The sequence below is a fragment of the Oryctolagus cuniculus genome, chromosome X, assembly GCF_964237555.1.
Source record: "Oryctolagus cuniculus chromosome X, mOryCun1.1, whole genome shotgun sequence".
NCBI classification, from domain to species: Eukaryota; Metazoa; Chordata; class Mammalia; order Lagomorpha; family Leporidae; genus Oryctolagus; species Oryctolagus cuniculus.
In genome coordinates this window covers 96,656,845-96,801,023 of record NC_091453.1, presented here as the reverse complement: position 1 = coordinate 96,801,023, position 144,179 = coordinate 96,656,845, and the positions used below count along the sequence as shown (strand labels likewise).

Here is a 144,179-nt window from a genome sequence, read left to right as displayed (position 1 = left end):
ATACGCATTTTATATGTAGATAATATATACATAAATACAGTACTTCTTGAAAACAGGGATATTATCACACAATGTGGGATTAATGATAATAATCATGAGACAAAGGTGTATTGTCATGTACTTAGTATGATTCAGTGAAGTAATATTTATAACCATATACCAAATTATATGAAATCCATGCCATTTTAATATTCTCTATATAAACTTCCAGAAATAAGAGGAAACAAGTGATATTTGTCTTTCTGGATCGGGCTTATTTCACTTAGCATAATAATCTCCACTCCAGTGCATTGTTGTAAATGTCAAGATTTTGTTTTTTATGGCTAGTAGTCCAGTATTTTTATATATCACATAAGCATCCTTACATAATGGGCATCTAGGTTAATACCATATCTTTAATATTGTGCATTGAGCTACTATAAATATTGGAGTGCAGTTATCTCCTTCATATGCCAATTTCACTTCTTTTGGATATACTCTCGAAAGTGGGGTTATTAAAGAGTTTGTTGGGGGCCAGCACTGTGGTATAGCAGGTAAAGCCAGTGCTACTGATGGCAGCATCCCATACAGACAATGGTGGAATCCTGGCTGCCCCACTTCTGATCCAGCTCCCTGCTAATGCACCTGGAAAGCAGAAGAGAATGTCCCCTGCATCCACATGGAAAACCTAGGAGCTCCTGGTTTCTGACTGGCCCAGTCCTGGCCCTTGTAGGCATTTGGGGAGTGACCCAGTGTATGAAAGATCCCTGTCTCTTTCTCTGTTTTTCAAAATAAACTAAAAAATAAATGCTTAAAAGGAAAACAATCAAAAGTGTGTACATCCTTTGAGGGGGGAAAAAAGTTCTTCAAACAGAAAGAGACACTAAAAAGTAAGGAAATTTCCAAAAGGTAGAAAATTCACTTGTAAAAGTAATTACACAGGGGCCAGCATTGTGGCACAGCAGGTAACACTACAGCCTATAAAGCAGGCATCCCATATGGGCGCTGGGTGGTGTGCCCACTTCTGATCCAGCTCCCTGCTAATGGCCTAAGAAATGTAGAAGATGGTCCAAATGCTTGAGCCACTGCCACCCACATGGGAAACCAGGAAGAAATTCCAGTATCTTAGCTTTGGCCTGGCCCAGCCATGGCTATTGTGACCATCTACAGAGTGAATAAGTGGAGAGAGGATTTCTCTCTGTGTACTGACTTTCAAAAAAAAGTTTATCAGAATGTTCTAATATTGTAAACATGACACATGAATCATTTATATCTTAACTTTGAAGGCTAAAGATCTAATTACCACATTCAAAATGTTGAGATACAGGCAATATGGAAAGAGGTCAAATATAAACATAAAGAATTCGAAATGTGAGGAAGAATGGAGCAAAACCTTAAGAGTGCTTTATTAGGATTTCTTATCACCATTCTTGTCTCGTTTTCCTATTTTTTAAAAAGATTTATTTATTTGAAAGAGTTATACAGGGAGAGAAGGAGAGCCAGAGAGAGAGCGAGCCAGAGAGAGGGAGAGAGAGCGAGAGCCGAGAGCGAGGTCTTCCATCAGCTAGTTCTCTCCCCAATTGGCCACAATGCCCAGAGCTGGGCCAATCCAAAGCCAGGAGCCAGGAGCTTCATCTGGGTACCCCACACAGGTGCAGGAGCCCAAGAATGTAGACCATCTTCTATTGCTTTCCCTGGCCATAGCAGAGAGCTGGATCGGAAGTGGAGCAGCTGGGACTCTAACCAATGCCCATATGGGATTCCAGCAACGTAGGCAGCAGCTTTACCCACTAAGCCACACCATGGCCCCCTCATTTTCTATTTTTAAAATCAATGTTAATTTGTTTTCAAGATAGCTTGCTATAGGAAAAAGTTTATGTAAGCCAAAGTAAAACTTATACACAAGCCTTATAAAAAATAAGAAATCAAAGCACATCACTAAAAAAAAATCACCTAATCACAAATGAAGTATGAAATTTAGAGGCACAGAAAGAAATTGCAATAAAAATATAAACAAGTATCACCACCATTCTCCAAAAAATCATCACCATTCTCCAAAAATCACCACCATTCTCCAAAAACATTTCCACTGACTATCATCCCAGCCATGGCAAGGTTCTTCTTGTGTTGGATGATGATATAAAGGAGTATGTTTTTCTGGCCAGTGTACCAAAAAACAGGCTAGCATGAAGCAAAGTCCAAAGGAAAGTCATGCAATCCTATATCCTATTATTTTGTCTCCAAGGATACTTTAGAACATAGTTCTTTTGTATAAAACCAGTCATGTTATTAGAGATTACTTCTAGGTTACAGATTTGCTCTTACTTTCCTCCTCTCTGTGTGTTGTGGGCTGATGAGAAGAGCAATCCAAATCAGCTAGATGCACCCATCAAATGTCATGGTGGGGGCTGGCGCTGTGGCGCAGGTTAAAGCCCTGGCCTGAGGACCTAGCATCCTATATGGGCACTGGTTCTAGTCCCGGTGGTTCCTCTTCCAATCCAGCTCTCTGCTATGGCCTGGGAAAGCAGTAGAAGATGGCCCAAGTCCTTGGCCCCTGCACCCACGTGGGAGACCTGGAAGACACTCCTGGCTTCGGATTGGCACAGCACCGGCATTTGTGGCCAATTGGGGAGTGAACCATCAGATGGAAGACCTCTCTGTCTCTCTTCCTCTCTGCCTCTCCTCTCTCTCTGCGTAACTTTCAAGTAAATCTTTAAAAATGAATAAATAAAATGTCATGGTGTTTAGTTCTTGTACCTCTTCACAGAAGGTCAGAATCTCTTTAAAAATAGTTACTTTTACAGCAATTATGGCCAATAATTTTGTTTACCCCACATATTCAAATCCTTAAGCACTTCAGTAAACTTTACAGAACAGGGCCCCACCAGACAATTCCTTTTGTAAGTTCAAAAAGGAACTTTGAAGATCTCACCAGTGGGAAAAATAAACACCACATTATGTTATCATAAAATATGCTCATTTTACTCTCTGCACTACATTTCCTATTCCCCACTTCAGGGTGACAAGCAAAAGAGTAACAGGGGAATAAATTAAAATAAGATAAATAAAGACATAAAACATTTTGAGAGTAACAGTAACTAAAGACTCACAGCCATAGAGAGCTATGATCTTGTATGTACAAGGACAACATTTACAAATGGGGGGGGGAAGACTCGATAAACAATAGAACTTTAAGCCTTAGACAAGACTTAGGTAGAGCACCTAAGCCAGGTTTACATAAGAATTGCTTCGTGAAGAGATTTTGTTAGGATACCCAGAAAACTCTCCAAATTGTCACAGTTAAATTCATTTCTAAGACAAAAAAAAAAAAAAAACCCTTTTATCCATACCCCAGGAAAGTTTCATCCCCAGAGGGTAAAGCTAACCAATCAGTTTGATAGAAGCAACTGTGCCTTAAGAAAAGCAGAGATTTCTGGTTTTTTTTCCCTGTAAGAACTTAGCTGCTTTATCAATAATCCCAAAAGCTTTGCAATAAATCAAATATCCACATGTATGAATCCATCTTGTACAAGGAAAATGTCACAGCGAGTTTCTGGAAACATGTTTTCAACCTGCAATCTGAGTTTTTAGTATCCTTTGCCTTCAGGTTATGGAATGACCTGCTTCATCAAGTCAACTACAAATGTTTTGAGAATAAACACTATGGTTTGACTCCCATACTACTCATTCCATGGGACGGGAATTTGGGGCAATCGCATTCTTTCTTCCTTATCACCATTTCTAGACTCTGAGAGCACACTCGCTTTTTCTCCCCATGAAAACACCCACTTACCTTTTTCAGTGCTCTACAGACCTCCAACCAACTCCCCCTCATTTATTTAGCTGCTTTTCTCTGTGACACTATCGCTTACTATTCTTCCCAAATGGAGCCTCTTGGATGTTCATATGTGCACATATGACTCCTGATAAGCAAGATCATCCTTAGCTACTGCATCTAAAGCATAAAATCTACCGATTTCAAATTCTTGTCCTCTGCTTTAATTTTTTCATCCTTTGTTATTTTATATCTGTTATAGTGTAGGTCTTTTGGCATTTAACTGTTTCCTAAGCCTGGAAGAGTGCCTAGGACACAGCAATCTCTCACCTGTTCAATAACAGAATTCATGTATTTATTATCTTACTATTCTTTCTCCTTTCATCCACTCTTTGTGTTTATTTTCATAGAATGCTCTGTACAGTGATCTTGAAATCTGTGGGAATGCATTCTCTCTATTGACTTTTATATTTCCTTTTCCTCCAATCGAATGCATTCTGGGATATTTGCCTGATTGAAGCTCCCGGTATACCAATGCAATGATTCATTTTTAAAGATTTATATATTTATTTATTTGAAAGGCAGAGTGACAGGGAGGGACGGAGGAAGAGAGGTCTTCCACCGATTGATTCACTCCCCAAATAGACACGAGGCTAGAGCTGGGCAAATCCGAAGCCAGAAGCTTCCTCCAGGTCTCCCACAGGGGCTCAGGGGCCCAAGGACTTAGGCCATCTTCCACTGCTTTCTGAGGCCAAAACAGAGAGCCGGATCGGAAGTGGAGCAACCAGGACTTGAACCAGCACCTACATGGGATGCAGGCACCAAAGGCAGCAGCTTCACCAGCTATGCTACAGTGCCAACAGCACTGATTCATTCTTATTCTATTTAGCAACTACTTTGATTTTTTTCAGATCTGACAATAATCTATTCACAAATGTAAACCTTGAATTTGTATGGTTATTCACTTTTTATGCTAGTCTAGGAATTATATGGTAGTCTAGGAATTACAGAACATAGAAACTTTATTTTAGAAGTTCTAATTCTGATTACAGAATATTGCCTATAAAGTATACATTAATATTTGTTTAGGGGCCAGTATTGTTAAGCTACCACATGTGATTCCAGCAACCCACATGAGCATAAGTTTGAATCCCAGATACCCTACTTCCAATCCAGCTCCCTGCTAATGTGCCTGAGAAAACAGCAGAAGATGGCCTAAGTATATGGGACACCACCACCCTCATAGAAGACCAGGACAGAGTCCCAGGCTCCTGGCCTCAGTCTGTCCTAGCCTGAGACCATTTGGGGAATAAACTAAGGATGGGAGATCTGTCTCTTCCTCTTTCAAATATTTAAATTAAATTCCCAAATTAATTAATATTAAAGGTGACTCACCATTTAACAGTAATGCATTAGCTCTAAAAGAAGCTATAAACTCAGAGGTCAAGACCTTGAAATAACACCTTTGCATAAAAAAGAGTAAAGAGCCACTTTAACTTTACTGAAACACAGAGAAAATATTTCAGAGAGGAGTTTTTAGTTAATGTTATTTTTCTCTAAAAAGGAATAGTAAAATGGACAAAATTTCTGTCTTTAAAAACCTTAGTGCTATCAAAGGGTTTAGATAAAACCGAGTTAGGATATGAAAAGGGTTGAGGTCAGTCAATGGTTTGTTCATTTTAAACAAAGAAATTTGAATCTTAAAATTATCAGGTGCCAGAAGGAAAATGTTCTGTTATACACACTGAAAGAGAAATCAAAAGCTTCACATCCATTACGGCATAGGTCAAGAAAATAAATAAAGACTCACAACTTTAAACAAAATTTCAAACCCAGAAAGAACAAATTTGGGTTTAAAATAGAAAAATGGGGTCAGCACTGTGGCGTAGTGGGTAAAGCCACCGCCTGCAGTGCCTGCATCCCATACGGATGCCGGTTCATGTTTTGACTGCTCCACTCCCAATTAGCAATCTGCTATGGCCTGGGAAATCAGAAGATGGCCCAAGTCCTTGGGGCCCTGAACCCACATGGGAGACCTGGAAGAAGCTCCTGGCTCTGGATAGGCGCAGCTCCAACAGTCTTAGCCAACTGGAGAATGAACCACTAGATCAAAGACCTCTCTCTCTCCCCCTCTCCCTCCCTCCCTCCCTCCCTTTCTCTTTGCCTCTCCGCCTCTCTGTGTGCAACTGACTTTCAAGTAAATAAATCTCAAAAAAACATCTAGAATTAATATGAAAATTGACATCAGTGAAAAAAATGTATTGTCACTAGGCTATTTTATTAAGGAAATTATGAAATGAGCTCACTGTTGAACTTTTACTATGGCATTTAATCCTCCTTATATAGTCCCAAAGATGATGCTGGAGTTACAACAACTTTGAATAATAAGTATATTTCAATTTTTAAAATTTTCCTTATAGGAATAATCACTCATTTTTCAATTGATGAATCATAAGAAATTCTAATAAACGAATGTAGAAATCAACTTACATTTAATACTAACTTAGTTGCAACTGAAATTTATTATGTAAGTTTTCAAACTATCCAACTTTATCTTGTTCTAAATTGTTCACAAATGAAATTCTTCATGATTATATCCAAGAAACAAATATCTTAATTCTGATTAAAGGGAATTAATTACTATTTTCTAGAAATGTATAGTAATAAAAACAAAGAATAATTCAAATTATGAAGATATAAGAAAGAAACATCAGCATCAAATGTTGACCATTCATTCATTTTGAACATCTTAAGGCAGTAGGTATACATTAACAAAAATATAATTATATTCTTTACATCTATTTTCCATTTATAAGAAATTGTGCACATATTTCAAAACTCATACTTTTAATTCCATTTTTGCATGAACATTTTTAAGTACTCATATGCTATATAAATTCCAAAATAATAGGACAATAATATAGCTCAAAAATATGAATGTTGCCTGGGATTGAGACTGAGAGGGAAGGGAATTGACTGTCCAGGGCAATAAACATTTGGGGTTCATTGAAATATTTTATATCCTGATTTGGCTGCTCATTACATGAGTGCATACATTTGTTAAAACCATAACAGTACACTCATGATAACTGCACTTTATAGGAGATAAATTATACCTGAACAAAGCTGATCTATGAAGTATAATAAATAATTGAAGAAATTCTAAAAAATGACAATTACTTTAAAAATGAAAATAGTGTTTACTTTGGGGAGTACTGGGCTTATGGGGTGGTTGGCAAAGTTATTTGTAAACTGGGGTGATAGTTTAATGAGATGTTCTGAGGCAAGCATCTATCTAATTTGTAGGTTTTTATCTGTGTTTTATTTGATAATCAAAAGGTAAAAATTTGACTTAAAATATATTAATTGTCATTTTTACTTAAAAGCTATCAACTGTGGTGGAGTATTGGGCCATGTTTACAATGGTAAACAGCAAGGAACTTCAGTGTGATTAGTTTGTCCAACCTAGTCATTCTAGAAATGAGATTATTGAAAACATTAAAAAAAATCAAAAAATTTCTTGAAACAAACTGAAGTGAAAACACAATATTTCAAAACCTTTGGAATACAGCAAGCAAGATTAAGAGAAAAGTGTATACCAATTAATGTCTACATAAAAACTAGATCTTAATTTGGTGATGCATCTTAAGTACTTAGAAAAACAAGAACACACCAAACCAAAAATTAGCAAGAGGTGAGAAATAATAAAAATCAGAGGAGAAATAAATGAAACTAAAAAGATTACAAAAGATCAAAACAAAAAAGCTAATCTTAAAAATAGACAAGCTTTTAACCAGACTAACAAAAAATCCACTAAATAAAATAAAAAGGAGACATTACAACCAATACCACAGATATACAAAGGACTGTAAGAATGCTTAGAACCAGTGACAGATTTCCTTAAGTCACACAGTGAGTGAGTAGCACCTCTTAAACTATGTTTACTGACTCCTTGTAATATGCTCTTAACTCAACCCAAGTGGCAGAATTACACTTCCGTTCTACCAAAGGTTCTTCAGCTACTTGATAATTTCTGACAGAATAGTAGGGAGCACATTGTTCATTTAGAAATTTGAGGGAAAAAAAGCATTTAAAGGGCTTAAATATCCTTTGCAAAGACAGTGCCATTGACAAATTCTGCAGTTTTTAATTAAAATGGCTAAATTTTCATCACCTATTGTAAAAAAAAAAATCAGTCTCCCACAGGGCTTTGCCAGTGTAGATCTGTTCTAAATGAGAATGTAATTTCTCTTTCTCTTGCTTATGGTTTATTGAATATTTATTTAAAAGGCAGAGTCACAGAGAGGGGGAGGGATGGAGAAAAAGATCATCCATCTGCTGGTTAACTCCCCAAATGGCCACAAATGGCCAGGGCTGGGCAAGGCTGAAGCCAGGAACCTAGAACTCCTATAAGGTCTTCCACGTGGGTGGTAGGGGGCCAAGGATTTGGTCCATCTTCAGGGAGCTGGATGGGAAAGGGTGCAGTTGAAACCAAACCAGCACTCATGTAAGATGTCAGCATCACAGGTGGCGGCTTAGCCCACTGCACCACAATGCCAGCCCCAAGCCTGTAGCTTTTAATCTGGTTAAATAACATGGCTAAGTCCTCAAGCAAAGTCCATATAGCATTATTTTGGAATGCACAAATTCTACTTTCTATAAATGCACAGTATTTGCACAGTGATTAAAGTCTTCAATGCTTTTAGGATCTGAAAGCTACAGGAAAAAATGGAATTGTTTGAAGATTCCTGTCAATTTCAATGGAAGCTATACAAATAGAACGGTCAGTAATCTGCACTAATTGGTAAACACTCCTGCCTTGCTACACTTTAAGTTATGCCATTGTTAAATTCCTCTCAATAAATTAAGCTACCTTGTAGTCTAAGAAATAACATTAGAGTTATAATGAATGTCAAATACTAATATTTAATAAGCAGTGGTTAAAACTGTGTTAAGCAGTGGTTAAAACAATGTTTCCTATGATGCAGTTCATTTTTATCTTACTCAAGAAACAAAGCAAAAGGAATTAGCGATGTTTATTTTAAGTGGGTAAAGCCACTCCCTGCAGTGCCAGCATCCCATATGGGCTGCTCTACTTCCAATCCAGCTCTCTGCTATAGCCTGGGAAAGCAGTAGAAGATGGCCCAAGTCCTTGGGCCCCTGCACCCAAATGGGAAGACCCAGAGGAAGCTCCTGGCTCCTGGCTTCCAATCAGTGCAGCTCCGGCCACTGCAATCAACTAGGGAGTGAACCAGCGGATGGAAGACCTCTCTCTCCCCCTCCATCTCTGTGTAATTCTTTCAAGTAAATAAATAAATCTTTAAAAAAAGATTAACAGTGAAAAATTGAAAAATCTAATGAAATAGTTCCTAGAATATTCATAATTTTAAAAGATTAGTTACTTAAAAATAGATACTGATAAAGTATCAAAATGTTACCTTCATACAGCAAAACAATCTGCAAAATGACTACTTGTTTTTTTGAAAGATCATTCCCTCCCCATCCCCCTATCAGTCATCTTTATGACATCCCTGTCATAGTACTCAATGACTCCCAAAGATACTCTAGGAAATATATCTCCTTATCTTGACTACTACTGCTAAAAGCGCTCTCAGAAATAATCTTTTTGTTACTACATTTGCTCTTAGATTGAAATGAATTATCTTAATCATTGACTACATGTAATGCTAAAATAAAAAATGTTCAAGTATATCACATCAAATGCAATAAATATCCTTCTAGCCTGAAGGGACTTTACTACTACTGTCATACTTTTAGCCTACAATATGCGATTCAAAGAATTTGTTAAACTCATTTTGTCTTTCTGCTCATTATAAATTACTTAATTTTCCTGTACCAAATAAACTATTCACCTTGTTTTAAGAAGCTATCTTAAGATGTATTAAAGAAAAGGTTACATTTAGCATTTCCTTCATGCATTTTCCTCTAGCTGCAGTTCACAAGAAACAAACCATTTTAAGTAATTAATTAATTGCTTAAAGGAAGCATTGATACAACTTTAACAAATGAGGATCTGCAAACTTCAAATACCACATCCAGAAAGATGGTGTCTTCTGGTAAGAGACTCACATTTACATTTATATTTCATATATTGGCATGTACTTTGTAGATCTTCCAATTTCAGACAAGTGACATATTGAAAAGAATAGGGTGCCTATGTATACACAGTTTCATTCCAAGCGCAAAGAAAACCCTAAATGCTTTCTTGAAGAAATCTTTCACCACCAGGGCCAAAACGATCCTTAAGTGTTAGGCATTGACCCCATAACAGCAAAGGCATTCTCAGACCTGGCAAGCAGAGCTCCTCACTTTCTGAGAACCTAGTTCAATCAAAAAGTTAGGCATCGCAAACAAACTTTAAAAAAGTTTTAAGGGTCTGGTGGCCCACTCTCAGACTGAGGCCACCTCTGGGTAGGGAAGAGATGAAATAAGGCCACATAGCTCTTTCTTGGCTTTTATGGAGAAAATGTCAGTCAAGTGAGATCCTTCTGTATTTGCATACAAGATGTTTCCATCCCCTGTTAAACAATGCCAGGAGAACAGAGCCCTAATCTTTTAATTTATCTAAAACTGTGAAATATTTCTTTTTAGATTTCTTTATTTGAAAGGCAGAGTTACAGAGAAGCAAAGAGAAAGACAAAGGAAAAGAGAAAGAGAGAAAAAAAGTCTTCCATCAACTAATTCACTCCCCAGATGGCCACAATGGCCGGAGCTGTGCTGATCCGAAGCCAGGAGCTTCTTCCGGTTCTCCCACACAGGTGCAGGGGCGCAAGGACTTAGGCCATCTTCTACTGCTTTCCCAAGCTGTATCAGAGCTCAATGTGAAGTGGAGCAGCTGGGACTCAAACAGGCGCTCATATCGGAGGCCGGCACTGCAGGTGTTGGCTTTACCTGCTACACCACAGTGCAATCCTCATGAAATACTTTTTAAAAGTAAAGAGTCCCAACTGCTCCATTTCTAATCCAGCTCTCTACTAATGGCCTGGGAAAGCAATGGAAGATGGCTCAAGTCCTTGGGCCCCTGCACCTGCATGGGAGATCCTGAAGAAGCTCCAGGCTCCTGGCTTCAGATCAGCCCAGCTACAGTTGTTGCAGCTATTTCAGGAGTGAACCAATAGATTGGAAGACACCCCCCCCCCACCTCTATGTAACACTGCCTTTCAAAAAAAGAAATCTTTAATTTTTAACTTTACTTTTTTTTTAAAGAAACTGAGAATGAAAGGGGACTTTTTCAAAACTGTGTCCTAGTTTATAACATAACCAGACGTCTTAGACATTGGGGCTCTCACTGGGATGAATGGGCTTCACTAATGCACTACTTTAACTTCCAATTTCATTTTTCTATTAATAAGTAAAAGTAAAAGATTAAAAAGTTGACATATTGTGTTTGGATACAAACATTATAGCAAGGTCAAAATAAAATGCAAGCTGACTACTCTCACTATAGTCTTCTTCTTTTTAAAGATTTTATTTATTTATTTGAAAAGTAGAGTTACAGAAAGTGAGAGGGAAAGACAGAGAGAAAAGTCTTCCTTCCATTGGTTCACTCCCCAAATGGCCAGAACGGCTGGAGCTGCGCAGATCCAAAGCCAGGAGCTTCTTCCCCATCTCCCATGTGGGTGCAGGGGCCTAAGGACTTGGGCCATCTTCTACTGCTTTCCCAGGCCATAGTAGAGAGCTGGATTGGAAGTGGAGCAACCAGGACTAGAACTGGTGCCCATATGGGATGCCGGCGCTGCAGGCGGAGGATTAACCTATAGTGTCAGTTCCATCATATAAGGTCAACAGAGGCATGGTCACTTAAGAGAAATAGTGCATATTGTACAATTTATTAGTTCAATTTCTAAGAAATTAGAACAAAAGGAAAACCTAGGCTTAGATTAGATAAAGGACAATAAAAAAATTAACTGACCTCTTGGCATATTTGGTGACTTTTCAATATTGGCTAATCTTCAATATTTTTCCACATAAATATTAATTTTCTGAAAAATAAAAAGAGGAGTAGATTATCCAGAAAAGTAAACAAGTCCTTCATTGCTGAAATACTGGGCCTCTGGGTTTGCAATTGAAATGTGATTCCAAAGATGCCTCTTAGTCTCTGTGTTACATGCTAACAATATTTCATATTTAGAATCTAAGTGTCACAGAGGTATATTTTAAGATGATATTAGATCAATATTCTGAACCTATCATTTGTTCAATATGCACTTAGCATTGCCTTGTTCTCACCAGGGGTTCTGTCTCTAGATCATCCTAAGCATTCATTATCCTGTTCTATGAAGCTTTTGCATAATGATTACATTTAGCATGGTCTCGCTTCCTGCCTCCTTCAGCCTGTTAGGATGGTGATATGTGACTTTTAGCTTTCTAGAAAGCAAGTATAGAGATGTTTAGTGGTACAACACTGAATGTTTTATAGTGTGCAAACAGAATTCTTTCCTTTTGGTATATGAGCTCAGGGTTTTTTTTTTTTTTTTTTTTTTTGGTTCTTCAGCTTGCTGCAGTACAAGCAGTAAACATTATAGCCCCCATTTACACAGAAGGGCTCTCATGACTACAAAGCCTGGCCCTTTTCTCCTGTTCTATTATATAGGAGCTAAAAAGATGTTTAGTCAGCTACTCAAGCAAAGGGTATGCATGTTGTTAACACGCCAGGCAAGATTGCTACACAGAGGCCTTTACAAGGGCAAATGGGGTCAGGGCATTATTGCTCTACATCCAAGAAAGCAGAGATGCAGGTTTGGTGTTTGGTCTATCACTTAAGACACCACTTGTGAAAACCACATCCCATATGGGAGTACTTATCTTTTTTTTTTTTTTTAAGATTTATTTGAATGGCACAGTTATAGAAAGAGAGGGAGACACACAGAAAGAGATCTTCCATCTGCTAGTTCACTTCCCAAATGGCCATAAGGGCCTGGGCTGGGCCAGGCCAAAGCCAGGAGCTTCCTCCAGGTCACCCTCCCACATGGGTACAGGCCATCCTCCACTGTTTTCCTAGGTGCATAAGCAGGGAGCTGGATCGGAGGTGGAGCCGCCAGGACTCAAACCAGCACCAATATGGGATGTCAACAACACAGGAGGTGGCTTTAACAGCTATGCCACAATGTTGGCCCCTGGAGTATTTATCTTTGAGTCCTGTTTCTAGTCCCAGTTAGAGCTTCCTGCTAATTCAGACCCTGGGAGGCAGCAATGACTAAATTACTTGGGTCCCAGCCACCCAAGTGAGAGATCTGGACTAAGTTTTCAATTACTGGTTTTGGCATGGTCAAGTCCTAGTTTCCATGGGCATCTGGGGAGTGACTCAGTGGATGAGAGATCTGTGTCTCTCTTTAAAATAAATATATTTTAAATAGAAGCAGATTATATATGCTCAGTCTGTAGGCTGAGCATAAAGTTAAACACTATGTATGTAACTCCATCAGGATATAGAGCTACTACAAGAACCAGGAAACCTTTCAAATCCACAGCTCAAAAATACGTTCACCATGGTATTAGGACTGAATTCTATTACTTTTACATTTAATGCTTTGACAAATGGAAGCCATGCATCTTATATGAATCCTTCAAAAGGTTCACAAAAAATGGAATTAAAATTTAAGCTTAATTTGGTGATAAACATTTTTAAAATTCATGCTTATGTCATCCAAAAGTTCACAAATGTGTTATGAAAAATGTATATAGACATCAAAAATTTTGTACCAAAGTAAGTTAGCTTTTAATTGAAGCAACTTCAAATACAGCAACATTTAACTGGAATAAGGAATTAACTTAAAGACTCAAGCTGCTGGTTTATTTTCTAATATACTTTTCTTATATTTATAAAAATATTGCTACTATTATTCTGCATACCTTCTAATAACCAAGACTCTACAAAAGTCCTCCCCCCCACTTTCTGACACATGAAAAATTGTAAAAAGTGGTGCAGTGCTTTCCATGGATCATTCATTCAATACATGTTGACTAAGCAAATGACTTAGAAAAGTGTAAAGCAAGTCAATCTTAGAAATAGGGCTTCTTTCAGTGTACTGATGCAATTCAATTCCTTCACTACTAAGTTAAGCTGTGAGGAGAAACAGGAGTAAGTTCAACCACTGCCCTCAAATAGCAGAGAGAAGGAAATATTGTGAACCAGGTATACATAATCTTAGAATTCATTAGGGTACCCTTTATTAAATATTTACTCAGGGTTTTCTGTTTTTAAGATGTTGTTCAGGGTGCTGAGTATATAACAAAAATATAGCCATTCCATAGCTGAATAAAGAAAAATACAGAAACAAAGCATGCAGACATATAATATACAACAAATTACTAGGACAAGTTACTAAATGGAAAACACTGGAGATTTTAACAACCAAAAAAATGGAAATGTTACCGATCCAATGGAATTACACTCTGGTGCCAATGTCTGCATTTAAGTAATATTTAAAAAATAACTACAACTTTGGGGAGGGTATTAAAAGAACAGTGAATTCTGATGTGTTAGATTTGATAATAAGGTATGAGTGCCACTATTCCACAGTATACCAATATCAAATATAATCAAAAGGGCCACTTGAAGTGGGCCATAAATGATACATAGAAATTTGTAAGGTAGAAGGGGGTATTAAAGACAGGGAAACAAAAGCTATAAAAGTGAAAACAAGTTCCTTGCAGTTTGGAAGAACACTTCTACCCCAGCCACCCTCCCATACACATTTCTTAATAAAATATCTGTCTGTTTGTTGTTAAGACTTATTCTTGTAGTACCTAGCCATTTTTGTCAATTTTTGTAAAATTTAGACAAACATGGAGTCTAGAGTTACCTTATCTATTCCAAGAGTTTAATATAACTACAAAACAACATAGCAAAAGAGACAACAAAGATGGCCTGTAACAAATCAGAAAGAAAACTACAAGGAAAGCTTAAACAAAAACAAAACAAAACAAACAAAAAAAAAAAACAGGAACAAATGGATAGATACACATTTATTTACTCCATAGAAGCCAAGGTGTAAGAACTGTTGGAGAGAGAAATTCACATGCATAAAACAGATATAGCCCAAAGTATCTTGAGGCACTACAGGAAGAAAGAGAAAATAGTGTCTGATCTAAAAATAGCTTGGGATTTTATCTGCCAATTTTACCATTAATTGTTGAATGTCTTGCTGTCAGGAATCCTGTCAGGAAATTTCTCAGCCTTTGGTCACAATCCCTGCCCTCAGGAAATGTGCAATCTAGTTAAAAAGCTAAAGCAAAAATATAAATAACCACAAGGTAATGAAGAATATGAGAATTAATAAAAGAACTACAAAGGAAGAATTCTTGTATTCAAAGGAGAAAGAGATGAAAGACCAGGGAAATTTCTGAAGGAAATCTCATCCAGATTGAACTGTGAATACTGAGTGGGATCTTAACAGGCAGATACAAAGAGAGGGCACTCCAGTGAAAACCCCAAGACCAAGGTTGTGCAGGTGATAATGTTCAAACGTTCGTCCAATTTCAGTTCCTCTCACACAGGACAGAAAACTAATAGGGTAAGTCAAGATGCTGTTGTAGAGGCTAGAAGATTTTTATTTGAAAGACATGAAAAAACAGTTTTTTTTTTTTTAAGGAAGAACGGATGCAAAGAGCCACACGTGAAGAAGGTTAATAATCTCTAGTCTAAGATTGTCTCTCCATCCTCATAATTTGTTAATCAATAACAGACTGTATCTATGCAGACCACAGATATACTTTGGAGGAATGGGAGTGGTTGCTCTTTAGTTAATGAAAAGTATTGCTAAACAGATGAGGCATTTTGTAGAAAACACTCATTTCAGTGTTTCTTGCCCCACTCTCTCATGAAAGACAATGGTAAATGTATGTCTCTAAAGGTCCACTGGGAGGGGATAATACAAAATCATATCAGAGAGACACATGATAGAAACATTTGTAGAAGTAGGTGAGGAAATGGCTGAGCCAGGGTCTGTGAGAGTCCCCAGGACTAAAGAGGTGACCAGCAATTTTGTCTCTCAGTAGCTTGGACACATGCTTTTCTGCCTTGTGAGTCAACCAAAAAAAAAAAAAAAAAAAAAAAAAAAAAGGAACAGATGAGTTCTTAGAGAACACATGAGCCAGGCTCAGCCAAAATCACACGCCAAAGTCTGTCAGAGATGGCAGACTTAGCTAATAAGCACATCGGGAGGACTTCTGAAATTCTGTACTGCATGAACCCCCAAAGGCTTCTCTCACTCCTGGGGAGATGTAATAAAATAACTAATGTCTCCTTTATGAGAGTCATGAGGAAGAATTAATAAGATTTAATTTGCTTTAAAGAAAATACTAGGATGCTTCTTGTATCCAGAGTTTATAATAGAGTAAAATTAATACCAGATACACTAGCAAAAAAGTTTTTCTAGCCTTGATATACAAAACCCAAGTTTTAACAGATGCCATCAAGTGTCTTAAGAAGCAGCACTACTGAGTGATGATGGAGAGCTATATTGGCATTTGCATGCTTTACTGAGTGTAATGAGCCCTTTCTGTATAACAAGCTTTAGTAATTCCATTTCACAAGGGCAGGTGCCTATAATAAAACATCAAGCTTTCTGACAGAAGACACAGGCATAGGATTCCACTCAGTTGACAGGGATCTTTTCCTTGAATGTCAAAAGAAAATCTACAAAATTATCCTTGATTCACCCTGCGTGATGAGCTAAAACTTCTATTTCCAGTGAATTTCCACATATTCCTACTCCTGGCATGCTTGTTTATACTGACCATCACTAAAAGCAAGTATGCATACATACACACACACATTCATGCAGGCGCACACACATCTCTCATATTTAACTTAATAGGGAAAAACTGCTGCCCTATATTTCAGTATTGGCATGAAGACACTCACTCACTCACTCACTGCTACAGCTTCCCTAGATTCCTTGGTTAATGACAATTACCATCAAATCTGTAACTTGGGTAAGAATTGAAAAGCCTGGGTCAACAGTTTCAGCACAGTTTAAAAACTGCTTCTCAGAACCAAATGATTAGATTAGCCTGAGAACCATCTACGGGTCTTTAGTATTCTCTGATAAACAGAGAATAGTATCTTGCTTATAAAGAGTACAATCTCTTAACACTTCTTTCTCTCCACCCTCTATATGCCTTTTTATCTCCTCATCTACCCTCCCAAAGCCTCAAGTCCCAAATGCAAGCTCCTGACCCAGATTATATATTCATCACAGCCAGGGCTCTCCATAGCTTAATACAATGAAATCAATGCAACATTGTCACTTGTCAGTCTCTTTGTGGGTAAGATAAAATGGTGCCATCTGGGAGACAAGTACCGTGGGGTAATAATGAGTCATCTCCAACTCCTGTGAAATAGCCTAGTCAGCCTGGGCCTGGGGAGAAAATGATGAAGAGAGGGCAATCAGAGAATCAGTGCACTGATGATTCATTTCTTAATTTATAGAAATGTGAAGTTCTTTTAAACTGATATGAGCAGATCAACTGACAAACCTGCTATGCACATCTGCACTTTTATTATACTTTTATTATACCTGCTAAGCACACCTGCATTTTTATGATAGTTTGCTGGAGGCCATCATGGCAGCAGGGCCAGGAATACATTAGTAAAATTAGAAGAAATATCATCAGGCAACTTCAGTCTGCATGTAAACAATTAACAACTCATTACAGAGAATTTCATTTTTGTGGGAGCCTATCCTTTCTAGGACTGAATTTAAGCCGGCTAATGAATTGAGGCTTCCATCACTAGGGTCAAGAGTGTCTCAAAGGCTGTATCACTGTCTGACTCAGTCTTCTTTCAGCATACTTATTGCACTATAATCATCTACTGAATTATCCATATTTATTATGGCAAGCCAACCATAAAAATTTACCTTTCTAAATTCTTTTCACAGTCCAGATTCTGTAATATCCCTATCTCATTCTGGGGTGTAAGTTAAACATACTGAAGGTATGCAGACATATTTCACTCTTTGTAAAGGGTTTCAGAAGTGTTAGTAAAACTGAGAAGGGCTGATGAAGCAGTAAAGGAGTACACAGTAAAAGAAATCAACCCTCACTCCCAATAAAATAATGGGCAATTTCCAGTTTCCAAACCTCTCACCACAATCTCAGTCAAGCTTAGATTTAGCAATATCACAATCTGCCTAATACATTCACTGAAGGTACTCTGGGATTTATTTGGCATTTGAAAGCTTTGCTCCCAAACCAACAATTAATTGGAGTTGACTCTCTAATGCCAAGTTTGCTTATTTTCTAAATAGCCTTTAAAGAAAAAGACTTTGATACATACACATGTAATAGAGCTTCAAATACATACTTTGTAAAAGAGTATATAGTTAAAAAGAATGACAGTACAAAGTTTCACTCTATTATAAAATATTACCATTTGAAATGCAGGAAAGAACATAATTGAGTTTAAAAGGTTTTTATGGTCTTGTTCCGTTGCTGAAAAATATTGGCTCAGAGTATTATTTTAGCCTGAGTTACGCTGTGGTAGGATTTTAGTAATTCAGCTAACATTTATTAAATCCCCACTGGGAGCCAAGCACTGAGCTAAGGATACATGGATGGATTAAATGGGTTTCTGCTCTCCAGGAGTTTACATTCTACTTTGGAGACAGATGTACGAATGGCTCATCAAATTGACATCATTAAGTGCCATGAATTAAGAATGAGTGTTGTGAGAGCCCAATCAAGGTTCTTAGCAGTGATTGGCTGGTGTCTCTGGGTATAACACAGTAAACAAAAGGACATGTACATGTTCTTCTCTCATAGCACCCCTTTCCTTTCCTTTGGAACACTTATGCCAACTCTGAATTGTGTTTTTGATTACTTCATTAATGTCTGTCTAAATAGGATATAAAGACCGTGAAGAGAAGACCTTGTGTGTTTTTGTTCACTATCCCTAGAGCCTAATATGGAATAGGCATGCAATTGGTGGTTATTTAATGACTAATAAATGTTTTCCAATTATGGTTAGAGATTTGGGGAACCTTCACTACAGTATCAGTATTTAGTACCTGGACCTTTTGAGAAGAAGCTTCTTGGCATTTCATTGAAATAGTTCATCCCTTGCAATACAGGCAGATATCCTCTGAACTAAATAAAGCTTAACTAAGGCCGGCGCCGCGGCTCACTAGGCTAATCCTCTGCCTAGCGGCGCCAGCACACCGGGTTCTAGTCCCGGTCAGGGCGCCGGATTCTGTCCCAGTTGCCCCTCTTCCAGGCCAGCTCTCTGCTGTGGCCAGGGAGTGCAGTGGAGGATGGCCCAGGTGCTTGGGCTCTGCACCCCATGGGAGACCAGGAAAAAGCACCTGGCTCCTGGCTCCTGCCATTGGATCAGCGCGGTGCGCCGGCCGCAGCGCGCCGGCCGCGGCGGCCATTGGAGGGTGAACCAACGGCAAAGGAAGACCTTTCTCTCTGTCTCTCTCTCTCACTGTCCACTCTGCCTGTCAAAAAATAAATAAATAAAAAAATAAAGCTTAACTAAGCACTGCTACATGCACATCTCTACTACACAAGGCAAGTGACATGTATCATAAGCACCTTCTACTGTGTCATTATGCAGAATACAGCATATCCTTGGGGCACCAAATCTCCAAAGCAATCCATGTACCATACTCATAGCTTATCTCACAAGTACAGTAATGTATCCTTATTTGCCCTGTCCCCATATCCTTTCTTTCCTCAGTCATCTTCACTCCAAATCTCCAAGAGTCAGTGAAGGTTTCACACAAAATGTGGTATTTGTTTCGGTACTGGATTGACTGTACTCCACTAAAGGCAAAACTTCAATAACTGGGATTTTCACCATGAGAAACTGCTGCCCTAGAAGCATCCAGTTCACAGTAGCAGAGGCTTCTTCGTGACAAATCACATGACAGTGAAACTGACTCACTCAAAATACATCTAAAACTTCTCTAGAATGTTCTTGAAACTGAGGTAGTCATTGAAACTTTAAATATATGTCCCACTTGCTTTACATGGAAATGAAGAATTGGCTAATATTCATTACAGAATATGAAGCAAGAATTAATCAGCAATCAATTTAGTATTTTAAAATAGAATCCAATAAAGTAATCCAAACCTCCTACTTGGCATGAACTTGAGCTAAAGTTCTCTGAACATGGATCCTGGAGTAGCCACAGAAAATAAGTTTAGGGCCCCCTTTATCCATTTTCTTCATATGTCTAAGACCCAGTGCAAGTTAATAATTTCACCCACTAAACCCTGCCCAATCAACTTGATTACAGTTAATATTACCTTTCCTGAACTATAACTCATTGCCTGTATTACTTATTAAATAATACTGTAAAATATTAACTTATATCTGCTAAAAAGTCCACATCCAAAAGATTTAAAAAGTTTAATACCATGATCTTGCATAGGATGAATTTCTAAGGAGACTAGGAATGTTTGCCATAGAAAAATTTTGAAGATGGGCAAGAGGTGATATGCTAATTATCTGTAACTATTCTAAGTACTCCTATATGTGGAGCAAATAGAATAATTCCAAATGCTTTCAAAAGATAGAATTAGACCTGATGGTTAAGAACTGAGTGATTAAACACAGCTAAAAAAATTTTCTAATAAAATAGATTTGACATAGAATAGGCTACTCTTTCAGGTGATAATGAAGTATCTGTAGTTGCAAATATTCAATAAGAGACAGTGTGACTATTTTATTGAGTTACAGAAACAACTTAAAGAATCAAATAATCAAAATTACCTTTTTGATCCAGTGAATTTGATTTTTTAAATGTTTTGTCTTCTCAATTAGACTATAATTTCTCAAAGTCGTTTACTCATATCACACATCCTTGGTATCTAGTTTTGATTTTTAAATATAGATGTTCATTACACATTTGATCAAGACAGACCATAATATCTCCACTGAAATAAAAATGTTAATGCTTCAGTTTTTGCAAAGCAATAACTACACTAGCAATATGATTAAAAAATATACTCAATTTTGATATTTCACACCATGAGGTATCATGCAATTATTAATATATTAATATTCATTATCAACAATAAGGCAATAGCAACAACATTAATGTGGATAATATTAGTGATGTTTATAATGATTAGGTCTTGATAAATTTGTAATGAATATACTATAATAGTCATGCAATCAATAACTTAATGCTAATACCTCAGTCACTGATAAACTGAAACAGTTATTGGTTCATGTAACCACGGAAAATGAAAACTGTGTGCCAGAAAATAGGACCAGTTCTAGAAAATGTGAACAAAACAGGAATAAGTTCAAAAGAGCTAACAAAAGAGTCCAACTAGTCATTCTGGACCTAATGAATGCTCAGCTGATGAGATTTCACTACTGTCCACAGAAGGTGAGCTATAAAAGCATCAACAGACTTCAGTCATTCAAACTTGACTAAGAAAAATGTTTAACTCATAATACCTCATTGTGCAAGGGGGGCTTGTGAACTAAGCCTGTATTGTATAAAAAGTATGCAAGGAAATGGAACTCCTGGGATACAAACCAGCAACACCCACGGCTGAAATTCCCTTTTTAACTCTCCCTGTCTGCTGAGTAGGTCATTCTAGTATAATGATACAACCATGAAGGGAAATGAGGGAATCATTTTATGTGTGTACAGGGGATTCTGTGTGAGGATCTATATGTGCAGCCAGGGACTGAAATATTTGACTAATAAATCTGTCAAAATTTATTCCAATATCTTTATTGGCAAGTTTTAAACAATCTTTTCCCCCTCCCCTGCCCTTTCAAGGACTGTGGTGAATTCAAGGACCTTCACAAAATGATCTGTTGGTAGAAACAGAATGTTGTTGGAACTACAGGTAAAGCTTATGGAGGTAATTTCAATTTTTAACAAAAAGAAAAAAAAATGAAGTCCTAACCAAAAAAAAAAAAAAAAAAAAAAAAAACCACAAAAATCAGTGAACTCCAAAACAATGGGGGAAAAGTGCTAAGAAACACTGTTAATGACAAAATTCAGTGAAGTGGTTCTAGACTGAAGTCAGGAATGCTGAAACAATAGTAGCATCCCACTGCCCTTTGTCAGTTCATGAGCCAGGGGGACAATCCCTTCAGCCAAGAGCACTGAAAGTGGGCAACTATAACAAGCTGGTGATTTCACGCTGTGACATATGGTAGCTGTTTCATTTGACATTTCTTTTCCTTCAATGTATTGTATATGCCAAACCATCAACTTAATGGCAGCCATCTAATGAGTACTGTTTGTTTTTTTCCTCCAGGTAGTAGGTATTTTACAAACATTATTTTGTTTTTTGGATCCTCAGTGTTTATTCCCCAGTATACAAATGATAAAATCTAAGAATTGAAATAATGACCAATTACATTAACTTATTCAAGATCAATTGGTTGCTATTTTCTTGTTTTTCGCCTGTGAAGCCTGGGTTCTTTCCACTGCAACCTCACTAACATTCAGAATCTGCATTTTAACAAGACTCCCAGGTGGTTCACATGCACATTAAATTGTAGAAACTGTACATCATGCTGCTTTCCTTCTGTTTCTCTCATAAGTCATGCATGCATGCACACACACACACACACAAAACGGGGGAGAGGAAATAACATCATTATTAAAGTTAGAAATATCAATACACTTTCTTCTCTGATGACCTTTGCAAATTTTTAATTCATCTGTGAACTGACCACTTTAAAATAGCATATATAGATCACCTATTACTAGCATTCTGACATGTTTACTGAATAACTTTGGATAAAAAATGAAATGGTCTATTGGGTAACAATTTATAGAAGAGTATAAAAAAAAACAGAGGCATAAGTTATGTGAGAAAACAGGAGTCTGGGCTTGCTGTGGTTTACTTTGGTAAAAAGTACACTAACAATTACAAATGATTTTTGCATTGCTGTAGTTTTAGAAAACCTACCAAGTGTAATAATTACAATCTAAGCTTTTGTGGAGCTATTTACCCTGAAACTGCAGAAAGAAACCACACCATGGGAATTCCTATCCTTTTTGGTTGCCAATGATCTATTTCCAGGTGTTGGACCTCTGCAATCCAAAATTATGTTAATGAGAAATAATCTGCATTTGGTCTCGTTTTCCCTTCTTAATAAATTTTCCCTTGCAGAGACTCAATTTCCATTGAGATGCCTAGGTAACATTTAAGTAGACAGGCCCTATTTGGAAAATAATTCTATTTTCATTTCAATCTTAGGCAGGCTGAAATCTGTTGACTGCAAAAGCTTATAGAGGAATTTAACATATTTATATTTAGCATGGATGAGTCTCTATCCTAAGATAAATGCCTTACCTCAGTGCTTCTCCAGAAATCTTGTGGATAGACAACACCTGGGAATCTTGTCAAACTGGAGATTCTGATTCAGGTGGTCTTCGGTGCATGTCTGAAGTCCCAAGATATCAATGCTGCGGACCCCAAACCAGACACTAGCCAAAGCATTGCATTTAATTTACTAGTGGTAAAATGTCTACATTTTCAGTACCCTTTTCATCAAGCAAAACCACATTATCGTTGAAAAGTTTTAAAAGTAACTCTTAGTCATACATTTTTATTATGGATAACTAGGAAAGCCATAGACATAGAAAGACCAAATAAACATAATTCCACCACTCATACATTGTTATTTACAGCTGATATGGTTCCTTCCAGTTTTTTTAATGCACAAACATCTAGTTTTACAAAACAGATCTTACCGTTTATTCCCTGTAACAGCCATGTCTTAGACGACCTCACACAGCTGCACTCAGTTTTCTGTCCAATTTCCGAATATATTTCCTCAGACATATCCATCACACAGAATTATGAGTACAATACTAGCTATCAGCCACATTAATTCTACAAACTTGCAGCTGTTTATGTGCCAATGCATAACAGTGAGAATTCTCTTAAACCTTCAAAGTGGTGTACATGGCAATCTATATTAGCTTTTCACCACGTAACTACATATCTAAAGCAATTTACGAAGAAAAGACGTCTATTTTGACTCATAGTTTTGGAAGTCCTCGGGCTAAGAAAGGGCGCGTCCCATTGGTTCAGCTTCTAGTGAGGCCAGAAAACAGTAACAACCAATCAGGAAGCAGAGGCACACTGCCTACGCTCACTCGGGCTTATATAACCAAGGCTCTCGCGCGAACAGCCTTTCAAGGCCACGCCCCCAATGACGTACAATCCTCCCGCTAGACCCCAATGGCTAGACACCACAACTGGGTTAAGTTTCCACCCTGTTAACACAACTCACTTATGACTTAAGGACTAAACACCTGCTTGAGGTGCTAGCGTTCTGTTGAAGCAGGTCAAGCTGCCACTTGAGACCACGGCACCCCATAGGAGCACCAGTTTGAGTCCCAGCTGCACACCTTGCGATGCAGCTCCCTGCTAATGCCCTGGAAATGCAGAGAAGCTTTGGCCTGGCCCAGCCCCCCTAAACTTCGCAGCCACTTGCGCAGTGAAACAGTGGATGGAAGAGCTCTCCCTCTCCCCGTCACTGGAATGTGGGAGCCAAATCTTGCTCAAACGATGCTAGCGTAATAACGTCACAGCTACATGCGCGGTGGGAACACAGAGGGGCAGAACTTCCTCCCCTCAAAAATGGACTTCATTTTCTCAGAGAGTGGTGCTTCCTTCTAAACCTGTTCACCAGAGACACCTTTTGGGCCCCTTTCCAGTCACTGTCACACATCCAGTGGTGACAGCATGTTAGGGAAACAAGTTTTGCTCTGTTTGTTTGTTTGTTTTGGGGGTTTTTTCCCCCCTCTGCAACGCCCGCTTGCCTTTCCTGACCTTTTTTGGCAGGCTCTAAACCACAGCTGTTTCCGCTGCTAGAGCAAGAGTCTGCTATGCGGCTCTGCCCAGGTGTTCCCTTTCATTAACACTGCTTCTGAGTCAGGCTGTCAGACAGGCTGTCATCTCTGTGACAACTAAACATTTTGTAGACAACAGGTACAGGTGAGCTACAAGTCACTTGCATATGATTTGAAAAGGCTACACTTGTCACTCATCTGTAATATAAAATGGTATAATGGAAATGGGTTATGTGAAATATTCTGTGCTATTTAGTATTGATGAAATGCATGTGACAGCTTGGAAAAATGAGGACGTGTACATAAAAGTAGTCTGCTGACATGTAAACTTGGCAATAAGTGAATGAAAGCACTGACATAAAATAATGTTTATAATTTCTAATTACTTGTATTCAATGTAGTTAACAAGATTTGGAAAACCGAATGAAACTATTTAATGTCAGCAAACAGGACAGACCCTTCCCTGCCTGGTAAGCTAATAATCTTAGGAAAACCATTTCTGGGTACATTGTCTATACGTTAGCACAGCACCTCTGAAACCTTAGGACGCATCAGAGTCACAAAAAGAACTTGCTCAAAAACGGAACTCCAGGCCCCATCCCTAGAGCTTCTCATCTAGTAAGTCTGAGTAGCACCTACCTGAGTACATGCAGGTCTAAGTTCCAGGTGATACTAATGCTGCTGATGTGATGTTCACACTAAGGGCAATGTTAACATTGATGCAATGATTCTCATTGTTTTCGAGAAGTGGATCTCAAACTGCCATTGGTATAAGAATCACTTGGATAGCAGAAGCTTACTAAAATGTATATTCTAGGACCTCAACTTCTATCACTTCAGTACATTACTCTCGTTCAAATGAACCAAGTCACAGTCTGATGAATCCTACTTTTAAAGGGATTGGGTCACACACCATTCAGATCACCAGAATCATTTAAACCAAAGGTGCCCAAACTTTAAATTTCATACTAAGCACCCAAGCATCTTGTTAAAATAAAAGTTCTGAGTAGTATATCTGGAGAGAGACCTAAGATGCTAAGATGCTCATTTTCAACAAAACTCCCAGGTGATGCTGGAAAGCTATTAAAGTATAGATTGACAGGCCTCATCACCAGAGATTCTTATTCAAAATAATGGGAATGTATTACCAACATAAAAACATGCCTCTACGGGCCAGCATTGTGGCACAGCTAGTTAAGCCACCACCTGCGATGGACGCCTGTATCCCATATGCTCCATGTACAACCCGGCTCCCTGCTAATGTGCCTGGCAAAGCAGCAGAAGATGGCCCAAGTACTTGGGCTCCTGCTACCTATATGGCAGATGCATATGGAGCTCCTGGCTTCAGCCTGGCCCAACCCAGACAGTTTTGGTCATTTGGGGAGTAACCCAACAGATGGAAGATATCTGTTTTTCCCCTTCCTTATCTGTCAGTCTGCCTTTCAAATGAAGTAAATAAAAAAACTGCCTCTGGAGCTGGCACTGTGGCGCAGCAGGCAAAGTCGCTGCCTGCAGTACATCCCATATGGGCAACATTTTAGGACCTGGCTGCTCCACTTCAGATCCAGCTCTCTGCTGTGGCCTGGGAAAGCAGAAGATGGCCCAAGTCCTTGGGACCCTGGACACACGTGGGAGACCCAGAAGAAGCTCCTGGCTTCTGACTTCAGATCAGCCCAGATCTGGCTGTTGCAGCTATTTGGGAAGTGAACCAGTGGGTGGGAGGTCTCTCTCTGCCTCTGCCTCTCTGCCATTCAAATAAATAAAAACATCTTTAAAAAAAGCATGCCTCTATAATACACTGTTAATGTTTCAATTTTTGGTTACTCCCTTTTATCAAGTCTTTTTTTTTTTTTTTTTTTTTTTTGACAGGCAGAGTGGAAAGTGAGAGAGACAGAGAGAAAGGTCTTCCTTTGCTGTTGGTTCACCCTCCAAGGGCCGCCGCGGCCGGCGCGCTGCGGCCGGCGCACCACACTGATCCGATGGCAGGAGCCAGGTACTTATCCTGGTCTCCCATGGGGTGCAGGGCCCAAGTCCTTGGGCCATCCTCCACTGCACTCCCTGGCCACAGCAGAGAGCTGGCCTGGAAGAGGGGTAACTGGGACAGAATCCGGCGCCCCAACCGGGACTAGAACCCGGTGTGCCGGTGCCGCAAGGCGGAGGATTAGCCTAGTGAGCCGTGGCACCGGCTTATCAAGTTTTCAAGATTTATTTTTTGAAGAAAAAAAAAAAAACACCTAAATGAAAGATCTCCATGAGTGAGATCCCAGTGGAAAGAACGGGTCATCAAAGAAGGAGGTACCTTTCTCTGAAGGGAGGAGAGAACTTCCACTTTTACCATGGCCTTGTCTAAATATGATCAGAGTCGGTGAACTCAGGGGGCTTCCATAGCCTTCGCAGCTCATGACAAGAGCCTAGGGTGATTACTGAGGCCATAAACAAGAGTGTCAATTTGTTAAGTCAACAACGGGAGTCACTGTGCACTTACTCCTCATGTAGGATCTCTGTCCTTAGTGTGCTGTACATTGAGATTTAATGCTATAACTAGTACTCAAACAGTATTTTTCACTTTATGTTTCTGTGTGGGAGCAAACTGTTGAAATCTTTACTTAATGTATGCTAAACTGATCTTCTGTATACAAAGAGAAACAAAAATGAATCTTGATGTGAATGGAAGGGGAGAGGGAGTGGTAAAGGGGAGGGTTGCGGGTGGGAGGAACGTTATGGGGGGAAGCCACTGTAATCCATAAGCTGTACTTTGGAAATTTATATTCATTAAATAAAAATTAAAAAAAAAAGATTTATTTTTTGTAGAATTGATATAGTTACTAGTGATATTGTGTAGTTAGACTTTAGAAAACAGCTTTTCTTGAACTTTGCTGTAAAATTAAAGAATTAGATGTAAACATGGAGAAGGGCAAAAAGTCTGAGGCAGAGGAGTGATTTCTTTGAAATGGAAAGGGCTTAGTGTGATGAACTGTATTTTTCAAAGCATCTCACATTCTTTTCCAAAATTTTAACATGATTCTCTTCCTATTAAGAGGAAGGGTTTATAAACCCTCCCTCTGAAACTCGATGGGCTTTTGCCTCCCATGTAATCAACAGGATGTTGTCAAAGAGAAGCTGCATGATTTCCTGATTCCCAGGTCTAGGTCAGAGCAGGTGATGCAGTTTCTACTGTCTTTGTCCCAAGCCACCATCTAAAAAGTCTGATCATAGTCCTCCATGCTATAAGGACACTAAGCCACAAGGAGAGGCCCTATGTATGTGCTCCTAGTGGTAGCCCTTAGTCTTCAAGGCCCTGCATGTCAATGCAGAACATGTGGGTGAACAGGCCTTCAAGTGATCCCAGGTCCCAGCTGAAAAGCCCACACCCAGCCTTTGTGTTTTTCTGGCCAAAGTCCTGAATATGGTGTAGCAGAGATAATTTATTCTCCCTCTGCCCTTTCCTAAATCTTGCCTCCCAAAATCCATGAGCTTCACAAAATTTCTATTCTCTACATCACTCCAACAGAGGTGGTTTGTTACTCCAAATAAAGAGTGGAAGCACTGAAGAAAATACAACTTATTAAAACCGCCCAGTTCTCCACAGGACATAAATAAGCAGCCCAGGGATAGAAACCTCTTATTTGAGGCCTATTACACAGGAGACAAAAAGAACTTTTATAGCTGCTGATCTGTAATAATATCAATAGTTTACATGCATTTGAGTGTTCTTTATGTCCCAGTTCCTTTATGTATTCTTCATGGGAAAAATATCAAAATCCCTTTTCAAGGTATTTGGTAAATGGAAGATAATAAGTTACTACTCTCTACATTCCTTTTCCATTAACAAACTATTGGTAAAAGGGTTTATTTCCTTATTAAAAAATCTTTGAACAGTTAAGCAAACACTTTTTAAAATTTTTAAAGTGATTTATCATATTTCATGAAAAGACTGTAGCATAGCGGGTAAAGCCGCCATCTGCAGTGCTGGCATCCCATATGGTCGACAGTTCGAGTCCCAGCAGCTCCACTTCCAATCCAGCTCTCAGTTGTGGCCTGGGAAAGCAGTAGAAGATGGCCCAAGTTCTTCGGCCCCTGCACCCATGTGGGAGACCCAGAAGAAGCTCCTGGCTCCTGGCTTCGGATCAGCGCAGCTCTGGCAGCTGGGGTCATCTGGGGAGTGAACCAGCAGATGGAGGACCTCTCTGTTTCTCTCTCTCTCTCTCTCTCTCTCTCTCTGCCTCTCCTTCTCTGTGTAACTCTAATTTTCAAATAAATCTTTTAAAAAAGGAAAGAAAACAAAACCAAATAAACCAAAAGAAAAAGAGAGAGAGAAACAGAGATCATTCACTTCCCAAATACCAGCAACAGCCAGGGCTGGTCAAAGCTGGCCCCAGCATCCCAGAACTCCATCCAGATCTCCCATGTCTGTGGTGATTAAGCCATCACCTGTGGGTTAACAGGGACACTGGAATTATGAGTGGAGCAAAGACTCAAACCCAGCTCATTCCAGTATGTGAGTACAACACATTCTGTCAACTGTTCCAGTCCAGTGAATTTACACATTTATATATATTTCTCTGAATCCAGGATCTAATAAATACTATATTTACCTGTCAGGTATACTTTAATCAGAAAAAGTCCCTCAAACACTTTGCCTATCTTGAGCTTTACATTTTTTAAGAATATGGCTAATTATTTGAAGAATATTCTCAAATTCAGGATTGTTTGACATTTCTCACAAATATATTCAAGTTATGCACTTTAGCATTAATACTGCAGATTTTTTTTGATGAATAAATATTTTCCACCCTCAGAATGATGTATAGCAGTGTATAGCCATTGCAGGAAGCAAAATGACAGGAATATAGAAATAAATTGTGACTGATAATTTGGAAAGAGAGATAACAGAAAAATAGAAACACTTTCACATAAACTCCAGTCTTATCGACCCCCACAAACATATAGAAAGGTACTTCAAAATTTTGTGTAAAATTAGAATTAAAGGATAAGTTTATTTTGGTGCAAAAATTTTTGAACTCTATGCATAAAGGGATTTCCAAAGAGTTCATATAAAATGCACATTATGAAAAAAAATATGCAATGGGCCAGCATTGTGAGATAGTGGGTTAACCCTTGGGCTGCGACACTGGCATTACATATGGGCACAGATTCAAGTCCTGGCTGCTCCACTTCTATCCAGCTCCCTGCTAATGGCTTGGGCTCTTGCACCCACATGGGAGACCTGGAAGAAGCTCCTGGCTCCTGGCTTCAGCCTGGCCCAGCCCTGGATGTCAGAGCTATTTGGGGAGTGAACCAGTGGATGGAAGATCGATCTCTCTCTCTCTCTCTCTCCCCTCTCTATAACTTTGCCTTTAAATAAATAAAAAAATAATTTTTTAAAGAAAAAAGAAAATGCTATGCATGGATTTCAACACTTTTGGCAACAAAAAAACTTAGCTTTCAATTCCATTTTCCATATACTTTTTAAAGTACCCTCTCCACACATACACACAGAGAGACATTCCTGGAAATACTATAGAATTTCTTGATGGTCCAAGAATTTACGAAAAAAAAGGAATTAAATTTTTATTAAAGGAAGTGTGAGTCCAGAAACTGTAGAACATGCAGTCATTTCCTTATACATAAACCATCTTATGCAGTCTCAATACAACCTCTTTAAAAAAAAATTTACTGTGGCCAGCGCCATGGCGAAGTAGGTTAATCCTCTGCCTGCGGCACAGCATCCCATTTGGGCGCTGGTTCTAATCCCTGGGTGCTCCTCTTCCAATCCAGCTCTCTGCTGTGGCCTGGGAAAACAGTGGAAGATGGCCCAAGTGCTTGGGCCCCTGCACCTGCATGGGAGACCGGGAAGAAGCTCCTGGCTCCAGGCTTTGGATTGGCACAGCTCAAGCCATTGCAGCCGTTTGGGGAGTGAACCAACATAAGGAAGACCTTTCTCTCTGCCTCTCCCTCGCACTGTCTGTAACTCTACCTCTCAAATAAATAAAAAATAAAAAAAATTATTATTTATTTGAAAGGCAGAGTTAGAGAGAGGCAGAGAGAGAGAGAGAGAGAATCTTCCATCCACTGGTTCACTTCCCAGATGGCTGCAATGACCAGAGCTGTGCTGATCCAAAACCATGAGCTAGCAACTTCTGGGTCTCCCACGAGGGTTCAGGGGCCCAAGGACTTGGGCCATCCTCTACTGCTTTCCCAGGCCAAAGCAGAGAGCTGGATTGGAAATGGAACATCAAGGACTCAAATCAGCACCCATATGGGATGCCGGCACCTCAGGTGGCAGCTTCATCGACTACACCACAGCACTGGCCCCAATAGAACCTTTTTTATTTTCTTTTTTTTTTTTTTATTTGACAGACAGAGTTAGACAGTGAAAGACAGAGACAGAGATAAAGGTCTTCCTTCCGTTGGTTCACTCCCCAAATGGCCGCTATGGCTGGTGCTGCACTGATCCGAAGCCAAGAGCCAGGTGCTTCCTCCTAGTCTCCCATGCAGGTGCAGGCGCCCAAGCACTTGGGCCATCCTCCACTGCCTTCCCGGGCCACAGCAGAGAGGTGGACTGGAAGAGGAGCAACCGGGACTAGAACCCAGCGCCCATATGGGATGTCGGCGCTGCAGTTGGAGGATTAGCCAAGTGAGCCACGGTGCCGGCCCCCCAATAGAACCTTTTAATTAAGGAATTATCATCCTAAATATTCTATATTTAAAATTTGTTTAGAACAAATATATGGAAAAAAAAATGCTCAATATCACAAGCCATCAGAGAAATGCAAATCAAAACCACAATGAGATATCACCTCATCCCTGCCAGAATGGCTAAAATCCAAAACAGAGTGTAACAAAAGCTTGCAAGAGTGTGGACAGAAGAGAATGCTTATACACTGTTGGTGGGAATGTAAATCAGTGCAGCCACGATGAAAAACAGTGTGGCTATTTCTTAAAAAAACTAGAAATAGACTTGCATGTGATCCAGGAATCCCACCACTGGATATATACCCAAAAAACTTGATTGAACACAATGAATCAGATACCTGCATAGCACTGTTCACAATAGCCAAAATTTGGAACCAACAAAGGCGTCCATCATCACATGAATGGATAAAGAAAATGTGGTGTGTGTGTGTATATATAATAGAATATTATTCAGCTATAAAAAAATGAAAATCTATCTTGTACTGTAAAATGGATGCAACTGGAGTACATTCTGTTGAGTGAAATAAGCCAGAAACAGAAACACAAATACTACATCTTCTCCCTTAGATGTGGGAGCTAAAATTAAAAAAAAAAGAAAAAGAAAGAAAGAAAAAAGAAATGTCTGTATCAGTATTGCTGCAATTATAGTTTTGTAAAACTTTGCTTTGTACCTTTGTGAAACCAATGGATAAGAATGTTATACTACTATATTTTTAATGACCAGTGATTACTTTAAAATTTACTGTATGTAGGTGAAATTGTCATATTTCCATTCAATTTTTGTTTAAGGCCATTCTCTATATTCCCATTAAACTTTTTTTTTTACTTGTTAAACTTCTTACTTGCTAAACCCTTTTTACTGTAATGTAAATTTAAAATATGTTATCTCAAAAACTAAAAAAAAAGAGAGGGAAAAGGAAGAAGGGTGGAAGGGAGGGAGGGGGAGGAATAAGAGGAGGGAAGAAGGGAATATCACTATTATCTTAGAATTGTATCTACAAACCACATTGAATCTTTTAAAAACCAATTAGGGGCTGGCACTGTGGCGCAGCATGTTAAAGCCCCATTCTGCAGTGCTGGAATCCCACATGGGTGCTGGTCTGAATACTGACTGCCCCATTTGCAGTTCCCAGCTGTAGTCATTGCAGCCATTTGGGAAGTGAACCAGAGAATGGAAGATCTCTCTCTCTCTCTCTCTCTCCCTCTGCCTCTGTCTCTGCCTGCCTCTCTGTAACTCTGCCTTTCAAATAAATTTTAAAAAAACCTTAAAGAAACTAATTTTTTAAAAGTGAAAAAGCAAAACAAAAAGAATGGTATATTACTGTAGTTTTAATGATCTGTGATTATTTTAAAATTTACTGCATGAGTGAAATGGACATATTTTCATTTCATTATTATTTATAGCCCTTTCCTATATTCCTACTGAACTATGGTATTTTTACATTTTACATTTTGAAATCTTTATTCAGTGGAGCATTAAGCCTTTGACTATAATGTAAATTAAAAATATGCTATCTCAAAAATTAAAAAGAAAAAAGAGAGGACGGAGGGAGGGAAAGAAGAAAGGAAGCATCATTATATTCTTAGAATTGTATCAATGAGCTACATACAATCTGTTCTCTTTGTATTAATACCACAGTAACTTGAGAATTGATGAGAATTTTTTTGTATTAGTTATCATGGATTTGCTGTGACCCTGAAAATCAAATGCATTCAATAGCTCCTTAAAAAATAAAAATAAATAAAATTTTTAAAAAGAAAAAAAATTGGTAGGTAGGAATTTTATATAATACAAAACACCAATCGCCTGAAAACATATGCTCAATCTCATAAAAGAGATGAATGCAAATTAAGATCCCATATTGAACCTCTCACATTTGTAAAAATTAAATGCAAAATGCCAGATATTAATGAGGGCATGAAATAAAAGGAATTATCATTCCCTGTTGCAAGGAGCATAAAGTGGTACACCTTATGAGGGAGAAATTTAGAAATATCTAGTATCTTTGAAGACATGCATAGTCTCTGATTCTGCAAATCTGTTTTTAGATGTATAACATGGATAGAGCAGTCACAGTAAAATAGTCTTATTGCAGCATTTTTCGTAACAATGGCAGCCTGGAAGAGAAATGTGAATGTCTCTCTATATAATAATGGCTCAATAAACAGCTGAATAGTCATTTAATTGAACATTATAAAATAAGAAAATGAATGAACTATATGTGTTACAAGGATAAGTCTAAAAACCATAATGTGTTTAAAAAGCCCAGTTTCAGAAGGGCATCTGTGCATGTATTCTATGAAAAAGACAAAAACACAAAGTATTACTTAACATTTTTATGTACAGGTCTGCGGGTGGGGGGGTGCAATAAAGTTGCTAAGCCTTTGCTCGACAAGGCCTCTAAGCCTTTGCTCGAGTTTGCCGCACTTTCCCATCTCAGTGACTCAGCGTTTCCAACAACCTAAGATGGCCCCCGGGGAAGGTACCTAGCCTGACAGGAGACTTCCGTATTCGTGGACAGTATGTTTCCTCAGCTCTAATAGGCCCTTGAGGGCGTACCCGGCTCATGTCCTGCCTTACCTTTCAGCTGATTGGCTCGGTTCCCCTGTGCCCTGGACAGCCCCCTTTCTGTGTCTATAAAAGCTCTTCCCCTCCCAATAAAGTGGAGAACCCGGCTGCGCCCTGGGCGTTGACTGATCTCCCAGCTCTGGTGTGGTTCCTGTGCCGCCGACACTCATCATCCAGCTGGCCCTGAGGAGCTCTATCGGACCTGCTGCCCCGTGACGAGCAGCACACGTGTATATAAAATGCACATCTCATTAAAAGATGAATGAGTAAGAAAAGTGGCACACATGCACAAAGGAATACTATTCAGCCTTACAAATAGAAGGAAATCCTCAGGGACAAGTGGTTAAGGCGATGGACAAATAGAAGGAAATCCTATCATTTGCAATAAACAAATGAACTTGGGGAATACCATACCAGGTGAAATAAGCCAGTCACAGAAGGATTAACAGTGCATGATTCCATGTCTGTGAAGTATCTCAAATAGTTAACCTCGTGGCTGGTGTTCTGGCTCAGCAGGTTAAGCCACCACCTGCAATGCCAGCCTCCCATATGAGCACAGGTTTGGGTCCTGGCTATTCCACCTCTGATCCAGCTCCCTGAAAATGTGCTGCAGAGGCATCAGAAGATGGCCCAAGTGCTCAGGCCCCTGCCATCCACAGAGGAGACCAGAATGGAACTCCTGCTTCTGACTTCAGCTCAGCCACCTGTTGGGGCCACCAGAGGATTGAACCAAAGGATGAAAGATCCTCTCTCTCTCTCTCTCTGACTCTGCCTTTTAAATAAATAATCTCCAAAAGAAAAGTCAACAGAAACAGAGCATAGCATGGTTGTTACCAGCAGCTGGTGACAGGGGAAAATGGAGAATTCTTCAATGACTATAAACTTTTGGTTATACAGCACGCAATTTCGAGAGATCTGCTATACTACATTGTGCCTATAGTTAGCAGCATTATATTGTACACTTAGAATTTTGTTCAGAGAGTAGATTTCATACTAAGTGTTTTTACTCCTTAAAGACACACAGACACACAAGTGCACACATGTGGGCACATTATACACACACACACACACACACACACAAACACAAACCTCCCAACACAGCAAAGCCCAGGATCATATGGCTTCAATGGATAATTCTGCCAAATGTTTAATGAATTAACACTGATCCTCCTGAAACCTCTAAAAACTTGAAGAGGAGGGAAGATTTCCAAACACATTCTGTAAGGCCAGCATTGCCCTGACACCAAAACCAAAGAAAATGCAAGAGAAGAAAACTGAAAACAAGTATCTCTGCTTGGAGAATATTGAAGTAAAAATCCTTTACCCGATACTAAGAAATCAAATGCAACAGTACATTAAAAGCATTATACACCGTGACAAACCGAGATTTATTCCTGGAATACAAGAGTGCTTCAACATACAAAAATAGTAAATTTGTGATGCACCATATTAACAAAACGAAGGACAAAAAAAATCACCATATGATCATCTCAATTGAGGCAGAGTTGGCGAACTCAAGAGGCTTCCATAGCCTTGGCAGCTCATGACAAGAGCCTTGGGTGATTACTGACACATAAAACCAGAGTGTCAATTGTTAAATCAACAACGGGAGTCACTGTGCACTTACTGCCCATGTAGGATCTCTGTCCTTAATGTGTTGTACTATGCAAATTAACGGTAAAACTACTACTAAAACAGTACTCTATACTTTGTGTGTCTGTGTCGGTGCAGTCTGTTGAACTCTTTACTTAGTATATACTAAGTTGATCTTCTGTATATAAAGATAATTGAAAATGAATCTTGATGTTAATGGGATTGGAGAGGGAGTGGGAGATGGGATGGTTGCGGGTAGGAGGGAGGTCATGGGGGGAAAAGCCTCTATAATCCAAAAGTTGTACTTTGGAAATTTATATTTATTAAATAAAAGTTGAAAAAAAGAATATATAAATGATGCTCTGAATTTGCCATCTCTGGAATCTCAACAAATAGATTCTTGGGTATTGGCATGTTTAGACACAAGAGGCTAAACTGGATAATCTTTATAAAGTCTCCAAGATATGAAAGTCTTATTTTAGAAGAATTTCCTTTAAGAATAAAATTTAAAAGAACCTGTTTTGTTATACAGAATAAAAAGTAATTTCATTTAAAAGAAACAAAAAAAAACAATAATGATACTTTGCACTAATTTGCTTTCTTTTTAATAAAATAACTCCATATTTAAAAAAAAGAAGAAAAGCTTCCAATTTTCACCATTGAGTATGATTCAAAAAATTGAAAAGCTCTGTGTTTTCCAGAAATGGGTATGTTGAGGTATTTTTCCATTGAATTTGTTAAATGTTTTTATCATGAAGGTGTCAAGGCTCCTGACTTTGGCTTGGCCCAGCCCTGGTTATTGTAGCTATTTGGGAAGTGAATTAGCTGATAGAGAGGATGTCTCTCTCTTTTTTTCAGTCTCTACCTCTGTCTCTGTAACTCTGCCTTTCAAATAAATAAAATAAATATTTAAAGAATAAATAAAGTGATAATTACAAAAATCAATTCTAGGGGCTGGCGCTGTGGCCCAGCGGGTTAATGCCCTGGCCTGAAGCGCCGGCATCCCATATGGGCGCTGGTTCGAGACACAGCTGCTCCACTTCCAATCCAGCTCTCTGCTATGGCCTAGGAATGTAGTAGAAGATGGCCCAAGTTGCGGCCAATTGGGGAGTAAACCATCAGATGGAAGACCTCTCTCTCTCTCTCTCTCTCTCTCTCTCTCTCTGTCTCTCCTCTCTCTGTGTAACTCTGACTTGCAAATAAATAAATCTTTAAAAAAATCAATTCTGCTTATACACACTAAAAATGAACAATCTGAAAAGGAAATTGACAAAAACAATTCCAGTTACAAATAGCATCAAAAAGAATAAAATACGAACAAACTTAGCCAAAGGGGAGTGACAGACTTATACACTGAAGACTATAAAATATTGCTTGAAAAAGTTAAGGAAGACACAAATGGAAAGAAATAAATCCATTTTAATGGATTGAAAGACTATTATTAAGATGTGTCTAGCACACTCAATGGGAAAAGGACAACATCTTCAACAAATGATGATGGATAAAGTGGATATCTACAAATAAAAGAATGAAGTTGAACCCTTATTTCATTAAAAAAATCTAACTCAAAATGTGTTAAAGACATGAATAAAGACATAAAACTAAATTTCTAGAAAAATGGAAAAAGATTGATGACACTGGACTTGGCAATGACTTCATAGTATAACATAAATAAATAAAATTTGAAACAGACCAATGGTGCTACATCAAGCATAAAGATATCCATGCATCAAATGACACAATCAATAACATGAAAAAGCAACCTACAGAATGGGGGAAATAATTTGCAAACTATATATCTGATAGAAGGTAATATCCAGAATATATAAAGAATTCCTACTACATAACAACAACAAATAATACAATAACAAACTATTAAAAATGGGCAAAGGAATTGAATATAGACAGTTCTGCAAAGATGGTATGCAAGTGGCCAACAAGAATATAAAAATACCTCAATATTACTAAGTATCAGAGAAACACAAATCAAAAGTGCAATGAGATATCACCTCATGCTTGTTAGAATAGTTAACATCACCCGGTTGCCCCTCTTCCAGGCCAGCTTTGCTGTGGCCAGGGAATGCAGTGGAGGATAGCCCAAGTCCTTGGGCCCTGCACCCCATGGGAGACCAGGATAAGTACCTAGCTCCTGCCATCGGATCAGCGTGGTGCGCTGGCGGCAGCGCGCCGACCGCGGCGGCCATTGGAGGGTGAACCAATGGCAAAGAAGACCTTTCTCTCTGTCTCTCTCTCTCTCACTGTCCACTCTGCCTGTCAAAAAAAAAAAAAAAAAAAAAAAAGAATAGCTAACATCAAAAAGGTAAAAGGTAAGAAGTATTGGTAAGGATGTAGAGAAATTGATATCCTCTGCACTGTGAGTGAGATTGAAAACCGGTGCAATTGTTATGGAAAACAGTATTAGTGTTCCTCAAAAACTACAAAGGAAGTACCATACGCTGCATGAATCTCATTCTAGATTTACAAACAGCATAATTGAAAGAAGGATCTCAAAAGAAGTGTTTGGCAAAATGGTTAAGATGTCCCTAGGGCTGGCACCGCGGCTCACTTGGCTAATCCTCCACCTGCAGCGCCAGCACCCCGGGTTCTAGTCCTGGTTGGGGCGCCACTAAGGTCTTAGTTTCTGAGGTTTTTTTTTTTTTTTTTTTTTTTTTTTTTCTGAGAGGCAGAGTCAGAGAGAGAGGGGACAAGTCTTTCATGTGCTGGTTCACTCCCCAGCCAATCCAAAGCCAGGAGCCAGGAACTTCTTCTGGGTCCCCTATGTGGATACAGGGGCCCAAGTACTTGGGCCAAATTCTGGTGCTTTCCCAGGTGCATTAGCAGGAAGCTGGATCAGATGTGAAGCAGCTGGGACTTGAACTGGCACCCATATGGGATGCCGGTGCTGCAGGAGAAGGCTTAACTTACTACACCACAGCACCAGCCACTGTTTCTGAAGTTTTAAGACTTTATTTGACCATAAGGGAACAAATGACATTAGCTAGCTACTCCTATGTATCCTTTATATATCAATTTTTCAATTATCGAACTAAGTATTGTGACATTTAAAACACGTTGAAATTCTTTCATGAGACAACAGTTTGAACTTTCAAACAATAAATAACATGAAGAAATCCTATCGGTTCATACAGTTTTAACAAGTTCTGAATTTTAACTCATCTAGAGATTATTTTCTTTTTTTTTTTTTTTGACAGGCAGAGTTAGACAGTGAGAGAGAGCGCCCCAACCGGGACTAGAACCCTGGGGTGCTGGCGCTGCAGGGGGAGGATTAGCCTAGTGAGCCCCGGCGCCGGCCTAGAGATTATTTTCAAGCAAATAGTTTTCTTCTAGATATTTAGAAATGCTATAGAATATCTCACTTCTCGGAAAGAACTTTTACCCTAGTCTTTAATGATCTACTTTGAAGTGCTGATTTTAAGAAAGATCATTCCTAGATTTTATCATTCATTGCCTGCCATTGGCCATGCTATTGTTTCAGATCATTAACATCCACATTCGAGGTCATTAACTACACAGTTTAGTCTTAGGATGTGGAGGGATGGTGCTGACATGATGGTTCACCAATTAAAGCAATCATTATGTCACTTGATTTCAGAGTATCAATTCCAGTCCCCATTCTGATCTAGCTCCCTGCTAATGTACTAGGGAAGACAGCAGAAGATAGGCCAAGCGCTGTGGCAGAGCAGGTTAAAGCTCTGGCCTGAAGCGCCCGCATCCCATATGGGCGCCGGTTCTAGTCCAGGCTGCTCCTCTTCTGATCCAGCTCTCTGCTAAGGCCTGGGATAGCAGTAGAAGATGGCCCAAGTCCTTGGACCCCCTGCACCCACGTGGGAGACCCAAAAGAAGCTCCAGGCTCCTGGCTTTGGATCAGCGCAGCTCCAGCCATAGCGGCCATCTGGGGAGTGAACCAGCAGATGGAAGACCTCTCTCTGTGTAACTCTGTCTTTCAAATAAATAAAAAATAAATCTTAAAAGGGGGGGTTTAAAAAGGGGACAAGGAGAGAGAGAGATCTTGTTGGAAATAAAAACAAATTTGTTATAAAACCCAAGCACTTAAATGGACAACTCAGGGGAAATGTGTTTCCTCGGATTTGTTTAAGCAGTTCAGGCAGAGTAGTTTGTTTAAAGTTGTATTATCCTTGGCTGGCGCAGTGGCTCACTTGGCTGATCCTCCACCTGCGGCGCCGGCACCCCAGGTTCTAGTCCCAGTTGGGGCGCAGGTTCTGTCCCGGTTGCTCCTCTTCCAGTCCAGCTCTCTGCTGTAGCCCGGGAGTGCAGTGGAGGATGGCCCAAGTGCTTGGGCCCTGCACCCGCATGGGAGACCAGGAGGAGGCACCTGGCTCCTGGCTTCGGATCGATGCAGTGAGCCGGGTGTAGCGGCCATTTGGTGGGTGAATCAACGGAGGGAAGACCTTTCTCTCTGTCTCTCTCTTTCTCACTGTCTAACTCTGCCTGTCAAAAAAAAAAAATTGAAGTTGTATTATCCAATTATCTTAATATTCACTTAAATTCTCCACTTCACTTTGATATAAAATCTTTAAAGCATTATAGAACAGATATAAGGCGCACATTCCAGAAATGAACTATTATCTGCAGCAGGCCCAGTTGTCTTCAGAGCCCTATAACACTATTCATTAACCCTGACACTGAGGTCTATCAACAAGTCAAATTACAACACAAATTTCAGGGAAAAGATATAATTACATTCCATTATGCCATCCTAGCCTTGAAAAATAGCTAAAGTATTGGGAAAGAAGGCAGAGGTCAGAAGTATACTGTTAAGAGAACAAAAACAGTCATTTACTGAAAAGTCATCCACTAACTCTAATGAAGAGTTGACCACTGCAGGCCTGCATGTGTGCAACACTCAATACCTTTTTTCTTTTCTTTTCCTTTTCTTTCTTTTTTTTTTTTCAAATTGACGATCAAAACCTTACCCAATTATTTAAATCCTGGCATTCATACAGTTTCCCCATTGGCCTCTAGCAATGAACTTTTGTTTTGATATGTTGCAGTCTGGAAAAAAATGTGTTCCCATGACATGAGGGTTGATTGCAGCTGTTTGATGATTGCTACAAGTTCATCTCAATGTTCTCTCACAAATCTATGTGATGCTGCCAGCTCTGCAGCTCTGGTGTTCAATACACCCGGTTGGTGTTTAAATGTTCCTCCATCTGACAGAATGGTGCTGATGAAATCTGTTAGAAACAGTGACTACCCTGCCAAGAATTTGTCAGATTTCTCTGAGAAACCTCCAGGATATCCATCTATGCCCAACTGACATCCCAGGCAGTCACGTTGCCAGTGCCTTCATCAAGTTGAAGGGGCATGGATTTCTGACAGCACAATGATCCATAGCAGATTTTTTCTAACTAAAGAAGAAACCCTTCAAATAGAGATCATTAAGGCATTTTGCTGAATTAGGCCAAATCAACAGCAGAGGAAGAGAATCAAGGCAAGAGTATAATTTGAAAAGAGGCACTAGGGACTCTGCCCATGTCTGAGACCTAGTTATCCTAAAATGAATGACACTCAAAGATCTTAAATTAAACCAAAAACAAGTAAACAAAATAAACCTGTTTGTTAGTTTTCATAAATTATTCTGATATGTGTTCCAATACAATGGATTTTCTGATTTAGAAACCTCCTCTTCTACTGTCATGTCACAAAACATTCTTCTATATCCAGCTCTGTGTGTATATGTGTGCGTGCATGTAGGTTTCAGATGTTTTTGATTTACAAATAGCTGGTTTTTTCTCTTATAGTGTATAAATTACAACTTTGAAAAAGCAAAGCATTTTAAAAATGCTACTGTAGAAAGGAATTAACTATTTAGAAATTTAGTAAAAATTATATAGAAATAAATCTCTATTAAATGGTAAAGTTAAATGTTCAGAACCTCAGTCACATAAACAAGAACCATAGCTGAAAACAGTGAAGTCCCTTATCTTTGCTTCCTGGCTTTAAGTTAGCAAATCCCATGTTGTTGAGTTTTAATTGTCCATCAACGATATGTTTCCAAATTTAATCTACTTCTTGGCAGTAAAATTAGCAAAACATTTGTTCCCTTTCTTCTGCATACAGCTGCAATCAATTGGATGCACAAATGGAACGGAGGATGCTACAGGGAATCTGCCCCCTCATGAAATGCAATAGATATTTGGATGATGGTAGTTGTTACAAAATCAAAACCAAACAGGCTGCGCAAAAATGATAATCAAGCCAACATTCTCAAAAAATATGCAACTGGAAAATGCATATTTGCCCCTAACTCAATACTTTCAATATTCCAGCATATTCATAAATTTTGTTTAAGGCCATGGCAAAGGTAAAGTCAGTAGTATCATAATAAACATTGGTTAAATAATTAGGCAAGTAGGAGCATGCAGAAGGTTTTTACACTGTAATTTACCCATTAGAAGTAGTCACCAAGTCTTTAAGCCATTAGCATGATAACTCAGTGCCAATGTTAAAAGAATCATTTTGCTTAAAATTCAGATATGTTGTCTTGTGATAGCTCAGACTAACAAATACTCCAAATACTATCAGTCAATCACCTCCGGCATCAAAGTAAACTTTTCTCTGTGGAATTAAAAATATGTATTTTCACTAGATAACATTATTCTGTTAATTTACTTACAAGGAAGTACTTTGTGACCAGGAAATAAAAGAGTTACTGATTTTAGAAAACTTGGTAAGTAAATAGAAGTCTATTCAGGTTGGATGTAAATGGCTAATATCAAATATTTCACTACAAGTGGCTGATCAATTCAAGGAATAGGTAAACCAATTTTTATACTCAATTCCTTATAATTATGGAAAAATGATGGAAAGTGTGAAGGGAAGGAGATAATTTAAGAACATCAGAAATAGTTCCTAGAAGTGTAAGTATTTAGTACGATCAGAGGAGGAGCTCAAGAGCTACGGATAAAGAATAATAATCAGAGCAGGGGAAGTAATTGTATCCTTAAATATGAGAAGGAAAACAATGAAGCTTCTAGATGAAAACACATGAGGTTATCTTCTTGACTTTAAAATAAGAGAGAATTTCTTATGTTGGCATCATAAAACATTAACCATAACCATTAAGACAGATAAATTAGACTACATTACAATTAAAACATTCTATTGAACAGAAGACAGCACTGAGAAAATAAAAATGTAAACCAAGAGGGGGAAAAGATATTTACAACAGATATGACTGACGAAAGGCTGATAATAAGAAAAAGATAATCAGACCAAAAAAACAGGTTAAGAGTCATAAAGCAGGCATTTATCAAAAGATGAAACCCAAGAGGACAGCACTGTGGTTTAGAAGATATAGTCGCCGCCTGTGGAGCTGGCAAATCAACTGGGCCCAAGTTTTAGTCCTGGCTGCTCCAATTCTGATTCAGCCCCCTGCTAGTGGCCTAGGAAAGCAGTGGAGGATGCCCCAAGTGCTTGGGACCCTGCAAGCACATGGGAGACCTGGCAGAAGCGCCAGGCTTCAGACGCATCCACTTCCAGCCATGTGTCCATTTGGTGAGTGAAGCAGTGGGAAGATCTCTGCCTCTATCTCTCTTGCTCTGTAACTCTGCCTCTCAAATAAAATATAAAACAAATCTTTACAAAAAAAAAAAAAGACACCCAAAGACCAGTAAACATTTGAAAGGGTGCTCACCAATGTGGGAGACCTGGAGGAGGCTCCTGGTTCCTGGCTTCGGTTCAGCACAGCTCTGGCCATTGCGGCCATCTGGGGAGTGAACCAGTGGATGGAAGACCTCTCTCTGTCTCTACCTATCTCTGTAACTCTGTCTTTCAAATAAATAAAATAAAAAAAGAAGAAAGGGTGCTCAACCTTATTAGTTATTAGGCAAATGCAAATTTAATCCAAATGTTCAAATCATTAAAAAAAAAAAAACCTACTTGCTTGGCAAAACTCAAGACTCCAAGAAGATTCCAAGTATCACTGCAGAATCTTCACACACTGCTGGTGGAAGTATAAATTCCATTTTAGAATCTAGACTGGCATTATCTATTAAAGTTAAGGATAAAGATACTCTCTGAACTATGAATTCCACTCATGCAGCAGGTACATGTAAAATAAAGTTAAAGACAGCATTGCTTCTAATAACCAACAACTGGAAATAATCAAAAAGTCCATTAACAGCAAAATGGATACATAACCTCTGGAATAATCATCCTGTTGAATGTTATTTAGCAATGAAAATGAACTAAAGACATTTGCAAAAACATGGGTGGCTCTCATAAACATATGCTTAACAAAAAAGCAAGACACAAAAAAAGCTCATACAATGACAGCTTTCATATAAATTTTAATACATGCAAATCTAAATTACAAATTTCTAGGGATGCATATATGAGTGGCACATCTACTTTAAAAAAAGAAATAATTGTCTGAAAAACACATAAATAGTGGTTAATTGGAGTAATGAAGGAGTTATAATCATGAAAGGATACATAGGGATAATATGGGATACTTGCAATGTTCTGCAATGTTCTTTTTTTTTTTTTTTTTTTTTGGACAGGCAGAGTTTGACAGAGAGAAAGGTCTTCCCTCCGTTGGTTCACCCACCAAATGGCCGCTACACCCGGCGCACTGCATCGATCCGAAGCCAGGAGCCAGGTGCTTCCTCCTGGTCTCCTATGCGGGTGCAGGGCCCAAGCACTTGGGCCATCCTCCACTGCCTTCCCGGGCCACAACAGAGAGCTGGACTGGAAGAGGAGCAACCGGGACAGAATCTGGTGCCCCGACCGGGACTAGACCCCAGGGTGCCGGCGACGCAGCCCCGCAGGCGGAGGATTAGCCTAGTGAGCTGCCAGCGTTTTTTTTTTTTTTTTTTTTTTTGCATTTGTTTTATTTGAAAGGCAGAGGCTGGCGCCGCAGCTCACTAGGCTAATCCTCCGCCTTGCGGCGCCGGCACACCGGGTTCTAGTCCTGGTTGGTCCGGGCGCCAGATTCTGTCCCAGTTGCCCTTCTTCCAGACCAGCTCTCTGCTGTGGCCCGGGAGTGCAGTGGAGGATGACCCAAGTCCTTGGGCCCTGCACCCCATGGGAGACCAGGATAAGCACCTGGCTCCTGCCTTCGGATCAGCACAGTGCGCCAGCCATGGCGGCCATTGGAGGGTGAACCAACGGCAAAGGAAGACCTTTCTCTCTGTCTCTCTCTCTCACTATCCACTCTGCCTGTCAAAAAAAAAAAAAAAAAAAGGCAGAGTTACAGAGAGGCAGAGGCAGAGGCAGAGGCAGAGGCAAAGAGAGAGAGGTCTTCACCTGCTGTTTCACTCCCCAGATGATCACAACGGCAGGAGAGGCGCTTATCCAAAGCCAGGAGCAAGGGGCTTACTCCAGGTCTCCCACATGGGTGTAGGGACCCAAGGACTTGAGCCATCATCTACTGCTTTTCCAGGCCATAGCAGAGAGCTGGATTGGAAGTGGAGCAGCTGGAACTCAATATGGGATGCCAGCACTGCAGGCGGCAGCTTTACCAGCTACACCACAGCAACCATAGCAATGGCCTGCAATGTTCTATTTCATGACTTTGGTGGTCAAGAAATTGAAATCTTTGACACTGATGCTCACTTTATGACTACTCATCTAACTGTGAATTTATGCTTTATGCCTATCTAATATGTATATTATATTTCACAACGAAATGTTTTTAAAAGGTAAAAGGCAATTCAGTAAGTGGAAAACTGTGAGGATTATAAATATCCATATGCAAGATTATTTTTAATTGTGTTAATGCTATGCAAATGGTATTTGGGTTTTGGAAAAATTGATGGAAACATACATAGATTCAGAAAGCAATATGTCAAATTATTTAGCAGAACAGAAGAAGTGCTCTAGAGAACTTTGTTAAATGGCTCAAAAAGTGGCTAGAATGATGGTAAAGACTGATATCAGTGATGCAATACAATTGACGCTTGGCCTAGCAGTTAAAACACCAATTACTACATTCAAGTTTCATACTAAAATGCCTGGGTGACATTGCCAGCTCCAATTCCTGACTCCAGCTTGCTGCTAATGCAAATTCTTGGTAGGGGAATTGGGGTGTGTGTGGGGGGGGGGCGTGTTCTGCAGCTGTCCTGGGCATTTAGAGAGTGAACCAGTGGATGTGAGCACTCTCTCTTTCTTTTTCACAGACTCTCATATAAATGAATATTTAAAATTTAAAGAAATTTGAGAAAACACCTCTTTTTTATACTTTAAGCCCTCGGTTGCTAAATACAAAAAAAAGGAACTTTGAATAAAGGATCATCATTTCTCTAGTCATTATTTCGAATTCCCCTGATACTTCTGCAGTTATGTTCTGTTTCCTATCCAAAACATTCATTAGTGATACAGACTACCTATTCTAACGTAACCATTCAGCCAAAGAAGATATTTAAGGTGATGACCTGAAGATTATGCAACATTTTAGAACTGGAACATATACCTCTCCTTGCATTTACTGATTTCCAACTTGTAAATTCATTCCTCTTGGTATAGTCACCTTTATTAAACAATGCCTTCACTCCTTTATGATAACTTTTGTCCCTAGATTGCCAGAAAGTGATTCTAGAATATTATAGACACAGGCCAAAGTTTCAAATATTCTCTGATTACTAACATGTTAATTAATAAGCTAAGCAAAATCAATTAAGAATAAATGCTTACCATATACAGATAATCACTCAGCCATGTTTTCATCGCATGAAAGAAAAACACAGAAAGTAAATGATATTTGATTTTAAAATATTTAATTTGTTAAATTTGTACATCCCAGGAAATTAAGAAACACACATTATATTATTTTTTAAGATTTATTTACTTATTTGAAAGTCAGAATTATACACAAAGAGAGGAGAGGCAGAGAGAGAGAAGTCTTCCATCCGATGGTTCACTCCTCAATTAGCCCCAACGGCTGGAGCTGCGCCGATCCGAAGCCAGGAGCCAGGAGCTTCTTCCAGGTCTCCCACATGGGTACAGGGGCCCAAGGACTTGGGCCATCTTCTGCTGCTTTCCCAGGCCACAGCAGAGAACTAGATCGGAAGAGGAGCAGCCTGGACTAGAACCAGAGACCATATGGGATGCTGGCACTTATGTTTGTACAAGTATCATGCTTTTAACTTTGTTTGTGGCGTGGGTCCCAAGCCCTGTCTTTTCCTCCCGTGCGGATCACAGAACGTGAGTCTTTCTCTCCATTTATCATGTTCTGCCTTTTATTATAATTTCTTACTTTCAAGTGTGGTGTAGTGCAGGTTCCCAAAACTGAGAGTCTTAAACAGGAATATGGCCCCACAGCACCGGCCCCACATTATGTTATTTTTAAGAAGTTTAGATTGGAATGTTTGAATAAAATATTCTCTATGTACTGAACTTGGTTCTCAATTTACTAAGCAGCACATTTTATGAATTTTTAAAATGCAAGTGAATTGATTTATGCTAAGAAATAATAGATAGCTGATTAGTATAAGGAAAGAAGTAATCAGTCAGTATGTACAAGGTACTAGGCTAAGTATTAGGAGGGACACAGCCCCTTACTTCCAAGTGGGTATATATAATTAAGAGAAAAATTAAAAATGTACAATGATATGAGTGCTAACAAAGGATTTTTAGAGTTATGAAACCTCTTTTATGTCTATAGCACTGGTTCTCAAACAGGGCCAGTTTTGACCCTCAGAGAGCATGTCTGAAGATGTTATTGATGTTCAATACTGAGGAAGGGGTGGACGGTGCTATCAGAAGATAGTGGTAGAGCCCAGGGATGCTGCTAAATGTTGTATGATGCACAGGACAGCCTCCTCTTCCCTGCCAGCAAAGAATCATCCAGCCCAAATGTCAGTAATATTAAAGTTTAGAGGGTCCAGCGCTGTGCTGTGATGGGTAAAGTCAACACCTGCAGTACCGGCTTCCCACATGGGGTCCCTGCTGCTCCACTTTCGATCCAGCTCTCTGCTACGGCCTGGGAAAGCAGTAGAAGATGGCCCAAGTCCTTGGGCCCCTGTACCCACATGGGAGATCGGGAAGAATTTCCTGGTTCCTGGCTTCAGACAGGTACAGTGCCAGTCATTGCAGTCATTTGGGTAGTGAACTGGTGGATGGAAGATTCTCTCTCTCTCTCTGCCTCTGTAACTCTGCCTTTCAAATATTAAATACATATTTAAAAAAATAAAATAATAGGCTTGCGCTGTGGTGTGGCGGGTGAGGCCGCCACTTCCAGTGCCAGCATCCCATATGGGCACCAGTTCAAGTCGCAGCTGCTCCACTTCCAGGTCTCTGATGTGGCCTGGGAAAGCAGTGGAAAATGGCCCAAACCCTTGGGCCCCTGCACCCACGTGGGAGACCCAGAGGAAGCTCCTGGCTCCTGGTTTCAGATCAGTGCAGCTCCGGCAGTTGAGGCCAGTTGGGGAGTGAGCCACCAGATGGAAGACCTCTCTCCCTCTCTCTCTCTCTCTCGTTCTCTCTCTCTCTCTCTCTCTGCCTCTCCTGCTCTCTCTGTGTAACTTAACTTTCAAGTAAAATAAATAAATCTTTTTCAAAAAATAAAATATAGTTTGGAAACCCAGGTCTAGAGGTAGAGACAAAAAATTACTTCAAGTTCACATTCTTTTTATTAAGAGAAAATTCAGTTGAACTACCTCCTTTTGTCATATAACTATAAGGTCAGTAGGTAGATCAGTAAGCTAAGTATACTCTGTTGGTACATCTGGAATTCCCTTTGGATCTAGTCATCATTGTAGAATGGCATGCTTTGAGAACAATGAGGAAATGCTAACAAAAATGATATCTTGGAGTCTGAGATTAGGACCTACAGCAGCATTAGCAAGCATATGACTGAACAAGGGCATCATTTCAGTGGTGAACACTCAAGAGTTTGTGCAAGACCCTGGGGTTGTGCTGACTGATGATATGTAGACAGAGCTTAGTCAATTTTCCAGGTCTTTCTAATTGGCTTAGGAAACAAGAGCCATTCGACTACTCAATGGTCTGTTTGGATGATTCACCAGAGAAAGAGGCCTCTGGAGGGAGAAAGAAGCATTGCATAAATGAAGATAGGTGACCAATTAACTATTGAAGGGCAAGTGCTGTGGCGCAGCGGGTTAATGCCCTGGCCTGAAGCGCCGGCATCCCATATGGGCACTGGTTCTAGTCCAGGCTGCTCCTCTTCCAATCCAGCTCTCTGCTGTGGCCTGGGAAAGCAATAGAAGATGGCCCAAGTCCTTGGGCCCCTGCACCTGCATGGGAGACCCAGAAGAAGCTCCTGGCTCCTGGCTTCAGATTGGCGCAGCTCCGGCCGTTGCAGCCATCTGGGGAGTGAACCATCGGACGGAAGACCTCTCTCTCTTTCTCTCTCTCTCTCTCTCTCTCGGCCTCTCCTCTCTCTGTGTAACTCTGACTTTCAAATAAATAAATAAATCTTAAAAAAAGAAGAAATTGATGAGAGCTACTAGATTCGTACAAGAAGACAATGAAGCAGGTCATTTGTTATTGTGCATGCTATTGCTGCCAGTGTACACATTCTCCCATGAGCTGGGAGTGTTAACTGCTAACTGTTGAATGCTCACAGCATTCTTGGGAGATTTTCCTTTGGCAGACAGAAACTGCCTTGCTTGGGAATTATGCAATCTGTTCTAAATTCCGATGACTGACTGATAGAGGGGATACAAAAGGCCAGTCACCTTGTCTAAATGAGATACAATTCTATAATGTGACTTTTGCGCACAGACTTTCATCTCCACCATACTCAAGCCTCAAAGACCTGCAAGGAAGACCAAATCAAAACTAGAGTCTACCTGAGACCATATCCTTGCTAGGTTTTTTTTCTCCTTTCTATCCTGCTTTCCATTATTCCTTCAGGTTTTGCCTTCACTCAATAAATTATTTTTCATGCCATATTCCTGTTTAAGACTCTCAGCTTTGGGAACCTGCACTACACCACACTTGAAAGTAAGAAATTAAAATAAAAGGCAGAACATGAGAAATGGAGAGAAAGACTCATGTTCTGTGATCCACACAGGAGGAAAAGACAGGGCTTGGGACCCACGCCACAAAGTTAAAAGCATGATACTTGTACAAACATAAGACCCTTTATAAGCTATATCCTCAGGGAATAGATACACTAGAAAAACCCTACCCACCAACAGAAGGAGGTAACAGGAAACTTGGGCTTTGAGTAACTAAAGAAAGTCGACAATGATAAATCAAACGCCTCAGATTTTATCTTGTATTGATTTAGAATCCACATTAATATTTCTTGCATGGCTTGGGGACTTACTAGCTGCGAAATCAACATTACTTGGTCTGGGGTAAAACATAGCAGATGCAAATGCATCAAGCTCTCTGAAGGACTCTTCCCACAGTGTTCCTAAATAAGTAAAATCCAAATAATAATGTTTTCATGATTAAATGATGAAGAATAAGAAGAGGAAGAGGAAAAGGAACTGCATCAACATATGTCCGGACTTGCGAAGGTATATAATACTTTTTTATTTTAAGCATTGGCCCAGGGATAGCAAAATCGAACAAAGTGGCATCATAAACAGGCAAGGTACAAAGTCAAGAAGTCTGGCTCCTGACCAAAAATCTTGGGATTTTTTCTGGCCATTGGTATTTACAGAGGCTTTAGCTGACAGGACTCATAGGGAAAACCTGTCCTCTCCACACCAGACTGGAGGCATAGTGAATGTACCACCTTCTGGTCACACATTACAGTCAAAGTCTCAGGTCCCTGAATGCCATGCAGAAAATGCAGGAGCTTTTTGTTTAGTGCACCTTTGATAATGAGAGGAACTCCATGTCTGAGTTAATCCTAGAACAGGGGAAAAGTTACAACAAAGTGCTTTCTCTGCTTCAAGTCTTGACTTTTAACTTATATTTTGGCTTGGTGTTTTTACTGATTTCTTCTATGCCTAACAACTCAGCTCTCTCCAGCTCAGCTAAGGTCCTGGCAAGATCTAGATTAAATAAGTACTTAACACATATTCTTATATATACTTGAGGTGCTATTACAACTCAGTGAGGAAAGGATGAATTACTGATTAAGTAAGTCTGCAACAAAATGAACAGCCTTTGTATACACAGAAAATGCCATGGCTGAGGAAGAACTTCTGAGATCAATCCCATTCACAAAAGCCACAAAAACAATCAAGTACCTTGGAATGAAATTAACCAAGGATGTCAAAGATCTCTACGATAAGAATTGTGAAATATTAAAAAAAGAAATAGAAAAAGATACCAAAGAATGGGAAAATCTGCCATGTTCATGGATTGGAAGAATCAATATCATCAAAATATCCATTCTCCCAAAAGCAATTTACAGACTCAATGCAATACCAATTAAAATACTAAAGACATTCTTCTCAGATCTAGAAAAAATGATGCTGAAATTCATATGGAGGAACAGGAGAGCTCGAATAGCTAAAGCAATCTTGTACAACAAAAACAAAGCCGGAGGCATCACAATACCAGATTTCAAGACATACTCCAGGGCAGTTATAATCAAAACAGCATGGTACTGGTACAGAAACAGATGGATAGACCACTGGAACAGAATAGAAACACCAGAAATCAACCCAAACATCTACAGCCAACTTATACTCAACAAAGGAGCTAAAACCAACCCCTGGAACAGGGACAGTCTCTTCAACAAATGATGCTGGAAAAACTGGATGTCCACATGTAGAAGTATGAAGCAAGACCCCTCTCTACCTTACACCCTACACAAAAATCTACTCAACATGGATTAAAGATCTAAATCTACACCACAACATCATCAAATTAATCGAGAACATTGGGAAAACCCTTCAAGATATTGGCACAGGCAAAGAATTCCTGGAAAAAAACCCAAAGGCACAGGTAGTCAAAGCCAAAATGAACAAATGGGATTACCTCAAATTGAGAAGCTTCTGTACAGCAAAAGAAACAGTCAGGAAAGTGAAGAGGCAACCGACAGAATGGGAGAAATTATTTGCAAGCTACACAACCGATAAAGGATTAATAACCAGAATCCACAAAGAGATCAAGAAACTCCACAGTAACAAAACACACAACCCAGTTAAGCGATGGGCCAAGGACTTTAACAGGCATTTTTCAAAAGAGGAAATCTAAATGGCCAACAGGATCTCTAGCCATCAGGGAAATGCAAATCAAAACCACAATGAGGTTTCACCTCACCCTAGTTAGAGTGGCCCTCATACAGAAATCAACAAACAACAAATGCTGGAGAGGATGTGAGGAAAAGGGCACCCTAATCTACTGTTGGTGGGAATGTAAATTGGTAAAGCCACTATGGAAAACTGTATGGAGATACCTCAAAAACCTGAATATAGACCTACCATATGACCCAGCCATACCACTCCTGGGAATTTACCCAAGGGAAATGAAATCAGTAAATAAAAGAGCTATCTGCACCTCCATGTTCATTGCAGCTCAATTCACAATAGCTAAGACATGGAAACAACCTAAATGCCCATCAACTGAAGACTGGATAAAGAAATTGTGGGATATGTACGCTATGGAATACTACATGGCAGTAAAAAAGAATGGAATCTAGTCATTTGCAACAAAATGGAGCAAGCTGGAAAACCTCATACTTAGTGAAATAAACTAGTCCCAAATAGACAAATACCATATGTTCTCCCTGACTTGGGAGAATTAATAGCGCTCCTAAGAAATAGACAGGTCTGGGCCTCATAACTGGCAAGGTCTTGAAGCCCACCTGATTATTGTCAAATGCTTTTTTTCAGTTTCTATTTGCCTATCAATTGGAAAACATCTGTGGTTTAGACAACACCTTGCTTGGGTCCTCTAATGATGACTGTCCTTTGTTTTAGACCCTGTCTAGCCCACTTGGGGCCTCATTCCTTTGTAATCATACCCTCTACTCTTACAACAATGGCTACACTCCTGAACTGTGTGTGCTGGTGGTCCTCGCCCCTACTTGATGTTGTATGATTGTTCAGGATTTCTCTGCGGACAAACCCCTCTAGCTGCAAAAGTTGAGTGGCTTTTCTCCTGGTCTTGGTTGGAATCAGCTTTGAACCACGTCCATCAAACAGTCTTCACAAAGGTCCAGAGACCCTCTGCATTTCCTCTCCTCTATGAAATTCTCTCATTATCTGGTTAATGCCACTTTTAGGATCATTGGTTGCTCTATTCTCACCTTATCTTTTCTACTACAGTGTCTGTTTAAGTGTTTACAGGAGTTGATAGTGGAATGAACCAAGGCCTTCACAACCAGGCGGTCAACCAAATACTGCTACAAGGATATACTAGGCTCCCCACCCAGGAGACAGCGGCTTGAGACATCACCCCATGCCAGCGAAGAGTACCTCATCGCCCCATGTCAGCAGGAAGTAGCTCTAAGGACAGATCATCATCCCTCTACCCCTCCTGGACTTTTAGGACTAATGTAATCCCATACAACTCCTGCATTATAAAAAACAAAAGGGGACAACTTAGTAAAATGGCGCAGTCTTTTTATGCTGCGATCTACACCCTGACAACATCCTAGGCTCTAGCCCCCGCCGCCATTGCTAGAAGTCAGGTGGCCACATGACCCAACCACTGGTGTCAGCCCCACCCCCATCCTAATGGGATTCACTGTTCCTACTTCCCTGCCCACCCCCTGGCAAAGTTTTAAAAAGACCTGTTCCTGAACACATGGCTCTCTCTTTTTGTCTCCATCTCCTGATCTCTCTGTCTGTCTATCCCTCTCTTGATCTCTCTCTTACACTCTCTCTCTTTCTCCTTCTTCGCCCATCTGTTGGGTTTCCTCCAATGAACCCTTTCCCTTAAAAAAAAAAATTAGGTCTGCTAAAATGAAAGCTATTGAAGCGAAACTGACACTTTTAGAATCAATGACTTGAATAGTTCTTGACCTGTGGAGGGACAGTTTATCATTGCTACTTTCTATTTTGTATATACTTTTTGTTTAGTTTTTTTTTCTCTGTTTTCTTTCTTTTGCTTTTCTATTCTTCATACTATATGCTGAACTCTTCATGTAAAATAGAGTTAACCATATGTATTTTAAGTCAATTAGAAAAAGATCCCAGTTAAAAATAAGAGGGGGAATGAGAGATGGAGGAGGTAGTCTATAACTGTAAAGCAGTATAGTTCTGTATACAGTCCTACAGACTTACTTCTAAGGGTACAGCCTAAAAACTTGTCATGGGACTCCAAACCCATAAAAATTGGTGGTATAAATGCCATCTTAGCTATTAAAATGATCACATTAAATGTTAAAATCAACATATAGATGGGTTTAAGTGTAAAGGTGATCATATAAATAACATCAAGTGCCTGGTAATAATAATAGAATTAAAAAGGAAAGAAAGTCCAGCATGGGAAGCAGTCCACACAGCAGACTCCTAGAATGATATTCACTGTAAATAGCACTCTGACCTCAGGATCAACCCTTGAGGCTTCCTGGTCTGGCTGAAAGGCTTGTGAGAGCATTTGAGGCATGGAAAACCAAGACTCAGTGGCAAAAAACATCCTACATGGAGGATCTCTGAGAGACATCAGTGGAAAGAAAGGGCCATCAAAGAAGGATGTGCTCTTCTCTGAAGGGAGGAGAAAACATCCATTTTGCTTATGGCCCTGTCCAAATACCGATGGAGTCTATGGTCAAAAAAGGCTTCCATAGCCTTGGCAGCCCATGGCAAGAGCCTTGGGTGATCAATGACATCATAAATAAGAGTGCTAATTGTTAAGGGAACAACAGAAGTCACTGTGCACTTACTCCCCATATAGGACCTCCATCCCTAATGAGTTGTACTATGACAATCGACTGCAAATTTTGTTCCCAAACTGTACTCTGTATGTTGTGTGTGTGTGGGTGAAAACTGCTGAAGTCTATGCTTAGCATGGAGTTGATCCTCTGTATATAAAGTCAAACTAAAAATGAAGAAGTATTATAATGAAGAAGGAGATGGGAGAGGGAGAGGGAGGTGAGATGGGAGTTGGGGGGAGGAGGGTGGGTATGGGGGAAAGAACCACCGTATTCCTAAAGTTGTATCTATGAAAAAATGCATTCACTAAATAAAAACTTAACAAAAAATAAGTCTGTAACATAATTTTACTTATACTTCAACTGAGGAGCCAGGAAGTATTTAACAACCATCTCGCCAGGGCTGCGGGACTGGGGGCTTTATTTGTAGCAATTTAAGACGCCCATCGTGGAGAATCGAACTACCCATGTGATGTCACAGAATGCTTAGCTAGGAATAGATGGTGAACTGATTCCAGCACACGACTAATCCTACCCCATATGCTATGGATTCGATGTGTCCCTAAAGTCATATGTTGCAACCTTCATCCCCAACACAAAAGTGTAGCCTAATAAGAGGTGATTGGACCATGAGGGCAGAACCCTCATAAATGGATTAACATCATTCTATTGGAAATAGGTTAATTATCACAAGGTTTCTATAAAAATGAGTGATCCCCCATGATTGCTTTCTCTCACACTCGCTTGCTTTTTCTCCCACAAGGCAATGATGCAACATGAAGGCGCTCACCAGACGCAGGCATCATGCTTTGGACTTTGGACTTCCCAGCTCTAAAATCCTGAGTCAAATTAATTTCTTTCCTTTATAAGTCACTAATTTTGTGGTATTCTATCATAGCAACAGAAAGCTAAGACAAGAATACACAATACAAAAACATTAATTACAGATAAAGATATAACAGTGAAAAAGCAAGACTTCAAAACTTACTGAAAATAATAGATAAGACTATATGGCAGGGCCGGCACTGTGGTGCACTGGGTTAATGCCCTGGCCTGAAGCGCCGGCATCCCATATGGGCACTGGTTCTAGTCCTGGCTGCTCCTCTTCCAACCCAGCTCTCTGCTATGGCCTGGGAAAGCAGTAGAAGATGGCCCAAGTCCTTGGGCCCCTGTACCCATGTAGGAGACCTGGAAGAAGCTCCTGGCTCTTGGCTTCGGATCGGCGCAGCTCCAGCTGTTGCGGCCATCTGGGGAGTGAACCATCTGATGGAAGACCTCTTTCTCTCTCTCTGCCTCTCCTCTCTCTGTGTAACTCTGACTTTCAAATAAATAAATCTTTAAAAAAAAAGAATAAAAGACTATATGGCAAGATGATAAGAAAAAAAAATAGTAAAACACAAATAAGGGGCCAGCACTCTGGTGCAGCAGGCTAAATCCCCGGCCTGCAGCACCAGCATCCCATATGGATGCTGGTTTGAGTCCCGGCTGCTCCACTTCCAATCTAGCTTTCTGCTATGGCCTGGGAAAGCAGTAGAAGATGGCCCAAGTCTTTGGGCTCCTGCACCCGTATGGAAGACCCAGAAGAAGCTTCTGGCCCCTGGCTACGGATTGGCTCAGTTCTGGCCATTGCCGCCATCTGGGGAGTGAACCAGTGGATGGAAGACCTCTCTCTGCTGGCTCTACCTCTCTCTGTAACTCTGTCCTTCAAATAAATTAAATAAATAAAAATAAATCTCTTAAAAAAATAAGACACAAATAAGCACAAATTTCTTTCACACTATTAGGACACTTGATAACAGCCATAATTTACTCGTGTTTTCTAACTTGGAGTGTTCTATATTATTTTAGATCATCAAAGGAAAATCTTAGCATTTAAAATTATATAATGGCATGAATGAAGACAGATTTTTGTCTGAATTCACAACTTTAACTTCACACCTGCAACAAATTTGAAAGTGCTTAAAAGACGATCTTCAAGAACATTTCATTATGCAAGCCTCATACTTGCTGAATTTCCTTCAATATGCATTTATTTCCTCAAGCTTAGTTTTCATTACATTTTCAAGAAGTAAAAGTCAGGGCTGGTGCTGTGATAAAGCTGCCACCTGCAGTGCCAGCATCCGACATGGGTGCCAGTTCAAGACTCAGCTGGCTCCACTTCTGATCCAGCTCTTTGCTATGGCCTGGGAAAGCAGTAGAAGATGACCCAAATGCTTGGTCCCCTGAACCCACATGGCAGACCTCGAAGAAGCTCCTGGCTGCTGGCTTCAGAATGGCATGGCTCTGGCCATTGCAGCCATTTGGGGAGTGAACCAGCAGATGGAAGATCTCTTTCTGCCTCTGTCTCTGCCTTTCTGTAAATCTGCCTTTCAAATAAGTAAATAAATCTTAAAAAAAAAAGTCATGCCCATCTTGCAATCAGTAAATACCTTTCTTAAATGTCAAAGAACGGAGGATGTATGTAGAATAAACTGCAAAAAAACTTTCTGTGACTAATGAAATGATAATGTTCAGTGAACGATGATAACAATGTAATGAGAATTATTTTGATACATTTAAAAAGAAGTGTTATGCATTAAATACATTTTATTATCACATTAAGTGGTTTTAATTAACTAAAGGATGTGATGCATTAATAATTAATTAAACATTGATCATAATAAATAATACTCATAATTAAAGTAACTGATAAACATAATAATAATCCCTACAGACAGAATAGTTGGGTTCCAAATTCCTTGAAAGGATCTCTATTATTTTTCTTTACTTACCATAAGCAATTATACATTATTTAATTACATAATTATTACCACACATAAAGTGTTTCATGGTGAATCAGCTACTAGTAGTGAAAGTAAGTTATCAGGGGCTGGCACTGTGGTGCAGCGGGTTAACGCCCTGGCCTGAAGTCCCAGCACCCCATATGGGCACAGGTTCAAGACCTGGCTGCTCCACTTCTGATCCAGCTATCTGCTATGGCCTGGGAAAGCAGTTCCGGCCATTGCAGTCAATTGGGAAGTGAAGCAGTGGATGGAAGACCTCTCTCTCTCTCTCTCTCTGCCTCTCCTCTCTCTGTGCAACTCTGACTTGCAAATAAATAAATAAATAAATCTTTAAAAAAAAAGTAAGTTATTGAAGGAGTGAAGTTATTGAAGAAAAGCGAAATGGAAAACTACAATCAGGCCACAATTTTAGATGCATCCTCTTTTTGGTTCTGTTTGATTCTCTCCTTAAGTTCAGCAGAACCCTCAGTAACAGAAACCACCTTATCTGGTTTCTTCACTCTTGATCACAGAAGAAAATCACTGAAATGGAACCAACAGCCTTTACAAGGCTCTCAAGGTATGACATCTTTCTGCTTTACAGGCACATAGAGTCCAGGATCAAAGTAGTGTCCATCACTATGGTGTTTTTGTTTTTTGTTTTTCTTTGTTTTTTTTGTTTTTTTGTGTTTTTGTGTTTTTTTTTTTTTTTGACAGGCAGAGTTAGTCAGTGAGAGAGAGACAGAGAGAAAGGTCTTCCTTCCATTGGTTCACCCCCCAAATGGCCACCACGGCCAGCGTTGCACCAATCCGAAGCCAGGAGCCAGGTGCTTCTTCCTGGTCTCCCATGGGGTGCAGGGCCCAAGCACTTGGGCCATCCTCCACTGCCTTCCCGGGCCACAGCAGAAAGCTGGACTGGAAGAGGAGCAACCGGGACAGAATCCGGCACCCCGACTGGGACTAGAATCCGGGGTGCCAGCGCCACAGGTGGAGGATTAGCCTACTGAGCCACAGCGCCGGCCACACCACTATGGTTTATAAACCTGTCTGTAGATAAATATCTGGGATGCTTATTTAAAATATGGGTTCCTATACTTCACAAGAGTGATAATGACTTTGTGTACAATATGCAGAAATCTGTATTTTCAGTACTTGTCTCCCTCTAAAACTATTCTGACAACCAATCTGAAGATAGATTAGCATTGAAAATCAGAGCTACAGTTTCCTGGACAATATTTGTGCACTTTGGATAGGTCAGTAAGGGCTCTACATGCTCATGTATTCATGTCAGGAAGTGGGAGCAAAAGGATATATAGTAGATATAATTTCTTTTCTTGTATAAACTCAAAAGTATCCTTGTAATGAACCAAAGAGTAAAATCAAAGATCAGTGTGTTTATATGTTTACAGAATTCCATCTACCACCATCCACGCGAATGTTTTGAACATCCCAGCCACACACAGATTCAAAGATTTACTAAGTATCATCTATTTTACCGTATAAATAGTCTTTATATCTGTCCTTTTTTTCTGAATCTCCTCTCTCAATATCCCAATCCAGGCTACTCTGAAGTCCTATCTGCATTCTTGCAACAATCAGCATCAAAACTGATCTCTTTCGCTCCAGACTTGCTTCCCTCTGATGCATTCTCCACTTTCCCATCATAGTCCAAAGTTTCAATAAGGAATTTCAAGAGCTCACTTATTTCCTTCTCCAATATCTTTTCTTCTCATAATCTTCCCTTTTTTTTTTTTTTTGACAGGCAGAGTGGACAGTGAGAGAGAGAGAGACAGAGAGAAAGGTCTTCCTTTGCCGTTGGTTCACCCTCCAATGGCCGCCACGGCTGGCGCACTGCGGCCGGCACACCACGCTGATCCGATGGCAGGAGCCAGGTACTTATCCTGGTCTCCCATGGGGTGCAGGGCCCAAGCACTGGGGCCATCCTCCACTGCACTCCCTGGCCACAGCAGAGAGCTGGCCTGGAAGGGGGACAACCGGGACAGAATCCGGCGCCCTGACCGGGACTAGAACCCGGTGTGCCGGCGCTGCAAGGCGGAGGATTAGCCTAGTGAGCTGCGGCGCCGGCCAATCTTCCCTTATTTCCCAAACATATGTAGCTTCCTCCAGTCTCTCTAGCATTATAGGCTTGCCCATTAATGCTCTCCTGAATCCATCCCTATTTATCTATTCACCTGCTGAATTATGCTTATCCTTCATGCTAGTTTCCAAATGTATACTCATAAGTATATTTCAAAACTTCTAGATGAAAGGCTAAAACTTTTAACCACTTTATGCACATGAGGAGTTGATAAGTAAATAGCTCAACAATGCAGCAGGCTACTTGATAATGCCCAATTTATTCTGTCCCCCAACTTCATTCAAAGGACTTATTCCAATATCACCAAAGCCAAATAAAAACATTTTACTCTGAATGATTTATCATCTTCTATATGTTAACTTTTGTCAAAAACAGATTTTGAGAGACAAAAACTATGTTCTTACAGACTATTTCAGGTTGGCACGTCTATGCGATGTCTTTTCTAGAGATCCATCCAAAGAAATAGATATTCACCTCTTGGATAATTTTTTTCACTTTCAGAAAAAGAATGCCATATTAAGAATTGATTTTTTTTCCCTCATTGGCCCTTGGAATATTTCACATGTATCTCTCACAGTTTGAAATTTGGGAGAGTTAACTATGTTACCCCATCTGTTCAAGTAGAAAATTTTAACAAAGCTATTTTTAAATACAAACAACCTATAAAACATCTTATAGCTATGTTAAACCAGAAAACCTCAATATCCAAAATGAATATATTGGCATCATGTAAACCACAATGAAAAAAAAAAGCACAAGTACTGTGATAACTGTTGTTAGAAACTAGCATTACCACATTGAAATATTGGGCAGGCTTGGTGATTGAGCCTGATCACAATGCAAAAAAAGTTGCTGTTCCTCAGAATAGAAAATTCCTAAAAACCTGAGGGCTTTACACAGTGCCTCTTAATATTTCCATGTGCACTGGTTAAAGTTAGTAGAAGATGGGATGAGAATTTGATGTTAAGTTAAGATGTTAAGTTAAGATGCCAGTTAGGATGCCTGCATCCAACATCAGAGTACCTTAGTTCAATTCCAAGCTCTGGCTCCTGCCTCTAGCTTCCTGCTAATGCAGATCCTGGGAGGCAGCAGTGATGCTTCAAGTAACTAGGTTCCTGCCGTTCATGTTAGGAGACCGAGCTTGAGTTCCCAAATGCCAGTTTTGGTCCAGCCCAATCTCAGATATTGGAAAGTGAACCAGTGGATGGGAGCTAACTTTCTAAGCTGAAAGTCTTCAGATAGAGTCATAGCTTACCACAGCAGCAAATAACCATAGCTAGCATATCTTTTTTTCATTTACAAGTACGAAATGGGTAGTAAAAAAGGAAATTCTAAATTCTGGTTATAAGTTGCAGAAGTGAAGATGAAAGTAAACAAATTCTCATATGTTCTTCCTTTCTTTGTATATTCTTATATAATGGGCAATATCTTTTTGGTCTCTTCCTTTTCCCTTTCATATGAAAAGTATTAGTGGCTGTTGACATTACACTTTCGTTTTTAGCATGCACGATGTCAAAAGTGGCATGCAGCTATACCAGAAGAGGAATTAACTTTCTCCAGAGACAGACATAGTAACTGATAGAACTTTGGGTGTCTCTTTACTAGGATGAGGAATAAAATCAATAGCTTAGATGGAACAGATATTTGCTATCATTGCACAAACATGTATATGGATTCTATTTGTCAGAGGAGAGGTCTATGATGAATAGTCCATGTTGAGTCTGGCAAACTTTACATGACTTTCTATGCTCTCCCCTCCATTATACGAGCTAGAAATATTGGAACCACAGTTTTCATGTTACCAAACCTCAATTTTTTTTTAAAAAATATGTACTTTATATTTAATAAAGAGACCTTTTCACATAGAATTCTGAAAAAGAGAATCAAAAGTCACCATTCCTTCTCTGATAGCAGTAGCAAATAGATACTTGGACTTGCCAGATACAAGTTTTTGAAGTCATTTCTATGTTCTCCCGCTCTTCACTTCTCATTAGATTGGAGAGAAGTTGTGAAATCTTCAGAGGCTTCCTGTTTCTTAATTCTGTGTGGTGGCAACTGATTCTCTGTGGCAAAGAAGTCAAAAGCTAGTGCTGTCAGATCTGATACTTAGTTCTCCACATTCCAACAGTTTTGTAAGCATCCAATTCCTTGTGTTAAATCTCTTTGTACTCAAAATAACTACTATAATTTTCTATTTTCCAGATTGAACCTCAACCGATAATTTTGAGTCCTTTATATTTTTGAATCAAAGAAAAAGTTAGAGAACATAAAATATAACTTATAAATAGATGCTGCAAACATCTAATATCTTAATAAATCATGGTTAAGGATTCACCAACAAGAAAGCACAAAATGATAGGCAGGATTTGACTCTATTAATGTCACCAGCTAGATGAGAAATGAATGATGAAAATAGCAAAACCGTCATCATTAACAAAGCAGTGATCACAATATATTCTTGTGAGGAAATAACTAAATCATGACAAAATGGTCTAGTTCCATAATGAACTCAAAAGTAAAAAAAATGCACCCCAGGAAAATTGACTACGAATTTTCAGTAGTCATAATGACCAGATACAACCAATGTCTCCAAAAATGAATTTTTGCTTTCCTTTTGCTACATTTGAATTAAAATTATTAGCTTGTTCATAGTATTATTGAACTCACATTTTTTTATTTTCCTTCAAAAGAAAAGTTTCATCAAACTTCAGGGTTCTTCAGAAATGCTGGACAAACAGTCATAGCATTTTTAAAAGTGAAAAATAAAACAAGGGGGCCAGTACTGTGGCTTTAGCAGGTAAAGCCGCTGCCTGCAGTATTGGTATCCCCTGAGTCCTGGCTGTTCCAGCTCTCTGCTATGGACTGGGAAAGAAGTGGAAGATGGCCCAAGTGCTTGGGTCCCTGTACCCCAGGGGGAGACCCAGAAGAAGTGCCTTGCTCCTGGATCAGTGCAGCTCCGGCTGTTGCGGCCAACTTGGGAGTGAAACAGAGGATGGAAGACCTCCCTCTCTCTCTCTCTGTCTTCCTTCCCTCTCTCTGTAACTCTATCTTCAAACAAACAAATCTTTAAAAAAATAAAGATAAAAAAATAAATCAAGAACATTGCATTCCCATTCAATGTGTTTTCAAATTATCAGGAAGGATGTGAAAGGTTCTCTGCATATTTCTGTTGTGTAACACCTCATTTCTATTTAATCACTTAATTTTGTAATTAAAGTTCTCTGGGGTATAATTATGTGGTGAATGATAGTTACAACATATAACAGATCTAAATAAATCTAACTGTATAGATTTACCTAGAATTTTAGACCCTTAATGTACTGTTTGTTACTCTATTTAATTGATCATTACACTATTCGTAGTCTCAGTTCTTCATTAAGTGAGAGTAATGTACCTTGTCAACAACATACACACTATGCACATTTATGACCTTTTCCCCTTATTTTTCACACAATTTCTATTTCAAGATAAACATAAATCAAAGCAGGTAATACACTGTTAAAGAGGATTATGCTGCTCTCTGGAACTTTAAGGTACTCAGCCTTTATTTTTTCTCCACTCTACAACCTATGTGGAATTCAAAGAACTAAACTGGTTGATCTGCCACTGCTCTACCAAATCACCCTAAGTTGGACATTTTTCACAACCATCCTAAGGTAGACAAATATAAGGCTTCTAAAAACTTTATGTGTAAGAGAATCAAATAGTCAAATAGCAATAGTTACTACGTAGTAGCTTCTACTTTACACAAAATTTTGTTAAAGAACTTATACCTCCATGATCTTTATTTTCCACAAAAACCCTTTGAAGAAGGCACAATTATCTATACTTTACATATGAGGAAATTCAGGTGAAATCAAGTAAATTTACTGTTTAAGCAATCGGAATTAGAACTAAGTCTAGTTGTGGCATAGCATGTAAAGCCACTGCCTGCAGTGCCAGCATCCCACATGGGTGCTGGTTTGAGTCTTGGCTGCTCCATTTCTGATCCCTCTCTCTGCTGTGGCCTGGGAAAGCAGTGGAAGATGGCCCAAGTCCTTGGGCCCCTGCACCCATGTGGGAGACCCAGAAGAAGCTCCTGGCTCCTGGCTTCAGATCGGCGCGGCTCTGGCCATTGTGGTCATTTAGGGAGTGAACCAGTGGATGGAAGACCTCTATCTCTCTATACCTCTCTGCCTCTGCCTCTCTGTAACTGTGCCTTTCAAATAAATAAATAAATCTTAAAAACAAAACAAAACAAGAACTAAGTCTATCTTAGATTCTACTCTTCCTGGCTTCTGGCTTCTGGCTTTGGCCTGTCCCCTGTCCCAGACTTGAGTTACTGCGGTCATATGGAGAGTGAACCAGTGGATGAAAGATGTATCTCTCTCTCTCTTTCTCTCCCTCCATCTCGCTCTATCTCTCTCTCTGTCTTTCCCTTGAGTTTCTCTGTCATTCTCCCTTTCAAATAAATAAATCTTAAAAACAAGGAAAAAAGTCATTTTATTGTAAGCCATGCTGATGGAATCACTCAGGTGCACAACTGTAAATGAGACTATAAATAACAATCTCAGATCACCAAATTGTTTATTTGATGGGGAAGAAGAGGGGAAAGAGAGAGAGAGACAGAGAGAGAGACAGAGAGAGACAGAGAGTGTGTGTGAGAGAGAGAGAGTGCTGCTTAGTCCTTAAGCCACACTGTTGAGGATGAGCAATGAGGCGGTGCCTATTCCCTGCACAAAGACCCCAGGGACGGGCGTCTGTGAACATGTCTGTGTTTATTCACAAGCACGTGCATTATAAAGAGCAAGGTAAACGGGGCATAACTAATTCTGGGCAACGTTAACCATAGGGCAGAATGGACACTGGTGCCAATATGCCGATCCAATCAGGTTGCAGGTCTCCTAGACAAGATGGCTCCCTAGGTGGGCCTAATGGGCCTGGGCTGCACCCAGGAGTAGAAGGCAGGGGTGGGGAGAAATGTGCCTGGGCTCAGGTAACTACTGAGATCGCCAGAGAGAGAGAGAGAGAGAGAGAGAAAATAAATCTTTTTAAAGATTAAAATAAATTTTAAAAATTTTGAAAAGATGTACTCAAAACACTGAAAGTGAAATCCACACAAACATTTATCTATGGCTGGGGCAAGCACAGCAGATAGTGGATTCTAGAAAGGCTCAACACTTTCTGCTGGTGCTGGGGAGTAAGAGAGGGATTCTTACTTTAAAATGTCACAACAGAGTATTTCTAGCCTTTTGATCCTCTTTTTCTTTCTAATTTACCATTCAAGTCATTTGTAGTAATGGTTATATTGCTTTAAAAATGTGCAAATGACCCCAGAGTGGTTCTTTACAAAATGATGATGCCATTTTTCTCAAAACTGAACTTCTTTATCTTCAGTTCTTCCTATATTCCAGGATCATGAGAAACATATTCACCAACTTCATGAGAGTACATATCTTTGGAATCAGTTAGGATTCTTTGTGTTACAAACAACAGAAAATATAATTCAAATACTTTACAAAAAAGATTTACTTGCTTATGTAACTTAAAGGCCAATGGTAGGATGGGCACCAAGGTATGATTTGGCCAACAATTCTATCAACTCTGTGCTTTTTCATAGGCTGCCTTTGTCTTCAGGTTAGCTTACTTCATGGAGGTGACATAGCTATGGTAATTTCAGACTTGAAAGTACACAGCATGTTTTTGAGACCAAAAATACTTTTCAGACACAGAATTTCACACTGATTGTGCTACCTGAGGTTACATCCCCGGAACCAAAAATTCTGGACAGAAGATTTAAAAAATCTGAGTGGCAATAACTGCAGATGGGCATCTGTTTTGCTAAAAACATAAAGATTTCATGGAGGAGGAGTTTAGGTCCAGAAACCTGGATTGTGAGTCTTATTTTACTGATTCAGATTGAGTGTCTCAGGGCTGGCACTGTGGCACAGAGGGTTAATGCCCTGGCCTGAAGTGCCGGCATCCCATATGGACACCGGTTCGAGACCCAGCTGCTCCCCTTCCAATCCAGCTCTCTGCTATGGCCTGGGAAAGCAGCAGAAGATGGCCCAAGTCCTTGGGTCCCTGCACCCGCGTGGAGGACTTAGAAGAAGCTCCAGATCTCTCTCTCTCTTTCTCACTCTGACTTTCAAATAAATAATAAGGGGCCAGCGCTGTGGCTCAGTGGGTTAACGCCCTGGCCTGAAGCACTGGCATCCCATATGGGCACCGGTTCTAGTTCCGGCTGCTCCTCTTCCCATCCAGCTCTCTGCTATGACCTGGGAAAGCAGTGGAAGATGGCCCAAAGTCCTTGGGCCCTTGCACCCGCGTGGGAGACCCAGAAGAAGCTCCTGGCTCCTGGCTTTGGATTGGCGCAGCTCCGGCCGTTGTGGCCATCTAGATAGTGAACCATCGGATGAAAGACCTCTCTCTCTGCCTCTCCTCTCTCTGTGTAACTCTGACTTTCAAATAAATGAATAAATAATAAAAAGTGGAGTCTTAACCATTACATAAAAAAAATTAGTGTCTCCATATTTTCTAGTAATGTATCCAACCAAACTCTTGAGCAGTTTGGTATTAAATAAGCTTCGCATAGTACTATAGTTTCATATAAGTTTCTCATCTTGATTCCTTCCATATTCAGGTCTGTTATCTGCTATGAAAACCTCCTTAGTTCTGTACTAGGATCTATCTTCTGTTACAATGGCCTATCTCAAGAATCAAAAATCTTCCTATACCTAAAAGAGAAAGCAAGGTCATAACTTCAATTTTTCCTACTATAAATAATTGTTTTCTGAATCCTATCTGTAATAGCATTGACGGAGAAAAGGTTACCATTGCAAAGTAATTATAACTGTTGCCAATGCTTTAAAAATGAGAGGAAAGACACCTTTTTTTTTTGAGAGTGCTTTGTACAAATATTACCCTTTCTATTTATTTTAAATAACCTGTCTTCTATTTACAAAATTACAACAATAGATATATTTCTGTGATCATAAGGATGTAAATAAAATAACATATATCCATACTCTTCCTTTTAACAGAAATATTACAATCCATTTGAAAACTGAGCCACTTTATTTTAAAGTACCTGAAAAGTGATTATAGTATAGGCAGCAAGATGATCTAATATAAATTCAAGACTCTGGTTTAGGGATATAGAATAACTTGTATAGAATAATTTGCACTGTATGACAGACCTTAAAGAATAACTAGTATAGATGAAAATAAACAAGAAGGATAAGTAAACAGGAGTATTATTATGCAGACATTTATGAACCATTAAGCATAATAATAGCTAGGGAAATAGCTTTCTGCTTGCTAGAGATAACCACTCTGAACTCAGATACATAATACTTCCAGTGAGAAACACAAGAATATATTACAAGCAGAATGAAATGCAGTATCTATGCACAATATTATATGAGAAGCAAAAGAATAATAATATCCACTACTAATGGACTTCTGATCAATCAAAGGAAAGATGATTACGGAATAATTTTAAAGCATGAATGAGGTAAAATATATTTTGAAAAATACAATTCTTCATTGAAAAAATCCCCCAGGTATTTCTTGTTGATGTATACCTTAGAATACAAAGTTGAAGGTTCAAAGTTTATAGACTGTCATCATTTCAGGTACCAAAAGCTCACTGACTTTAATCAGAATCATACTAGTCACACAAACAGCAGGGTGGTCCTAATTCTTTTTTGTTCTTGACAATAAATGTAATGACTATTGGCCCAAAGGCAATAATCACGCTTTTATAAAGCTATGGGCCGGTACAGTGGAGTAGTGGGCTAAGCCTCCACCTGTGGCACTGGAATCCCATATGGATTCAAGTCCTGGCTGCTCCTCTTCCAATCCAGCTCTCTGCTATGGTCTGGGAAAGCAGTATAAAATGGCCCACGTGCTTAAGGCCCTTGCACCCACGTGGGAAACCTGGAAGAAGCTCCTGGCTACTGACTTCGGATCAGCACAGCTCCGGTTGTTGCAGCCATCTGGGGAGTGAAGCAGTGGATGGAAGATCTTTTTCTCTGCCTCTCCTTTTCTCTGTAACCCTACCTCTCAAATAAATAAAATAAAATCTTTTTTTAAAGGTATATAAGTGTGGCCGGCGCCGTGGCTCAATAGGCTAATCCTCTGCCTAGCGGCGCCGGCACACCGGGTTTTAGTCCCAGTCGGGGCGCCGGATTCTTTCCCAGTTGCCCCTCTTCCAGGCCAGCTCTCTGCTGTGGCCCAGGAAGGCAGTGGAGGATGGCCCAGGTCCTTGGGCCCTGCACCCCATGGGAGACCAGGAGAAGCACCTGGCTCCTGCCTTCGGATCAGCGCGATGCGCAGGCAGCAGCGCGCCAGCTGTGGCGGCCATTGGAGGGTGAACCAACGGCAAAGGAAGACCTTTCTCTCTGTCTCTCTCTCTCACTGTCCACTCTGCCTGTCAAAAAAAAAAAGTATTTAAGTGTAATATAAATTTATAAATATATGCTGATTTCAAAATCAATTTTCACCTTTTCTTATCACTTCTATATAAGAATATGCAATTATTATAAAAAGTCAATGTTAAATGTAACTGAGAATGTATATATTTTCTAGAGCTACAGGGATTCAGTAACACAACCCTTTAGGAGAATAACTAGTTCAAACAATTAGATTCAGATTTAAATAATCAACTTATATTGTCCTTGGTTTTTATTTTTATTTGAGAGGCAGAGAGAGAGAGAAAAAGACAAACAGGCAAAAAGTTTCCATCCACTGATTCACTCCCCAGAGGCCCACAAGGGCCAGGCCTATGCCTAGAATTAAGCCAGGAACCAGGAACACATTCCAGTCTCCCAAGTAGGTGGCAGGGACTCAGTTATTTGAGTCATGAGAGCTGCTTCTGAGGGTGTGCATCAGCAGGAAGACGGAGTCGGGAGCTAGAGCCAGGCATCAAATCCAAGCAACCTGGTGGACATGCGTGTCTTAACCAATATATATATTTTTAAGATTTTTATTTTATTTCTTTGGAAGGCAGAGTTACAGAGAGAGAGACAAGGAGAAGGAGAAAGATCATCTATTTGCTGGTTCACTCTCCAGTGGCTGCAACGGCCGAGGCTGAGCCAGACTGAAGCCAGGAGCCAAAAGCTACCTCAGGGTCTCCCACATGGGTGCAGTGACCCAAGGACTTGGGCCATCCTCTGTTGCTTTCCCAGGTGCATTAGCAGGGAGCTGGATCAGAATTGGAGCACTGGGACTTGAACCGGTGCCCATACAGGATGCCGGCATTGCAGGAGGCAACTTTACCCAATACAACACAGCACAGGCTCCTTAACTAACATCTTAACCACTAGGTCAAATGCATGGCTCTCCCATGCTTTTTGATACATAATAAACTATTTCAAGATGGTAAAGACGTTTTCAAGATATTCCTTAAAATTCTTCCCACCAAAAACATGCTGAATCATATACAGTAATTTTTAATTAATGAGAATTTAATCAGGTAAACAATGACAAAATACAATACATTACTCAGAAATAGGATTCCAATTCCACATCACCCACCAAATGTTCATTTCTACTCTTCTCTCTCAATTACCCACACAAATGAGAAACACATTAAAAAATGGGCATCTTTTTGATTTGGTGCCAGAGAAAATTGTGATTTTCATGTGCAAATGATGTCTGCTTTGGGCAAAATGCTGTTAAATAATATAAATAAACCAATGAAATATGCCCATGTTTTACTAGTACAGCTTTACTATTTGTATCTGTGAAATATGTTGTATGAGAAGAAATAGAGTCTGAGATTTTTCTGGATACTTTTGGCTTACTGTCTTTAAAATTTCCATTGTTCTACAAATTAAACCTTAACCTGACATAGTGCATCATACTTACAAGAACTTGTGATGTGAGAAAATAACTTAAATGGATGGCTTGCATCAAGGGGCACTTTTAAAACCATTGACTGGTTCCACTCTAGTATGAGTTTCTGCACAACTTCACTGTTCCCAGGCTTAATGATGACCCTGAACTGTTCTCTCTACAGCATAGCTAACATTTATTGTCTCCCTGTGTTGGAGCACACTAGCACTGTGACAACAGGTTTGTCAGTGTTGTTATTTCTGTTTGTTTCTTGTTATTTAATCCTCATAACATCTTATGATCAAGGTATTATTGTTACCATTCTCTAAACAGATACAGAAGGAAACCAATTTTAAAATAATTCAATAATTCCTCATGACCATATAGTAAATGCTGAAGCCTGCATTCAAATCCAGGAAATATGACTCCAAAGCATGATGTTTTAACCACTGCACTACGGTCGCTTACTATCAAGGATCCTACAACGTAGATGGGGAGATAACATATGTATATACTCAGATGCTTGAACTAAAAACCTTCAGGTAAAGGCATTCTTTTTCTGTCCTATGATACAAGCACTTCCAAGTACAGTTGCTGATTCCTAAAAAATATATCTCAGCTTATATCTTAGCTGCACCTTGACCTCCAGAGCCTTAAGTACTCTGCTTGCTCACACCTTTCATTTTCTTTTCCTTCTCTAAAGCCAGTATAGTATTTAATAGGAAACATCAGAAACATTTTGATTAAAATCAAGAATAATGCAAAAGATATCTATTATCTCTCTACAATTCTGCATTGCAGTATTACTCAATTTAATTAGGAAAGAGAAATTAATTAAAATAAGGCATAAGGACAAACCAATTCAAATAATTCATTAAAATAGCATACAAAATTATCATATATAATTGATTGCTTTTAGAAACAAACAATAATTGCTAGAAATGTAATGGTAAAGAAACCCCTATATATAAATGAAAGAGGAAAATGAAACACTTAAGCATAAAATTAATCAAAAATGTGCATAACCTGCTAGAAAAAATCCTGAAAGATACAATGAAGTACACTCAAGCAAAAAGAAAAACATCTCTTTTCCTTGGCTAAGATGACTCTGAAATAATGATACCAGTTCTCTCTCAGTTAAATTTAAAACAATACAAATGAAAATTATCAAATTTGTTTGTTTTTCATTGGAGTCCATCCAAGTTGATACTAAATTATTTTTTTTAATTGGCCTGTTAGGGGCCAGCATTTTTTTTTTTTTGACAGGCAGAGTGGACAGTGAGAGAGAGACAGAGAGAAAGGTCTTCCTTTTTCCATTGGTTCACCCCCGCAATGGCCGCTGAGGCCGACGCACCGCGCTGATTCAAAGCCAGGAGCCAGGTGCTTCTCCTGGTCTCCCACATGGGTGCAGGGCCCAAGCACTTGGGCCATCCTCCACTGCCCTCCCGGGCCACAGCAGAGAGCTGGATTGGAAGAGGAGCAACTGGGATAGAATCCAGCGCCCCAACCGGGACTAGAACCCGGGGTGCCAACACCACAGGCGGAGGATTAGCCTACTGAGCCGTGGCGCCGGCTGATACTAAATTATTTTTAAGAAAATCAAAAAACAAACAGCAAAGTATTTGAAAGAGGGGACCTACAAGGTAGAATTAACCTAACATACACTAAAACCTATTATGTACTTTCATTATTAAAATAGTGCAGTATTAGTGAATTATTACACTATAGCCTAAGGGAGTAGAGTACAAGCCTAGACATGTATCCCAGTATGTAAAGAAATCTAGTACATGATAATGCTGACATCTCAAATCACTGAAAGAAAAGTAGACATTTACAAAAAATGGTACTAGAACAACAAGGTAAACATAAAGGAAAGAGTGAAAAAGAGAGATTATTTCACATCATACGGAAAGATAAAACTCACATGGATAAGAGGCCCAAATGTAAAAAGGTTAACCATTCAAATTTTATAATATAATCTGGATGTAGGGAAAGAATTTCTACTTATGTTTTCAAATCCAGATTCAACAACAGAAAATCTTCATAAATTTGACTATACAAAAAATGTAAAAGCATCCTAAGAACTCCAACAGAGAAGCCAAAACACAACTCACAAATCAAGGGGAAAAAAGTATGATAATTAAAGGGCTCATAGCATTATGTTTATAACAACTCCTAAAGTTGAAAAGATTAAAATTCTAATGGGAAATGGGTAAAGCCATGAATAGACAATCCATGTTATACATAAGATACTTCAAAAATGACATGGAAACATGAAATTAAAAAGTAATGTGGGGGCCGGCGCTGTGGCATAGTGGGTGAAGCCTCCACCTGCAGTGCCGGCATCCCATATGGGCGCTGGCTCTAGTCCCGGCTGCTCCACTTATGATCCAGCTCTCTGCTATGGCCAGAGAAAACAGTAGAAGATGGCCCAAGTCCTTAGGCCCCTGCACCAGCGAGGGAGACCCAGAAGAAGCTCCTGGCTCCTGGATTCGGATCGGCACAGCTCCGGCCATTGCGGCCATCTGGGGAGTGAACCAGCGGATAGAAGACCTCTCTCTCTCTCTCTCTCTCTCTCTCTCTCTCTCTCTCTCTCCCCCTGCCGCTGCCTTTCAAATAATATAAATAAATCTTTAAAAGAAAAAAGTAATGTGCATTTTCCAAGTTTCTGAAGTACCTTCATATAATTACATTTATTCATGTATTTGTATATGTTTATAGCTTAAACATGCAAAGATGTGCAACCTCACTCATCACAATAGAAATGAAAAAAAAAAACATTGGCAGTCTATTTTACCTGAGTAACAAAAATTATAAATTATGAAAATGCATTTTGTTGGTAAAACCATAGGAAAAGCAGCACTCTAACATATTGTGTGGGAATGTGAACTGGTGCAATGTTTATGGAGGGGCCTTTGCTAATATCTAACAAATAATATGCATTTACCTTTTGCTCCAGCAACTCAACACCTTAAAGATACAATCCCAAAAGCAGGAAAATGCATACACACTAGGTTATCCATTGAAGTGTTGTATGCAATTGCAAAATATCAGAAGCAATCTGAAGGCTTATACCTAGAAAACTGTGGTAAGGCCACAGGAAACAACATCATGCAAGGTGCCAAGGTTATCTGCAGTATGCTGTTTTGTTTAAGAGAAAAGGACTTTTCAGCTCTTTTGAACCATAAATTTAACCCGTGTACATGCCTGTGCCTAATGAAACCACCGAAAATAAAAGGAAATGGGATGAAGAGGAAGAAAGTACATCTGAGACTCGAGGACCAGTTTTGCAAGAACATAAGAAAAAGTTAAAGTGAAAAATGAGACTTCTCAGAGCAGACAAAATTTTAGCACACAGGGAAAGCACTCTATTAAGTGCTGATTTAGAAGAAAAAAATTAATAGATACAAGGGCAGAAAGGGAGAAATTCTCAATCTAATGTTAAAGTAGCAGCTAGAAAAGTACTTGATGATGCAGATCATAACTTTGATGTAAGTCAAAGAAAGAAAACTCAAATCAACCAAGAAGAAGAGAGATTAAAGAATGGGAGAACTGTGTTGGAAATTTTCCTGTCACATGTAATAAGAAGAAACTGAAGTCATTTTTTTAAGGAGCATGGGCCAATAGAATCTGTAAGATTTTGTTCTGATTCCAGCAGAGGGAACTCTATCCAAGAACTTGGCAGCAATCAAACATAAAATTCTTCCTGATCAGAAAAATATCCATGATTATGTAATGTTTAAGGACCAGAGTCCTGCTACAAAAGCAATGGAAATAAAAGGGGCTCATATTGCAAATGGATTTTAGAGTTGATCTTTCATCTGATACCTCATCTAGGAACAACAGATCAGTGTTTGTGGAGAACCTTTGTTACAAAGTTGAATCTGGGTTAGAACACTTCTTGGATTGTGGGAGTATTGTGGCAGTGAGAATTTTGAGAGACCAAGTTACAGGAGTTGGCAAAGGGTTTGGCTATGTGTTCTTTGAGAATAAAGATTCTGATCATCTTACTCTGAAAGTAAATAATTCATAACTAATGGGAAGAAAACTCAGAGTCATGTGTTCTGTTAATAAAGAAAAATTAAATTCAAAGTAAAAAAAATTCAAATCCCATTTTGAAGAATGATGGTAAACTTAATCAAGGAATTAATTTTGCTTTCAAAAAGGCAGGAGCACATTTTAAAGGTTTGTTTATTGGACAAAAATCTGTTTTCATTAAAAAGAAGAAAGGGAGCCAGTGTCATGGCTTAGTGGGTACAGCTGCCATCTGTGGCACAAGAGTCCCATATGGGAGTCAGTTCAAGTGCCTGCTGCTCCCTTCCAATCCAATTCCCTGCAAACATGCCTGGGAAAGCAGTGGAGGGTGGCCCAAGTCCTTGGGACCCTGCACCCACATGGAATAAGTTCCTGGCTCCTGGCTTCAGACTGGCCCAGCTCTGGCCATTGTGGCTATATGGAGAGTGAACCAATGAATGCAAGATCTGTGTGTGTGTGTGTGTGTGTCTGTGTGTGTGTGTGTGTCTGTGTCTGTGTCTCTGCCTCTCTCTCTGTAACTCTGCCTTTCAAATAAATAAATAAATCTTTAAAAAGAAGCAGAAGAGGGGCTGGCGCTGTGGTGTGCTGGATAAAGCCACCACCTGCAGTGCTGGTATCCCATTTGGGCAAGTTCAAGTCCCAGCTGCTCCACTTCCAATCCAGCTCTCTGCTATGGCCTAGGGAAAGCAGTAGAAGATGGCCCAAGTCCTTGGGCCCCTGCACCCACGTGGGAGACCCGGAGGAAACTCCTGGCTCCTGGCTTTGGATTGCCACAGCTCCAGCTGTTGTAGCCAATTGGGGAATGAACCAGTGGATGGAAGACCTCTCTCTCTGCCTCCCCTTCTCTTTCTGTATAACTCTGACTTTCAAATAAATAAGTCTTAAAAAAAAAAGGCAGATGCGGCGCCGGCACACCGGGTTCTAGTCCCGGTTGGGGCGCCGGATTCTGTCCCGGTTGCCCCTCTTCCAGGCCAGCTCTCTGCTATGGCCAGGGAGTGCAGTGGAGGATGGCCCAGGTGCTTGGGCCCTGCACCCCATGGGAGACCAGGAAAAGCACCTGGATCCTGGCTCCTGCCATCGGATCAGCGCGGTGCGCCGGCTGCAGCGGCGGCCATTGGAGGGTGATCCAACGGCAAAGGAAGACCTTTCTCTCTGTCTCTCTCTCACTGTCCACTCTGCCTGTAAAAAAAAAAAAAAAAAAAAAAAAAAAAGGCAGAAGAAGAGGAGGAAGAAAAAGAAGAGGAAGAAGAACAAAGTACAGAAGAAAAGTGGACCAGTTAAGGAACAGAAAACAAAAGTAGTAATCAGAAACTTTTATTTTTTAAATTTCCACCAAGCTCTGTAATAAAAGTAGGATGAACTTAAAAAAAAGAGAGAGAGAAAAGGAAACTAAGACTCTTTCTATATATACACACAAAAAGAAATATAGGAAGGATAAATCAGAAATAAATGGCATTTCTTACCTCCAAATGGTGCATGGGTGTAGGGTGGTAATATGAAGGATGAGAATGGGTAGAGGGTTTGTGATGACACTTCTCTCACTATATAATTTTGTTTATAGATTTGGAATCATGTCAATATCTTACTTTTATTAAGAAAGTAAAAACAATCAGGATGGAAAAAGCACCAAAAGAAAAATATAAACAGGAATAAAGAACTTCACAATATTTCAAATGAATGAAAACCCCACTGAACAGAAAGGAGGGAAAATAACCAAATTAATTCATTTTGACTATACACCCTTAGGCTACATACCAAATAGAATACTCTAAACAAACACCGAACTTAAGTGGAAAGCTTTGCTTTCTCCATTGCAATGAATTAACAATTTTCAAACTATCTGAGTCTGTGTGTTTCCTTTAGAGTAATGAGAAGAATGCATCCTGGAGAAAGGGAAACAGATTTCTTATTTTGGAGAAGGGAGTTAAAAAATGCAAAGATTGGAGCTTAGAATAAGGTTTTTGGTTTTATATCTGAATTGGAGTTAACAATACAACTCATGGTTTTTCAGATGTGTAGACTGACTGATGGATAGAAAGGCACATACATGTGCAATTTAGCTCAGCCTACCTATTACAAGGATCTAAAGCAATAGCATTCCCAAAACAGTGAACACCTAATGGTCCTGGAATATCTTGTTGTATCAGAAAATAATGCTAGGATAATGCCATAAGTATACAGAAGGCAGATTGAAGGGGCTCCCCATGACTAAATCTTGGACAAACTGAGCATCAAATAAATAATGTCAATGATGATTAATCATCAATTGAATCAATTAAGAATACTGATATACGTGGATGAATAAATGGAGGAGTAGGGAAAGTTCTTTTTGGTAGTAAACTAGCACCTAATAAATATAAAAAGAATTACAGAATTACAAAATCACTCCTTTGTCAACTGTTATAGGAAGTAATGATTCAGGAAGAATTTATCAATGGATTCTTAATATAGTGGGTGCAAATTTCATGAAAGAGAGCACATCAAATCACCTCAGAGTATACTCTCAAATATAAAGGGATCTCAAATAAATTAATAGAAAACGTGTCTAACATAGGGATTTCAAACTATAATTACCTTTTAATTCCATTTTCCCACAAATTTTTGAAGTACACTTGAACTAATCCATTATAAAAGAAAGGATAGTAACTTTCAAAATGAGAAACTGGACTGATGCCATCTGAACCACATGACAAAAGGTACCACCACCTCTAATGGTGCTGCTCGATAGGATGCTTGAAAAAGACACAATGTCATTTCTGTGGATTTCCTATCAAAACTACACAAACTGAAGATAATCACGAGGAAACAACAGACTCACTCAAACTGAAAGATGATATAACTGACTTAATTCTTCAAAGACATTAAAGTCATGTGCAACTTGGGAGGCACCAGGTAATGGCTTAAGTGGATGGGTCCCTGGCACCCACGTGGGAGACTTTTGTGTTTTAAGTTCCTGGCTTTGGCTTGGTTCATTTTCAACTGTTGGCATTTGGGAAGTCAAGCAGCACGCGTGAGCTCTGTAGTTCTAGTAGTTGCTGAGAAATACTCCAAGGGGAAGGCTCTGTGGCATAGTGGGTAATGCTGCCGCCTTCAGTGCTGTTAACCCCTAGGGGTGCCAGTTCGAGACCTGACTGTTCCACTTCCAATCCAGCTCTCTGCTATGGCCTGGGAAAGCAGCAGAAGATGGCCCAAGTCCTTGGGCCCCCCCTGCACCTGTGTGGGAGACCCAGAGGAAGCTCCTGGCTCCTGGTTTCAGATCAGCCCAGCTCTGACCATTGCATCCATTTGGGGAGTGAACCAGCGGGTGGAAGACCTCTCTTTGTCTCTCCCTCTCTCTGTAATTCTGTCTTTCAAATAAACACAATAACTCTTTAAAAAAATAAGTTCATGTAAAATGGAAAAAAAAGATAATTAAATTTTCATGCAAAAAATTGAGAAATCAATGCATAGATTCTTTTTATAATGCTCTGGTGTGTGTGTGTGTGTGTGTGTGATTTTAATATCTTTGAAAACATGGCAACATCTATCTAATGGATGAGTCTACTCATCTATTCTTTCTTTTTTTTTTTTTAAGATTTATCCATTTATTTGAAAGACATAGGCAGAGAGAAGTCTTCCATCTGCTGGTTCAATCCCCAGATGGCCACAAAGGCCAGAGCTGCACCAGTCTGAAGCCAGGAGCCAGGAGCTTCTTCTGGGTCTCCCATATGGGTACAGGGGTCTTAGAATACAGACCATCTTCTACTGCTTTCCCAGGCCACAGCAGAGAGCTGGATTGGAAGTGGAGCAGCCAGGCCTTGAATCTGCACTCATATGGGATGCCAGCACTGCAGGCAGAGGCTTTACCCGATACACCACAGCACCTGCCCCTGTTCATCCATTCTTTCCTCCTTCCATATCTAGCTCTCCATGTAAATTTCTTTTTATTGATTTTTCAGTCTGTATATTTATATACATGAGATGTGTATCTGGAGAATTTCTAAAGCTCGAATTCTGGTTTTTTGTTTGTTTAAGATTTATTTACTTATTTGAAAGGCAGGGTTACAGAGAGGCAGAAGCAGAGGCAGAGAGAGGGATCTTCCATCAGCTGGTTCACTCCCCAAATGGCCACAATGATGCAAAGCCAGGAGCCTGGAGCCTCCTGGGGGTCTCCCATGTGAGTGCAGGGGCCCAAAGACTTGGGCCATCTTCTACTGCTTTCCCAGGTCATAGCAGAGAGCTGCATTGGAAGTAGAGCAGCCGGGTCTCAAACTGACACCCATGTGGGTTGCTGGCACTGCAGATGGCAACTTAACCTGCTGTTCCACAGCATTGGTCCCTATCTGGAGTATTTCTCAGCAACTACTAGAACTACAGAGCTCCCATGTGCTGGTTGACTCTCCAAATACCAATAGTTGGAGACGGACCAAGGCAAAGCCAGAAGCCTAAAACACAGTCTCCCACGTCAGTGCCAGGGACCCAACCACTTAAGCCTATCCCTGCTGCCTCCTAGGGTGCACATTAACAGGAAGCTGGAATCAGGAATGGAGCGGGGACTCAAACCCAGACACTGATACGAGATGTGCGTGTCCCAATCCAGTGTCTCAATGGCTGCAGCAGACATTTGCTTTTGAAGGTAATATATTCAACTTTATGATGATAATGCAGTTTAATTAGAACTTTTGAATTTGCTACTAAAAGGTTATACCAAATTCTCAACTGAGATAATCAAAGCGTATTCCTATCACAGACAATTTCTTTCTAAAAAAAAGTGAAAGGGCAAGAGCAGTAGAAGGGTCTTTTAATTAAAAAGTTCCAGTAATGTCTACTTCACAGCCAATGTAGCAACACAGCAAGCTAGACTAGTAGCACTGGTGACAAAGAGTATCCCCAAATACTGTAACCAGAAGGTAGTACCAGGCTAAGGAAACTACCTCAAACACAGCAGAGAGATTATCAGGCAACTCCTGGGAACGATACTAACAAATGTCATTTTAAGCATAAATTCACTTCACCTATTCAAAATTCCAAAACCACATTAACATTCCAAGGGAAGAATGGTTATTAACAGAGATGACGTGCAGTTTATCATTTAAAATTGTAAATAGGAAATGTATTATATCCCAATTATGTTATTCATAGATATTTAGATAACCATGAGCATTTGGGATCCCAGCCAATATCACAGTGGCCTAGAATACATCTAATGAAATGTGGTAATCTCACCATCGACCACCATGGAATAATATAATTAAAGTTACAATAAAGAAAACAAAAAAATACATGAACACGAAGGCATTTGCTAAATAAAAGTATCCTGAGTGAAGAAAACAATATACTATTAAAACAAATGTGCCGGCCAATATGACAGCAATTTTCAAGATTATCATACTGAGGCTTAAATATCTTAAATATTTACAAGCTTAAATATCATACAAGATCCTTCATAAATAATAAAAATTAATATTTCTGTAAGTGTATCAACTTAAAATGTGTTTATAATTTCTGGTCCTTTTTTCCCTATTTTTCCACCCTTTCCCATTTTACTTTTATCTCCTAGTAGATTCTTGTTCCTTAATTGAATATCATTTATCCCAGATTATGTATTCTGCTGTATCTAACATTTGTTAAACAAATATTTATTATTTTTAATCCCAAACTATGATTTAACCCTTATTTCTCTCATTTTACCTGACATGTATTTCTCCTACTTTCCTATCAACCACATCCTAATTATGTTAGATAACTGGAGATTGTTCATTCTTTAAGTATTATTATTATTCACACAATTAACAATTAATTTTATACATTGGTGTTACTTAAATGAAATTATATTTATCAAATTAGGTTGCGCTACATCTATCTACTTTTGCTGCTCACCTTCATACCTTAACTTCCCCTTTCTGGAGACATATACGCTTATTCATCTGTTTTATTTTCCTCCTGATCTCAAAGTAATGATTTATACTTTTGTGCTTTTCTGTTACAGATTTTTTAATCCATATTTTTTTAAAGATTCATTTATTTATTTGAAAGTAAGAAATACAGAGACAAAGCAAGGGAGGGAGGGAGGGGGAGAGAGAGAGAAAGAAAGAGAGAGAGAGAGAGAGATTCCATCTGCTGATTCACTTCCCAGACGGATGCAACATCCAGAGCTGAGCCAGGCCAAATCCAGGAGCTAACAAAATAATCCGGGTCTCCCACCAGTGTACAGGAGTCCAAACATGGGCCACCTTGCGCTGCTTTGCCCAGGCCATTAGCAAGGAGCTAGATAGGAAGCAGAACAGCTGGGACACGAAACAGTGCCCACATGGGATGCTGGTATCCCAGGCAGCAGCTTTTCTGGCTAAGTCATAATGCCACCCCCTTAAACTTGATTTTGAAGAGGATAATCATCCTAAACCTTTGTTCTACTTAGCTCCTATTTTGGATTCCATTAACAGTACAAGATCACAGTGTGTGATACAATTTTTCTAGTTGAATCAATGATTTATTCAACAAAGTTGTGCCTCCATGCTGGGTATTAGATTGACCATATGAACTTGAAATACACTTTCCACACAATTTTCTCCATTAAAAAATTAGAGGGGCCAACACTGTGGTGTAGTAAAGCCAGTGCCTGCCGTGCCAGCTCTCTGCTATGGCCTGGGAAAGTCCTTGGGCTCCTGCACCCACGTGGGAGACCTGAAAGAAGCTCCCTGGCTCCTGGTTTCAGATCAGCTCAGCTCCAGCTGTTGCGATCATTTGGGGTGTGAACCAGCAGATGTAAGAACTCGCTCTCACTCTCGTTCTCGCTCTCTCTCTGTCTCTCTGTAACTCTGCCTTTCAAATAAATAAATAAATCTTAAAAAAATTAGATTCATTTTGAAATGTATCAAATTAACCTGATATTTAGACAAAGTCTCACAGCTTGATTTAACTATTATTTCACTGTCTTTCTTCCATCTACCATTTGTACTTTCCATCTTAAAATGTGGAACATAAGCTAATAAACCTCACTGAAATATATATGGTGAAGAGACTGAAGATATTCATAAGCTGAATCATTAAATTGACTTTTTAAGATAATGGGAGTCCTTCATTCCAAATCATTTCATCAAGAGCAGCATTTTTCAGTGAATCAGTCAGTAAAAAATGAATGTACTCTTTCTGACCAGTTTTATGTTAATTTTTATTTACAGGAAAGGAAATTAGATGCAATTCTTTTATTAAATTCACATAAACGTTAATATCATACTTTTGCCTGGAATATTAATTGCCTTTTCTTAGGACTTTCCGAGATGAGCTTTGGTAATCCAAAGATCTCAGCTGATATTGGAAAAATAAACAAAATTTGCAAATCAAATAAGTAGTGTAGATTCTCATTTATCTAATTAGAAAATACAGTGTCTCTTACTATATAGAGCTCAATACCTGATTAAAAATTAAACCATAAAAGAAATTACTTCTAAAAATTGCTACACTGAGAAGCATTAGGCATTACACAACAAAATATGATCATTGTCAAAGTATTGATTACTTTATTTAAAAAACAAAGTGTTCAAGGCTATATTTCTCTAAACTGAACTATTAGTTCTATACCATAAATATCAGAAAAGAAACGAGAAACGACCAATCCAAAACATAAAGAATCAACTCTCATCTCCATGAGCTCCTCCGCGAACACACACCAGAAAAAAATAAAAACAGCATTAGCATACTTGCCTTGATTCCTAAATGGTAATTTTATGATAAAAATTTAAATCATTTTGATGACTTTTCATAGATTGAACAAACACATATAATATTAGTAAACTTCTATTATTTCGTTTGTGTCAAGCACTCTTTCAAAAACCTCACTTGGATTACATCATTGAATTATCATGACAGTACTAACAAGGAATTATCCTATCTGTTTTATTGATGTGGAAATGAATGTCCAAGTCCAATACCTTAAGTAATAGCTAAAAATAACCTAGCCAGGAATAAAACTCAATTTGTCAACTTGGATTTTTTGGTCTTAAACACTACAAAATATTGCCTTACATTCTTTTTTTAAGATTTATTTATTTATTTGAAAGGCAGAGTTACAGAGAGGCAGAGGCAGAGATCTTCCATCTGCTGGGTCACTTCCCAGTTGGCCTCAACAGCCGGAGCTGAACCAATCCAAAGACAGGAGCCAGAAGCTTCCCCCGGGTCTTCCACCCAGGTACAGAGGCCCAAGGACTTGGGCCATCTTCTACTGCTTTCCCAGTCATAGCAGAGAGCTGGATTAGAAGAGGAGCAGCTGAGACTCGAACCAGTGCCCAAATGGGATGCCGGCACCACAAATGGCAGCTTTACCCACTACACCAGAGCATCGGCCCCACCTTACATTCTTTCTATGTTTATTAAAATTTTTTCAAATCATTTTTGTATTTATCCTTAGTTTTTTGGGATCTGTTTGGGAAAACTATGTGTTTTAAAAATATATTCACATTATTTGTGTTGTGAAAGTTTTTACAGAAAGTTGTTCATGCTATTGGTAGTGATGTTCCATTTTTTCATTTTAATAGACTTATGCTTTGCCTTCTCATTTTTTTTCTTCAACAGTCTTATATCACATGGGTGGCAGGGACTCCAGTATTTCAGACATCATCTGTTGCCTCCAGAGCATGTGTTAGCAGAAATTGGAACAGGTAGTAAAGCCAGGATTCAAACCAGGCAATCAGATCTGAGATGCAAGTATCTTAAGTGGAGTCTGTTGCATCAAATGCCTGTCCCTTTCTAATATCTTAAAGTGGAAATCGATTCACTGATTTTTGGCCTTTTTCTAATGTACATATTCATATCCCTTTAAAAACTCTTTCGAGGCCAACGCTGTGGTGTAGCAGGCAAAGCCATCACTTGAAGTGCCGGCATCCCATATGGGCGCCAGTTCAAGTCCTGCCTGTTTCACTTGCTATCCAGCTCTCTGCTACGGCCTGAGAAAGCAGTAGAAGATGGCCCAAGTCCTTGGGACCCTGCACCCATTTGGGAGACCCGGAGGAGCCTCCTGGCTCCTGGCTTTGGATTGGCGCAGCTCCAGCCATTGAGGCCAATTGGGGAGTGAACCAGCAGATGGAAGACCTATCTCTCTCTCTCTCCATCTCTGTGTAACTCTTTCAAATAAACAAATAAATCTTTAAAAAATTCTTTCAACATATAAAAAATTTTGACATGTATTTTTCTGAATGTGTAGTTCTACATGTTTTATTATCTAATTTTTTTATTACTTTCTTTGACCTATGATATATTTTAAAGTGTGTGCTTTACTCTAACACACAGCAATTGTAGTTAACATTTTTTGCTTTTGTTTCCCAATTTAAATGACATTGTGGTCAGAAAATGGTCTTTGTGTCACTAACCCTTCAGTAATTAATACTTGCAGTGTTCGTGTTCCCTGTATCAACTTTTAAAAATGTTCTACATGTTCTGTAGAATGTATGTTCTGTAATTATGGGAATTTAGAATGCTAAATTTATTCAATGGGTAATTAGCTTAAAATTCTTTATATACTTAATTTTTTATCTGCTAATTCTAGGAATGGTTAGTTAAAATCTCAAGAGGCCAGCACTGGGGCCCAACAGGTTAAGCTTGCAGCAACACTAGTACCCTATATGGGAGCACCTGTTCAAATCCCTACTGCTTTTCTGTCTGATCTGGTTCACGACTAATGCACCTGGGAAAGCAGTACTTGGGCACCTGCCATGCATGTGGGAAATCCAGATAGAGCTCCAGGCACCAGGCTGGCACCTGGCTTCCACCTGGGCTAGCCGTGGCCACTGAGGTTGTCACTCCCCCTCTTCATGGAGGAACGACACAGGACCCTGCGCTGTTCTTTTGTCTGCTCGGCCCTCCCCGGGTTTGCTGCTGCTTCTTCCCGGGTTGGCTGCCGTCCCTTCCACCTCCGTGGAAGGGTGGTTCCCCCTGCCACTTTTCCCCACTTCCGCGGGGGAGCGGCACACCGCCGGCCGGCTCTCTCGGGGGCTGCACAGGTGTTCCCTCAGGTGTTCCCCTTAGATGTTCCTGGTGCATGTTGTCTCTCTCCTCCTTTATAGTCCTCTTCCACCAATCCCAACTCTGCTACCCACACGCCGAGTATGCTGCTCTCCTCCAATCAGGAGCAGGATCAGCTCCTGGAGGTCATCACTCAAGTTGGCAAGAGGCAGCTGCGTAGAAGCTGTTTTCTCCTCTCCCAGTGCCATATTGTGGGAGAGCAGATGCATAGAATAAGTCTTAATTCCAGTAACTCAGTCCAGTCCGGGTTGCTCCCCACAGAGGTCATTTGGAGAATGAATCAGCAGATGGACGATCTCTCGCTCTGTCACTTTGCCTTTCAAATCAATCAATCAATCTTTCTTAAATAGTAAAATCTCCTGGTGCTGGTGCTGTGGCATAAAGCCACTGCCTGCTGTGCCCGCATTCCATATGAGCTCTGGTTCAAGACCCGGCTGCTCCACTTCTGATCTAGCTCTCTGCTATGGCCTAGAAAAGCAGTCAAAGATGGCTTAAGTCCTTGGGCCGCTGCACCCCTGTGGGAGATCTGGAAGAAATTCTTGACTCCTGGCTTCAGATTGGCCTGGCTCCATCATTGTGGCCATTTAGGGAGTGAAGCAGCAGATGGAAGACCTCTCTCTCTCTCTCTCTCTTTCTCTCTCTCTCTCTTTCTCTCTCTCTCTCTCTCTCTCTCTGCCTCTGCCTCTCTGTAACTCTGCCTATCAAATAAATATTCAAAAAAAAGTAACAATGGTGTTAGATTGATCAATTATTTTCTGTTTTTGCATTGCATGTTATTTCCTTCCTTTTTTTCTACTATTCTTTATCTAATTGATTAAACTGGCTCTTAATAAATTTGATCCTCTCTGATAGGAGCATTTAATATCATATACTTCCTTAATTTGAAATTCTCATATATACTTCTAGTAGCTATAGTCTTGGAAATCTAATTGTATTTATTCTGGGAGATTCATTTTCATAATGACTTCTTTCTTCTGTTTTTTTTTTTTTTAATCCTATTTATTTATTGTGTTTGAAAGGCAGAAAGACAAATACAGCTCTTCCATCCACTAGTTCACTCCCCTAATGCCCACAACAGAAGCTGGGTCATCCTTATGCCAGAAGTCAACTCAATCCCCACTATTCCAAGTTGCTGGCAGGGACAGAAGTGCCTCACAGGGTGTACTTTGGAATAGGAAGCAGAGCCAGACTAGAACCCAGGAATTCTGTGTAGCATCTCAATGCTGTGGCAAGTGCCCACCCCCTGTATTTTATTTTTACAGAGTTCCAATCCATTTATTGGTATAGAGCTTACCTTATAATTACACTAAAAAGGATGCTAATTCTTGATTTGAGGAACTTAATTTTTCCCTTATTTTACCTGTTTTTAATTTCTCTGGTGGAAACCATCTTACTTTTTTTTTTCTTTGAAAGATTGATTGATTTGAAATGTAGAGTGGCAGCATGACAAGAGGAGAGGGAGAAGGAGATGCCCAAGTACATGGGCCTTCATCTGTTGCCTTCCAGGTACATTAGGAGGGAGCTATATTGGAGACGTAAAGTAGGAAGGACATGGTATGCAGGCACCTCAAGTGAAGGTTTAACTCACTGCTCCACAAGAGCCACCCCCTATTTTACTTTTGATCATATTGAAGCTATTCTATGTCACTTAAAATTTTGATTACAAATTGACTCATCGAGCCGGCACCGCGGCTCAACAGGCTAATCCTCCGCCTTGCAGCGCCAGTACACCGGGTTCTAGTCCCGGTCGAGGCACCGGATTCTGTCCCGGTTGCCCCTCTTCCAGTCCAGCTCTCTGCTGTGGCCCGGGAAGGCAGTGGAGGATGGCCCAAGTGCTTGGGCCCTGCACCCCATGGGAGACCAGGAGAAGTACCTGGCTCCTGGCTTCAGATCAGCGTGGTGCACCGGCCGCAGCGTGCCGGCCGCAGCAGCCATTGGAGGGTGAACTAACGGTAAAGAAAGACCTTTCTCTCCGTCTCTCTCACTGTCCACTCTGCCTGTCAAAAAAAAAAAAATTGACTCATCATTCAGTATGAAGATATTTAACTATAAACCTAACAGAAATAACAATCCATTAATAAATTTCCATTATTAGTTTTTCTGGGTGGTAATACTATATAGCACTGCATAAGGTTTATTTTTTCCATTTTAAAAATATAAAAATAACTTAAAGAGAAATATCTCAAAATTGCTTATTTTAAATACAGCTGGGGTTATATGTTAAAAACAGTGAAACAAAGAAATTATCCTATATTTTAAGAGAGGATATTGAGGAAATATGAAACAACTCATGTTTTTTTTTTTTTTTTTCTACAAATCTTGAGTAGGTACTTAAAAATTACACAGAGCCTGTGATATTTCCCATTCTTTAGTGTGGTAAGAAAAAGTGATTTTACCAGGATGGTACAGTAAGACACTGGGGTCAAAGAGGAAATTAAGGTAGGCTTGTCTCTTTCCACGTATTTCAAGGCTGTTGATGGACATGTGTATAGTAGTGGAAAATCTGATGTGCACATTCCAAGGGTGCTCTGCCATGTTGTTTCAGCTTTCATACTACAAGCAAGTGTCCTTTGAGTGGTCTATTTAGTGCCATGTTTGTCACATTTTTGTGCTCTTTGTTGGAGATTTCATTGTTTAAATTGACCTCCAAGCACAGCATTGAGATACTAATGTTCCTAAGCACAAGAAGGCTTTAATGCGCTTTAAGGAGAAAATACGTTTTTTAGATAAGCTTTGTTTTGGTTTTAAGGGCACACATATTTCAAGTGTGTTAAGGACAACTGCTCTCATTTTTGGTGCCATTATGAATTTATTCCAATTTTCACTCCTTTGTTGACATTTTCAATTAGGCATATGGAAAAAGAGGAGAAAAACACTTATGTTTAGTAAAAAGCAATGAATGTTATTTTTTTAAAAATCAATTCTTGGTTATTTACTGATTTGCTTAGAAGATCTATATTATTATGGGCCAGCCTTTGGCACAGCCGGGTAAACTGCCACCTGCAATGTCCGATCCTGCATTGGAGTGCTGGCTCCATTCCTGACTGATCTGCCTCCAGTTCAGCACCTGATCATGCACCCAGGGAAAGCAGCAGATGATGGCCCAAGTATTTGGGCCCCTGAGCCCAGGATGGAGTTCCTGGTTCCTGGCTTCTGTATGGCTGTTGTAGCTGTTTGGGAAGTGAACAAGCAAAAGGAAGATTTCTCTATCTCTCCTGCTCACTTGCTAGCTTGCTGTCTCACTATCAGTTGCATTACCTTTCAAATAAATGAACAGATCTTTAAAAAATGAAGTTCCTATTATGTGTCATCATTGTGATAGATGCTAATGATACACAAGTAAACAAGAGAACTATCTGATCTATGGAATTTATAGAACATGGTAGAGATACAAAATAGACATGTAAGCAAATAAATAGATAATGGCAAATGTTATGAAGATGTATGAACAAAACAAGTTTTATATGGAGAAAGCAAACAGGCTTCTGATACAGAAAATACAGACTGCTGGGAGACAAAAATGACTCAGTTTTCTATTACCCAACAGTGGGAATTGAGAAACATCACTAAAACAATCTCTTCCACTGTCTAGAAGTCTTTGGCCAGGCTTTATGTTAGACATTGGGTCACTAGTGAACTCACGCCATTCAAAAAGATGGTAATATTGATCTATATCTCTTTCATCAAAATAAATGTATAAACTGTAGTAAATAAAACAATATCCACTTACCAGAAATGTGCCAGATGAAATGATGGAGGGAAGAAGAGAATCTGCAAGTATATATTAATATGGAGACATTAAGGAGCTTAAAAATGATACATTGCGAACTTACTCTGTGAAACTGGCAATCTGCCAGAGTAGTAATACCCTGTGTACCAAAAGGCATATCTGAGGTCAGAAGCAGTGAAGCATTTCATTATGATTTTTGCTTTTATCTGTTAATTTTTCAAAGAATTTCTTAAGCATGTTCTCCTCAATCAGGCTTAAGATGTATTGCTAAAATATGTAAAGATAACAGATTGATACTAAACTATAATTCCAGAGCATTAACAGTCTGGCTTTAACACACTCCCAGAGTAAATGCAAATATGGTACAATTAATTTCTCCCTTCCCTTTGCCACTCCTCTCCCCTCTCCCACCCCGCAATTTATAGTGTTGACTCCAGCTCTGAAACTATGGGTATTATATAGGAACACACAGGAAACCGTAGGTATGTTAAAACAATGAAGTAAGGATTTTGACCACTTCCTTGCTTTTATTTTCTTTCATGATTTTACATAAATCACGACTGTGAAAGAAGGATCAATCTGTTTCTTTGTAAAAATATCTACTCAGAAGGAAAATTTCTGGAAATATAAAGCTTTTACATAGCTTTGTGATTATCATTATAAGATCCCCATATTTTTCACAATATAACAAGCAAGAAGTTGGAAAGTGATTGCGAAAGTCAGCTTTTTATGTTTTAAATTTAATCTGGAGAAAAAAAGTTGAACTGCGCTAGTTTTGATATGTTTATCTAGTTATGTTTTTAACTTCATTTAATTATTAATACCTTAAAATGGTTGCATTAGAATTTGAGTCTACTACATTAATTATTTTAATGTAAATAGGCTACTTGTCTGTTTATTTTTTTAAAAAAAGATTCATTTATTTATTTGAAAGTCAGACATACAGAGATAGAGACAAATTTATTTGTTACCTGGCAAATAATCAGGCCCCTGCTGCTCACCGCTTGGATAGCCAATTCACCAGAAAGGAGTGTTGGTAAGAAGAAAGACTTTATTTCAAGAAGCAGTCACCTTGGGGAAAGATACACCTTGATCCAAAATGTGCTCTAGGGGGTCGGTACTGTGGAGTAGTAGGTTAAGCCTCTGCCTGCAGCGCCGGGATCCCATTTGTGCACCAGTTCTTATCCTGGCTGCTTATCTTCCGATCCAGCTGTCTGTCACAGGGCTGGGAAAGCAGTGGAAGATGGCCCAAGTGCTTGAGCCCCTGCACCCATGTGGGAGACCTGGAAGAAGCTCCTGGCTCCTGGCTTCAGATCGGCCCAGCTCAAGCCATTGTGGCCATTTGGAGAGTGAACCAGCAAATGAAGACCTCTCTCTCTATCTCTCGCTCTTTCTCTGTCTGTAACTCTTCCTCTTGAATAAATAAATAAACCCTTTAAAAAAAAAAAAAAAAAAAGGTGCTCTTTCCGTCCAACAAGTCAGCAAGAGGGGTTTTTAAGGGACAGGGACAGTTGTAGGGTGAGATTAGAAAGAACACAAAGAGTCTATTCACTTGACAATTGTGCAAATGTCCAGGCTTTGTTCTGATGAGGTTCCAGCCAGCACCTTGCCTCCGGGGAGGCCAGTGTCAGCCAGGTGCAGGCCTCTTGCCTAAGGGGCTCAGTAGGGTGGAGGCTCCTTTGTTAGCTGCATCAAAGTCCCCATTTCAAATCACTGCCCCTCAGCAGGCTCCAGAAATTCTCATGCAAATATTACGGTCCACGATTGGGCACAGGTCATTCACAATATCAGTAGCTAGTTTTCGTTTTATAAAATATGAAAAGAAGGGAAAGAAGAGGAAGATATACATATTACAGATTACAAGAGACAGAAAGAGAGATCTTCCATCTGCTGGTTCACTCCCCAAATGATTGCAAAGGCCACACGGAGCTGGGCTGAAGTCAGGCTCCAGGAACTCCATCAGGGTCTCCCAGGTGGGTGATAGGGGCCTAAGTACTTGGGCCATCCTGTGCTGCTTTTTTTTTTTTTTTTTTTTTTTTTTTTTTTTTTTTTTTTTTGACAGGCAGAGTGGACAGTGAGAGAGACAGAGAGAGAAAGGTCTTCCTTTTTTGCCGCTGGTTCACCCTCCAATGGCCGCCGCTGCAGCCGGCGCACCGCGCTGATCCTGGCAGGAGCCAGGAGCCAGGTGCTTTTCCTGGTCTCCCATGGGGTGCAGGGCCCAAGCACCTGGGCCATCCTCCACTGCACTCCCTGGCCATAGCAGAGAGCTGGCCTGGAAGAGGGGCAACCGGGACAGAATCCGGCGCCCCAACCGGGACTAGAACCCGGTGTGCCGGCGCCGCAAGGTGGAGGATTAGCCTATTGAGCCACGGCGCCGGCTGCCTGTGCTGCTTTTACCAGGCCATTAGCAGGGAGCCAGATGAGAAGTGGAGCAGCCAAGACAGAAACTGGTGCCCAAGACAGAAACTGGTGCCCATATGGGATGCCAGTTTCACAGTGCTATTTAACCCACTAAGCCACAGCACAGACCCCAAACTTTTAGATCTCTTTTTTTTTCTAGCTAGTGTTTCCAAAAAAAAAAAAAAAGAAACAAAAAACAACACTCAAAACTAGTTGGAGGCATTGCTGTAGAACACCTAAACTGGATCAACTCACCTGATGCATAAAAAGCGCACAGCAAGGAGCCCGGCAGCTATCACTTCATTACCGGGCTCCCCAAGCGATTAGAGGAAGAGATTTTTACAGATTGAAATTGGGGCTGAAAGGTGGGGGATCAGCTCATGTCCAGGTTCCTGGCTGGTCAGTGGAGCTTGTGATCTTCCTTTGACTGGTCAGTGATCCGAGCTTTTTAGGGAATCTGTGATGTCCAGGTGAGCTCTGGGGGTTACATGAAGATGGCAGGTACATTCTGCCTAGACCTGGAATTCTCTTATACAAATCACCCCAGGACAACACTAGCTATCAATGTTCTTATCCATTGGAGGAGCAAATGACTCCTTGAGTCCAGTGATTAGAACTTTGTAAGGCCAGCTGGATCACACCCTTAAGAGTAAATTCCTGGCCTTTGCCGCTGCTCACTAGGCTAATCCTCTGCCTGCGGTGCAGGTACCCCGAGTTCTAGTCCCGGTTGGGGCGCCGGATTCTGTCCCAGTTGCTCCTCTTCCAGTCCAACTCTATGCTGTGGCCCGGGAGTAAAGTGGAGGATGGCCCAAGTGCTTGGGTCCTGCACCCGCAGGGGAGACCAGGAGGAAGCACCTGGCTCCTGGCTTCGGATCTGCGCAGCACGCCAGCCGTAGCGGCCATTTTGGGGGTGAACCAATGGAAGAAGACCTTTCTCTCTGTCTCTCTCTCTCTCTCTCACTGTCTAAACTCTGCCTGTCAAAAAAAAGAATGAATTCCTTTTGATAAAGGACAAGAAAGGATGCCTTGGGCTAAGGGAGACAGACAAGAGGCTAGGTCCTGCTTTTACATTATGGGGGTTCAGTTTGACTAGCATACCTATTAAAATTACAATATATACTTATATATATGCTAAATACTATCCATTCAAGGAACAAATAATTATATTTTGTCAAATTCACATTTTAAATAGAAAAGTGTACATTTTCAAGAGAGAGCTTTGCCTAGTGGTAAAATTTTCTCCTTGTTGTGGTGTCACTTAAACAAATTTGTCTATAATATAAGCTTTTAATTTTTATAATAATTAGCCTAAAAGCTAAAATAAATAAGCAAAAATAAAAATCCTTTCATATAGCATAATAAAACACACAAAAATATGTTCAAAACCTTTTGAAATCTCAGGGAAGTTCTACTTAGTAAATTTACATCTGAGAATCTTCCTTTTACACAAAATTGTCATAATGTTCTGCAAATACTAGATCAATTTACATCTGAATGAAATTTAAATACCAAAGATGTATGTAATTGACAGGACAATTAAAGAAAATTGTGCTTTAGCATATCTTAAAAATTAGGAGCCTTGCTTCCTGAGAATCATCAATGCAATTGTATCTTAGTTCAATTTTTGTTGTGGAAAATTAGCAAGGAATATTTATTTGTAAAAGGAAGCCTGGATTTCAAACCATTGGTATAAATATAAGATTACTTGGTTTATTATCATTGTTAAACATAATTAATTTTAGTAATATTTCTAGTGTGAGAATGCAAAGTGCTAAATGATTCTGATCAGTGACCTTTGTTTGTTTACCAAGACTGTTTTTGTTTTTGTTTTTCCCAAAGAAAGCTTTTATTTAATGAGTACAGATTTCATAAGTGTGTAGGGAATCCCACAGGAGTCCCAAAAGAGTTACAGAGCACCGCTAATCCAAAAAGAAAGAAAAAAAAAAAAAACCAAAATGGAGTTACTTAAGCTAAGGCCACTAAGCACCAGGAACTGCCTAGACCATCTGTCAGAACAGACACAGGGAGTGAGGAGTGATAAGGACTGGGTGACATTACATCATAAGAAGAAGCCAACCAGCTGGCTACTGCATTACTTCACCCTCACCACTCCACCATGATTGGCCACACCCAGAAGACCCCTAAAACATCATTGATCACACCTAGGCACACCCCAAAGGATGAGCTTGTGATTGGTGACACACAAGGGCATCTTCATCACCCACCTACCCCAGAGGGGGGATAAAAAGGCAAGTTTCACAACTGCTCTTCATCCTTCCAGGGATCATGGCTCAGTGCAAGTGAAACTCTGCCCGAGTCTCTGTTATATCTTAATGTTAGCCGTCGCAAAGCACACCGGACACCGGAGTAAGGGAAAGGGTTTATTGGGGAACACCCTACAGACCGGAGTGAAGGGGCAGTGAAGGAAAAAGAGAGAAAGAGAATATAAGAGAGAAACAGAGAGGAGAGGAGCTAGCAAGGAGAGAAGAGAGCAGAGAAGAGAGAGGAGAGGAGAGAGGAGAGCAGAGCCAAGAACCAAGAGGAGGAGGCTAGAGAGAGGAACCGAGAGAGAGCAGGAGAGAAGGGCCAAGAGAACATGTATTTAGAAACAGGCCCTTTTAAAACTTTGCCTGAGGGCAGGCAGGGAAGCAGGAGCAGTGAATCCCATTAGGATGGGGGTGGAGCCTGGCTCAGGTAGCTGGGCCATGCGGCCACCTGGCTACAACTGCGCCAGTTTCCTAACAGTCTCCACTGACTGAAGCTCTGCTCACCACTCTGCTGGAGCCCACCCCGCTTGGACCTCTTATCAGCCTGCTGCCAGACCCGACCTCGGAGCCAGACCAAACCTCTCATCAGGGGCTGCCAGACCTGACATCAAAGCAGGACCAGACCTCTCATCAGGGGACCTCTCTAACTCCCCTCCTTGCCATCTGCCTGGGAACTTTGAGCCCAGAGTGCCAGTTGTCCCATGACTCCTGCCTATAAGTGACTGTTCTTAGATCTGTCTCTCCAAGTAGTAAGGGAGACTTTGGAATCTGGACTTTGGACTTTGACTTTTTTGTGACCGTGATACCAACCTTGAGAACGCAGCATTCATATTACATCATTTTTTAAAAAGATTTATTTTATTTATTTGAAAGACAGAGTTGCAGAGAGAGGTAGAGCCAGAGAGAGAGGTCTTCCATCAGATGGTTCACTCCCCAGATGGCCGCAACGTCTGCAGCTGCACCGATCCGATGCCAGGAGTCAGGAGCTGCTTCCAGGTCTCCCACGTAGGTGCAGGGGCCCAAGGACTTGGGCCATCTTCTACTGCTTTCCCAGGCCATAGCAGAGAGCTGGATGGGAAGAGGAGCAGCCAGGACTAGAACCAGTGCCCATATGGGATGCTGGAGCTTCAGGTCAGGGCATTAACCCGCTGCACCACAGCACCGGCCCCCATATTATATCCTTAAGCCATGAGTGTTTAGACTGTTTATGGTTTTATGCTTTTTATGCTTTATACTTATTACCATTGCTGGATAGGATACTTCTGGAAATCGCCTTACTCCTAGATGTGTGACTAGACCTGTGGACTAATGACATATTGAGTCATATTGACTTTTAGATGTGTGCCTCAAATATATATATATATATGTGTGTGTGTGTGTATATATATTGAATATATATATATACATTGAGTGGTATTGGTCATTGAATAATAAAGTATATTAAAAAGACTGTAACGATTCTGTGTGATTCTTTCTCATGCTCCGACACGTCATATTAGCCTTGTCAAGCTTGTGTGACAAGTGGTGCTTGTGACGAAGTACAACTTTAGGAATATAATGATTCTTCCCACCATACCTGCCCTCCCACCCCATCTCCTCTTCCATCTCTCATTCCCAGTCCCATTCTCCATTAAGATTCATTTTCCATTAACTTTATACACAGAAGATCAGCTCTGTACTAAGTAAAGATTTCAACAATTTGCACACACACACACACACACACACACACACTGTTTGAGAACAAGTTTTACAGTTAATTCTCATAATACAACTCATTGAGGACAGAAGTCCTGCAAGGAAGTAAGTAATAACTCCTATTGTTAATTTAACAACTAACACCCTTATGTATGATGTCAGTGATCACCTGAGGCTCTTGACATGAGCTGCCAAGGCTATGGAAGCCTTTTAAATCCACAATCTCCACCAGTATTTAGACAAGGCCATAATCAAAGTGGAAGTTCTCTTCTCCCTTCAGAGAAAAGTACATCCTTCTTTGATGGCCACTTCTTTCCACTGGGGTCTCTTTCACAGAGATCCTTCATGTAGGACATTTTTTTGCCACAATGCCAAGAGCTGTCTTGAGGGTTTTCACAGAGCCACTCCTATAATAATCATATCAAAACTCGATCAGCAGAAGTCTGACATGCCTAGACATCCTATAAGGTAAGGTGTAGTGATGGAAATACTAATAGGTGTACTTTTATCCCACAAGGTAATATGTAGTGATGGAAATATCGATAGCTGTACTTTTACCCCAATCTTTCTCAGATATTTGTTTATTTGTATTTTCATTCTCATAAGAAAATTATATATTGTACAGTACAGACCATTACAAGTTGTATTCAAGTAAATCAAAATAGTAGAATATGAGGCATTACATAAAAATGCTTAAGAACACCAGCCTTAGAATGAGACTGATCTGGTTTTTAATCCTAGTCAAGAATTCTCTGTGAACTTGAGTCAATTGCTTAAACCTTTTGATTTTTCATTTGCTTTGATATGGGATAAACAAGCTAAGTTAGGATCACTGATCTGGAACTCAGAGTCTAAAAGCCCCCACCCCACTTAATTCTACCCGTCTATATGTCTATCAGATCACCCCTTTGCCTGGGACCTGAAATGGAGGATCCACTCCCTTTCTGACCTCATAAAAGAAGCCTAACCTGGGAAAGGCACTGTCTCCTCTCTGTGTAGCCCAGGACTGGAGGAGTTACTGAGGTGTTTTCTCTCCATTTCCCCTCCCTCAACCCTTTTCTGCTTCTGGGCCACCCCCTACCTATGCCCACATATGTTTGTGCTCACTTTCTCACCTTTTAAATAAATTTTATCACTTTGTTCAATGTATATGTAACTGCACTTAAAATGCTTCTCTAGGTAGAAGGCAACTGGAAACCATTATGCATAGTGAACTAAGTCAGTCTCAAAAGATAATATCATATGTTTTCTCTGATATGTAGTGGTTAATATAGATTTCAAAAAAATGTACAGGAATGTAAGGAACATCTTGTGTTCTGCTTGATGTTTTCAGCCCTTGTTTATACTCCTGTGGAACTGTGGTCTTTCTACTTTTTGCTTGTTGAATGTTATGGTGAGTGGTGCATTAAGCCTATGATTTGAGTGGACTGAAATTATGTTTTTGCAAAAATTAAAGAAAAAAGGAAGGAAAAAGGGGGATTGAGGGATGGAAAAAGGGAGTGAGAGAAGTATGGCTATCTTCTTAGAACTGTACCTATGAAATACATGAAATCTGTTCTCTTAATATATTAATACATTTAAAAAATACAAGGACCAGTAATAAAAATTAAACCCACTTCCTCTACTTCAGCTTCATTTTCAAAATGGTTATTATAATCAATGTCATCAGTTGTGAGAATTAAGCAAAATAATGAATGTAATTTGATTAGAACAAAGCTTGAGGGGCTGGCACTATGGCATAGCAGGTAAAGCCTATGCTATGGGATGCAGTGCCAGCATCCCATGTGGGCACCAGGTCAAGTCCCAGATGCTCCACTTCTGATCCAGCTCCCTGCTAATGTACCTGGGAAAGCAGCACAGTTTGGCTCAATTCCTTGGGCCCCTGCACCCACATGGAAGACATAGAAGAAGCTCCTGGCTCCTGGCTTCAGCCTGGCCCAGCTCCAGCCATTGCAGCCATTTGGGGAGTGAATCAGCAGATTGAAGATTCTCTCTCTCTCTCTCTCTCTCTCTCTCTGTAACTCTGGCTTTGAAATAAATAAATACATCTTAAAAAAAGGACAATGCTTACTACATAGTAAATTATTAATAAATAATAGTGCTAGTGTTTGCTAACAAAAGATATTAATCTGTGGTGTGGCATTAGTTAAGATGTGAATCACTAAGTTTGAAAGTCTTCTCTGATAGTTACTATCTCTGTTACCTGAGGCAGCTCACTGAAATTTGCTGTCTTAGTTCCCTCATGTATAAGATGGAAAGAAAAATTATCTCATACGGTTGTTTTGAGTATTTCAATGAGATAATTTATGTCAACTGTTCAACATGGTGGCCACAACGTGTAAACACTCAATAATGTGCTCCTGCATTTTTTAAATTCATATCACCTTTAAATTCCACCGAGCCAAATAACATGCAAAAACACTCAAGCAATGAATCAAACTGCTAACATTTATAAGAAAAATAAAATGTATGAATCTTACGAGATCATTTTCTATGGAAAGTATACCAGCTGAAGTTTAATGAGTAGATAGAGAATGAACAAAGAAGAAGATCAAAGAGCATTGACACTTGCCCTGTTCTAACATCTTTATTAATAAATTCTTTGGGATATATTTTAATACTCCAATTTCACCTATAAGCTCAACTAATTTTTAATAACACTTAATTAAAAATGTAAAGTGAATATATCCAGATAAAACTCTAAACTTTGTAATATATGTTAAAAAAAAAAAAACCATAGCAGTTTCAGAGCAGTTTCAGCTCTGACAGATTTTCTGACAGAAACACCCTTTTACTCATAGCCATCTAAACAAATGTCACCCATTGTTCAAGGCCCATAGCAAAAGTCAATTTGTTAAAGTCTTCCTAGATTCCTTTATAGAAATATATTTATAAGTTCTCATGGCTATTTCGTCGTATTTTAATTAGTCATAATAGCCACCTCTTTCTGTATGTGTGTTTCTCTTATTTCCCATGATAGATTATAATCTCATGAAAGGGACAAATGGAATATTTTTATTTCTGTCCTAAAAATCATCTACAGCCATTGTCTAGGACATAATGAATACTTAGAATATTTCATATAATCATAAAATATTAGAAGTAGAAAATGAAAGAGGCAATCATATAATTCACGAAAACTAATTATGGAAGAGAAAAAACAAAGCCAGCTATTTTTAAAAATAGCTATGATTGGGGCCAATGTTGTAGCATAGCAGGTAAAGCAACCGCCTACAGTGCCAGCATCCTATATGGACGCTGTTTCAAGACCCAACCACTCCACTTCAGACCCAGCTCTCTGCTATGGCCTGGGAAATCACTGGAAGATGGCCCGAGTCCTTGGGACCCTGCACCTGCATGGGAAGACCCAGAGGAAGCTCCTGGCTCCTGGCTTCAGATCAGCACAGCTCTGGGCGTTGTGGCCAATTGGGGAGTAAACCAGCAGATGGAAGACCTCTCTCTCTGCCTCTCCTCTCTCTGTGTAACTCTGACTCCCAAATAAATAAGTAAATCTTTAAAAAAAAAAAAAAAACCAACCAACCAAACAAACAAACAAACAAAACCAGCAGGGCCAGCACTGTGGCACGGCGGGTTAACACCCTGGCCTGAAGAGCCTGCATCCCATATGGGCGCCAGTTCTAGTCCTGGCTGCTCCTCTTCTGATCCGGCTCTTTGCTATGACCTGGGAGGGCAGTGGGCCCTCCTTACCTTAGGCCTCTTTACCCACGTGGGAGACCTGGAGGAAGCTCCTGGCTCATGGCTCCTGGCTTCGGATCAGTGCAGCTCCGGCTGTTGTGGCCAATTGGAGAGTGAACCAGCAGATGGAAGACCTCTCTCTCTCTCTCTGCCTCTCCTCTCTCTGTGTAAATCTGACTTTCAAATAAATACATAAATCTTAAAAAAATAGCTATATTGGGGCCAGTGTTGTGGTACAGAGGGTTAAACTGCCATTCTCATCAAATACAAGCACAGATTTGAGTCCTGCATGTTCCACTTTTAATCCAGGTCCCTGATAATGCACCTAGGAAAGCAGAGGAAGATGTTCCTAATGCCTGTATCCCTGCAAGCTTTATCAGAGACCCAGATGGAGTTCCAGGCTCCTGGCTTTGGTCTGGGCCAGCCCCAATCACTGCAGCCATCTGGGGAGTGAACCAGCAGTTGGAAGATCTCTGTATCTCTTCCTCTCTCTCTCTAACTCTGCCTTTAATATTTAAAATATCTTTAAAAATAGACCTGATTACAGAAACTTCACTCAAGTTATAGTCCACCTCTTATATCATAGAATCAATTTTATCTTCTGTTGGAGATTATAATATTTTTGGTTTGAAAAATGCCTGCAAGCCTTGTTCTTTCTATGTTTTAAAACAGTATTCAAAAATGTTTTTCTTCACCTTCATTGTTGACTACAATTACAAAATTAATATATTTTAAAAGATTTATTTATTTTTTTGAAAGAGTTGCAGAGAGAGAGAAAGAGAGTTTCATCTTCATGTATTTCTTAGACACACATCTACGAAGATAAAACCATACACAGATGAGTTTCAGCTTTGAAAGATGGTGTTTTTCTCTATAGCATGGAGCTCCAACACAAGTCAAAAACATAGAAAAGACAAACCTGCTTCAAATCGTGATGAAATAACTGAAACCACACTTGCTCTCCAAACCTAAACAAGTAGAAAACTCAACAAAATATGTGAAACTACAATTTTTAGAAATTGTCACAGATGAACACAGAAGACAAGGGAAACGATACCTATGATCACTTTGGCGCTAGGTCAGAAGCGCACTTTCCAGACCAGGACATACAGAGAGAAAACAAGCAGAGCACTCGAAAGGTTGACTGAACTGAGAAGACAGAAATCAGAATCTACAAACTTTCTGGGGATGGAAGTTTTAGGGCATCATACTGGAAAGGAGAGAGATCCACAGGAAACAGCTTGAAAACTCTATATAGGGATTTACTTGTGTTTGTTGTTGCATAAAATGCACAGAATCAAACTACATGAGATGAGGCAACTAACAACCAAGAAGCTATATACTGAGGAGCTCATACAGAATGGAGAGCCTTACCCAAACATTTAAGGCATTCATGGAAACCAAGGGAACACTATGCTCCAGCATGAAGGCTAAATTAGCAGTAAAGGCTACGTTAGAACCATTCTTGCAAAGCTTAAAATAAAAAAATCCAAAGGATGAAGCTATTGCACAAGTAACTTAATTGTCTGTCATTAAAAAAAATCAAAAGTTTTAAGAGAAATGCACAATATGAAATAATTATGCATGTATTTACAAAAATGTTTTTCATCAAATAAATTTGCCTTTCAATTCTAATTTGCCATATACCTTTGAAGTACCTTCATACGTTCAAGTCTAAAGTGTATACTTACAATGATCTCATATTAAGCAGTAAGTTATATAATAGTATGTCAAGGTATACTGTGAAAATGTAAATGTGTACATCACAAACTCTAGAGTAAAATATATGTAACTTATTTTAAAATGATGGTCATTATAAACTCAACTACATCAATAATTGCATTAATGATAAACATTATAAATAAAGCAATGAAATACAGAAATAATCAAAATGAATTACTTTCTTTTTTAAAAAATATTTATTTATTTATTTATTTATTTATTTATATGAAAGTCAGAGTTACAGAGAGAGAAGGAGAAACAGAGACCTACCATCCATTGGTTCACTCTGTAGATGGCCACAACCGTCAGGGTTGGGCCAGGCTGAAGCCAGGAGCCAAGAGCTCCATCCTGGTCTCCCACATGGGTGGTAGGGGCCCAAGCACTTGGGTCATCTTCTCCTCCTTTTTCCAGGCCAATAGAAGGGAGATGGATAGGAAGTGGAGCAGCTGGGACTCAAACCAGTACCCATATGGGTGCCAGTTCAAGTCCTGGTTGCTCCACTTCCGATCCAGCTCTCTGCTATGGACTGAGAAAGCAGTAGAAGATGGCCCAAGTCCATGGGCCCCCGCACCCATGTGGGAGACCTAGAGGAGGCTCCTGGCTCCTTGCTTGGGATCAGTGCAGCTCAGGCCATTGCGGCCAAATGGGGGAGTGAACCAGCAGATGGAAGACCTCTCTCTCTTTCTCTCTCTTTGCCTCTCCTCTCTCTGTGTAAATCTGACCTTCAAATAATAAATAAATCTTTTTTAAAAAAAATACTGATAGTTTCAATGTAAAAGGATGAAGAATGATACACCTTGCAACACTATTCATAAAATAATGGAATAGCTAGCTACATTAATGTCAAAGTAGACTTCAGGAAAAGAATCCTAAATGTATAAGCACCTAATTACAGAGTTTTAAAACATAAGTAGAAAGACTGATAGAACTTCATGGATAAATAGACAATCCTACATTGTGGTTGGAAATTTTAAAATTCCTTTTTTTTATAATCAATACAACAAGTAGATAGAAAACCAGGAAGGGTATAGGAGGCTTAAACAGCACAATAAATCAACTTGGCTAAATTGAAATTTTATAGAATATCTATCCAATAAGAGAAGAACACTTATTTGTTTCAAGTTAACATGAAATAGCCATAAATTGAGCCATAAAAATTTCAATTAATTACAAACTAGAGAAATCATAAAGACAATGTTCTCTGACAACAATAGAATTAAATTATAGATCAATAAAACAAATATATTCCCAGTCATGCATAGCTCCAACAGCAGAAAGCTAGAGCATTATGAGTTTCAAGTGTCAGAAGACACAGCCAGAAGCCAGCAGAGTAACTGGAAAGTCAGAGTCAATCCATAAAAGCAAGGAACTCAAAGAGAAAGCATGATAAAACTGTCCAAATCTTGAAATAACTGCAAAACTGTTCATGTACAGTAGAAAAATTGGAAGTGCCAGGGAAAAAGCAGCAATTGCTCACATATTTGGTTCCCTTACACTCATGTGAGAAAGCCAAAAAGCCAGACTGAGTTCCAGGACCTGGCTTTAGCCATGCCAACCTCTGGCTATTGTGGGCATTTGGGAAGTGAAACAACAGATCAAAGATTTTCTTTCTCTCCCCCTCCCCCCCCCCTTCCTTTCAAAATAAATAAAGTGCTTTTAAAAATGAATGGAACAGGCTGGCCCTGCGGCTCACTAGGCTAATCCTCCGCCTTGCGGTGCCAGCACACTGGGTTCTAGTCCCCGTCGGGACACCGAATTCTGTCCCGGTTGCCCCTCTTCCAGGCCAGCTCTCTGCTGTGGCCCGGGAAGTGCAGTGGAGGATGGCCCAAGTACTTGGGCCCTGCACCCCATGGGAGACCAGGATAAGTACCTGGCTCCTGCCATCGGATCAGCACGGTGCGCCAGCCGCGGCGGCCATTGGAGGATGGACCAACGACAAAAGGAAGACCTTTCTCTCTGTCTCTCTCTCTCACTGTCCACTCTGCCTGTCAAAAAAAAAAAAAAAAAAAAAAAAAAAAAAAAAAAGAAGAAGAAGAAGAAGAATGGAACTGGGGCAGGCACTGCAGCATAGCAGATAAAGCCACCACCTGCAGTGATGGCATCCCATATGGGCGCCCTGCTGCTCCACTTCTGATCCAGCTCTCTGCTGTGCCTTGGGAGAGTAGTAGAGGATGGCCCAAGCCCTTGGGCCCCTGCGCCCGCATGGGAGACCTGGAAGAAGCTCCTGGCTCCTGGCTTCGGGTTGGCGAAGCTCCAGCCGTTGCAGCCAATTGGGGAGTGAACCAGAAGATGGAGGACCTCTCTCTCTCTCTGTCTCTCCTCCTCTGTGTAACTCTTTCAAGTAAAATAAATAAATCTTCAAAAAAAAAAAAAAAGAACACAACAGAGATATCAGCTGCTGTATATTGAAAGTGAGATAAAGTTTCCAGTTTGAGATGAGGCAAGAAAAAAGAACACCAAACAAAATAAATAAATTAAAACAGTTAAATATTAATGATAAAAAGAAAATATTCTCAGTAAAATGAAAATGGAATGTCCTCAACCTGATGAAGGACAACTATGAATGGGTTATGGTAAAGGTTTTAGACTAGGTTTGGAGAAAACTGACCAAAAAGGGAAACTGAGAACATTTGAGTTACAGAAATTTTGTCTATTTATTTTTATAATGTTTATACAGGCATATGTCTATGAACTGTCATTTAAAATGGGCATATCCTAATGTACAAAGATTATACATCAATATGTTTTTTTAAGACTTATTTGTTTCTTTGAAAGTTGGAGTTACACAGAGAGAGAAGGAGACACAAAGGCAGAGAGAGAGAGAGAGAGAGAGAAAGAGAGAGGTCTTCCATCCATTGGTTCACTCCCTAATTGGCCACAACGGCCAAGAGCTATGTGAATCCCAAGCCAGGAGCCAGGAGCTTATTCTAGGTCTCCCATGTGGGTGCAGGGGCCCAAGGACTTGGACCATCTTCTACTGCTTTCCCAGGCCACAGCAGAGAGCTGGATCGGAAGTAAAGCAACTGGGGCTCAAACTGGCACCCATATGGGATGCTGGCATTGCAGGCAGCAGCTTTACCCACTACGCCACAGTGCCGGCCCCAATCAATATGTTTTTAAATTAAATGGATGCAATGCAACATAACTCAAGTAATAAGGCTGACATAAGTACTAAATGTCAAGGTCTCATTTTAGGCTTTCTTTCAAAAGTAATATACGAAATTGTCAAAGGAAACTGAATTAGCAAAGATTAAGTGAGGATGCTGTCAGAACTAGCTTCATGTATGTGTCTTAGGAAGAAGCCTAGAGGATGGGTAACAATTTCTACGTAGAGCAGACACTGTTGACTATCTACCTAATAGCTGTTATTCCGTTCTTATTTTCTGCTTGAACTATAACATAATACAAGAATGCTATCCCTTTCACCGTATGACTCGGGGTAATTCCTGAGATTTTAAATACAATCGTGGCGAACTCCACTATGGACAATGCTTGATTTGTAGGTGGGTATGAGTTTCATTTTTGGCCATTGAGACAAAAACAGAGATATTTTACAATCTTACTGTAAAAACATTTTTTCTTCTTGAAAAGAGACATAAAGAAGAAAAGACTCCCTCTCTTTCTGTTGGACATTTTCCTTTCTGGGGCAGCCATTTTGTGACCATGAGAGAAAATAGCCCAGGGCCAAAACTGTCACTTTGTAGCTTTCACTACATATCAAGTTGAAAAATGGAAAGAATCTGGATCCTTGATCACGGCAGTGATCCAATTAAATGCCCTGCCCTATATATGCCTACTTGGAATTTATTCTGATGGGGGGAATAAATTTCTGCATTGTTTATAACATATTTGTCTAAGTTTTCTATTACTTGAAGAAGCTGAAGGTACCATAATTGATATTTTTCACTGCTATGGAAGCCTTGGGAAGGAACTCACTAAGCAATAACCATGTAGTCTGGTGGCTGGAAATTTCCACATAGCAAACAACCATTCAAAAAACAAACAAACAAAAAACTTCTGACATCAAGTTAAGAATGGAAGACAAACCACTATAAGGAAACAAAGTAGACCAGACTTAAATCGGCTCCATTTGAAAGAAATATACCTTAACTGAAAAAAAAAAAAAAAACATTACTTTTGTGTGTGCACTCAATCTGAAATGGAAATGGGAGATGATTATCCAAACTATTCACTCTTTTTTTTTTTTGACAGGCAGAGTTAGTCAGTGAGAGAGAGAGAGACAGAGAGAAAGGTCTCCCTTTGCCGTTGGTTCACCCTCCAATGGCCGCCGCGGCCAGCGCGCTGCGGCCGGCGCACCGCGCTGATCCGAAGGCGGGAGCCAAGTGCTTCTCCTGGTCTCCCATGGGGTGCAGGGCCCAAGCACTTGGGCCATCCTCCACTGCCTTCCCGGGCCACAGCAGAGAGCTGGCCTGGAAAAGGGGCAACCGGGACAGAATCCGGCACCCCGACCAGGACTAGAACCCAGGGTGCTGGCACCGCAGGTGGAGGATTAGCCTATTGAGCTGCGGCGCCAGCCCAAACTATTCACTCTTGTTTGAATGACCCGAGCCTTTTGTGAAAAATCTATGAGTTGTATATGAGCACATTTTAAGAACAAAGATATGCGTACATGTGAAATCCATAAATTGGGGCCAGTGTTGTGGCATAGCAGGTAAAGCCAATGTCTGTGATGCCAGTATCCCATATGGAGGCCAGTTCAAGTCCTGGCTGCTCCACTTCTCATCTATTTCCCTATTGATGCACCTGGGAAAGTAGCAGAGGATGGCCCAAGTGCTTGGGCCCCTGCACCCACATGGGAGACCTGGTTGAAGCTCCTGGCTCCTACCTTCAGCCTGGCCCAGCCCCTGCCATTGTGGCCTTTGGGGAATAAACTAGCAGATGGAAGCTCTCTTTCTCTGTCTCTCCCTCCCTCTCTCTGTAACTCTTCAAGTACATAAAATAAATTTTAAAAAGAGAAAAGAAGTACATAAATTAATGAAATTATTCTAGAATAGATACGAACATGATTTCTTAAGCTTTTTTCAAATTTTTTAAGTGTTATACTTAAACTTGTAAAATATTTAAATGGACTTATTTATTCATTTGATTTTGTAAACACAGATATAGAGTTTCAACTTTAATTATAAGTAATATAGAAAGTAAGGACTCCTCTTGCATTGATGACAAGTTAATTATGGTAAATAACAAAAATCCTCAGCATTTTTCAAATACTCCCTGAGGTACTTATAGAGTAACATGATTTGACCTGCTTGAAAGTGAAGGGATAGAGAAGGTTATGAAGAAAATCAAGAGACTTACCCTGGAGTATTTGTCAGAAATTACCACATGAAATTGGAAACAAAATTAGAATCAGAATTCAGTCACACACTGATCTCCTGTCCTTTTTAACGAGAATACCACTCTCATCTCTTTCCAGAAAGGAAAAAAAAAATGGCAATATGCAATACACTGAAAAGCAGGGTTAGTTTTTCTGCAATTGTGAAAAATACAGCAGATTGTTTTCTACCATATATCTCCTAAAACAAACAAAATGAGGCCAGATAAGCAAAAAAGCATTGTGCTTCTGCAGTCATAGGAAATGAATTGGTTGAGTACCAGCTTGTGAACACTGACTGTCCCCTAAACAATGCGTTAGAAAAGAAGAAAGAGAGCTCTTCGGAGCAATGGGCTAGGTAAACTGCTAAGACAAAGAAGAATACAATTCATAATTAAACAACTGTGCCTGACTTATTTATGTGAGACCTAAGGCAAACTAATTTTATTTGCAGACATGTACAAAGAAAATGATACAGAGATCCATTACAAGGTTATTACAGGAAATAACAATTTTTTAAAAGAAGAAATGGAAACAATTAAAAGCAACGTTTTATCAAAAGAAAATCAGAAGTACAAAACTCAAAGGCATAAGCTTTTTCAGGTAAGGATAGGACAGGCCCTTAATTAAAAGGTTTCTCAGGGAAAAAAAAAATATGTTCTTTAAAATTGAAAAAAAAAAAAAAAAAAAGGATTGGACATGCATAGAAATTTAGAACTTGCCATGGTTTGGAGGTGATCTGTACCCTGAACGTTTGTGTCGAAATCTTGCTCCCAGTGTGGCAATGTGAAGCATGGTAGAACCTTTAGGAGGTGGAGTTTAGCATAAGGTAATTAGATCATTAGAGGTTCTGACTGCAGAAGGAATTAAGGTAGTTCTCTGAGATGCTGATTAGTTCTCAAGAGAGGGTTATTATAAAACAGTACCACTGGCCTGTCTTCACTCTCTGACTTACTGTCTCTACATGTGATCTCTCTGCCTTACACATACTCACTCCCATCATGATGCCATCTGCCACAATGTGATGCGGCCATGGAGGCTCTCACTAGATTCTAAATTAATAGGTCACCTGATCTTGAAATTTCAGTCTCCAAAACTGAACTAAACAAACCTCTTTTTTCTGTATAAAGTGCACAGCTTCCAGTATTTTCTTATAGCAATGGATTACATTATAACTGAGAAGACAGCACATGTAAGTTGTCCAGCCTGTCTAATGTTCTAAATGTAATTCTAAAAATAAAACATACGGGCTGGCGCCGTGGCTCAATAGGCTAATCCTCTGCCTTGCAGCGCTGGCACACTGGGTTCTAGTCCCGGTCGGGGTGCCGGATTCTGTCCCGGTTGCCCCTTTTCCAGGCCAGCTCTCTGCTGTGGCCCAGGAGTGCAGTGGAGGATGGCCCAAGTGCTTGGGCCCTGCACCCCATGGGAGACCAGGAGAAGTACCTGGCTCCTGCCATCGGATCAGCACGGTGCGCCGGCCGCGGTGGCCATTGGAGTGTGAACCAACGACAAAAGGAAGACCTTTCTCTCTGTCTCTCTCTCTCACTGTCCACTCTGCCTGTCAAAAAAATAAATAAATAAAACATACATTTCAAGATACACACACACACACATACACACACACTCATAGAGTATACCCTTATATCATGTGTATGGATAGCTGGGGCTCATCTAAATCACTTGAATAGATTAAAATAAAATAAATGAAATTTCTATTTCTAATTAAAAGTTATTTTTATGCTAGTAAAGCATCTAAGGATACTGACTACATTTAATGAACATATATTTCCTTATTGTCTATTTTGTAATCTGAATTAATATTTATTCTGTTATTTGAATCTGCTCCATAAACCCTGCTTCCTCAGGCATAAAGTCTTTCATAATTCAGGCCCTTGCTCTGTCCTGGATGACAACTAGTGAATCTGAAAAAAAAAAAAAAAAAAGAACTCATTCCCTAGTCTTCTGATATTAATGGGATACCATGTTACTCTTCCTCTCCTCTCTGTTCTCCATACTCAAGTCCTACTTGTATAGATGCATCTGAGTACAATCAACTGTTGACAAAGCTTGGAAACCATGGAAATATCAGACTTTCAAAGCTCAAGTTTCAGCTTTTTCAGAGCGAATAAGCTTTTAAATAGTAAATTGACCTCACTGATATTTTCATTTTTTCTAGCTACAAAAGCTACATAGCAGTACCTCTAAGCTAAGGTTGCTTTGAGAATTCCATGAAAATGTATATAAAAGTATTGTGCAAATAGTAATATACCATATAGATGTAGTACACTATTGCTCCCCAGAAGTCTGAAGGAGTACACTAGGCCCCTGTTCTCCTGGGGTTCCCTTTCCTTAATTTCATTTACTCATAGGGTCCAAAAACATTGAATGGAAAATTTAAAAGTAATTAATATGTATTAAATAATTTTTATTACACCACATTGTTATAGTTTTTCTATTTAATTATTAGTTATTATTGATATTTTAGTGTTCATAATTCATAAGTTAAACTTTATCCTAGGTGTACTCATATAGGAAAAAAACCATAGTATATGTGAGATTTGTTATTATCTGTGGTTTTGGGCATCTACCTTGGTCTTGCAATATATTGCCCATGGATAAGGGGAGAGTACTGTAACTTCAATCAGGGCTAAATTTCAAGGCTCTGAATTGTAATCAGTGGAAAATGATATTTGAGATCGTTCTCATATTTAACTACACGTGAGGCTAGAAGGCATTGCATCAGGCCTAACTTCATTCCTACTTTACAGATTTTAGGAGAATGTGGTCAGATGAATTAAAAAAAGACTTAGCTCTCTGTAATATTTGTAGTTAAAAAAACGAAACTAAATATATTTTGCAGAGAAGTTATTCAGATGAATTTCAGATATCCACCTACATGAATGAAAGATGTTTAAGTCTGTATGTGCATGTGTTAGGACTGGAATATTGGTACTGCCATGGTACTTTCTTTTTTAAAAAAAATATTTATTTATTTATTTGAAAGTCAGAGTTACACAGAGAGAAAAGCAGAGGCAGAGGCAGAGAGAGAGAGAGAGAGAGGTCTTCCATCCACTGGTTCACTCCCCAATTGGCCACAATGGCCGGAGCTGCGCTGATTGGAAGCCAGGAGCCAGGAACTTCTTCCGAGTCTCCCATGCAGGTGCAGGGGCCCAACGGTTTGGGCCATCTTCCACTGCTTTCCCAGGCCATAGCAGAGAGCTAGATTGGAAGTGGAGTAGCCAGGTCTCAAACCGGCACCCATATGGGATGCTGGCACTGCACTGCAGGTGATGGCTTTACCTGCTGCGCCCAGTGCTGTCCCCTGCCATGGTACTTTCATGATGCTTTAAGTGACTATTAAATTCCTTAGAAATACGTGCTAGAAATGGCATAAAACTATCTTCGATTTTTAGATACATATATTTCTCCAGATTTATTCTGTTTTTTAAATTGTAGAGAAGAAAGGTGTTTTGTCACTTACTATTTTCAGTTAGAATCTTAAGGTCACGATTTGACTTTATTACTGATAAACATTGTCTAAAATCATCACAGTCTTATTCTTTTTTAAAAGAAGTTTTCTTGAGATATAATTCATATACTTTAAGCTATAAACATCAAGATATAACTCATATACTTTTAAACTAAATTTCAATGATTTATACATTTATTCAATGATTTATAAAATACAATGATTCATGTATCAGTGCAGTTATCACTATAAACTAATTTCAGGACATTTTTATCACCCCTAAAACAAATTTTGTATCCGTTAGCAAACTCCATTCACTCACAGCATATCAGGACCCAGCCCTAGGCAACCAACAATCTAATGGCTAAATCTATGGTTTTGCCTATTCTGGATACTTCCTATACACAGAATCATCTAATATGTTTCCTTTTGACTGTTTTCTCAGCATCATGTCTTCATAGATTTTTCTTTGTTTTGTCATGTATCACTCTTCATTCTATTTTATTGACCAATAACATGCCATTATAGGGATATACCATGTTTTTACGCCCATATCCATCAATCAGTTTATGGATATTTGATATTTGGTATATTTACACTTTGGGGCTTTAGGAATAAGTGTGCTATGAACATTCGTGCACACATTTGGGTATGGCCATATTTTAATTTCCCTCTGGTATATACCTACAGAATGAATTGGTAGGTCATATGATAATTTGATGTTAGCTTTTTGAGGAACCTTCAAACTGTTTTCCATAATGGCTACACCATTTTACAATCCCACCAGCAAAGTATTTGGTTTCTATTTCTTCCACATTCTCACCAACATCTGTTATTGCCTTTTTTTCTGAAGTACTATCTCATTTTGATTTGGATTTCCAATTGGTTGTATTTCCATTATGGCTTATGCTACTAAATGTCTTTTCTTTCACTTACTGCCATTTGTTTATCTTTAAATAAATTTCTATCCAAATCCTTTGCCCATTTTATCAAATGAGTTATCTGTCTTTATGTTGATTAGTTGTAAGATTTCTCTGTATATTCTGGACACTGGTTTATTTTCAGATATATCATTTTCAAATATTTTCTCCCTTTCTGTGGCTTTAATTTTCATTTTTATTGGTATACTCCTCTGTATAAAAAGAATTTCATTGTGATAAAACGTAATTTATTTATTTTACTATATTTTTATGCTTAAATGTCATATCTAAGAAACCATTGTCTAATCCAATACCACAGCCTCTACTCATTTCTCTCAATTAAATTTTTTAAAAAACATAACAGCTTTATTGGTATATTTTACCTACTACACAATGTATGATTTAAAGTGTGCCATTCAGTGATTTTTTAGCTTATTTAAGTCCTTTTCCCACTTTTAAATTTTATTATCTTTTTGCAATTGGGTTGTAAGAGTTTTTTTTTTTTAATATATATTCTGTATAACAGATCCTTATGAATTGGATAATTTTTAAATATTTCTCCTACTTTTTAGGTTATCTTTTCACTTTCTTGACAATGTTCATTGAGTCAGAAAAGTTTTAATTATGATGAACTCCAAATTCTCATCTTAAATATATAACTTGGTCATGAGTGAGACTCAGGGTATAGTCCATTCTAGAGCAAAATTCCACTCTTCAATTGTGGACCTGTGAAACCAGAAAAGAGGTTTTTTTTTTTTTTTTTCAAAATATAAGGATGGGACAGGTGTGTTAGATATTCACATCGCAAAACAGAAAAATAGGAAGAATAAACATGGCCATGGGTTCCAAACAACTTGAAAACTCAACAGGAACAATTTCACAGACTTTAAGGACTAAAAATATTCCTCTAGGGGCTAGTGTTATGGTGCAATGAGTTAAGCTGCCACCTGTGACACCAACATTCCACATAAGTGCCAGTTTGAATCCTGGCTGCTCTGCTTCCTATCCAGCTCCCTGCTAAGGAACCTGGGAAAGTAGTGGAAGATGGCCAGAGTACTTGGGTGCCTGCCACAAATGTCGCAGACCCAGATAGAGTTCTGGGCTCCTGATTGCAGCCTGGCCCAACTCAGGTCATTGCTGTCATTTGGGGAGTGAATCAGTGTATGGAAGTTTCTCTTTCCCTGTCTCTCTCTCTCTCTTCCCCTCTGTAACTGTTGTTATATATATATATATATATGTATATATATATATATACATACATGAATAGTCTTCTATGACTTGGTGCTCTATCCTCTGCTACCATATCTCTACCCTTGGAGTCATTTTTTCTTCTTTTTTTGTCCCAGCTCTGTCTCATTCACTTTAGGCTGGCAACACTTTTTGCTGGTATAAAATTCTCAAAACATGTATTGGCTTCATGTCCAATTTATGGTGATCCAAGTCATTGGATAAGAAGATTCTCCATAGTTACCTACTAAATCACTACATGTCTAATCATGGCTTCTGCTCAGATGGTTCATTAAATCTACATGTCACACACCTATCTCTTAGCAAGCAATTGTTCAGCCATATACTTGACTGCTTCTAAAGCACACTATCTGTGTAGGCAGAGGATTTTCCAAGTCATCAGTTCTGGTTCCACTGTGATAAATAGTTATCCAACAATTTATCTTGTTCCTCTTGCATTTTACAATAAACATGGAGGAATTGGGCTGCATCATTCACATTTTACTTAGAAATCCCCTTAGCTAAATAGCTAAGATCACTACTTACAGATTCCACATTCTTTGTGACAGAATATAATTCAGACAAGACTCAGCCACCTTATAACAAGGATTACCTTTTATCAAGTGTCCAGCAACATGTTCATAATTTTTTCTTAAATTCTTACTATAAGTACATTTAGTACTCATATTTTAACCAATCATCTCTTAAAGGCAATCTATGATTTTTCTATAAGCACTTTAAAACTCTGCCAGTCTCTATTATTACCAGATTCCAAACTCCACATTTTTAGGTATATATTACTGCAACACTCCAACTGCTGACCCAATCTCAATCAGATGATTAAGTCTGCCATAACACATTAACACTAACTACCTGGCTTAGATCAACAAAAATGTCTTTTCTCACAGTACTGGAGTCAATGTCTAAAATCAAGGTATTGGTAGAACTATGCTTTCTCCAAGGGCTGTGGGGAAGAGTTCTTCTTTGTCTCTTCCAGCTTGTGACAGTTCCTTTGCTATTCTTCTACTTGAGATGCATCTCCAGTCTACTCATAATCATCAAACGGTATTCTTTTGTGTATCTGTGTCCCTTCACATCATCTTAGAGGACACCAGGCATATTGGATTAAAGGTTAACTCTATTTCTATACGACCCCATCTTAATCAATTGCATTCTCAATGGCTTTATTTCCAAATAATGTTACATTCTGAGGTATTTGAGGTTATGTAAGACATAAACTATCTGTTTCATAGACACAATTCTAACCGTAACAAATATGAGTTGTGTGTGTGTGTTCCTTGTGATTTTTTTTGCATTCTGGCTTATGTTATCTGCTTATGGAAATAGTTTTACTTATTACTTTCTAATTTGAATGTCTTTTATTTCTTTTTATTACCTAATTGTTCTAGCTCGTACTTTCAGTAAAATAATGAATAGCAGTGCTGAAAATGGGCATTCATGTCCTGCTCCTAATCTTCAGGGGAAAATGCTCAGTTTTCATCATTGATAATGTTAGCTATTGGTTTTTCATAAATGCAGTTTATCATATTGAGGAAATTCTCTTCCATTTCTAGTGTTTTGAGTGTTCCTATCATGAAAAGATGCTAGATTTTTACCCAGGACACTTTACAGGCACCTGGGGACATTGATTTGGGGTGTTCTTATTTATGGTGTGTGAGTATGTAAAGGGATGGGGTTCACTCAGTTCTCATGTTATTTTAAATGTTTGCCAGTCTGAACTATCGGAGGTTAATTGTTCTCAACCCTATGAGATTCAAGTCCATTGGCTAATGCTATTGTAAGAGAATCTTGGGACGTTCATTGTCAATGGATCCCTAAAACCTGTGATTCTTTTCTGGGCAAGATTGGTTTTTACTTAGAAGTGTTTTAAACATTTTTTACATGAAAAAAAAAAAAAGAAAAGATGCTAGATTTTGTCAGATGCATTTATTGTATTAATTCAGATAATAATATATTTTTCATTATTCTATTAATGTGAAGTGTTGCATTAACAGTTTTTCTCATGTTAAACAACCCTTATATTTCTGTGATAAATGCTACTTTGTCATGGTATACAATCCTTTCAATATGCTGCCATAGTCTGTCTAAAAGTATTTTGTCAAAGACTTGCACCCCATGGGAGACCAGGATAAGTACCTGGCTCCTGCCATCGGATCAGCGCGGTGCGCCGGCCGCAGCGCGCTGGCTGCGGCGGCCATTGGAGGGTGAACCAACAGCAAAGGGAGACCTTTCTCTCTGTCTCTCTCTCTCACTGTCCACTCTGCCTGTCAAAAAAAAAAATAATAATAAAATAAAAAAATAAAAACAAAAAAAATAAAAACATCTATATCCATAAGGGACATTTGTTTAAAGTTTCCTTGTAGTATTTTTGCCCTTGACATAAGGGCATCATAAAATAAATTAGGAAATGTTTCTTTCTGTTCTATATTTTGGATGTTTTTTGAAGGTATTTCCATTATTATTGAACTGTTCGATAGAATTTACCAGTGAAATCTGCACCTGGACTTCTTTGTGTTGGAAGGCTTTTGGTTCTTGTGTTAATCTTTTTATTATGTTCAGATTTTCCATTTCTCCCTGGATGCATTTTGGTAATTTGTGTGTTCTACACATTTATCCATTTCTTCTTGACTATAAGATTTGTTGGGATACACTTTTTCACATTTATTCTCTTATATAATTTTTAATTCTGAAAAGTCAATAGTAATGCCCTCTTGTTTCTTATTTTAGCTATTTGTTTATTCTTTTTTTTTTTTTTTTTGTAGATTTAGCTAATGGCTTATCAAAGTTTTTAGTGTTTTCAAAGGACCGACTTTTGGGGCCGACGCTGTGGTGTAGATGGTAAAACCACTGCCTGCAGTGCCGGCATCTCATATGGGTCCTGTTTCAAGTCCCGGCTGCTCCACTTCTGATCCAGCTCTCTTTTATGGCCTGGGAAAGCAGTAGAAGATGGCCCAAGTCCTTGTACCCCTGCACCCACGTGGGAGACCTCGAGGAATCTCCTGGCTCCTGGCTTGGGATCGGCACAGCTCCAGCCATTGTGGCCAGTTGGGGAGTGAACCAGTGGATGGGAGACTTCTCTCTCTCTCTCTCTGCCTCTCCTTCTCTCTCTGTTTAACTCTTATTTTCAAATAAATAAATAAATAAATCTTTTAAAAAAATAAAGATCTCTCTCTCTGCTTCTGCCTCTCTGTAACTCTGCCTTTCAAAATAAATAAATCTTAAGGAAAAAAAAAAACAACAAAGAACCAACTTTTGGTTTCATTGAGTCTTATTGTTTTTCTATTCTCTGTATTTCTTATCCTGGCTCTTTTTTATTATTATTATTTTCTTCATACATCTAGATTTATGTTTACTTTTCTTTATATAGCTCATTAAGGTGTGAAGTTATTCATTTTAGATATTTTTGACTTTTTTAATGTAGACATTTACAGCTATATATTTCACTCTCACCATTGGTTACACTGAATTCCTTGAGTTTTGGCATATTTTGATTTTGTTGTTATTCATCTCCAAGTATTTTCTAATTTCCTTGTGATATATTTTTTGACCCACTACTTGTTTAAGAGCATTGCTGATTTTCCACATTCTTGTGATATTCTTTTTCTTCTAATACTGATTTTTGGCCTTATTTGATGTGACCATTAAGGTATTTTGTATTATTTTAATTTACTGAGAGTTGTTTAGTGACTTAATATATGATTTATTCTGGAGAATGATTTGAGTGTCCTTGAAAAAATATTGTGTATCTTGTTGTTGAATTGTGTTCCATACATGACTCTTAGATCTAGTTGACTCGTATGGTATTGTTCAATCCTAAACTTCCTTATTTATCTTTTGCCTAGATGTTTCATCCAGTATTGAAGTCTTCAATCATTATTGTCAAAGTGTCTATTTCCTTTCAACCATATCAAATGCTTGCTGCATATATTTAGAGACTCTGTTGTTTGGTTTGTATATGCTTATACTTATTATTTCTTCTTGATTAATGGTAATTTCAGCAACATAAAATATATATACATAATGTATTTCATTATAACTTGTAACACTTTGACTTGAACTCTATTTTTCTGTCTCATTAGTATTGCTACCTCTGTTGCCTTTTGGTTATTGTTATATAAAATATCTTTTTCCATCCATTTACTTTGAATCTACATATTTCTTTAGAGCTAAACCAAGTCTCATACAGATAGCATCTAATTGTATCAAGATCTTTTTATTCATTCTGTTAATTTCTACCTTTTGACTAGAGAATTTAAACCATTTGAAAGTAATATTAAAGGAAGAAGGGGTTATTTGTCAAACTTTTTTGGTTCTTCATCTTCCATAATTGTCTTCTTTTGTGTCTAACTGATTTTTGTAGTATACAGTTTTGAATACTTTCTTATTCACTTTTGTGTATTTTTTTATATTTTCTATGTCATTATCATGGAGAAAACAAGTAACATCCCAAATTTGTATATATCTAGTTCTAATTGATACCAACTTAGCTTCAATGGTATACAAAAACTGCTCCACACAGCTCTGTCACACAATTTATTTGTGGTACCACTGTCAACAATTTCATTGTTAGGAGTAGGTGTTGCCTGGTGATTAAGAAGCACACATCAGAGGACCTGGGTTCAATTCCTAACTCTGGCTCCAACAAACATGGCTCAAGTAATTGGGTTCCTGCCATCCACTTGGGAGACTAGGATTGTATTCCCAGGTATTGGATTCTGCCTGGACCTTGTCCACCTCTTGTGGGCATTTAGGGGTGAACCAGTAGATGGGAGCCCTCTTTTTGTCTATGTATGCCTGTCTGTCTCCCTCACTTTCTGTCTGTATCTCTGATATAAAATAAATACATTTAAAAAATTGTTTTAATTTCATTATTATATGTGCCAGTTAACATATTTATAATTACTATTCTATCAACTTATCTTTTATATTATATAGAAAATGGAAAGTGGGAGTTACAAACCAAAAATACAACAAAGATAGTTTTTACATTTACCTATGTAGTTACTTCTATGGAAATTCTTCAGTTCCTCATATGGCTTTTTTTTTTTTTTTTTTTTTGACAGGCAGAGTGGACAGTGTGAGAAAGAGACAGAGAGAAAGGTCTTCCTTTGTCGTTGGTTCACCCTCCAATGGCCGCCACGGCCGGCGCGCTGCGGCCGGCGCACCGCGCTGATCCGATGGCAGGAGCCAGGAGCCAGGTGCTTTTCCTGGTCTCCCATGGGGTGCAGGGCCCAAGCACCTGGGCCATCCTCCACTGCACTCCCTGGCCACAGCAGAGAGCTGGCCTGGAAGAGGGGCAAGCAGGACAGAATCCGGCGCCCCGACCGGGACTAGAACCCGGTGTGCCGGCGCCGCTAGGCGGAGGATTAGCCTAGTGAGCCGCGGCGCCGGCCATATGGCTTTGACTTACTATCTACTGTCCTTTCATTTCAGACTGAAGGACTCTCATTTTTGAAAGGTAGCTTTTCCACATATAGAATTTTGGCTGATAATTATTCTTTTCATTCCAGAGTGTGCATCAACAGGAAGCTTGAATCAGAAGCAAGGTCTGGACTCAGATCCAGGCATTCTGATGGGGAAATGGGCATCTTAATTGGCATCTTAATCACTAGGCCAAATGTCAGTCTTTCCACTGTTATCGCATGTTTATGATTGCTACTTCAAGATTATTTCTTTAACTTTCAACAATTTAGTTATAATGTGTCTCAATATGTATCTCTGTGTTTACCCTTGGAGTTCAGTGAATTTTTTCACTATATAGATTTACATCTCCTATCAAATTAATAACATTTGGAGCCATTATTTATTTATTTATTTATTCAGATATTCTCTCTTCCCCTGACTCTCTTTCTCTTTTCCTTCCAGAATTCCCATTATTCATATGTTGGTACATTTTATGGTGTCTCACAAGTCTCTTAGGTTCTGATCATCTTTCTTCATTCTTTTTTGTTTCAGCTTCTCAGACAGGATAATTTCAATGAACCTTTTTTTAACTGCTGATTCTTTGTTCTGATTGATCAAATTTGTTATTAAAACCTTCTAGTTAGGTACCATTTCAGAAGTTTGTGTATTTCAAGTGACAAGATTTGTTTGGTTCCGTTTATGATTTTTCTTTATTGATATTCTCCTTTTGTTCACACATCATTCTCCTAGTTTTTGTTAGTTCTTTGAGCATACTTATGACAGTTGCCTTACAGTGTTTTTCTAGTACTTCTAATGTCTGTTCTTAATCAGGAACCATGATTTCTCCAATGACAGAAAGTGAGCCCCTGACTTTTTCAGATTTGTGGGGTGCTGTCCAAGAAGCATGCTTCTGTATCACCCTACTCAGAATACCAATGGGGTATGCATGGTTGAAAAGTCTATGCAAGTCCAAGAGCAGGGAAAGCAGGCAGGAGCTCATAGCAACATATAAGCATATTTTAACAACTGACCATAGATGCTATTACCCAAAGTTCATGTCCATGAATTCCTTAGGATGTCTCACCTGTTGATCCCTTTTCACAAGGGGTCAACACACACACACTCAGCCTTCTGCATGCTCCACTACACACAGCCAGTGCTTTGCACTCCACAGAATATGTTGTCCATCAGCCTCCACAGACAGTATGTACGAGTGCCAGCACACTGATATCAGTAGCAGGCCCAACTCTGTTGGATTAAGAGAAGAATACAATCTTGAATATTTCAGAACACTGTCCTAGAGAAAATAAAGGTTCTCAGAACCCATACTGGCTTTGTTAGGATCAAAGTAAAGTATACAAGCCTAAGACATCTCCCCCAAGAAGGAAGCAGAGGAGTGGAGTAGGGACATTCACAGAAAAGATCTCGAGAATTTGCAGAATATCTAGCAAGCATGACTAGTGAAGGTGTCTCTCTAATCCAAGTACCAAACAGGCTTGACCCTGCTTAGCTACCATGACCAGCTGTGATAAGGAGCATTCAGGGTGACTTGGTCATAGAGGACTGAAGGTCTTTCTCTCAATGTGCCATTTAGTAAAGTCTAGAAGATGTGACTACTTTCTAAAATGCAAAGACAGCAACTCAAGGCTTAAAGGTGCATGGAGAACAAAGGAAATCTGACACCTTGTAAGGAACAAAATAAATCTGCCCCAAATGGAGATCAATAAAGTGCCTGAAAGAGAATTCAAAATAACCATCTTAAAGAAACAGGGGCTGGTGTTGTGGTGCAGCGAGTTAAAGCCCCGGTCTGCAGCGCCAGCATCCCATATGGGTACTGGTTCGAGTCCTGGCTGCTCCACTTCTGATCCAGCTCTCTGCCTTGGCCTGGGAAACAGTAGAAGATGGCCTAAGACCTTGGGCCCCTGCACTTGCATGGGAGACCCGGAAGAAGCTCCTGGCTCCTGGCATTGGATAGGTGCAGCTCCGACCCTTGTGGCCAACAGGAGAGTGTACCAGTGAATGGAAGACCTCTCTCTCTCTCTCTCTGCCTCTCCTTCTCTCTCTGAGTAACTCTGACTTTCAAGTAAATAAATAAATCTTAAAAAAATCAAAGAAAAAATACAGACAACTAAAAAAAATCAGGAAGACTGATTATATATGAAATATATGAACAAAATTAGAGGTTTAACAAAACGATAGAAAGTATATAAAAAGAACAAAAGAAAATCTCTGGATCTGAAGAATATAGTGATAAAAGTGAAAAAATCAGTAGAGAACTTCAATAACAAACTCTGTCAAGCAGAAAAAAGGATCAGTGAACTCAAAAACATCATTTGAAATTATACAGCCAGATAAACCAAAAGAAAAGAATACAAAGGAGTGAAGAAAACCTTTAGGATTTATGAGACAACATTAAGCAACCAATGCATGCATTATGGATATTTCAGAAGGAATACAAAAGAAAAAATGTATACATATATATATATAAAAAATAATAAAAAATGAAAATTGGAAAATTCACAAATATCCAAAAATCAAACATACTCCTGAATAATACATGGGTCAAAGAAGAAACCAAAAGGTATCTTCAGAAAAGAAAAATGAAGACACAACATAATAAACATGGAAATCAGCAAAAGCAGTTCCAAGAAGGAATTTTATAGAAATAAAGAAAAATGAGGAGCAGGCATCTGATGAAGTGGTTAAGACACTGCTTGGAATATCCATGTCCCATACTGGAGTGCCTGGATTTGAGTACCAGATCCACTTATGATTCCAGTTTCCTGCTAATGCAGACTCAATGGTGATAGCCAAGTACTGGAGTCCCTGCCATGCACATGGGAGCTTTAGATTCAGTTCCTAGCTCCTGGTTTTGGCCTAGTGCAGCCTTGGCTCTTATCATCATTTGAGGAATGAATCGGCAGATGGATTCTCTCTCTCTGTTTATGTCTCTGTGTATCTGTCTCTATCTCTTTGCCTTTCAAATAAAATGAAAATAAAATTTTTTAAAAAGACAAGAAAAGCAAAAGACTGCAAATAAATAACCTAACTTTATACACTAGGAACTAGAAAAAGAAAAACAAAACCCAAAGTCAGAAAAATGAAGGAAATACTAAATAATAGGTAAGAAAAAATTAAATGGAGACTAGAAAAACAATTAAAAATATCATTGAAACTAATTTGTTTTTTTGAAAAGACAAAAAAAGCAAACTTTTAGCTACAGTAAGGAAAAATTCAAATAAAAATTATAAATGAAAGAGAAGATATTACAACTAAAACTACAGAAATACAAAGGATTACAAAATGCTGTATAAATAATTATATGCCAACAAATTGGATCATCTTGAAGAAATTGATAAAATCCAAGAAATGTATTAAAATTGTATAATTAAGAATAAAAAAATCTTAACAGACCAATGACAACTTAGTAGATAGAATCAGTAATCAAAGACTCCTGACAGGGGCTGGCATTGTGGTGCAGCAAGTTAAAGCCCCATCCTGCAGTGTCAGCATCCTATATAGGCGCTGGATCAAATCCTGGTTGCTCTACTTCTGATTCAGCTACCTGCTAATGCTCCTGGGAAAGCATCTGAGGATGGCCCAAGCCCTTGGGCCCCTGCACCCACATGGGAGACCCAGAAGAAGCTCCTTGCTTGTGACTTCACATTGGCTCAGCTCTGGCCATTGCAGCCATCTGGGGAGTGAACCAACAGATGGAAGACCTCTCCCTCCCTTTCTCTCTCTCTGTAACTCTTTCAAATACATAAAATAAATCTTAAAAAAAAAGACTCCCAACAAAGAAAATCCCAGAATAAGATGACTGCACTGAAGAATTCAACTGAATGCTTAAATAGTATTGATTTTTCTCAAACTCTTACAAAACACTGAGAAACACTTCCAATGTCACTTTACAAGGCCAGAATTATGCTGATACCAAAGCCAGACAAAGATACTATAGGAAGAGAAAAATGCAAGACAATAAGTCAAACCTCCTGAACAAAATACCAGCAAACCAAATTCAACAACACATTAAATAGGTCACCCCTTTAGATAAAGTGAAATTTATCTCTGTACTATAGTTTGAAAAGGATATGACTCTTCAACTCAAGCAGATGGTTAAGTAGCAAAGTCAGGGATTGATGATACTGATGGGGTAGAGGATTGATGCAGTAATGATGTCTGGGAAGTGGGGGTATGGAGACATTCTTAGATCATGGGTGAGATGCCCTTAGAAGGTTTTCTTGTGAGAGGGTTGGTTATAAAAGTTTGAGTCAATCCCACTTGTTCTAGCTTTGCTTCCTGGCTCATCATATGATGGTTCCTCTACACACACTCTATCATTGCCATCTTTAAGCCTCATCAGACTGCCCAACTATTGGGGCTTGCCCAATCTTGGATTGTGAACCTTCAAAACTACAAACCAAAGCAAACCTCTGTCCTTCCTAAGTTTCTTACCATAGGTTACTTCATTATAGCAACAAAAAGATGAATAATGCAAGAATGATTCAGCATGCACAAATCAAATAAATGCGATATATCACATTAATAGGCTTAAGGATGGTGCTGGCATTGTGGCATATCAAGTAAAGCTGCCTCCTGTGATGCCAAGATCCCATAAGGGCATTGGTTTCAAGTCCTGGCTGCTCCACTTCTGATCCACCTCCCTGCTAATGTTCCTGTGAAAGTAGTGGAAGATGGACCAAGTTCTTGGGCCCCTGCACCCACGTGGGAGACCCAGAACAAGCTCCTGGCTCCTGGTTTTGGTCTGGCCCAGCCCCAGCCATTGTGGCCATCTGGAGTGAATGAGCAGTTGGAAGATCTCCCTCTCTGTTTCTTTCCCTCTCTCTCTGTAATCATGCCTTTCAAATAAATAAAAATAAATCTAAAAAATAGGCTGAAGGATAAAAATTATATGATCATGTCAATAGATGCAAAATTTAATAAAATTTAATATCCTTTAGTGCTTAGAAAAACCTAAACAATTTAGGTATCAAAAAGAATATACTCAGCACAACAAATATTATGCTCATTGGTGAAAAACTCAAAGCTTTTGCTCTAGGATCATAAGCAAGACAAGGATGCTCACTTGTATTCCACATACTGCTGGAAGTCCTAACCAGAGCAATTAAGCAAGAAAACGAAACTTAGAAAAGAAGAATAAAACTGTATTTATTTGCAAATGACATGATATTATCAAGAAACAGCAAAAGACCACTAAAATACTGTTAACAATAAACTAATTCAATAAAGATTCAGGATATGAAAGCAACATATAAAAACCAGTGCATTTCTATTCAAAAAAGAATTTAAGAAATCGATCCCTTTATTACTAGCACAAATCAAAACAGTAAGCTGTTTAGGAATGAATTAAATCAAGGAGGTGAAAAAACTGTACACTAAAACTATGAAACATGAATGATGCTGAAGACACTAATAGTTGGAAATATTTTCATGGATTGCATGATTAATCCCAAAATGTCCATACTGAGGTCCTGTGCCCATAGCAGCACAGCACTGCACTGCTTGAGGAAGGTGGCAGAATCTCCAGCAGGGCACACACTGTGGTGGTCCTGCTTTTTGTCTCTGACCACTTGGGTCTGCTGCTGCTGCTAGAGGCCTATGTGCCTAAAGGCCTGACTGAGACAACCTGTGAGGCTAGCCCCCTACCCAGAAGAAGTAGTTCCACTACTACAATGATGTGGACATGGTGTGTCTTCTTGTAGCAGTAGGTGAAAGATGATGGTATCAAAGAAGTAGATCTTCTAGAACAGAAAAGGCCCTCAGAACCTGTTGATTTCTCAATGATAGACCTGGGCAATCTTGAAAGCATATTAAAAATGATGAAGAAAGGGCAAACAGAAATTGAAAGAATTTGTCGCCACTCGTCCAGCCCTGCAAAAGATGCTTAAAGATGTGTTGCACACAGAAACACAGTAACACGGTCATCAATACGAAAGAAGGTAAAGGAAGGAAACCTCACAGCAAAAGATCACAGGAAGTTCAAAACATATATTAGAACTTATCTTTGGCAAATGGCAGGGCAAAGTTACCACTTATCATTAGTCACATTGAACGTTAATGGCTCGAACTGTCCAGTTAAAAGACACAGATTGGCTGATTGGGTTAAGGAACAAAACCCATCTATTTGCTGCTTACAAGAAACACATCTTTCCAACAAAGATCCATACAGACTGAAAGTGAAAGGCTGGAAAAAGATATACCATGCCAACAGAAATGAAAAAAGAGCAGGCGTAGCCATCTTAATATCGGACAACATAAACTTTACCACAAAAACTGTTAAGAGAGACAAAGAGGGACACTATATAATGATTAAGGGATCAATTCAACAGGAAGATATAACAATTATCAATGTATATGCACCTAATTACAGGGCACCGGTTTATCTAAAAGATTTGTTAAGGGACTTAAAGGGAGACTTAGACCCCAATACAATAGTACTGGGGGACTTCAAACTCCACTCTCAGAAATAGACAGATCAACAGGACAGAAGATCAACAAGGAGACAGTAGATTTAAATGATACTATAGCCCAAATGGATCTAACAGATATCTACAGAACTTTTCATCCTACAGCTAAAGATTTTACATTCTTCTCAGCAGTACATGGAACCTTCTCTAGGATTGACCACATACTAGGCCATAAAGCAAGTCTCAGCAAATTCAAAAGAATTAGAATCATACCATGCAGCTTCTTAGACCATAATGGAATGAAGTTGGAAATTAGCAACTCAGGAATCCCTAGATCATATGCAAACACATGGAGATTGAACAACATGCTCCTGAATGAACAATGGGTCATAGAAGAAATTTCTATGGCCTTGTCTAAATATGATCAGAGTTGGTGAACTCAGGGGGCTTCCATAGCCTTGGCAGCTCATGACAAGAGCCTAGGGTGATTACTGAGGCCATAAACAAGAGTGTCAATTTGTTAAGTCAACAACAGGAGTCACTGTGCACTTACTCCTCATGTAGGATCTCTGTCCTTAGTGTGCTGTACATTGTGATTTAATGCTATAACTAGTACTCAAACAGTATTTTTCACTTTATGTTTCTGTGTGGGAGCAAACTATTGAAATCTTTACTTAATGTATGCTAAACTGATCTTCTGTATATAAAGAGAATCGAAAATGAATCTTGATGTGAATGGAAGGGGAGAGGGAGTGGGAAAGGTGATGGTTGCGGGTTGGAGGGACGTTATGGGGGGGAAGCCATTGTAATCCATAAGCTGTACTTTGGAAATTTATATTCATTAAATAAAAGTTAAAAAAAAAAGAATAAAGGAAATAAAAAAATGTTGAAGAAAGGGAAGATCCTTACGATGTTTTTCATTGTGTCAGGGAGCCCCACTCAGAAGGGTATGGAGGAAATCATGAGCCTATGTCAAATACACTGTCCAGAGGTTCATTGTGGGATCACCCTGTGCTATCTTCATGCTTCATGATGGGGGAGGTATGCATGGGAGATCAAAGATTTTCTAGTCAGTTCCAGACAGGTGTGTTCATGTTTCTCTGGGATGGGACAGGTATACACAAGCTAAGGAATAAAGAGAAAAATATAAAAAGCATGAGAAGGGTAAAATGAAGGTGATGCAAAATCATTGGCTTCCAAGGAAGACAATCAAGCTGGTAATAAAAGATCCGTAACTAGTTAGCTATGGAGCTCTACAAAGAAGAAAACAGGACACAGAGAACTCTGGGGTATGGCCAGCTACAAGAAATTGCACAAGAGATGACATTCTAAATTCCTCCAGAAAGGGTCTTCCACATGACGCATTTTGTGGCCACTGATAGAATTACTGTTCAGAAGACTTCAAAGAAGACAAAGGTGTTCCTGTTAATGTCAGACACAGACAAATTCACACTTATTGCAAAATCACCTTTCATAGAAACTTGACTGTGTTACTTTCTCTCATTTCAATCTGACAAGTAATTGGCTACTGAAATGCTATGCTCTTTTTATTGCACTTGCCCTGATCAATAGCCTGCCGGTTACCTGCTTATTTCTATTAACTAAAAGAATAGTGGTTTATAATCAGACAAGCTGCTAAAAATCTTGGCCTAATTGAGTCAGACTATTCAAGCCATAAATATCATTTTCATAGCTGTAAAGGTAAAACTTGCTGCCTGTGCCAGGAAGTGAGTTTTGCTGTTTAAATAAATAACCTGAAAGCCAGGGCGTGCAAATCAAAATCTATGAAGGAAATGCAGCCGGCACCGCGGCTCACTAGGCTAATCCTCCACCTTGTGGCACCGGCACACCAGGTTCTAGTCCTGGTCGGGGCACCGGATTCTGTCCCGGTTGCCCCTCTTCCAGGCCAGCTCTCTGCTGTGGCCCGGGAGTGCAGTGGAGGATGGCCCAAGTGCTTGGGCCCTGCACCCCATGGGAGACCAGGAGAAGCACCTGGCTCCTGGCTTCGGATCAGTGCGATGCGCCGGCCGCGGTGGCCATTGGAGGGTGAACCAACGACAAAAGGAAGACCTTTCTCTCTGTCTCTCTCTTTCTCACTGTCCACTCTGCCTGTCAAAAAAAAAAAAAAAAAAAAAAAAAAAAGGAAATGCAGAGAACAAATCTGATGTAACCTAGAAACGTAGTAGGTTAACTCTTAATTTCTGTGACTTGAATCCCTCTCATCAGTTAGAGAATGTGGTGTGTGTATGTGTGTGTACGTGTATGTGTGTGTGTGTGTGTGTGTGTGTGAGATTTCGTGTGGTCTGTGAAGTAAAGGGATCATTGGTTGCCTTATTTAGGGAACAATAGGGTTAGTGTTGAGGGTTCATATGTTCATTTAATGTGACTGTTGTAAAGTGTATAAACAGGAGTCAGCAGAGTCCTTTGTGGCGTGGTGGAAGGCTTGATAGTGTCACTTGCCGAATTTTCAAATGTTTTTTCCTTAATAAAGTACCTAAATTTGTGGTGGTTTTGTGTGAAATTAACGCACTGTGTTATTATTAATGATGTGCTATAATTGAATTTGCTGTTCATATGGCAGGCCTATTTTAAATAAGAGAATATTTATACATAGTTTTGTTTTTAAAAAACTAAAATTCTTTGGATAAAAGTCTCAATTGTGTTGTTAAGAAATCATAAGTGATTGGGGCAGGCATTGTGGCACGGTGAGTTAAGCAATGCTTGCAATGCCCATAAGGTTTGAGTACCAGCTGTTCCACTTTCAATCCAACATCCTGCTTATGCACCTGGGAAGTCAGAAGATGGCCCAAGTACCCATGTGGAAGACCCTGATGGAGTTCCTGACTCCTGGCTTTGGCCTGGTCCAATCCCAGTTGTTGTGATCATTTGGGGACTGAACCAGTGGATGGAAGATCTCTCTCTCTTTCTCTCTCTCTCCCCACTCCCTGTCACTCTGCCTTTCACATAAAAAATCAGAAAAATATAACCTAAATCCATTGTTGGAAAGTGTCATCTTAAAGAATGGTACAAGTAAAAATTATATCCTCACCCTGCTATCAGCATCTTATCCTAGCGGAATCTACTGTTAACAATTTATTTCCAAAAAGAAAAAAATGTAAATTTTAAAATTCCATACTATCCAAAGTGATACACAGATTCAATGCAATTTATATCAAAATTTCAATGGCAGTTTTCACAGAAATAAAAAAATATTAAAATTCACATGGAACTACAAAAATCCCAAAATATCTTGAGAAAGCACATAGCTGAAGACATCAAATTTCCTGACTCAAATTATATTCAAAGTTATAGCTATCAAAACAGCATAGTGTTGCCATAAAAACAGCAATGGAACAGAATAGAAGACCCAGAAATAAATACAAATACTATCATTTAATGTTTGACAAGAGTACCAGCAGCACACAATGGTTGAAGGATATTGTCTTTAATAAATGGTTCTTTGAACCATTTGCTTTTGTTTATCCACAGAAAAAGAATAAAATTAGACTTTTACTTTAAACCACACACAAAATTCAACTCAAAATGTATTAAACACTTAAATATAAGACCTAAATCCGCAAAATTTCTCCAAGTAAACATAGGGGAAAAAAACTTCTTGACACGATATTGTGATGATTTCTTCCTTTTTAAAAAAGATTTATTTATTTGAAAGGTAGAGTTATACACAGAGAAGGAGAGAGAGAGAGAGAGAGAGAGAGAGAGAGAGAGAATCATCCATCTACTGGTTCATTTCCCAGATGGCCACAATGGCCAGGGCTGGACCAGGCCCAAATCAGGAGTCCGGAGCTTCACCCGAGTCTCCCACGTAGGTTCAGAGGCCCAAGGACATGGGCCATCTTCCGCTGCTTTCCCAAGCACATTAGCGGGCAGATGGACTGGAAGTGGAGCAGCCGGGACACAAACCGGTACCCATACGGAATGCCAGTGTCACAGGTGATAGCTTAACCTGTTATCCCACAATGCCAGCTCTGAGAAAATGCTTTATATACACATGGTACTTCAAAATGTTTGTGAAAAATTAATTAAAAGATAATGCACAGGAGCCGGTGCTGTGGCATAGCCAGTAAACCATATGGGCACTGGTTCGAGTCCGGGCAGCTCCACTTCTGATCCAGCTCTCTGCTATGGCCTGGGAAAGCAGTAAAAGATGGTCCAAGTCCTTGGGCCCCTGCACCCACGTGGGAGACCTGGAAGAAGCTCCTGGCTCCTGGCTTCAGATCAGCGTAGCTCCGGCTATTGTGGCTAATTTGAGAGTGAACCATCAGATGCAAGACCTCTCTCTGTCTCTCCTCTCTCCATGTAACTCTGACTTTCAAATACACAAATAAATTTTTTTAAAGAAATGCACATTTCATGAACTTTTAATGACCCTTTGTATGTGTGTATGGTGTGTTTACCTTACTAATCCCTAAAAATGGAAAATCTAGAAAGCCAGACTGATTTTTAGTTAGCAAATCTGACCTCATTGCTCCAGTTGTTTATTTAAAATTGAATCAAAGAATTTCTTTGAGAGGCTGGCGTTGCAATGTAGTGGGTAAAGCCACCACCTGCGTTGCTGATATCACATATGGGAGCCAGTTTCTGTCCCAGCTGCTCCACTTCTGATCCAGCTCCTTGATAATGCCCCTGGGAAAGCAGCAGAAGATGGCCCAAGTGCTTGTGCCCCTGTACCCATGCGGGAGACCCAGATGAAGTTCCTGGCTCCTGGCTCCTGGCTCCTGGCTTCAACCTGACCCAACAGTGGCCGTTGCAGCCATCTGGGGAGTCAACCAGTGGATGAAAGATTCCCTCTCTCTCTCTCTCTCTATATATATATATATATATCCCCCTCTCCATATGGAACTCTGCCTTTCAAATATATATATATATATATATATATATATATATATTTCCGAAACAGAATATCTTTGAAAATAATCTTTGAAGTATGCTTTATTATGAAAAGGTCTGTTTTCTTTCTTTTTTTATTTTAAAAATTTATTTATTTGAAAAAATTACAGAGAGAGGTAGAGATAGAGAGGTCTTCCATCTGCTGGTTCACTCCCCACATGGCCACAATGGCTGGAGCTGAGCGTATGCAAAGCTAGGAGACAGGAGCTTCTTCCGGGTCTCCCACGTGGATGCAGGAGCCCAAGCACTTGAACCATCTTCTACTGCTTTACCAGGTGCATTAGTGGGGAGCAGGATTGGAAGTGGAGCAGCCAGGATTCGAACAGGCACCCATAGGGGATGCTGTTGCTACAGGCTGGGGCTTTAACCCGCTGCTCCACAGCACCAGCTTCAAAGTCTAGTTTTCTAATCTTGTGTCTGTGCAACATCTATGAAGAATCATAAAATAATAGGGGGCAAAATGGGAGAATAGTAGGAGCCAGCATTGTGTCTCAGCAGGTTCAGCCACCATACGCAATGTAGTATACCATATCTGAAAGCCGGTTGGAATCTCAGCTTCTCTACTTCTGATCCAACTCTGCTAATGTGCCTGTGAAGGTACTGGAATACACCCCACACATGTGGGCTCCTGTGACCCATGTAGGAGACTAGGATGGAGTTCCTGGCTCTAGGCTTTAGCCTGGCCCAGAAGAGGCTATTGTGAACATTTGAGGGTGTGAACCAGGGATGGAAGATCTGTGTGTGTGTGTCCCTGTTTCTCCCTTTCTCTGTTGTTAGGCCTTTGAAATAAATAGATAAATAAATATTTCTTAATGGTGAAAAAAGTAAAAATGACCCCGGGCCAGTGCAGTGGCGTAGCCGGTAAAGCTACCTCCTTCAGTGCCGGCATCCCATATGGGCTCCAGTTCAAGTCCCAGCCGCTCCACTTCTGATCCAGCTCTCTGCTATGGCCTGGGAAAGCAGTAGAAGATGGCCCAAGTCCTTGGGCCCCTGCACCCACATGGGAGACCTGGAAGAAGCTCCTGGCTTCTGACTTCAGATCAGTGCAGCTCCAGCCATTGTGGCCAATTAAGGAGTGAACCAGTAGATGGAAGACCTCTATCTCTCTCTCTCTGCCCCTCCTTCTCTCTGTGTGACTCTGACTTTCAAATACATAAATAAATCTTTAATAAAAATTAAAAATGATCTTTTTTGAATTTATTTATAAAACTTATGACCATTAAAATTATTTATAAAAACTCAGTTTTCACTTTTTAAATAAGTATAGGTTATTCTGACATTCATATTTCTTGCAATCTGGTTTTACCAATAAGACAAAAGGACTTTTTAGCTAAGGAGTATATTCCATAATTTTTAATGTAGACTCAAAAACTTAAGAGCTATTTACATGTGATCTGGAAGAGTTTTTTTTCATTGTTATTATTTACAAATGTTAAGAGCAATGTTTAAAATCCACTAGAGCTTCTATAGAAACTGTAGTTTGAGGAACCAAAGAATTCAAATTCATTTTTTTAATATTTAAGTTATAAAAATCCTCTTTGTATACGTTTATTTCATGCATTTAGAACTTGAATGATAAATTCTAAAGCCCACTGCAAATTATGACATGCAGTTGCCTAGATATCAACACATCTTGTTAATAAAAATTACTTAACAATTGTTTCATCTGTGGATGATTCAATTACACTGTACTTTTCATTTTCCCTTTGTATCCTTTCATCCAAAGTTACATTTAAATAATTCTTTTTCTTTGATCAATTTTGATATTGCATTTATTTCTAAATCATTCTTATTCCAAGAAATCGCTTTCCCTTTCCTTTTCATTTTATAGATCTTCTGGTTTAAACTGATCTGATGACATTGAGCTCAATCTTTCTTGTTTCAATTATAAAAGTACTCACAGCTATCTTATTAAAACACTGGTTTTCTATTACAAGGTAAGACAATTCATGAGAAAATGGTTATAAAAAGCAACAAGAGCTCTGGAAAAGTTACTAGTGCATTGTTCCAAATATTTATCAAATTCTGAGGCCCTAACATTCAATTGTTTTGTACGCAAATGCTTGTAACATTTCATTGAAAATACAGTCGTTTGTGCAAAAATTTTATAGTTAACAAGTTTCTGAGTTTGGTGTGGCTAAGCCTTACATTTCTTTGTTTCCTTTAATTCTTGTTCAGTTTAATCTATATGTATTCAATGACAATTTAAAACTTGGCTCCATTTTGGTTGTCTCTCCACTCTACAATAACTTGTTTTATTATATGTTGATCAAAATCAGGACGGTTACTTTTCTTCCTAATTCTTTATAAAAGACTAGTGATTGTTTCTTACTGATAGTCTACATTTTAATTCATTCATCATTGTTTGTTTCTGTCTAATGATGCTAAACACAGTTTCGAACTTTTAATAATTTCCCCTCTGTTAAATTCTTTTTCTGATGGCATGCTTCGTACTTCATGAGTTGAAGTACAAATTTTATTCACTCATTCATTCACTCATTGATATCTTTCTTTGTTTCTTTGTTACACTTTTTTTTTTTTTGGACAGGCAGAGTTAGACAGTGAGAGAGACAGAGAGAAAGGTCTTCCTTGTCCATTGGTTCACCCCACAATGGCCGCTGCGGCCAGCGCACTGCGCTGATCCAAAGCCAGGAGCCATTTTTCTTGTAATGCATAGGTCTTCTGTGTCTTAGCAATTGTTTAATATACACTGAACATAGAAAAGATTATTATTTGGAATATCTATTGCTAAAATTGGCATAGCTTCAGAATTTATTGCTTCTGGCAATATCTAAAGAAAAATAAGCTAATCAATCTAAAAATGTGTCAAATACCCAATTCTTTAGAGACAGCCATATGTTCAGAACTGTAGTACAAAAACACCCTGCTAATTGACTGTACAACTCCCTTTCCATCATAATGCATGATGTGGAGATGTACATTGCAGACTAATGCATGGTCAGTGTGATACGCTGCGAACTAATGCATAGTCAGCGTGATACACCTTTGTGCTTGCAGTCTTATACTCATATTTGACTCTAGATCTTTCCTGAAACAGACAACTCATGTATTGTACAGACAATTATACTCATACTTCAGTAGATACATGTAAAAGTATGTTCCTCTAGCTTCTCTTGCTTTCTCTTGGTATCCCCAAAAATTCATTCACTGTCACGAATACCCCTGTGGAGTTTCAACAAACACAGCAAAGCTTGCCTGTTTCAAAGCATTTCAAAATTCCTCAGCTGCAAATGAAGTCAAAGTGCAAAATTGTTTTCTGTCTTTTTCTACAGTAAAAACTTGCAGTGCTAAATTCATGTACTTTTGAAGAGACTGTCCTCCCATACAGTTTTTTTTTTTTTTTAATTCCTTCTACTTTTTTTAAAGGATGCAAGATCCTCACTGTTTGGGCAAATTCAGGTCACATCTAAGCCTGATCCTTTCCTGATTATTCACAAATAAATCATCCTCAAAATAAAGGAAAAAGTCACACAATCCTCCTACAGCATTAAATTTGTAATCACACAAGACAAGTCATGAAATTCAGGATTACGGTTCCCACGGTAACCCTGCTCTTTCCCTACCATGTATGCCTAGTAACATCATCCTTACATTTAGAATGTTTTTCTTACGCTCTATTCTAACTCTTGCATTAGCATCTTGCAAGAGCTGTTTAAATTTTCACCTTACAATACAAGCAATGATTTATTAATTTTTGAAATCCAAGTAAAATTAAATAAATCAAAATAGCCAATAGGCATTCTGGCTAGAACAGAAAATAAGATTCAAGCTACAACCAATTCTATAAATCTAGCCTGTATTTCCTAACTTAGCCACTAGTTGTCATCTATTCTTGAGAAATCATCTCCTGAGGGAGAACCAAGCTCATAACCCACTGGGAAATAAAATTAGATTATCTTTTATGCTTGAAGTATTTTGTGACATCAGAAAATAGCAATTAAGTGTTCAGAACTTTTCCTTTTTCCAGAACAGAGTATGTACGAAGGATTTTGCAGTTTTGGTTTTGGTTACACAGTATCGTGCTTGATTGTTCAATCATCTTAACTAATCTGTTAAATGCAAGAAATAGTCTTTATTTATATAGGAGTGATTATATAATTTCAAAAGATCAGCACTTTTTCTTTAGTAGGGTATCTCTGGTTGTTAGATATTTAATAGCAAATTAACTGACGTTCTGAGTTCTAGATCATGGTCTGAAATAACAGGTTTTTGCTTGATACCTGAAGCCAGATTTGACCTCCAGATATCAACTTATTCTTTGGTCTGATTAATTTATGCAATCTATTTGCCCTCAAAACCTGAACTGAGGTCCATAACTTTCTGTCTCTTCATAATAAATTTTGCTCTGTTACATAGAAGTTCTATGCAAGCCACTTGGGATTTCTAACATTGTTCATCAGTCCTTCACCAGTAAGCAATTTTGATTCTTGTTCTGTTATATGTATTTCTCCCTTTCTCTAGAGCCACAGCTCTCCATCATGTCTTTACAACCTCATAGTTAAATTACTATAATACCACTGTAATTAGAATTCGTTCTGGTCTAGAAACAATTAAAATTCACCCTGAGTATGTTTACCTGATAAAGTATAAGATGTCCAATTAAATTTGAATTTCAGATAAACAACAAGTTATTTTGGGTATGTCCCAGATAAAACATACATACAGAAAAAATATTCATTATATGAAATTAAAATTTATTCTGGAGTCATGTATTCATATTTGCTAACCCTGGCAAATCAGAGATCCAGGAATTAATCCCTATCACATAGAAAATGTTAAAAATCCACCCTTTCCATAGAAATTCAGAGAGAATTAATGAATTCAGGGTGAGCAAAGGAAGCAGCAGTCTCTGAAGTGATATGAAAACTATCCAATTTCTTATGACCTTTGCATCTGATAAAAGTGCTGATAGCTCCATAAAACTAAGCTGTCCATAAAGGTAAGGAAAGTGTATAATTATGCACCCTTTTCCACTATGAAAAGCTATTAGAAATCTTATCTGCTCAATGATATTTTTTCAGAGTGAGCATTTAGCCTGGCAGTTAATACACAGCTTAACATACCTACATCCTTCATCACAGAACCCTGGTTTGATATATTCCTCTAGCTCCTGACTCCAGCTTCCTTGTCAGTGCAGACCCTGGGAGGCAGCAGGTGACTGTTCAAGGACTGGATCCCTGCCAGCTTCATCAAAGTCCAGCCCCAGCCAATGCAGGCATCTGGGGAGTGGACCAGTAGATGGGGGAGTGCACTCTGTCTCTCTGTCTATCTCTCGGTCTCCAAATGTCTGTCTGTCTCTCTGTCTCTTTCTCTCTCTCTCTCTCTCTATATATATATATATATATATATAAAATTTAAAAATTAAATTCTTCAAAACTTTTAAATAATATTTTCCCAATATCTTTTCCACACATCCTCTTTGAAAATGAAAATTCTGAGAGGGTCAATAATTTATATGCCTGAAAGATGATATTTCTGAGAGGGATGCATAATATGTGTTTTTAGAGAATATATTTTATCAGGTGCTTTTCTGTTACACCAAAAGTGCAAGGCAAAGGTAAAGCGTGGGACACTGGAGGGCAAAGGAACAGAAGGAGTCACATTTAGGAAAGTAGCAAAGGGTAAAGCAACGGAAGATTCGAGTGATCCAAGTATAAATTTTGCCTCACTCAGATATGTCTAAGCTAGGCTTCTGTCATAAAAACAATTCCAAAAATGCATAGCTCTGTTTGAAGAGAGGCAGTATCTCTGGAACCACACTGCGTGGGATTGAATCTCAAATCTGTGTCATTTCCTAAAATGAAGATAATATTGAGCCGGCGCCGTGGCTCAATAGGCTAATCCTCCACCTTGCGGCGCCGGCACACCGGGTTCTAGTCCCGGTTGGGGCGCCGGATTCTGTCCCGGTTGCCCCTCTTCCAGGCCAGCTCTCTGCTATGGCCAGGGAGTGCAGTGGAGGATGGCCCAGGTGCTTGGGCCCTGCACCCCATGGGAGACCAGGAAAAGCACCTGGCTCCTGGCTCCTGCCAGGATCAGCGCGGTGCGCCGGCTGCAGCGGCGGCCATTGGAGGGTGAACCAGCGGCAAAGGAAGACCTTTCTCTCTCTGTCTCTCTCTCTCACTGTCCACTCTGCCTGTCAAAAAAAAAAAAAAAAAAAAAGAAGATAATATTAGTACCAATCACACTGGATTCAAGTCTATGAGACGAAATGAAAAAATTATTTCTAAGAATGCCCGGTACATAGGGCATGCTATACATGTTGGTAGTTTTGTTGTTATTATCATTTCTGAGTAAATTTTAAAAATTTATTGCATCAGGGCCGGCGTTGTGATGTAGCAGGTAAAGCCACTGCCTGCAGTGCCAGCATCCCATATGGGCTCTGGTTTGAGTTCCAGATGCTCCACTTCTGATCCAGCTCTCTGCTATGGCCTGGGAAAGCAGCAGAAAATGGCCCAAGCCCTTGGGCCCCTGAACCCATGTGAAAGACCTGGAGGAAGCTCCTGGCTCTTGGCTTCAGATCGGTGCATCTCTGGCCATTGCAGCCAGTTGGGGAGTGAACCAGCAGATGGAAGACCTCTCTCTCTCTCTCTCTCTCTCTCTCTCTCTTTCTGTCTCTCCTTCTCTCTGTGTGTAACTCTGACTTTCAAATAAATAATAAATAAATAAATCTTTTAAAAAAATCATTGCATCTATTTTTGGTATCTATTTTTTTTCTAGTCACTGATTTCATGGGGGTACACATCAATGCAATATATTCAATAGTCTGAAAGATCTGGTAGTCATTTTGCAGACAGAACAGAATAGTATCAGGGAAAACATTTGCCTCCAGTATCATCTTCAGGCAATTTATCCCCTGACCCCCAGCCCATAGCTTAGCAGAGGTAGTTTGGTGACATGGACGCTCATTATGGGCAGCCTCTCAGATCAGTTCCCTTTTTAATAATCAAGACATAATAGTTTTCCACCTATGTGAGAGACCCAAATTGAGTTCCTGGCTCTCAGCTTTAGTCTGGCCCAGCCCAAGCCATAGCAATTAGGGTGTGAAGCAGACGATGAGAGCTCGCTCTCTCTCTCTCTCTCTCTCCCTGACTTTCCCTATATCTCTGTATCCATGCCTCTCAAATAAATATTTTTTTTTAAAAAGGTTGTAAGTTGGCATGGCCATTATTAAAATTTTTGTGAAAAGCCCTTAAATGAATTCATTTGAAAGCATATCCTTTAGGTATAGATGAGGAGAGAAGACAATCAAAAAATAGTTTCTTATTTATGGGTTAGCTTCTTATTTTGGTTCCCTTTTATATCAGAACCCTGAATCCCAATCATTCAATATATTCTGGCTTCCCTCCACACTGCCCAGTGGATCCTGTCCTAGTCATCAACATTTCCCTTGACTGAATTCACTGTGTTAAACCTGCATGAGCTTCCTCTGCCTCCAAAGAGGAATTCAAAGTCATTGCACAAACATGGATATATAAGAAAATTAAATGCGAAGACAAGTAAAGAAAGACAAATATATCATTATATGTTCTTTTGATTATAGCCTTATTTGGTAAACTGGTCACGGTTTACATTCATCGTCGCACAAGATGATGTTTAATGCATTACAACAAAAAAAGGGAAAAAGAGACAGCATATCAGGCTCTTAAATTTTAAAACACTTAACTTTCATCCACATCACTTTTTTCTTTTGAGGTCATCTTCATCTTTTGATCTCTAAGACAGAAGTTCAGATGCTAAAGCACAGTTACAATATATAACAGATTTTTTTTCTGAGAAAAGAAACATTATTTTAGAAAACAGTAATTGTTTTGACAAATAATGAAGAATTCAGATGAATATTGCTAGTTACTCCACAGTACAGCAGTACAACACACGGGGTACATCAACCAGTCTATTCTCTAAAATCTCCTGTGTTTCTGTCTACATTGTCATTGATATAGCAACAGTTCATGAAGAGTTCCCAGAAAAATATAAATTTAATATCCTAAGTTGACATTCTCTCAGGACTAGAGCCCTGGGAATGACAGCTGTAATATTTCAGGAAAAATGCTCATTAGATTTTACTTCCTAATTCCCTCACACTTCTATATAGAACCTCATGTTTGAGATAGAACTGTCTCTGGTTAAATCAAGAGTTGAGAAGCGAGGCTCAAATTTATTTTCTGCTCAGTGCATGTCTTCTTGTACATCTTTGGTCTACTTACATAGCTTTACCATATTTCATCAGTTTACTGATCCATAAAAAAGCCATAACTGTGCCTATTCCTCTGTTATATTTGGAGGTTAATTTTCTGTGGTGCTTGTGTGGAAAAAAATGTATTATGATTTCCATCTTCCAAACTATACAATGATGCTTTCTGGGATGCTGTCAACTCTCTAATTTAGTCATGATAATGCATCTCCCAAGTTGGTACTAGAAAGATATGAAAATTGAAAAGAATTCAAAATCATAACATATACCATGCTCATATGAAACATAATTTCATCCTATTTTATAACCCACCTTCCTTATATCTAAGTCTTATTGTCTTTTTATTCCCCAAATCTCTGCATCCTATCTCCATGCTGCAGTAGTGATTCTCTGCAACCTACCAAAATACAACGCATGTTGTAAATTTGCCATGAAACCCAGCAGTGGACCTTTCCAGCACAATTTGTCACCACTCCCATGTCTCTGCATTCTTACCTGTTATGTATGGTTTCCGTCTGCTACCACTCACTAACTGCTCCAATTCAGCAGGGTCTCAAATACTTCATCAATAAACATTCAAGATTTTGCAAGTTAGAAATTTCCCACCCCAATAAACTGTACTTCAGTAAAAAGGCCAATTTGCACACATTGTTCATTGCAGGTCATTTATGGATTTATTGAGTATCTACTTTTTTCACATTGTGTGTCCTGAAAGGCACCCATCAAGCTTGCAAGAGAATCACAATTGTCTAGGCTATCAAACGGTAATAACTTTCATGTGCATTGAAATGACATTATACAAATATAAAACATGTATATGATTTGTATGTTAAGGTATCAAAGAATTTCTGAAATATATATGTATATATTATATATGTACATATATATTATAAATGTGCATATATATATATATAGTGCTTCGTGACTGTTGCCTAAAAAATAAAGAGGGAAGTGAGTTTCCTAGGGTGATCTGGGGCCTTACTTCTTATCCAGACTTGCAACTAATCTTGTTTCTAGTAAATCTGCTTTTAGTTACTTGGTGCCTTCACTTCCTAAACATAAGCCTCCTTAAGCCTTTCTCTTGTTGTGTTACAGGAGTTACTTCTCCCACAGGTATTTAAATTTTATCTTTTCCTACTCTGTGACCTAAATTACTACTCACCTATTTACTTCCTTTTTTGAGATTTTCATTTTATTTGAAAGATAGACAAAAACAGAGAAAGAGAGATCTTCCATCCACTGATTCACTCTCTAAATGCCTGCAGGAACCTGGAACTCAATCTAGGTTTACCATGTCAGAGGCAGAGACCAAAATACTTGAGCCATCATTCCTGCCTCCCAAGATGTGCAGTCACAGGAAGCTGGAACCAAAAGTGGAGCTGGGACTTGACTCCAGGTAATATGTACAATGTGGGATGTGGGCATCCCAAAGTGATGTCTTAAGGGCTATGCCAAATGCTCACCCCAATTACTTTCTGTCTTCCAAAATGTGTGGATATAGCTAGGCTTCCGGATTTCCTCTCCTGTTCTCTTGTCCTTGTGGTTTTATACTTTTTTAGTTGCTTTTGCTCTCATAGTCTATGGGTTTCAAGAAGTGGCTCAGATGAATCCATGTGTTTATCTAGCATGATCAGATACACTTTCTATAAAAATGAGTCAGACAGTTGTGAACATAATAAATAAAGTTAAAGAAAGCATGACTTCAGAGCAGCAGTACAGCCAGAAGAGCTAAGTAGAGACTGAACTAAAATTGTAGCAGTGTAGATATAGAGAAGATGGCAAATATTAAAATTGATAAGGAGGTAGAATCATTAAGAAGTGGCCTCAAGCTTAATGTAATGGTCTATATATCTGAGGTCGGTGCTGTGGCAGAGCAGGTAAAGCATAGGTTAGAGTCCCGGCTGCTCCACTTCCAATCCAGCTCTCTGCTGTGGCCTGGGGAAGCAGTGGAGGATGGCCCAAGTCCGTGAGCCCCTGCACCTGCATGAGAGACCTGGAAGAAGCTCCTGGCTCCTGGCTTCAGATCGGTGCAGCTCCGGCCGTTGCAGCCAACTGGGGAGTGGAGATGGAACCAGCAGATGGAAGCCCTTTCTCTCTCTCTCTGCCTCTCCCTCTCTCTCTGTGTAACTCTGACCTTCAAATAAATAAACAAATCTTTAAAAAATGTCTATATATCCACCACAGGTGTAGCAAAGGGAGAACAAGCTTGGGTAGAGAAATATACAATTTCCATGTTGATTTGAGTGACCAATAGGACATGCAGGAAGAGATACTCAGTAGACAGCTGACTATACAGAATTGAATTTCTGTTGAAAAGGTCTCGGTTGGGGCCCACACCGCAGCTCACTAGGCTAATCCTCTGCCTTGCGGCACTGGCACACCGGGTTCTAGTCCCGGTCAGGGCGCCGGATTCTGTCCTGGTTGCCCCTCTTCCAGGCCAGCTCTCTGCTTTGGCCAGGGAAGTGCAGTGGAGGATGGCCCAAGCGCTTGGGCCCTGCACCCCATGGGAGACCAGGATAAGTACCTGGCTCCTGCCAACGGATCAGCGCGGTGCGCCGGCCGCGGCGGCCATTGGAGGGTCAACCAACGGCAAAGGGAGACCTTTCTCTCTGTCTCTCTCTCTCACTGTCCACTCTGCCTGTCAAAAAAAAGAAAAAAGAAAAAAAAAGAAAAGGTCTCGGTTGGAAATACAGATTTGACAGCCATCCATTTCAATGACTTTCAATATTTCCTCTTTTTTTTTTTTTGACAGACAGTGAGAGAGAGAGACAGAGAGAAAGGTCTGCCTTCTGTTGGTTCACCCTCCAATGGCTGCTACGGCGGCCGGCGCACTGCACCAATTCGAAGGCAGGAGCCAGGTGCTTCCTCCTGGTCTCCCATGCGGGTACAGGGCCCAAACACTTAGGCCATCCTCCACTGGCTTCCCGGGCCACAGCAGAAAGCTGGATTGGAAGAGGAGCAACCGGGACAGAATCTGGTTCCCCAAATGGGACTAGAACCCAGGGTGGCAGCGCCACAGGTGGAGAGATTAGCCAAGTGAGCCGTGGCACCGGCCTACTTTCAATATTTCTAAAATGTGACTCTATATCTATATATCTATATCTAGCCATAATTTCTGGAAAGCATCCTCAGATGCACATAAAATCATTATGTATATCACGTACAATTTTATTTTTTATTGTTTTTGATAAATAAATATTTTACTTTACTTAAATTTTTTAAAGATTTATTTATCTGAAATTCAGAATTACAGAGAGAGAAGAGACAAAGAGAGAGAGAGAGCGATACCTTCCATCTTCTGGTTACTGCCTCAAATGGCAGCAACAGCCAAGGCTGGGCCAAGCTGAAGCTAAGATCCAGGAGTTTCATCCAGGTCTCCCACATGGGCGTAGGGGCCCAAGTACTTGGGCCATCTTCTGCTGCTTTTCTAGGTGCATGAGCAGAGAGCTGGGTTGGAAGTGGAGCAGTTGGGACTCTAACCAGTGCCCTTATAGGATGCAGGTGTTGCAGTCAGCATCTTTACCTGCTACGTTAAAAACCAGCCTCTCGGCCGGCGCCACAGCTCACTAGGCTAATCCTCCGCCTTGCTGCGCCGGCACACCGGGTTCTAGTCCCGGTTGGGGCGCCGGATTCTGTCCCAGTTGCCCCTCTTCCAGGCCAGCTCTCTGCTGTGGCCAGGGAGTGCAGTGGAGGATGGCCCAAGTGCTTGGGCCCTGCACCCGCATGGGAGACCAGGATAAGTACCTGGCTTCTGCCATCGGATCAGCGCGGTGCACCAGCCGCGGTGGCCATTGGAGGGTGAACCAACGGCAAAGGAAGACTTTTCTCTCTGTCTCTCTCTCTCACTGTCCACTCTGCCTGTCAAAAAAATAAAAAATAAATAAATAAAAAAAAGGCCTCTCACTAACTATTTTTTATGAAAGTTTATCCATTCACCTAATAGAAAAAATACTGTCACCATGTTTTATCTATCTATCTATCTATCTACCTATTTATTTGTTTTTATTGATGCAGAATAATTGTACATATTTATGGGGTACAATGTAATATTTCAATACATGCCTACATTTTAATGATCAAATTAGGATAATTGGCATCCATCACTTCATATATTCAAGATTTATTTGTAGTGTGAACATTCAGAAGTCTTTCTTCAAGCTATTTAGAAATATACAATATGTTATTGTTAACTACTATTACCCTGCTGTGCAATAGAACACCAGAAGATTACTTTTACAGTAAGGAAAAAATACTTTTTAATTCAGTAAAAGTAAACCTTTATGACATTTAATTTATCTTATTTTTTAATTTTATTTTTATTTTTAAGTATTCTTTTTCTGAGAGATTTAATTAACTTTGAAGAAGAACCCAGAAATGACACATCTTTTGTGAGCACTTAGACATAAATATAGCTTATAAGATATAAGAATATCCTCCACTTAATACACTAAAATGAAGTAAATCTTTGAGAACAAGTTTTACCATTAACTCTCATAATCTAACTCTTTGAGGACAGAGGTCCTGCATGGAAGTTAGTGCACGGTGACTCCTCTTGTTATTTAACAATTAACACTCTTATGTATGACTTCAGTCATCACCTGAAACTCTTGACGAGTTGCTTAGGCTACAGAAGCCTTTTGAATGCAAAAATTCTGTCAGTATTTAACAAGGCCATGAACAAATTGGAAGTTCTCTCCTCCCTTCAGAGAAAAGTACCTCCTTCTTTGATGACCACTTCTTTCCACTGGGGTCTCACTCACAGAGGTCCTTCATGTAGGACACTTTTTGCCACAGTGTCTTGGCTTTCCATGACTGAAATGCTCTCATTGGTTTTTCAGCCAGATCAGAATGCCTTAAGGGTTGATTCTGAGTTCAGATTTCTACTTAAAATGATTGTCATTCTATGAATCTGCTGTGTGGACTGCTTCCCATGTTGGAGCATTCACTCCTTTTTAATTCTATTATAGGTCAATTATTATTATTATCAAACACTTAATCCTATTTATATGATCAGTTTATTTATTTTTTTGACAGGCAGAGTGGACAGTGAGAGAGAGAGAGACAGAGAAAGGTCTTCCTTTTTCCGTTGGTTCAGCCTCCAATGGCCGCTTCAGCCGGCACGCTGCAGCCAGTGTACCACACTGATCCAAAGCCAGGAGCCAGGTGCTTCTCCTGGTCTCCCATGTGGGCGCAGGGCCCAAGGATTTGGGCCATCCTCCATTGCTTTCCCAAGCCACAGCAGAGAGCTGGACTGGAACAGGAGAAACCGGGATAGAATCTGGTGCCCCAACTGGGACTAGATCCTGAGGTGCCAGCGCTGCAGACAAAGGATTAGCCTATTGAGCCACGGCACCAGCCCTATATGATCAGTTTAACATTTAATCCTATTCATATGATCAGTTTAACACTTAATCCTATCCATATGCTCACTTTAACACTTAAAATGCTATTTTTACCACCCAGTTTAAGGGGATTTGTGGGCCCATGGTAATTTTTTAAACTGTATCCTTAGAAGTAAGACTGTAGGAATGTATGCAGAACTATACAGTTAAACAGTTCAAACTTCATACTTTTCACAATTACAACTTTAGGAACATGGTGATTCTTTCCACCATGCCCACTCTCCCACCCCCACTCCCAACCCCTTCTTCCTCCCTCTCTTATTTCCACTCTTATTTTTTTTTCTAAGATCTATTTTCAATTAACTTTATTACATATATGGTTTTCTCTATGTTAAGTAAAGAGTTCAACAAATAGTATGAAAAAAAGTGTTCTTCTACAGTAGAGACAAATGCTGTTCAAAGTCATTGATTTTCAAAATGTCAATTTCACCACAATAGTTTGCCTTTTAAGTGCTCTATTAGTTATCACAGCTCAGGGAGAACATATTGTGTTTGTTTCTTTGAGACTGGCTTATTTCACTAAACATGATGTTTTCCATTTTCATCCACTTTGTTGAAAATGACCGGATTTCCTTCTTTTTTTTCTTTTTAACTACTCTGCAGTATTCCATGGTGTATATATCCCATATCTCTTTATCCAGTCTTCAGTTGACGGGCATTTAGGTTGATTACATGTGTTAGCTTTTGTGAATTGAACCGCAATGAACATGGGGGTACAGATAATACTTTTTTTTTTTTAAATTGAAAGTCACAGTTACAGAGAGAGAAGGAGAGGCAGAGAGGCAGAGAGAGAGAGAGAGAGAAAGAGAGAGAGAAAGAAGTCTTCCATCTGCTGGTTTACTCTCTAATTGCCTGCAATGGCTGGAGATGTGCCAATCCGAAGCCAGAAGCCAGGAGCTTCCTCTAGGTCTCCCACGTGGGTGCAGGGGCCCAAGGACTTAGGCCATTTTCTACTGCTTTCCCAGGCCATAGCAGAGAGCTGGATCAGAAGTGGAGCAGTCGAAACTCAAACCGGCACCTATCTGGGATGCCGGCACTGCAGGCAGTGGCTTTACCTACTATACCACAGCACTGGCCCCACAGATAACACTTTCATATGCAGATTCATTTTCTTTTGGGTAAATTCCTAGGAATGGGATGGCTGGGTCATATGGTAGGCCTACATTCAGATTTCTGAGGTATTATCATACTCTCTTCCATAGTGGTTTTACCAGTTTACATTCCCAGCAACAGTGGATTTGGGTACCTTATTCCTCACATCCTCCCCAGTATTTGTTGTTTGTGGATTGCTGTATGACAGCCATTCTAACCAGGGTCAGGTGAAACATTGTTGTGGTTTTGATTTACATTTCTCTGACGGCTAGTGATCCTGAGCAGTTTTTCATGTGTCGGTTGGCCATTTGGATTTCTTTTTTGATAAATGTCTGTTTAAGTCCTTTGCCCATCTCTTAACTGGGTTGTTTGTTTGTGTTGTTGTGGAGTTTTCTTGATCTCTTTACATATTCTGGTTATTAATCCTTTATCAGTTGCGTAGTTGCAAATAACTTCTCCCATTATGTCAATTGCTTCTTTGCTGAGTGTTTCTTTTACAGAACAGAAGCTTCTCAATTTGATATAATTCATTTGTCAATTTTGGCTTTGATTGCCTGTGCCTCTGAGGTCTTCTCCAAGAACTATTTGCCTGTGCCAATGTCTTGCAGGGATTCCCCACTGTTCTCTAATAATTTGATGGCATCGGGTCATAGGTTAAGATCTTTAATCCATTTTGAGTGGATTTTTGTGTAAAGTGTAAGGTACGGGTCTTGCTTCATATTTATTCATATGGAGATTCAGTTTTCCCAGCACCGTTTGTTGAAGAGACTGTCCTTGCTACAGGGATTGCTAGGCAGGACTCCAATATTTTCCTCAATTCACTTATATATATATGTCTCTCCCAAAGGTATGTGCTCACTTAATAAAATAATCAAGCAGAAATTTAGTTAAGATTATATGCTAACCTTTTATTGCAGCAAAATAATTGCATAGTCTTACTGATTTTTGCTTTAATATTGCTTAGGGAGATTATGAAAAAAGCACATCCTTTATGCTATATAAATTCTGATTTCTCTCATGCTTATGAAAACATTTTCTTTCCTTGAGGCAGAAATAATAAATAAGTCTCACATTTTTAGGGGGTGTGAATTCTTCAGTTTTACTTTTATATTGTTATAAAGCACTTTCATGTGTTCAAAGAATTTTATTATAATAATGTATATTTGAGATTGGGGAACTACAAATTATATCATTAGGAAATAGTATAGAACCTCAATCTCCAGATCACAAATTGTTATCTCTGAACAGAAATCACCTTCTGGCCACATTCAGTAAGAAATTAATTCATTTCCTATTGTTATACTTCTTCTTTCAAATACTCTTTTTTAAAAATGTCTTAATATAAATTGATTTGGTCAAATTATATTTGAATCCAGATAAAAGGAAGAATGCTCATTCTCTTTTAATTATAGTCATGGTTAAGTTTTCATGTAAGATGCTTTTGTTTTGGCAAGTTCAATGTCAGCAGCTCTCAAGTTCAGCTATGCAAGAAGCAGCTTCACTCTTCCCACTAAGATTCCATGTGGTGAAAAAAACTATTGGTAATTCATCATCTGTTTTGGCTAGACATGCAAAGCTTGTGTCAAATCTTGGATTCCTATCTTCCTGTCAACAGTTCAAGATAAAAGTAAGGGAGATGCTGAATGTTTCTATAGGTCTGGGATCAAGGTTCTCTCCTGATGATCACTACTTTTCTGCATACTTTGGTCTCAAAAACATTCCCTCAAACTCCAGCATACAAAGACATGATGCTAAGTGACCGTAGTGACTGTTCATATGTAAAATACCTTCAGAATTATTCACTTTTATTCCTTTGGAGGTCTTTTGCTCTTTACTCAAAGCCTGTACTTCAAAGATGACAACTATTACATCACATTGGGAAGCTCTGCCTTTTCTTTCACTTCCTACTTTTCTCCTTTTCATCTTAAAATCCGCCTGTTTCTTATATTGCATGTGTTCAGCAAATGGATATATCACTTGCACAAAAGTAAAATTTCAACTATAAATTATAGTTAAAATTATGAATTGCATACTACTCATGATTGACCAAGTCCACTAAGCTGATTGATTTGAAAACAATTTTTAAAAATCATTTCTAAAAGGTGCTATGCATATCAAATAGAGTTGTACTTGGCTGAAACGGATTTGGCAGCATGTACAAATCTCAGCACCAATGACTGGCACAAAATTATTATCTTTTCAATTGTTGAACTGATGTCAGAGTTTTGAGTATACATACTTATTGTACTTTGTGTAAATATACACTGTATTTTTCTCTATAGATTTATAGATAAACTCATATATGCAAATGACAATCCAGAGACTTGTGAGTATGTAAGTTATAACACATTAGTGCCACAAATCATAGAAGAGACACAGGTGAGAAAACACAGCCTACACAGTTGAAATTCTGTGGCTAAAGCTCTAATCACACGCATATAAAATGAAATCATTCTCCTTATTTATTTTTGTTTACTGCAATATACACTGGAGAAAAAAATCAAATGAGAATCACTTAGTCTGCGTGCAGCACTAAAGTGAAAAGAAATCTTTACCCGCCATAACAATTTGCCTTTTGTCTATCTTATAAAACCAAATATTATTCCTTTCTTGTTTTTCTAACACCAAATATACAAGCACAGATTGAAAGAGTAAGATTAATATTTCTGCCATAAGCAGATTTTTCGCTATGATGTATGCCTAGGCTGGATGTAACACCCATAATTATCTTCACCCTTTTGCAGAAAAGGCAGGAGGATTTGAAGGGTTTGAAAAAGACCCTTTAAAAATAGCCAGGAAAAAAAAATTACAGTGCAATGCATCCCTTTCATCAGGATATAACTGATCAAATATTTTCTAATTCATTTCCTAAAGGAAAGCTACTGGTGTTCATTAGGCAATTTGCTTTTATTTTTTACTTATCCTTGCATTTGAAAACTCAAAAACAACGATCAAAACGTATAAGTAAACAAATTGTTAAAATAACTGCTAGAGGCCGGTGCCGCAGCTCACTAGGCTAATCCTCCGCCTGCAGCGCCAGCACCCCAGGTTCTAGTCCTGGTTGGGGCGCCGGATTCTGTCCCGGTTGCCCCTCTTCCAGTCCAGCTCTCTGCTGTGGCCCGGGAGTGCAGTGGAGGATGGCCCAAGTCCTTGGGCCCTGCACCCACATGGGAGACCAAGAGAGGCACCTGGCTCCTGGCTTCGGATCAGCGCGGTGCACTAGCTGCAGTGCGCCGGCCAAAGCGGCCATTGGAGGCTGAACCAACGGAAAAAGGAAGACCTTTCTCTCTCTCTCTCTCTCTCTCTCTCACCGTCCACTATGCCTGTCAAAAAAATAAAAAAATAAATAACTGCTAGAGACATATACAGAACTGGCCCCAG

General features: G+C 39.4%; 1 pseudogene; it reads left to right on the top strand.

Moving 5' to 3' along the window:
• Positions 1-23,674: 23,674 nt before the first annotated feature.
• Positions 23,675-114,943, top strand: LOC100348433 (RNA-binding protein 34-like; annotated as a pseudogene).
• The last annotated feature ends 29,236 nt before the right edge of the window (positions 114,944-144,179 follow it).